The sequence below is a fragment of the Tyto alba genome, unplaced genomic scaffold, assembly GCF_018691265.1.
Source record: "Tyto alba isolate M040663 unplaced genomic scaffold, T.alba_DEE_v4.0 Super-Scaffold_14, whole genome shotgun sequence".
Taxonomy (NCBI): Eukaryota; Metazoa; Chordata; class Aves; order Strigiformes; family Tytonidae; genus Tyto; species Tyto alba.
Genome location: NW_024881276.1, coordinates 21,974,735 through 22,114,768, shown reverse-complemented (window position 1 = coordinate 22,114,768; position 140,034 = coordinate 21,974,735). Strand labels below are relative to the sequence as shown.

The 140,034-nt window shown below is 54.6% G+C and overlaps 1 protein-coding gene across 9 annotated transcripts; it reads left to right on the top strand.

The window, feature by feature from the left end:
* The first annotated feature begins 31,318 nt into the window (after positions 1–31,318).
* On the top strand, positions 31,319–115,282 carry BCOR (BCL6 corepressor). 9 transcript variants are annotated; one of them, XM_042788371.1, is made up of 15 exons: positions 31,319–31,566; positions 75,675–75,804; positions 77,333–77,411; positions 78,301–81,129; positions 81,828–81,881; positions 82,330–82,513; positions 90,679–90,960; positions 91,359–91,712; positions 97,277–97,605; positions 97,937–98,206; positions 103,942–104,108; positions 111,215–111,360; positions 112,559–112,636; positions 112,845–112,995; positions 114,161–115,282. In XM_042788371.1, exons 2-15 carry the CDS (start codon positions 75,719–75,721, stop codon positions 114,453–114,455), a joined length of 5,304 nt encoding a protein of 1,767 aa, XP_042644305.1. In that variant the 5' UTR covers positions 31,319–31,566; positions 75,675–75,718; the 3' UTR covers positions 114,456–115,282. The 9 variants fall into 9 exon arrangements, with proteins under 9 accessions (XP_042644305.1, XP_042644306.1, XP_042644309.1 ...); XM_042788372.1 differs by lacking the exon at positions 31,319–31,566 and adding an exon at positions 55,760–55,817; XM_042788375.1 differs by lacking the exon at positions 31,319–31,566 and adding an exon at positions 55,870–56,473 and having other exon boundaries at positions 91,461–91,712.
* Positions 115,283–140,034: the final 24,752 nt, after the last annotated feature.

The following is a 140,034-nucleotide window of genomic DNA, read 5'->3' as shown; positions in this document are numbered from 1 at the left end:
AGAATAGGAGCAGAGGTGTCACACAGCTGCCTGAAAGTCTCAGCTGATCTGCTCTCCTCTGGGCCATCTTCTGGCATGGGACAGAGACCAGGCTCAGAGCAGTTTGGTGTGGCAAGCTACGGAGGAGCACATTGACAGGAAACTCTGGGTGCAGAGAGATTGTACAACTGAGCCAAAAAGTTTAAACCAGAGTTTTGTTTTCAAGTAGCTGTACTGGGTAAGTGGGCCAAGGACACAGATGGGTAGGATGCATGGCTAAGGCCATGTCCACAGACCAGGCTCAACTGCTCATTCTTGGTAGGACTCCCTTTTTAATTAATTATGGGTTTTCTCCTTCAGACATTTTAAAAATTACTCAAACTGTTCCTCCAAGCTGCAGGTTTCACACAAAAGAAGGGTTGCACAAAATCACCATTTAATTAAATAAACATCTCTTTGGCTGATGACCCTTCTCCAAACTTGGATCCTCTTTGCCATCGTTACAGCCCCATATAAACCATAGCAGTTAGCAGTCTGCTTCAGGATTACAGTGTTCCTAGTAAGAGAAATTGCTCCTGAGATCATTTAACCTCCCCAGGGAGATGACAGGAAGGAATTAATCTTCCGCTGCTAATCCGCCCTGTGTTGCTGGATCAAAAATTGGCATCGATGGGGGTGCCTGCGTAGGGGAGCCTGCAGTGGCATTTACCATCCGTATATACTCCCTCCCACCTCCTCCCCAGCATGGCTGAGGAATCAGGGGGCAGCTATTTCAGGAAGTCTACGTAACGTACTATTAAACAATTTGTGCTGGCTGGGAAGGAGGTTTAGTTTCTAGCGTTGCTCTCCAGTCCTATCTATGCCAGCAAGGTGATTGCTACAGAAAAGCTTTCACTTCAGTCCCAGGAATCAACCTCCTTATTAGCTTTGCTGCTATTTCCAATCTTTTTTTATTTTATATTTATTTGGTGTTGATTATTATTATTATATTTATTAATAATTTTAATATTTTATTCACTGGTGCCCATGTACATCAGGTTTTTATTCCCTAGAGTGTTTATAGGAAATAAAATGCAATGGCATGACCCTGTGCCCATGAGAACCTGTGTATCAGAAGCAGCTCTGCAGCTGGTTTGGAAATCTCCCTTTTATTTTTTTCCTGGTGAGCACAATGGATCCAAGGAACAATTCAATATGTTTGTGGACAATCTGCAAGTGGAGAGGGAGTTCCGGTTTATAAAGCTGAGGTGGGGTTGGTCCTGGAACAGGGACAATACCTTGGGATACAGCGCCCAATCATATGGCATGAATAACAAGTAGTAAATGCCCTTAGCAACTGGCTTGTGGAAAAAAAATTAATTTGCTAAAGAGCATTGGTACTAAGTCTCCTTGAAGAGTTGTAAATCACAAGCCTGTAGAAAGGGAAACCTGCTCCTGCATAGTCTGTGAGCAGGGACAGACTATCACAATGGACTGGACTATTCCTAACGAGCCGCTGATGCTGGCAGAGGCAGGATGGGACCCAACAGGCAGATTTTTCACAGGAGAGGCCAGCTGCCTCTTTCCTTCTCTGCAGCATTCAGATTTTCAGCCCCAATCCAGCTGCCTCTGCTGAGACCTTGCGGTCCAAGCAGCAGTGAGGGCTCCCAGGAAGGCTCTTGGCAGCCAGGGGAGGGGGCTGCCCGACGTGGCAGCAAAGTCAGTCCCTCTATTGCTAAAACCAACCCTGACACAGGCTCTTTTCTCTCCTAACTTCTCCAAACACTTGCAAAGGGGAGGTTTTCTTTTCACTAGCACATCACCAAATGGGATTTGCAACAAGGTGTGAGGGATAACAGCCCATCCCTCATGCCTAACAGAGCCTGCAGACTTCTCCTGCTGCTTTCAAGTTTCCCCTGCATTAATACCCACAATAGCACACGATCACCAGCAAAACCTTGGGAAATAGGGGGCAGGGGGATATGGACAGTTTTCAAAGAGAAGGTATAAAAGGAAGCAAAGAACATCACAGTGGAAAAACGTAGGTCATTTGCTCTTCCGCTTTTTGTCAAATGGCGATTAGAAGAGAAAACGGTCTTTCTGTACCAGTCAGGAAAGGAAGAAACATGTTCCACTTATCTCCAAAAAAAAAAAAAAAAAAGAAAATAAAAAGAAAAAAATCCAGTGAAATAAGAGTGATGTTATTTCTCTAACCCAGAGAAGCAAAGCAGACTTCAGGGGTTTGTGAAGGTCGCAGTTATTTGTCCTAAACACTGAAGAAAGCTTGTTTCCCAAACATGCAGGGTGGCACAGATGACTTGTTCAAGATGCTTGTCAGTTCCTAGGTATCCCCAGCTATCTAAACCTGCCTCCAGTGTCTCTCACCTGCAGTTTTGCTAAGTTTTCTGTAGGTGTCCTGCTGATTGTGCAGCTCTCTGAAGCTGCTCCCCCATCTCTCTGAAGGTGTCACTGAGCCTCACCAACGCTGGTCCTGATGTGCCTTGGTCTCACTGTACCCTCCAGACACTGACGCTGGAGGAAACCAGGGTCCCTCCACCCTAGGGAGCTACAGGTAGCAGCCAGGATATACAGAAATATCCTTGTGGAGAGCACAAAGTTTGGTGTTCTTTATTTCTGGGCTAGGATCATGGGTTATTGTATTCTAAAAGAAACGATAGCTCAGACCCAGTATATTTCTATCAATTTTGTAATTTGTTTCAAGCAGAGCACATCTAGGTACGCCAAGGAAAGTCCGAAGAGCCTACTAATATGTGAGCTGGGGTAGCGAGCGCCACAAAAGGTGAGCACATCACCAAACTGGTGACGGCAGGCAGGCGGACACTGGGCGGGAGCTGCCTGGTCGATGTGCAGCAACAAATGGGTCAGGACTCCCAAAAGGCCGTGGCACCCCTGCAGGCTCTGGCACCACACTTCAGGAGGTCCCGGTGCCCAACCATGGCCTGCCTTGGCTTTGTAGATGCTGGTGACATGCACGAAGAACAATACGGGCCAATCTAATAGAATTTCACACAAGGAGTCATTCAGGCTAGCAGTTGCAAATGACATATATATGACATCACCCTCTGACAGTCAATTCCTGTTCCTCACAAAACACAATATGGTTAAAAACAAACAAACAACCCGATACAAAACATAAGTAGCTGCGACAGAATGTATATTTCATTTTTACATTAAAAACTACTTACAGTGATAGATGATAGCACAGTACCATCCAGAAACCAGCTGCCTATATTATGCATTATATCAATATTTATTTTAATTCCAAAGAACCACAGTTTGGGGACTTTTACTAAAACAGACACTGTAAATGGTATCCTGATGGATTACATTTTGCTCAGAAGTAACTTTACTTGGACACCTCTGAATTCTGTTTGTCACTTATTCTCCTCTGAGTTTTTCAGCATGCTGAAAAAAGAAATGATAGAATAAAATTAGAGCTAGCTGTGTATCTGTGGTGAGAATTATCTTCCCTGGCAATAGAGCACAATTGGTCTCCAATCATAATTACTGCCTTTTTACTCTCTAACAATAGATCTGAAATTGTGTTTCGGGGATATGGGACTTTAGAGAGCCTCTGCTGTGTGAGTCTCTATGTCAAGGGGCTGTGCTTATTCCCTCCCCCACCTTAAACCTTTCCCAATCCCAACAGCGTACCGCCTAAGCAAATACCATGCACATGTAGCACGTTGCTATATGGGGAGCATATCGCTTAAGCACGTAACCCAAGCTGAGGCTCTGCCAACGCTGCTGACGGTGCGAACTCCACAGGGAGCGGCGGGAGCCAAGGCAGAGCTGAGCGCAGCCGGAGCCCGGCGTGCACGGGAGCTCAGGCTGGCTCGGGGGGAGCCGGCCCTAGCATTGCTCCCATTGCTCTGCTCTGGAATACTCTGGTCCTCAGCGTTTGCAGGCCTGGCCCTCAAGGATCGGAAAGAGGGCATTTCGCTGTATTGCTAACCTGAAAGATTTTTTTCTACTGCTCCTTCCTCACAGAACCGGAGGCGAGGTATCATAGGAAACACGGCTCAGCTCGAGAGTTATCAAAAGGGAACATGGGCAATTTTCATTCCCTGAAGACGTGTTTATATACTTGCACCTTTTTCAATGCGTAGTTGCCCTTTTTGGTGGGTGGCATGGCTAAAATGTAGCATTCGTTTCTATTAGAACTTGGAAACAGTTATTTCTGTGCTGCGGCCCTGTTTATTTGTAAACGTTTGATTCCTAGAACGCAGGAGGAATCAAGCAAGAGGAGACAATTTCTTCGCCTACAGCTTCAACTTTTTTCTGGGAGCACTTTAACACCAGAGCACTTTCTCTGACCATTTTTTCAGTCCTGCTACAAGTGGTGCTATGCTTACTGCTTGCTTGCTGACTTTCCTGAAGTTGCCCATGTGGTTTCTCTTACTTATCTTATATACAGGCATTCTCCTCTACCTATTTCCATAGCTACACGTTCCAGTTAAATCGATCTCTTAAATGAAAGACGGTGGGTACACACTTCATTTTCTCTATAACTGTATCAGCCAGGTTAATGGTAATATTTAAGACCCAGAGCTGTGTTGGGGATACTAAAATCAATGATCATTGCTTTGTTATTGCTGTTACCACAATGATCTGGCATCATTCAGCCCAAACCCTTTTGGGAGACCACTTTAGAGGGAAGCAGCCACTGCTGTATGCTTTACCCAGCGTGTGTTCCCCTTTCTTCTCCAGGATGACTCCTACACACGGTGCAGCACCAGCAGCCTCGCTGCTCCTTGCTGAGGTCGGAGCCCTTAGGCTGCTCCTTCACGGGGAGCCAGGGCAGGACTGGGGTATCATCTCCTCCCCCAGCACCAGAGGAGGCAGGGCCCACCGTGACAATGGCTGCATTGCCAAGAGATCCCAAGTACCCCTGTTGCAGGGAGTGAGTCCGAGGGAGATGCCTGTGGTGGGACACAATTTTGTCTTGGGTAGTTTGTGGAAGGCTCAAGAACAAGCTCAGCCTCAGTACAAAACCCTTCATCATCTTCAGACTGCTGGCTCCAATGATGACCGTTTCTAAAATTCTTGAGTTGAAAAGATGTCTAATCACCCAGAAAATCTAAAAAAAAATCAATCTCACCTCAGAAATGAGTTTACTAAAATGTTATGATGCTTTTAGTATTGATGTTAAGCTGTAGCCAAATTTTACTGGGAGGTGCTCAGTAGTGACGAGGCTTTTTCTGCACTTGCATTATTTAAAGGTTAACAACAGAAGGGCATATTACTTAAGATATAGGGCAGTATATATATGTAAGGTTAATGACTCTTCAAATAGCGAGCCCTGAAAAGGACTGTGGAGGTGTAGCCTAAGGAATGATATAAACATCAACCAATTATTTTTACGTTTTTTCTTTCTTAGCGTAAGCTTCAGCAGCTGGGTCCCATATGAATATGTCATGACAGATGACAGTGCTATGAGCAGATGAACCCCAAGGCAACCCACCATCCTGTCAAGGAAAAGGCAAAGCTGGGTCCCCTAAATATGCATAGTCTATGTCACTGACATCAATTTACTGTTGTGGTCAGGCACCTGGAGTCTATATTCTGCCCCAAGAAGCAGGTTTTAAAGTATTTTTAGACATGAATATGATTAAAGTTTGTCTTCAGTAAGGATCACTGACAAAGGAGAGCCCAGTCTTCCACAACCTGGTGAAATTTCACATTTTTTTGAGTCCGGCATTTAAAATGATGCTTAGGTAAGCCCTGCCAGACTTCTTACCTGTCCCATACAGACTAAGGTCTGTAGCAACATTAAGCTGTCAAGAGAGAGGAAAAAAGGTTACTGGAATGATTTGTCATAAATGTTTACATTCTTGTAATTTGGCTTACACCTGTGTTTTGTCTGGCTCTGGCCATGTGATTCAGAACACTGAAGATGGAGGCAAACACACAGTTTCTTCCTTTAAGGTGAGGCCAGGAACATTTTTAGCGCCAGTAGGGTGCAAAAAGAGTGGCTAATCCATCACCTCCATTAAAAGCTGTATAAACAAGCCGGCCACCCTGTGATGCTGATAACGTACAGCCTGTTGCTGGAAAGCTTGGATCAGTTCCTCTTCTGGCTTGCACCACAAAAAAGGCACAGTGACTGTTGCAGAGGTGCATATGACAGTGCAAAGCAAGGGCCAGATCTCACTCCCGGTGCCTCTGTAATGGGGGGAATTCAGAGACTGGTTTAAATATTAAATCCTTCCTTTTCCACATCCTGTTTTCAGTCATGTTCTCCATTTGAAATACCTTCTCTGCTTGCAAGCGGTCACCAAATGCTTTCCGTGACATTTTGAAGGGATGTCAGTGATTTCTTATGGCAGGGATTCATACTGGGGGAAGCTGGTGTGCATACTAGCTAAAATAAACTGTGCTCAATCAACTAAAAGGGAGGATGTCAGTATTGAGGCCATAGTTAAAGCTGGCTTGGAATTTGCAGCCAAAACAGCAATCAAATCCCTCCGTACCAAACTTCCCTGATTGAGTTTAATCTTCAGATTTTAGAGACTAGCTCTTGCGTTAGGCAGGGAGGGGTTAACACACTGTTGTCTGTCATATCCGCTCAATTCTTGATAACGTTCATTTTCTTTCACATTTATTTCTAAATAATTGTTAACACCAAACTTTACAGATGGAAGATTTGATGGCATCCCAAGGTTCCTGTTGCTTTGTACCTGGGAAATTTCAGGCACGGCAAACCATTCCTCCTGTTCCGGGTGGCAGATCTGTTATGCTGAGTTTAGACAACAGGACAGGTTGGGTTTGCCAGCAATATGAGCTGAAAAGCCTTCCGCCTCTTGCATTGCTCACCTGATAATAAAAATTACAGAGGTGGATTTTCAAGGTAACAGGGGAGTGAGATGAGTGGGATGTGCATCCATGTGTGCGCACATGATGTGACGAGCAAGTGGCTGAGCACTGGATGTGTGTAAGTGGTTAAGCCCTACTAAGCCCCAGGTGCTCCAGCATCTCTGAAGTAGAGGAGGAAAGGACTAAGCCCGGCCACGGGCCCTGAGGTACTGCACCAGATCAGCAGCACTTGAGCAGATCTCCTTGCAGATGTCTCGCCCGCGTCACCTTCCACTCTTCTGTGCTCAGCTCGTGCCAAAGGAGCTGCATCTCTGTGCCGCTGCACTCCGGCCCTGACTGCTCCACAAAGCTGATGCAAGAGCGAAGGGCTCCCTCTGAGGGCTGCCCCAGCGGGGGTACAAGCTCCTGGGCTTTTACCCCCTCCCCAGGAACCCAGCCCTGTTTCTGTTCCCTTGGACTCTCGCCCCCAGAGTATCGGTTAGCTGCACCACGGTCAACTCGGCTGGTGGGGGCAGAGGGGACGCAGCGCAGCTGCAGCAGTGGGGGGGCGAGGGGAGGGGCAGAATGGAAGGAGCGGGAGAGCTTACAGGAGAGACCTTCTGGTGAGAGGGGCTGCCCAGGCTTTGTCAGCACACAGTTCCTCTGTTTCTCCCTGCTCAGGTCCCGATTGGCTACAGAGGCAGTTTTCTCACATCTCCCTTCCCCTTGGAGCTTGTCAGTCCTGCAAACCCTCAGAGCACATTACAGACAAGCCCCCACCTACACTTCAATATCTTTACCACCCCTACACATGCTGCCCTCCTTACTATCCCATACACATCCCCTTTCTTCTTCCCTGATCCCTTGACACCTCTATTTTTTTCTTGGTGCCCATAATATATCAACTCATATGGCTACCTCCAGTGATTCTGTATAAACAAGCCGTTAAAGAGCTGGCCAAAGAGTCAGAAAACAGGAGAAAAGGGTTAGTCTTGGCTCTAGGAACAACAGAATATAGAATTCATCCAGGACTTGGTCTGGAAAAGGAGACAGAGAAGGGGAGTCAAGTAAAGGGGTCATTCAAGAAAGCGAGGTGATATGTGAAAATTTAGGGCCTTGCAAGACACTACAGGAGGAACAGAGATGAAAATACATGAGCTACTCAAGCCATCTGTCAATGTTTGCACAGAAATCCCACCAAACCAAAAATATTGTTAAAAATCCGTTAAAGTTGCTCATGGCACATCCCACCAACAAAAACATTAGAAAGCCATGAAGTCCCTAGCCAAGCCTTTGCTTGGGTTTTGAAGCCCTTAACCACAGTTTCACCTTCAGCACGTCACCCCACCAGCTTCTAGAACCCGCAGGCTTCCTCCCTCCCTTCCCACTCGAAACCTTTAACCTGAACCCTACACGGAAACCTCTCCTGCCAAGAAAACAAAATGCAACACCGTACTTTCTCGGTGCACCGCCTAGCTCACACACTACCACAGGAAGCAGGTGAGAACTTCTCAAAACCATCAACTCTCCTACAATCAATTCCTGCTCACAAGCAAACAAAAGATTTGCCTCATCCACGATCCTCTCGCACAGCGCCCGTCCACCAGCTGCTGCGACCACATACCCTGAACCCCAGACGACCCACAGCACTGCTCCCCTCGCGAACCACGCCGCAGGGTTTGGGCTCACTGTTGCGCAGCTTGTGTGGGGATGGAAGGAGGAGGCGTGTGGGTTGTGGGTGGTGGATGTGGCTGACGTAATGTGGAGAAGGTGAAATCACGCCCACAGACTGCGAGAGCGGGCTGGGGACTGCACTGGCAAGGCCATTGATTATTTATATGGCTCTGGTAGTGCCTGGTGTAGGTGAGACCTTTTCTTTTTCCCTTTTCAGTAAATTTTGAGAGAAAACAAGAGTGACAGTAAGGAGCAACCAGGAAAACATAACAAAATCATATTTTGTTGTCATTCTTCCCAAATCGTTGTTTTGTTGACACCTTGAGGTCACAACTATTGGCTTCTCTAACTTTTTCCCCCTCCCACTTCTCTCCCCATGTTGATGTGAATCCATAGGAGTGCTTTTTTCCCATTACACTGTGTGTTGGCTAGGGCATCACCCTAGTACCTCACAAAGCTCTGGGCTGCTGCAGGGTTGGGTAGGAGGAGCAGACAGCCTGAGAGAGTGCAGTCATTGTTTAAACAACAGAAATCAACCGTACTTAGCAAAAGTAGCAAAGTAAATTATTCTAACATGGGTAAACAAATCGTGCAGAAGCAGTAGAAAATATCTTAAAGTGTATCCTCTGCTCACAGTTTTCAGCATCCTCCAGCACTACTGCACCTGCATGTCTGCATTTTTATCCATTTTTGTCCAACTAGAATTAAGTTAGGATTTTTTTTTTTTTTTAATAGCTGGTGATTGCAAGTGCACTGCTTTCCTGTTTGGGGTGTAGTTGAGTGCCCAGAAACTATGGCTTTCACAATCAGTGGATATTTCTGAAAGCGTCTCCCATAAGATACCTATCCAGTGCACCAGAGTCTGTCTTCAGAGTACTTACAGCATGGGGAGGGAGCAAGAACACCGTTTTCCTCCTGATGCCAGTATCTGTAATGAACACTACTACCCCACTGGTATCACAGTTCAAAATGTGCCTGACCCTTGCTGACTAGGTGCCAATCGATGCGATATCCATCTTATGCCCAGTGGGAGCTGCCCTGCCGCCTCGCTGTGCTCTGCAACTCCCGGCCTTGCTGCACCTCTGCCTCCCCGCCGCCTTCCCCGAACTCCCCCCACCACAATCCCACTCTTCTCCTCAGAGCTGCAGGATACCTTCCCTCTCTGAGCAGCGGGGAGCTGCAGGAGCTCTGAACCCTTCACACAACTCTTCTTTCCCCCAGCAGCATGCTGAAGCAGAGGGAACCCCAAGAGACTCAGTGTCTGTGGCTCCCAGGAGGGGAATGAGTGAAAGAAGTGGAAGAGGCTGTTGGGGTAAGCAGTTCTATACCTCGAGGAAAGACAGGGTGGGAAAAGAAGCGTAGGTCCATCTTGTAATATACCTTGGGATGAAAGTAGCCCAGTTATAGGGCTTGGTCCCCCAGGGGAGATCACATCAGCTAGGAGAGAGGGAAACAGATAAATATGTCCTCTTCCACTCACTGCATTCTGTGACGGAAGATCACGATCCTCTTTGCACTACTATAAAAGAGTCAAATGATATGATATATCACTATTTAGTAGAGTACGGCCTTAAATCGTTGGCAGCAACTAGAGAGGTAAGAGCAGAGCTCATTTAAACAGAAGGAGCGAAAGCCCCTGCCTGAAATCCAGCAGCAAGGCGGGCTGGCCAGGCGCTCTCCTCTGGCAGCCAGATCGATGCTTCCAGCCAGACGCTGCGTTCCAAGGAGCGCTTCCCAGCACATCACAAGGCTCTGAGAGAATCTCTTTGCTCATCAAATACTTGGCTTTTCTGCCAAGGTTTCCCCAAAAGATGCCAGTTGTGATTATACTGGCTACCCAGTTCAGCTTAGCTCATTTAACAGAAACCGTAAGTTTAAAAAAACCTTCAAGATAATCCTGGACATGAACGTAGTGCACAGCTCCCTGCGTAAGAGCTGATTTGATAGCCCTGAGAGACAGCATGAATCGTTCCAGTGACCAGGACTCTGATTTCTGCAGATTGCAAGAGACTTTGAATCAAGCCAAAAAATCCTGCATCTGCTAAATGTTGCTTACAAGGCGCCAAGCTGGTGTTGGAAGGGCTGGGCCCCTAGCCACAGCGCAGGAAGGCTCCACCGTTTTGGGGTCAGTGTTTGACCAAGCCTCCCAGTTATATCAGGGGGCCAGATGTGATGGCGATAGAGTAGACCACAAGAGAGCATTTGAACCTGGCTTGGTTGCTGGTGCAGGGACCACTGGCAGATAAAATAAAATAAAATAAAATAAAATAAAATAAAATAAAATAAAATAAAATAAAATAAAATAAAATAAAATAAAATAAAATAAAATAAAATAAAATAAAATATTAAATAAAATAAAATAAAACAAAACAAAACAATAACATAAAGCCACGTAACACAAAATAAAATAATAAAATGAGATCTCTTGCGTGTTGGGAGGGTTTCCCAGCCGGCAGGAAAACATTTCTCCAACAGGAGGAGCTCTTTACTTTGGTGAGACGATGTCAAAGGAGCGGCCACAGTTTTTTTCCAAACCCCCTCCTCCTCCTCCTTCCCCTCCCGCCCCCGTTTTATACGCGAGCGGCAGCTTAATTGATTTGATAACAAAATAAACAGCAGCCGAGGGCTGCCCGCGGGAGACGGCAGAGCAAGGTGATGGATGCCTGTCGTGGAGCCCATCGCGATTTTCCCCGGCCGCCACCCCTCGGCCCCGGGTGGGGGTTGGGGCGGGGGGGGGGGGGGGCGGGAATCGTGCAAGGGGGATGGCAGAAAGCAAAAGCGAGATCAGGTCAAGTCCTTGGGCTCCTGAGCGGAGCGAAGGGTCAGAGCCCGGGCTTTTCCCCGGAGCTACATGCGGGCGACGTTTTAGGGTGCTTCGGTCCTCTCGCTGCGCGAAAACTTCGCGGGGGGGGGGGGAGAGGGGGGCGGGGGGGATAACGGACAACGCTGCCAGCACATTTTATTAGTCGGGGGGAGGGAGGGGGGGGAGGGGTTCTACGTGAGTTTGCAGGGTAACTCTCTCCTTCAGGGCGGTCGCTGCAGTCGCCTTAAATGTCCTAGAGGAGCCCAAACTCGCCGCGGGGATAAACCACCTCCTGCCCGCGGGTCGCCCGCTAAGCCCCGACCCCTCAAAACACGGGCGCCGTGGGGCTCGCAGACGGCCTCGCATCTACCACCTGACTTCCCACTCACGCAACACACACACACACTCCCCCGCCACCCCCGCAGCCGCCCCGAGCGATAGCAACTAACTTTTTAGCACGGATGAAAACTGCTCGCCATTAAGGCGCTTCGCTGCGGTTCTGGGAACTAACGCGCCGAGTGCATTAGGGAAGGAGCCCGCGCGGAGGTTGCCACGGAGGGAAACCTCCGTGGGGGCTGAGCTTGCCCGCGGGGCATGCTGCGGCGGGGAAAAGTGGCTCCCGAGCAGCCGCAGCAGCAGCAGGAGGAGGAAAAGCCGCCGAAATAATTGCTCCAAGCAGAGCTCGGCGACAGCCGTCCCCTCCCGCGGGGACTGGCCGCGACCCTCGCCCCCCGCGGGCTGCGCTCGCCCCCGGGACGGTCCCCACGCTGGCCTTCGGGAGCCCGTCCTTGCCGCGGGAGGATCACACCGCGTGTGTCCGTGTGTGTGTCCCCCCTCCCCACGCCATCCGGTGTTCCTTGGGCAACCGCAGCGCTGCTTGGAACCCGGTGACTTTGGCCGGGGGCTGGTGGGATCCCCCCCCGCGGCCGCCCACGCGTGTGCGCGCCGTGAGGCGCGGCGGCCGTGAGCGGAGCGAGAGGGCAGAGCGGCGGGCACGGCATTTATTTGCTCTCGGCTGCAGGGATTAGCGCAGCCACGAGCAGCAGCAGCGTGGAGTTTCCAGCGCCTTGTCCGCAGTTTCAAGCTTGTTTTTCTTCCTAATTATTTTTTAAAGACTCGATGACTTCTCTGTGCGGCTTGGGTTTTGTTTGGTTTTCTTTTTTTTTTTTTTTTTTGGTTGGTCGGTTGGTTTTGCTTTTTTTTTTTTTTTTTTTTTTCTGGTTTTCTCTGCTCTGCGCTGCAATGGGGATTTTGAGCCGTAGAACCCGAAACCAGGAACCGTGACTAATTTAGGGGTGTATTTCTTCAGTGCATTCATTTTAAGACAGTAAAACTTAAAAGATGGAGTGGAGAGGTTATGAATCAGAGAGAGGTGGGAGCACACTGCTGGGGCTCTGCGTGAAGTTTAATACCCCCCTGAGCCACGCACAGTCCGGTCAGTGTGTGGTGCCGGGGGGGGCTCGGGGGGACACACACGACACATGCAGCAAGTAACGAACAGATCTCAGTATGATTTAGAGCGATGATGAGGTTTATCATTTGAACACTGATGAATTCAGGGAACATGAGAGCTGCAACTGACATTCCTAAAAACAATTAAATCGGTGGGGAGTACTGCTGGAAAATCGATACGGCCCGATGTAATACGGTTTGACTATAAACAGATCCCTCCTGCAGCAGTAAACCACGAAGCGAGTGTGAAGCACCGCGATTCCCCGGCTGAAAAGAGGTCTTTTCCCTTCCGCGCCCCAAAACACATCCCCCCTCGCTCTCGGCAATTCTCCCGCGGGGTGTCCCGGTGAGACGCGGCGACGGCACCAAATCCCCTCGTGAAAATTCTCCAGCAGCAAACGTTCGTAACCCCGAGGGAAGGTCGGGGGAGGTATTTGAATAGCTTCCCGAATAAGTAGCGAGCGCTTTTGGTCTAGGACGAAAATAAACTGGGAGTTAAGCTTTAAATATCCAGGCTTGATTTAAGAGCAAGAAGCACTCGGCTGAGCGCGCTCCCGGGGTGGCCCCCGAGGAACGGGGTGGGGGGTGGGGGTGGGGGGGAAGGGAAGGGATGGAAAGGGGGAAGGAAGAGGAAGGGAAGGGGAAGGACGCCCTCGGCCCCCGGGCCCCGCTCGGGCTGTGCCGCCCCCGCTTCTCGCCGCTGAACGCGGCGGGGACGTTTCCTGCGCCCGGAGGCGGCGGCCCCGTCGGAGCGGGGGGTGCGGGGGGGTGGGATGGGGGGGGACGGAGGCGGGGGGGGGATAGGGGACCCCCCGCGCTCTGCGCGACGGTTTCTAACAGGGGGCGAGGGAAGCCCGGCTGCCGCCCGGCTCCGCGGCCGCGCTGGAGCCCCCGCGGGAGCGGGGTCGGCGAGGGGGCCCGGCGGCAGCTCGCCCCCCCCCCCCCCCCACCCCTCCCCGGGCCGGCGGTGGCTCCCTCTGGGGAGAGGCCCGCCCTTCCCCGGCGGCTGCGGGGAGGAAAAGGGGAAACCGGCGCCCGGCAAACCCCGGGGGCATTTGCGGCGCTGGCGTTTACTTCGGCGCTGGCAGGCGAGCGGAGCGCTGCGCCCGGGGCCGGCGAGGCCCGGCTGTGCCCGCGGCTTGGCACGGAGAGGCGGCGGCGGCTGCCAGCGCCGCGCCGCCCTCCCGAGAGCCGCGATCGTGCGGTTTGCAAAGCAGCGGCCGCACGCCGGGGGCCCCCGCCTGCGGCCGGGAGCCGGGCGGCGGCCAAGCCCCGCCGGGGCGGGCGGGCAGGGCCCCGGGGCCGCCGCCGTGCGCCGGGGCGGGGGCGGGAAAGCGGCCGCTTCCCGCGGAGCCGCCGCTCTCCCGCCGGCTGCGAGTGGAAACAGGATCCCGCTGCCGTGCGCTGCACGGGGGCCTGTTCCTGGCAGCCGCCGGCTTCCCGGTGCCTTCACGGAAGAGGATACAAGTTGAATATTGTTTGCACGGCCGGGACAAAATATCCAGGGCTCGAGGGGGGGCGGGGGGGGGGGAGGGGAGGGAGGGATTGTGTTCGTCCGCCCGTGATGAATAATCCGGGCCGGCCTCCCGGCTGTGGCGGCCAAATCGCGCAGAGATCTGCCAAGAGATCAGCCGCTACCTCTGCCCGCGCCTCGGGCGCTGTTGGCCTTTCCCCGGCCGGCTCTGGCAGCGCACACCCCGCAGCCGCCCGGGGCCGCCCGCCCGTGGGCCGGAGCGCGGCCGCAGCATCGGGGGGGGGGGCGGTGGGGGGTATGTTTGTAAAGCGTGGCAGCGAAGGAGGAGCGGGGCGGGGAGGGTTCCCCGGGACGGGGATGCCCGGCGGCAGGTGGAGCCGCCGCCACCGCCCCTGGGGCTTCTCGCCCCGCGGAGCTCCCTGCCCCGGACTGCGCGGCGTGGGGCTGGCTGACCCTTCCCCCACACACCCCCCACAAACACACACACACCCCCCCCGGCCGTCTGGTGAGAACAAACACAAGCTGTTCCGGAGCGGGGCCGCGCAGCTGGCCCGGCGGTGGCGGCGGAGCGCTGCCAAAGGGGCCGCAGGGAACGTCCTCGGCTTTCCCGCAAGCGCACACCCGTGGCCGCCCGGGCACGGCGCTGGGGCCCCCCCCGCGGGGCCGCCCCCGGGCGTGAGCGGCGAAGGCTGCGTGTGTGTGTGTGTGGGCGTGTGCGGGTGGCGACGTGCCCGGGGAGCAGCCGGGGACGGCGTGCGGCTCCGTGTGTGGAAAGCGTGTGGCGGCGGCGAGCGCCTGCGAGACGATGCGCGTGGGGGACCCGGGAGCTCGTGTGTGCCTGCGTGGGGAATCCCGGGCGTGTGCGGTGGCGCGTGCGGGTCCGTGTGCGTGCGTGGGGGGCTGCGTGACAGAGCCCGGGTGTGAGAGAGCGGACGCGTGGCCGGGCTGTGTGCGAGCTTCTCGGCGGGCGTCCCGGGCGAGGGAGGCGGCCAACGTGCGAGAGCTGGCGCGCTTCCCCGCGGGAGGCCGAGCCCGCCAGAGAGAGGCAGCGAGCGTGCGTGGGAATCGAGGCGCGCGTGACACGGAAGGTGTGCGTGGCCCGGCGCGACAGCGGGAAGAGGCAGCGTGCGTGTGCCACAACGGAGCGTGTGCGTGACACGGCGTGCGAGAGGCGGCGTGCCCGCCGTGACTCAGCGTGCGTGCGAGTGCACGCGTGGGCGAGAGCTGCCGAGCGGCGCGGGGGGGGCGGGGGGGGGGGCGGGCAGAAACTCTGCCCCGCTGCCGTGCCGGCGCCCTGCCCGGGCGGCCCCCGCTCCCGGGAAGCCGCTTCCCGCCCCGGGCGGCTCCGTCCCTTCGCGGGCCGGAGCGCCCCGGGCCCCTCCGCCTCCGCGCAGTGCAGCGCGGCCGGCGCCCGCCGGGGGAGGGAGCTCCCGGGGCAAGGAGCCGTGGCTGGGCGGGCAACGGGCCAGGGAGGAGGGACCCCACGCCCTTTCCCTCCCGCGCAGCGCCGAGGGCCGCTCTGCCCGTCCCCACCTTGTTTATGCGCGGCAGGAACTGGGATTTTCCATCTGCCTGCGCCGCAGTTCGTGACCTTCCGCGCAGGCACCAGCCCTCCCGAGCGGGGCCGGGCCGCAGGGGCGGCCGAGGAGCGGGGCTGCTCCTCGCACGGGCTGCCGGCGTGAAAAGGGGACGGTGGCAACGGCGGGGGGAAGGGATGGAGCTGGCGGTGGGAGGCCCTGGAGACCTGCCCTTCCCGGGGAACCCTGCCAGGGTTGTCCTGCCTCTGCACGTCCAACTACTTCGGCACAAGTTTGCTCTTTCCCTGCCCCGGCCCGATCCCTCCTGCCGGGGACAGCATAGGCCCTTAAAGGGGTTTCTGTTAAAGGGGTTTCGGGGGGGTGGGGTGGGGGAGAGTCCCCAACTTCATCTCTCCACAGGGAGTAGGCGACCCCACTGCAGCTGTTGGAGCATTGCCGGGAGAAAGGCCCTCAGCTCGGCGCGGGAGGATGCTCCTGCTCCGCTGGGTCCCAAAACCACGGGCAACTCCATGGGAAAGATGTGGCGGCAGTCCGGGCGCCCGGCTCACGCTTGCGGGCTGTGTCCCCCTCGCCGGAGGGGGGATGGCGGGGAGGGGGGGGGCGGACGGGGACGAGGGGCACGGACACTGGTCTTGCTTGCCCTGGCGGGGGGGGGGGGCTGCCTGGGGCCGGGCGGGGTGGATGCAGGATATGGGATGCGGGATGGATGCGGGATGCGGGCCGGGACGTGGTGCGGCCGCGCTCCCCCGAGAGCCACGTCCCCGCCGCCAGCGCCGGGCTGAAGTGCCGAGGAGCCGGGCAGCCCCGGGGGCGTCCGGGTCCCCCCCGATCCGCCCGTCCTCGCCCGCTCCTGGACACGGGCGAGCCGGCGCTGCCCTGCCGCCAGGCTCACTCGCGGGGGTCCCTCGGGAAGCGGCCTGGGGGTGCCGGCGGGCTTCGCCTGGAGGCGGCACGGAAACAGCGCAGCGAGGGAGCAATGGCTCTCCTCCTCCGGCGCTATAAAGCAGAGACTGGCTCCGTCTGAGCAGCCAGCAGTGGTAAGAGTTGATTTACAGGTAGGGGTGAAACGTGCTCGGAAAACCTCGTGACACTTTCCTCCGGTGGATTCAAATAATATATAAAGACCGTGAGGTGGCGATCTCCCGGGTAGCTCTTAGGATGCGTGGCGTTGTTGTTAACACATGTTTCAATTTTGGATTGAGACTGTCAATTACCCGCTGAGCTGCGAGTCTTAGCCTCAGGCGGGCTGGGGAGAGGGGACGGGTGTATTTATTAACCTCTCAAGCCTGGCGGAGCTGCGCTTCCAGCCTCTTGATCGGGGTTCTTCGCACTCTCCCCTCCCTCCCCTGCCCCCCCTCCATCCCAGCCGATGCCACCCGGGCTGCTTCAGAGGCTCCCGCTCCTGTGGCAGCCGCGCTTTGCCTCCCCCGGCCCCTGGGGGGGAGAAGGCTTCCAGTCCCCACGCCAGCACAGCACCGCGGGGAGCCCCGCAGCTGCGGGGGGAAGGCCGAGCCGGGAGCGGCTCTCCTGTCCAAAACGGCCCCGGACGGAGCGACGAGAGGCACGGGCAGCGTTTCCCGCTTGCCAAATGAGCTCTCTTTCTCGGTCGGAAAAGCAGGCCAGCTCTGCTTGGCATAGCCGATTGGGTTTAGTTTTTTGGTTTTGTTATGTGTTTGGTTTGGTTTTTTCCTCCCCCCAAGCGGAGGAAACCCCCGTCTCCCCCGGAGCAGAAGCGAACAACCCCGAAAGCCCGCTCCAGAGGCAGAAGCGGAAGGGCTGACGATTAACATTTCATCTGGTAGCAGAGCTCTGCAGGCAGATCGCTCGGGAAGCGCATCGCCCCCCTCCCGCGGCGTGCCCTCGCCGCATCGCACGGTGGCTGCTGAGCACTCAGCACCGTTTTCCGAGGGGGGTTTCTTTCCGGAGGAGCCTGCCCGCTGCCCCCGACCCTGCCTCGCACCGCCCCGGCGACGCTCCGCCAGAGCAGCCCGGGGAGGGCCCCCCGCCCCCCCACCCCCCGCACCCCGGTTGTGCCCTATTTGCGCCTCCGCCGCTTCCCCTCCAGTCACCTGGAAGTCGGCCACCCTAACTCGCTAAACGCGGCGCCTCTGCCGCTTGCTTTTCCTTTCCCTTTCCCCCTCCCTCGCCGCCCCTAGCTCCCAAACTTCGGGGGCCGGGGCCGAGCCGAGCCCGGCACCCCCCGCACGGCCCCGCATGCCTCTCCGTGCTGGGAGCCGCGAGTGCGCCTCTCCGCACCAAGCCTCCGTGACGAGAAAGGCATCGTAGGCAGCCTATAAATAATTTCCATTATGTTCAGCTGACAGCGCGAGGCGATTAATTTTAATAGCTGTATATTTGCCTGTTTCTCCTAATGCTCTGTAATGAGATGAGAAGCCATCCAACCCCAGATGGCTCCAGCCGCCTCGTTATTTATTTATTTTGTGTGTGCGTGCGTGTGTGTGTGCAAAAGAGGGGAGAAGGGGAGGGGGGGGGGCAGCGGTTCCTGCGGGGCCGGCAGCCCCCCTCCCACCCCACCCCCCCCGAGCTTCCCGCGTCCCCGCCGCCCCCGGTGCCGCCCCCGGTGCTGCCCGCGGGTCGTGGGAGCCATCATGACACTGCACATTCAGCCGCCGGGGACCGGCCACTCGTGCGCACCTCCGCGGGCGCGGGGCCGGGGGCGGCGGGGCCGGGGGCCGCCACCGGGCTGGGTATTTGGGGGCTACTTATTTATTTATTCTCTCCGGTCGCGCAGAGCGTGACTGCGGGAGCGCCGGGGGCCGAACGGCGCGGGAGTAAATGCAGCGGATCGATGTCGTTCGGGGTGAGGGGAGGGCGAAGGGGACCACGGATCAAAGCCCATCCTATTAACCTAAATTTCGGCTCTGCGTGGCCTGCGGTCCAGGGGCCGGCGGGAGGGGAGCGCTTTGTGGGAAGCCGGGAAAGCAAACACGCCGCCCGCCGCCGGCACCAGCCAGCGACGTGGTGGTGTGTGTGGCGGTGTGACAAAGCCTCGCCGCGCTGAGCAAGCTGTCCCTCAGCCCAGGCGGCGGGCGGGGGAAGGGGAGGATGAAGGGAGATTTCGAAATGTAGGAACGGCGGAGCGAGTCCCAGATTTGGGGATTGCAACGGGGGGGGGGGGGGGGGGGGGGAGAGAGGGGGAGGGGATGGTGTCATTCCGTGGTAGGACGAGGCTGCTTAACCAGGTGGAACAGCACCGAGGCGAGCACCTGTGTCTTCTTCTAAAAGGCATGTACTGATAATTACGAGAGTTAATTGCATTGCTTTGAAGGTCATTTGAAGTTACGGGGCTGTGTTTTCTTTTCAGGCCAGCAGACAATGCCCGTGCACTGTTTTAAATGTAAATCAGAGGGTATCCGCATAAACCTGTATTGTAGGATCGAGGCGTAATGGATTCACTCCGGCTGTGCCTGAGCTCGCCACAATACAGCTGAGCCGCCGAGCTGGGAGCGCGCCGGGGTTTCTCTGCGGAAACGCAGTTGCCGAAGAACATGAAAAGCATTAAATCGTGACGGGAAGGGGGCGGCGGCGGCGGGGAGGGGGGGCGGGGGGGAGCTCGGGACCGGAGGATGCGTTGCGGCGGCGCAGTTACCCGTCGCTAGCAGCCGGGAAGTTTCTCACCCCGAAGGAGGGACGGGGCCGGCGTGTCGCGCACCGGGGCACTGACGGGGCCGGCCCCGGCATCGCTCCTCCCGCGGGCGGAGGGGGGCACCGGCCCTTGTGTCCCACCGCCCCCCCAGCTCGGGCATGGCCGTTCCCAAAGGGTTCTTTGTGCCGGGGTGGGGGGGCAAAGGAGAGGGGCCTGTCCCCAGCCTGGCGCGGGGACCTCGTCCCCGCCGCCCCCACCCGCTCCCCGGGGAGGGGCGAGCCCCGGCCCGATCCGGAGGAATGTGGCACAAGGGGGACCGGCCCGCAGCCCGTCCCCGCGGCCTCTGAGCCTTCATTAATCGCAGCGCCCGGGGCCCGGGCGTCCCGCCGAGCTGACCTGCCGTGCGATTAGCCCGACGCCCTGGGGGCACGGCTCTCCCCGGCGACGCTGCCCGCCAGCCCGGCCCCCGCTGCCCCCGCTCCGGCACCTGCAGGCGGCTCTGCCGGAGGCGAGGACGTGCAGCGCCGAGCCCGCAGAGCTCCTTTCTTCCCTCCCCCTTCCCCTTTTCCCCCGCTAATAACAGGGCATCGCTCAGAAGACGGTCGCGCCGCACGGAACAAACGCTCATTGATTTCCACCGCCGGGCTGCGGAGGGTCGCGGGGCGCCCGGGGAGCGGGGAGCCGAGCCGTGCCCAGCCGCGCTCCCGGCCCCGCACTGGGAGTGGGACACACACGAACCGAGGAGGTCCCTCCCCGACGGCACCCCAGACGGGAGGATGTGCTCCCCCCCAGGCGCACCAGCTCACGTCCCCGGGGCCGCCTGCCGGGAGGTCACTCCTGTCCCCAGAGACGTGCCGGTGACTGTGGGCCGCGCCCCGGGCGGGCAGCCTGTCGGAGGGGCCGCGGGAGAAGCCGGCGGGGGATTGCCATGGTCCATCCCTTCCCACGACGCCGGGCCACCCTGGTGCAGATCGCGCCGTGTCACCTCCCCGGTGGCAACCGCCACCCTCCTCTCCAGAAAAGTCGTCAGCCCGGTACCGCCGCTTCCCCTGTTGTCCACGGCAACCGGCGTATCTGATTGAACCTCGTTGTAGGCTGTGACACCCGCGTAATGGATCATCCTGTCAGTGCTTTTTTATCACAGGCATTTATTTTGGTCATGGCTGGTGATAACTTTGGTGTTTATCCCTTGTGTCGTTACGGGCCCGGCCACGATATCCCTTCCGCCCCCCCCGCCCCCCCATCCCTCCCCGGAGGACAAGCCGGGGGGGGCAGAACGGGCCGCTCTGGGGCATAGGGGACCGAGACTCCCTCCGGCTCTCCCCCCATCCCCCCCGCCCGGGCGCTGCTGCGAGGGGCGCCCCTACCCCCCCCTTTTCCCCCCCCCCCGCCCTGGGCTCCCGCGGCCCCGGCTGGGGACGGATCGATCTGTTTGGTTTGGTTAAGCGCCCTCCCCCGCTCGCCCCGGCCTCCCCGGGGCCGGGTTATCTTGGGTCATGCGGAGCTGGCGCGGAGCGCCGGGTGCGGTAAGAGGCTCCGGCGGAGCCCTGATGCAGGAGGGAGCCAGGGGAAGAAAGTGCCGTCCGCAGTTCTCCATCAATCCAGACACTTCAAAAGTAAATAAAGCAGGGCAGGGAAGGGCCTCCAGGGAAGGGAGAGAAGAGGCCTCTGACAGGCGACTGTCCAGGGCGGAGCCAGGGCTATTTCCAGCCCGGGAATAACAACACTTGGGCTGCGGTGGCTCCGACCCGCGTGTCCAGGAAAGACCGGATCGGCGTGTTTGTTTTGCTTTTAATTATTATTTTGACGGCAGGCTGGCGCAGCGCTGGCAAACAATGACCCCAAGCCGTTCGAGAGGGGTACCGGGGCGGGGGGGGGGGGGGGGGGGGGCAGCGCCTCTCCAGCCCGGGGGGGAGGGTTAAGATCCCAGTGAGGGGGGCGGGCGCGGGGCCAGGTTTGCTGCCCCCGCCGGAGGTCGGGGCCGGGGCCGCGGGGCCGGGAGGAGCCCGCTGGGGCGGCGGGCGGCGGTCCGGGACGGGAGGCGGCCCCGCAGCCCCGCGGGGAGGCAGCGGGAGGCGGGAGGCTGGTGGGAAGCCGGGCCGGGGCCCCCGTTGCGCTGGCGGGCGGGGGAGGTTGGGGGGGGGGGGGGGGGGGCGGGGGGAGAGGCCGCCGCGCTTATCTGGGTCACTGGGGTTAGAGGGAGCAGCTGATAGGAACAGAGGGGCTGAGCTCCCGCTGCTGCAGAGATAGAGCCGCGATACGGGCCAGGCAGGCACCGAGCTGGAGGAAGGGCGGGAGGGAGGGAGGGAAGAGGGAGGAGGAGGCGGCGGCTCGTTCCGGCTCCCGAGCCGAGCCCAGGTGCGCTGTGGTTTCCCTGCGCTCAGCGCCGTGCTCGGCAGCCCCCCTCCCCTCGCTCCCCATCCCCCGTCCTTCCCCCCCCTCTCCGGTCCCCCTCCAACGTTTAACCCTTTCCCACCTCCGCGGGGCTGGAGGCTGAGGCGTGCGCTGGCCCGGCCGCGTCCCCTGCGGTTCCCCACTCCCTCCGTGGCAGAGACTGATCGCGGTAGGGGAAAAGCGGGGGAGGGGGGGGGGGGGGGGGGAAGGAGGGGGTGGAGAGGCTGGCCTTGCGGTGCCGAGCACCGCCCTCGGGCAGCTCCCGGGACCCGGCTTTGTACGCACACAGCACACACACACACACGGCACACACACACACACACCCAGCTGCGCCGAGGCCCGGGGCCAGCCCCCGCCCGCCGCCGCCGCCGCTAGCGCGGCCGATCTCGGCTACAGCCAGCCAAGCCAGCGGGGTTTGCTGCTGCAGCCGCCGCCTTCCTCCCCCCCCCCCCCCGCCCCCTTCCCCGGTCCCCGCCACCCTTTTCCTTCCTGCTCGGGCTGGGCTGCCCCGGAGCTCTCCCCCGGCTCGGCGGCGGCGGCCGGTCCCCGCTCCCGGGCCGCTGCCGGCGGGGGAGGCGGGTGCGGAGCGGCCGAGGAGGGGAAAGGCTCTCCGAGCGCCCCCATCGCGCGCCCGGCCCTTTAATCAATTTCACCCTATTAATTATTAATTTTACGCCAGTCAAGCTTGCCCAGGAGGAGCGATGCGGGGGGGAGGGGAGGCTGATGTCAGCCGGAGGCGGCGGCGGGGCCGTGTGCCAGGCTCCCCGCGCAGCCCCGGCCCAGCAACTTTCGGCTCCGCTGGCTCGGGCAGCTCCGAGAGCCGGGGGAGGCGGCGATTCCCATTCCGGTGGATGATGCGCCCCCTTACTCCCCCCCCCCCCCCCACACACACACACGCACCCGCACACACATCCACACGCGCTCTCCCTCTTTCTTTTCCGCTCCCTCCCCTTCTCTCCCCGCCCGCCCCCCGTGTAGACACATCCATACAAGGGCCCATTGCATCGTAGCGATGATGGATCGTGCCTAGCGGGGGTGATTTGGTGTTGATCGCATATTATCACGGGCAGGTTGGACTGGTTGCTGATGGACGGCTTTCTAGCAAGCCGCTCCTTCCGACGCTCGGGGAAGCAGCTCGATCGAAAAAGCAGCTTGCTTTTAACTCCTTCTCTCTCACCAGCACGCGTAGGGCAAAGCTTAGCATCTGTCACAACAGCTCTCCGGGTAGCACTTTTCCCTCCTCCCACTCCATTTTCGCCTCGGCAGCCCCGCCGCCGGCTGGCTCTCTCCAGCACCGGGTGGGCACCGGGCAGGGCCGGGGGGGCTGCCAGCGAGGGCCACCCCAGCTCTCCTGTGGGCAAGCTGCCCGCGGAGCGGCGCGATGCCTTCGCGGAGGGAGATGCCCGTGGGGGTCCCCACGCCTGACCGCGGAGAGCTCCCAGCCCACCGCCCCGGCTTGCTCTCCGCCCGGGGAGGGCTGCTCTCTCTTCCTCGCCTCCTCCTCACCTTTTTTTTTTTTTTTTTTTATTTAATGTAAGTGCGTGCAGATACAAAGGCGGTTTCGTAATGCCTCCCGGCTGCAAGGACCGGGAACCTCGGCTAACCTTTCGAAAAACTGATGGCAAGTGCCTGCTAACAGCCTGTACTGACCGCACGGGGCACCAGGGGAGGGTCATCATTTCGGTGACAGGCAGCGAGGTGGCAGCCATGGATCCTCGGCGAAAGGCCTGCTCGCAGCCTGCCTGCCTCCCCAGAAACGCTTCGTGCGAGCGCTTATTCTCTGGCGAGAGAGGAGGGCGGTGGAGGGGAGGCTTAACCCTTTCGCTCCGCGCCGCCAGCCGCCTCCCAACCGCCCGCTCCGAGCCCGGAGCCCGGGGCGACCTCCACCGGGGCCAGGAGCCAGGTCGGGCGCTGGCCCGGGCCAAACTGCCTTTTCCCCGCGTGACGGTGCGCGACGGAGAGCCCCGATTTGCATTTGTATTTTTATTTTTTTCTTTCTTTTCTTTTCTTTACACAGGGCTCGAAAGAGATGGTGCAGGGAGCTGCCGCCTTATCTCGCTCTTCGCTGCCGGTTTAACTCCTTCCTGCAGCCCCAGCACAGGTTCTTCGGGCCGGGGATTGTTTTCTGTTTGGAAACCGGAGAAGGGGGGGAGGCTATCGGCAGGGAAGCAATAGCTCGCTCTCTCTGGAGAGCTGCTCTCCAACAGGCAGCGCCTTGAAATCTATTTAAAGAGAGGGAAAGGCAGAGGGGGGAGAACAAAGGGGGAGGAGGAGGAGGGGGCCGAACCAGAGCCAGCAAGAGAGGGAGAAAGCGATGGATCAGCCGGTTTGCAGTGTACATCAAGCTATCACATCTGTATATGCTCCGATCGATGAAAAGGATGGATAATATTTGTCAGCTGCAGACCTTTTTCTTCTCACTTCCCAGGGAAAGGACGGAGGGAGGGGAGGAAGAGAGGTAATAGGGAGCTTCAAGGCCAGAGGCACTTCCTGATGCAGCCAAATAGAAAAGAAAGGCTGGGGATTATTATTGTTATTAATTATTTTTATTATTCTACAGCAGCCAAAGGGACGATCAGGGGGACCGTGCAGCCCTGTCGGCCCGCTTCTTCACGCTCCCACTCCTTTCTTTCCAATCCCCCCCTCCATTTCTTCTTTATTTTTTTTTTTTTTTTTTTTTTTTTTTTATGTTGAAACTCAGCTGCTTGCTTGCAGAGCTCCGAAGATTTAACCCTTTGCCCGCGGAGGCTTGAGGTGGGTGAGCACAAAAGCAGATCGCGAAAGCCTTGGACTGAAAAAAAAAAAAAAACACCAAAAAAAAAAAGCAAGAAAAAAAAAACAACCCAACACGCGCCCAGCGAGAAGTCAGTAAAACGCACCGTTACACACAGAGCGACGTGGTTTGGCTTTAGGGAAGACGAGGGAAAAAAAAAAAAGCGAGAGACGTAGCCTCTCTCTCCACCGCCCCCCGGCTCTGCCAGCCCCTCGCCTGGTGCCTGCAGTTGCACTCTGAGTAAATAGTTCCCACACATGGTCCACATTTTGCACAGCAGCAGCGTGTTTCCTCTCGGTCTCTCGTTGCTGCTCTCCGAGCAAAGGAAAAAAAAAAAAAAAAAAAAGAAGAGAGAGAGGTTTAGAGGAAGTTAAAAATCAGGCGAGCTGAGAAAAGACTCTGTTACACACATCCTGAATGAAAGCGAAAGCCCAGCATTTCGGCCCTCTGAGCGCCAAGCTCTCACCTCCTTAGTAATGTCACTAACATACATGTTGGACATATCACAGTAATTACTTACACCCGGCGAGACGGGCGCTCGGGCGCTCACAACAGCCGGGCCGGCCGCGGAGCCCGTGGGGGGAGCACCCCTGGGGAGCCGGGGCCTGCCCCGCCGCCGTGGGGATGCCTCGACCCTGGAGACGGGGAGGGTGGGGGGGTGGGGGGGGTGGGGGGGTGGCCCGGCGGCCGAGCCGTGTTTGCAGAAACGGGCGATGTCCTCATCCGCCCGGCGTTTGCTTTCCCAGAGCACCGAGAGTTCCCGGAGGGGCGGCGGGACGGGGGGGGGGGGGGGAGGGGATGCTGGTGTGTCCGGCGGCCCCCCCGGAGGGTCGCGGCCGTCTTCTGCGGCCGGGTCGCCTCCCTTCTCCGCTCTCCCCTCCCGCCCCCCCTCCCCGGGCCTGCGGGTCGCAGCCTGCCCCGCTCCTTGGGAGCTGGCAGCCGGGGTGCCGGAGCGGTGTGCGCCGTTGGGAAACCATTATCCGGCGTCCTCCTTTTCTTCTCCACCCAGGCCCCGGCTCCGTCCCCGCCCGCCCCTGAGCCGGGATCAGCCAGATGATCCTCCGGCCGTCGGCTGAGTGGCAGCCGCTTCGTGGGTAGCGTTAGGGCTCGGCCACTCCGCGCTCCCGTGACCCCGCCGCGTCTCTCCCTCCATCGCGGCCCCTCCGGAGCCCGGTGCCCCATCAGCTCTCGCTGTGTGATATTTAAAAGAAGGGTTGCATTCTCCCCAATAGAAACCCACTCGTTTCCTTGTTGCCAGGAACAAAGCGTACATTCAGAGGGGTGGCTGTTGACGGCTCCCTCTGTATAGCACTGGAAAGCGGGTGGCCTTTGGTTACTGGCAAGGAAAATTCTAATCAGGGTGCTTGTAAGCGGGGCTTTATAGAAGCTTAGTTACAAAAGGCTTACACCAGAGTAATGCAATAACTATAATAACAGCCAGGGAGCCCTAAAGAGGGTGGAATGTGCTTGTGTCTGGATGATTTTCCCCGCTAGCACAGAGAGGGACTGTTTACCGCGAGTGCCATTAAGTATCGCTGGAAACTCACCAACCGCAGACTTATTTCAATATACTTTATTGTTGTATCTGCGCTAAAAGCAGCTTGCTTCGGACGACTTTTAGATCGTCCTAGAGGAGCAGGGGAGAGAGGCCGCCCTCGGGTGTCGGAGGAGGCTCGGAGTGGAGGGGCAGTGCCGAGGGTGAGGGAGCTGCGAGCCGGGGCCTGGCCGGGTCGGGCTGGGCTGGACAGACCGGAGCGCGTCCCGGGGGGCAACGCCGCCGCCGAACAAAGCGGCGAGGCGAAACGGCCCCCCCCCTCCCCGCGCCCAGCGGCACAAAGCCGTCGGGCCCCCGCCCCCCGCGGGTGGGCAGCGACGTCGCCTCGGCGGCCGCGATAAGGACGAGGGGAGGCCCCGAGGCGGACATCGAGGGGGACCCCGAGCATCGCCCTCCCGCCGCCCCGGCCGCCGGCCCGGGGCGCCCCCGGGCAGCGGTGACCCCGCTGCTCCGGCTCAGCCCGGCTCCGGCTCGGCGCGGCTAAACGGGATCAGCCGCTGCCCTCCGCCACCGCCGCCCGCCGTGTGTTGATTTTTCCAGCCCGCCGCCGCCGCCGCCTCTCCGCCCGGTCCCGCTGCCCGCCTTCCCCCCCCACCCAGCCGGACCCGGCTACCGCTTGGCCGCCGGCGAGGGGCCGCGGCTCCGGAGGGCAGGAAATGGTTTGGCCGGGGAGCCCAGGGCGGTCACCCCGCCCCGCCGCGATCCCGGGGCACGGCGGCGGCGGGAGCGGGAGCGGGCTGTGCCGGGAGGGAGCCCCGGGAGACCGCGCCGGCCCCGGGCGGGACGCGGCAGGCGGGCACCGCTCCACCGCCACCCCAGTCACACCCCCCCCCCCCAGTCCCCCGTTCCGCCCGCCCCCCCCCCCCCCCCGCCTCGGCACCCCCCAGCAGACTTTACAGCGCTTTATTTTAACGAAACAACGGAGCGCGGCGAGCAAACTGCTGCTCCGCGCAGGGCAAGAAAAATGGGTTTTTAATAGGCAAGGTCGGCGTGCTTGGCAGCGGGCCACCGCGGCCGGGGAAATAAACAAACAGAGGAGCCGCGACTCCAGGTCGGAGCAGAAGTTGCGCTCCCGGCGAGAGGAGCCCACGGCACGCTCCGCGGGGCGAGCACGCCGCCGCGCACGGAGCCGCCGCGGCGAGCATCTCCGGGCCCCCACCCCCACCCCCGCCCCCCACCTCGCCCCGTTCCGCGGCGGCGCGCCGGCCCCCCGCGGCCCCGGGACAGGAGCGGGGCGGCGGTAAGCCGCCGGGCTGGCAGCGGGCGGAGGGCAGTTGGCCGCCCTCGTTTATCGCGCTCCGGCGCTGCCGCACGCCTGACCGCTGCCGTGAGAGGCGGCCGGCCCCGGGGAGGGAGCGAGGGAGACACGGAGGGAAGGGGGGGTGGGGGGGGGGGGGGAATGGAGCGGAGCCGCCCCGATGGCGAAGCGGCGGGACGGCGTCTGCCGGGGGGTTTCCAGCGGTGCCCGCGGAGCTCCGGCTCCGCCGCCGGGTCGGTGCCGGCCCCGCTGGCCGCACCGCGGGGGCGCCGCGCTCCCGCTCTCGCCGGCCGCTCCGGGCTCGGTGCCGAGCTCTCTCCCGGCTGCCGCGCATCAGCCTACCCGCCGCCGCCTCGCTCGCTCCTGGCTCCGCAGGCGGCAGGGCAGCGGCGGGTCCCGCGGCCTCCCCAGCGGCACTGGCCGCCTTGAGTCCTCGGGGAGGCCGCGGGGGGGGGCCGTTACCCCCGCCCGCCAGCACCCCAGCTCCCTTCCCGAGCTGCGGACTGGCCCTTTGGCAGCGCCGTCCCTGCAGGCCCACGCGGGGCGAGAGGCGGCCCCCCACCTGAGCAGGGGCCGTGGCAGCCCCCTGCCCGAGGAGGACTCGGCGGGCGCTGCCATCTCCTAAGCACCCACCGAACAACCGGGCCGTGGAAAGCCCCGCCACCCTCGGGGGGAGGGCGGGACTGGCCCGGCGTGCCCTCGGGAGAAGAGGGCGAAGGGAGCCGGGGCAGGAGAACCGAGAGCGAAGTCCAAGCCTGGGGAAGCTGGACGAGAGCTCGGGGAGAGGCCGGCAACCCCCGCCCCGGCGGTCACAGCCCTTTCCCGGTGCAGCGGGGGTGGGGTGGGGTGGGGTGGGCAGGGGAGCACGGTCGGGGCTGGGCCCTCGGTACGCCGGGCAGAGGCCGGCGGGCGAGCGGCGCACCCCATCTTCCCACGGGCCCGCGGCCTGCGCTCCCCGCTCTGCTCCATCGTCGCCGTCATCTCCCGGCCACACCGCGGCAGAGGGCAGAGCCGTCCCCGTCCCCGTCCCCTCCTCCCCCGCCGCTCCCCCCGGAGCAGGGCTCGCAGCTGGGCGCGGAGACAACGAGGGCTGCGAGGAGCGGGACGGGCGCCGGGCAGGGCGGCGGCGGCGGCGGCGACGGCTGTCAGCGGCGCTCCCGCTCCTCGCCGCCCGGGCAGCTGCCAGCTTTTTGGCAGACGTCTCCCAAGGACTCCTGCAAAGGGCTGAGAGGGGTCAGGGGGAATAGCTGAATAGTGCGGGAGGCCGGGCTAGTTTAGCCGAGCCGAGGAGAGCAGGGACGGGCCAAGGTGGAGGAAGAGGAGAGGTGCAAAGACTCGGGGGGGGGGGGGGGGGGGGGGGGGGAGTGGGGGGGGAACGACGACGACGACGACGGCACACACGCGACATGACTGGCAAAGCCACCAGCCTGCAAAACGCTGAGTTGGCAGCGTGCCGAGGAGCTGGGGAGCACTGCAGTCCCGAGAGCCAGGGAAGGGGCGATGGAGAAGCAGCCTGGAAGGGGCAAAGGCTGTCTGTTACAGATCTGGCGTGACCTATCGCTTAAAAAAATCTGGCATCCCCTTCCAGCGCCAGGGTTTACCTGCAGGGCAGGCTCTGCCTTTCTGTCTCCCGTCCCATTATTCCAGTACAGTCTAATCCTTGTGTTGTGACCTACAGCAGCGCTCTGATTTATTTTTAATGCGTTCCGATTCCTGTTCCGTTGTCAAGAGATGCATTGAGATTCATTTTCCATTCCCTGCTTTTCAGACTTCTGTTCTGCTGGAGGGACCCGCCAATAGAGTTTAATTCGATTTGATATGATTTAATGAACACCTTTATCTTTTGTTTTTAGCAGGAGGATAAAGAATACAACCGCATTCAGCTTTTGCTAAATCAGACACGTTTCCCACCGAAATTCTATCTGGTGACACACACTCACTGTAACATTTCATTAACAACCCCCTTGATATATTGATTTTTAATATTTGTATTAAATGTTGTGTAAAATTGAACTCAGGCGTTAGAAGAGATTGTGCAAGTCACAAGACATGACTCCTACTTAATTGTTATTTTTTTCGGTCCTGGAACAACAGTTGGAAAGAGGCCAGCAGGAGAGGCGGGGGGGGGGGGGGGGGGGGGGGGGGGGGGGGGAAGAAATAAAATAAATTATCCACGGGAGGAATAAAGGGCAGTGCCCGGGAAAGCGCGGGGGAGATGGGGAGGAAGTGCAGACCCACGGGACCGCGGGCAGCAGGGCCAGGCCACCCCCCCCCGCCGTGTCCCCCATCCTGTCCCCCCCCCGCCGCGCCCCGCCGCCCCCCTGGGGGCTCCCCCCGCCCGCCCCAGCGCCCCGGGCCCCGGCGGCCGCCCGGCCCCCCGTTCCCTCCCCTGCTCTCCCGGCTCGCTCGCTCCGCGTCGCCTCCCTCCCTCCTGCTCCATATGGTTTCTCCCCTCCTCCTCCTCCTCTTCTCCCCCCTCCATGTTGTCTCCGTGACTCTCCCCGCTCCATGTTACGCCCCCGGGGGAGCGTTTCCCCGCCGTGGCGTGGAGGGGCCCCGCAGCGCGGCCCGGCCCGGCCCGGCCCGGCCGGGATGCCCGAGGGGCTCAGCCGGGCCAGCACTCAGCGCGGAGGGGCGAGGGGACGGCGGGGGGGAGAGCAGGGGAATACTGGGGGTCAGGAGAGGGCCGTAGGGAGGGGTGCCAGCCAAAACTCCCGGCCAGAGATTTCCCGGGTGTGAGGGAGAAGAGCTTCAAGAAGTTAATCTCCCCCACGCTCCACTCCTTCTCGTTTTCTTTCTCTCCCCCCTCCTTCTCCCTGCCCCCCCCCCGCCCACCCCCAGGAATACGAGGCATTCAGAGATCAACATAATTCACCTGCATCAAAAAAAAACCTCGCGAGCTATAAACTAGCGGCTGATCCTCCGCTTAGACTAGTGTTTAGCCGTTCATGCATCATGAGTGTCAAATAAATGCCTGATTGAGGCCCTCAGCGGAGGAATTAGCTTTCCTTGTGCTGGAAATGCATAATAGCGAAAGTGCTGAGGCATCCTCCCCGGAGTTAGCTCGGGCTCCGCTCCCTGCTCTCTTCATTTCGGGAGCTTTCCCTCCCGCACCCCGGCTCAGCCCCCCCCTCCCCTCCGCCCATCTCCCGCCCTTATCAGCACGCCCAGCTGGCCAGGGGCGAGAGGAGCCCTCCGGGGGGTCCCGGGCCGAGGGGGCCGGGATTGGGGTGGAGGGAACAGCCGAGCATCCCTCCCGGTGCCGGGGGGTCCCCGGAGCTGCCCCACCGGCGCTGCGGGGGCTCCGCAGGCCGAGACGGCGGGAGCGGGGAGGGCCGGGGGGGGGGGGGGAGGGGGGGGGCGAGGGGGGCTCCCCTCAACCTGCGGCTTGTCGCTTGGCCACCTTTCCTCTCCGGGGACCTCATCCTGCCGGCGGGTACGACCCAGCCCCGAAGTTTGGTGGCGAAGCCGGGCGGGGGGAGCAGTGCTAGGGTCCGTCGCCCCGGCCCTTCTCGGTGGCTTTGCTGCGGGGGGGGGGCTCGCTGCCAGGACGGGGCCCAAGTCCCCCCGGGCAGGGGATGCGGGCGGCGCTGGGCAGGAGGCCGGGGCACACAGGGGTTAACCGCTCCGCGGCCGGGAGGAGCAGTTAAAGTGCACGGGCTGCAGATGCTTTTCAGGCCTCGGTGTCTACCGTTTTAAATTAAAAAAATGCACCCCGGCCCGACCATGCACCAGTGACCTGCAATTTCCCCTTCTTTTCAAACTGAAATATGGCCAAACTATCTTCAAGTTAACTTAGGGGCTGGGGACGGAGGCGGGGGAGGCTGGGGAGGGGGGGGGGGGAGGAGGAAATCGCTCTGGGTTGAGATCTCTGTGTCAAGTTTCATCCCCTCCTGACATTTCTGGCTCCGCGCCAAAGTCCTGAAAATGGAAAATTGGGGAAGGGCGGGCGGGGGGGGGGGGGGGGGGGGGGGGAAGTGGAGGAGAAGAGGGGGGGGAGCGGGCCAGAGCTCTCGGCGGAGCGGCAGTAGCGAGAGGCTCTGGCCAAGAGGGATGCGTGAGCGAGCCCGTCTGAGCGGAGCGCGGCGGCATCTTCCGCCATCCATTCCGCCGCCCAGACGCGTGGAGAGCCGCCGGCCGCTGCCATTGTTACCGGCGGGCGATGCGGGGACCGGAGCCGCCGCTCCGGCGACAGATAAATAGCCCCTGACCGCGCCTCTTCGCACCCGCAGCTCGGCAGATCACGCTCGGCGGACGGCCGCAGGTCTGTGTCGTTCTCTTCCGCGGGAGTCCCTTGAAATCACCGCTTGCCCCCCTAACCTCTCCCGGGGGATGCTGCCGACCTTCCTTCCCTCCCTCCCCCTCTCTTCCAAGCTCCGCACGACCCCCCCCCCCCCCGCCCCCCCCCGCTCCCCCCCCCCCCCGCAGCCGGCTGCGGCCCCGCTGCCACGGCTCGGAGCCACCGGCCCGGCGCGGAGCCCCGCCGGGGGCAGGGGGGGACACACAGAGAAAAGTCTCTGCTGAAATACTTTCGGCAGGCTGCGCCTTTGCCAGGAGGGGTCTTAGCGCCGGGTCTTTTGTCTTGGGGCCTCCGCTTGCGTCCCCCCGGGGTGGCTGGCAGCTCTCCCGGGAGGAGCCGCCGGGGAAAAGCTCCGGGGCGTCCCGGGCTGCCACGGCGGGCGGCAGCTCCCCGGCCCCCCCGCCACCGGCGCCCGGCCAGCACTTCTGCAGGCTCGCCCGCCTCCCGTTTCCCCTCTCCCGCCGCAGGAGCCGAGGGGCTGAGCCCTGCCCTCCGGAGCCCCGTCCTGCCGCGCCGCCCCTTCGCGTGGTGAGCGTGACAGTGGCCCAAGGCGGGGGGGGGGGGTGGGGGTGTCCCTCGCCAGCCGTGGTGCTCCCCTCCACCGGCCATCGCAGAAAGGGGGCCAGGGGGTGCAGTTCAGGTAGTCAAAGCGCTACTTTCCAGCTGCACCCCCGCGCCCGGCAGCACCGGGGCGAAGCGGGCAGACATGTGCGCTCCGGAGCCCCCCTGGCATCTCTCCGGGCTGCCTGTCCCCCGGGACACCGGGAGTGCCACGTCCCCCGCGGGTGCTTGCGAGCGGCTCCGGCGTGAGGCATGCTCGCACTTTATTTTTTTTCCAGCATCGTTTTCCTCACCCCCCCGCCCCAGCCGAGGCCGAGCCGGTGTGTGTGTGTGTGTGTGTGTGTGTGAGAGGGGAGGTTATCGCCAGCCCGAGTCGTTATTTCCCGGCCGGCTGCCGCGGGAGTCTCTCCCAGGAGGAGCCGGTGCGGGCGGCCGGTACCCGGGGAGACAAAGGCGGGAGCCCGGGCTGAGACCGGAGCTCCGCGGCGCGGACAAGTGCCGGCTCGGCGGGGCTCGGTTCGGCCCCCCCGGGGTTCGGCCGGGGCTGGGGGTGCTGCCGCCGCCCCGGGGAGCGCGAGCTGGGCTTTCCGAGCACGCCTTTGCAGTTTCATTGAATGTACTTTTAGGCGATTGTTTTCCCTTTCCACTTGTTTGTCTCCTGCTAGCCTCGTAAACTGCCTCATGATTTATTACCTAGGCTAAGTGCTTAATTTGTGAATATGAAACAGATTAAAAGGAGATCGGCGTATTTTAGCAGGCAGGCCAGAGCAAAGCCCGGCAGCTGTTTCGAGTTTGTAGGCATCTCCAACCTCGTGTTAAGCAGGCCAGCCTGCTAGTGATCAAGGGGGTATCCCCGGGCTCTCTCCGAGAGGCCCACCGCCGCCCGCTCCCCCCGCGCAAGCTGGCGCGGAGACCGGCTGCGGGATGGGCGCTGCTGTTTTTTTTTTTTTTTGGGGGGGGGAGGGTGGAGAAGAGGGGGGACACGCAGCGATGCCGTCCGTCAAAGCGGACTGGGCTTCGGGACCCGCTGCGTCCCCGCCGAAGGCGGGCTCTGCCGGCGGAGGGCCCAGCAGGCACGCAGAGGGTTAAACGACGACTCTGCCCTCTCCTTCAAAGCACTCACTCGAGATAGAGTAAATACGGTCGGGGCGGGGGGGTGTGTGTGGGGGTGCCGCTCAGGCCACATGATGCAAAAGTAAGACAAGCACACTCCGGAGAACAAAGGCTTCCTACCCCCTTCCTCCCCCTCCCCCCCAAATCTGTCTTAATTCTGCAAGTAAACTTGAGCAGCTATAAAACAAAGGGGAACGATGGAAGTTATAGCCAAGGGACTATCAAAATAAATATCTTTGATGCAGTCCAAGCACGCACTCGGTATTTTCTGGAGCCCCCCTACCCCACCCTCAGCCAGGCAGGAGATCGCGGGCTCTCCCCACGGCACGGGTGTCGTGCACCACCGGGCCGCTTTAGGCCAGGACCTGCCACCCCGGGGGGGGGGCAGCTCGGGCCGTGCTGTCGGGGCTGGGGCCGGGGGCAGCAGCAGCAGGGCAGAGCTGTCTCAGGTGTCCCATGGGGAGGATGGAGGGGCTGGGAGACATCCCGGTCAGACGTGGCCGGGTCCCTGGGGAGGCCACGAAGTGCAGTGTGAGGCTGGGAGCCATGTCTGGCTTCGGGGTGAGCTGTGCCCCGGGCCCCCGGGAGCCTCACTGAGGCCAGCCAGGGGGGTTTAACCCCCCCACCCCCCCACCCGGTGGTAGCCCCAGCCCCCGGTCATGCAAGTGACACCTTCCCTGCCTGTGACCCCCTGCTCCCAATTGCCCTGCCTGTGCAGAGCAGGCCAGCAACTTTCATGCCTGTCACCCACAGCCTGGAGCAATTCCCAGCCCCAGTGCCCCATGGAGCCTGCCTTCTCCTTCTGCCCCCCCCCCCCTCCTCCCCCTCACCCGCCTTGGCCCTTGGAGGAGGTTTTAATGCATCAGGGAGGGCAGAGGAAGTGAAGGAGGAGAGCAGCAAGCCAGCAGCCTGTGCAGCCGAGCAGACAGTGAGGCCTGCCGAGTACAAAGCACTGCTGCTAAGCCCAAAAGCCAAAGGGAGGCAAAAATCTATAACGTGCCCTGTACCTCTGAGCGCCACTTAAGAACCAGGAGCAAGAGCACTGTGTCGCTCCCGCCGGAGCCCAGCAGACAGGGCTGGCTGGGAGGTAAATGACTCACGTGCCCTCGTTGCACTGCACGCGGTTGCTCTGGTGCTGCAGACATGGCCAGTGTTGGACCTGCAGAAGGAGCGAGAGACTCTGGGCAGAGCGTGGGGATGAGGTGTGGGGTTGCACACGTCTGGGCAGGCTGAGCCCCGGTGCGCCGGGGAGCGGGAGAGCAAAAGACCACGCACGCAGCATTCAGAAAGATCCCTGTGTGTGTGTGTGTGTGTGCGCATGTGTGAAGATGTCAGAGTAACTCTTGTCTGGGGAAAGCTGAATATAAGCTGTGGCTGGGAAGCAGTCCTGTAGGTATGTGAGAGTGAAGGCTTGGGGACACCCCCTCGCATGGCAAGGAAGCACCTGAAGGAAGAGTGCAAGACTGAGACAACAGCGGATATGTGTGTGTCTACACAACCGTTTCAGCTTGGCTTGAGACAAGGTCCTTCTTCTGTATTTGGGGCGAGGTTTGTGGCAAACCAATGCTAGAACTCATTTCCCAGGGGCCTGATGGGGTTTGGGTGTAGTTGACGGGTCCCTGCCTTGTGACAGGAGAGATACTGCGTAGATATTATACGCCACTGCTGTTTCTACCCCTGGGCCTTGCTGTTCACTGACTGAAGGTAGGACCCAAAACTTTTGAGCAACCTGAAGAGCAGTAGGCAAAAATGGTCTCAGGGTCTCCTCACCACCTTGCAGGTCCTGCGAAGAGCTGTTCTCTCTCTAGGTACCTCCAACATTGTAGCAGGGAGAGAAAAACACAGGCTTGTGTCATGATAAGATACAGCGCTTTTCTCTTCAGGCAGTATACATAACAAGAAGCAGGAAAAAAAAAGACAGGGGCAGTGGAAAGGGAAACAAACCCTTTCTAACTTGTTGGCTTGGCCTTTGCAGTCATCGCTACCTCAGGGAGGGCTATGGCCACAGCATTAAGCCTTGGTTATGCTGCTGAAATTCACCATGCTAAAAGTCACCTGGTCCCTCAAGCACTCTTGTAAAGCACTCCAGGTTCCCACAGAAAATGGTTTGCATGTGCTTAAAACTATGTGAATTGGATTTGCTTCCAACAGTGCATAATGCCAGTTTCAGCCTGATCCTGTCTGGCTTTCACTGAATTAACGCCTGGATGGATCTAAGTCCAAATGTCTCACACCAAAGTGGTTCAAATAGTCCTCCTGCTGCTGTCCCTCACTGCCCCAAAGGCATTTTAAAATCTCCTTGGAAGTGCTCTTACGTGGCGATGGCTAAGCCTCAGAAACAAAGCAGCAGAGAACACTACTAAAGCAGAATGGGCAAACCCCAATGGCTTGGAGCAGTCGGCAGGGACACCAAAAAGTATGAAAGCTGCTTCAGTTTGGAGCACAGGCACACCCCAGGCCCCTCTCACGGCCCCAGCCCTCTGCTGCCAGCAGTAGCAGGCTGCGGGCACCCCATCCTTGCCAGCCTGCAGGCCTCCTTGCAGCTGAACTTACACCCTTGAGGTTCGCCCAGGAACAGCTCGTCAAGTCGCAATGTCTCTCTTTTTCATCGCTTCCTAACTTCTTGCCACCTCCAGAACGCTCCCAAGAAGGGGAAAAATGATTTCAAAAGTCCTGTCACTGGAAATTCTTAAAGACCTCTACATGACCACTGAAACGATGTCTTCACGTTCTTATAACCTCTGTTTACCCTGCCTGTCTGGCCTATGTTTAGATTTGTAAGCTCTTCATGGTATGACTCTGCCTTGCATCGTCTAACGTATTGTGGCTATCGTCTAAACAACAAAACAGCAGGGAGAAGTTTTGGACTAGAGTAAGGCTCAGGATGTGTAGCGATAAATAGCGGGACTGACGCACACTAAATTTCAGTGGTATTTTATCTTTCCAGGTTTGCAAGTATTGTGTTACCTGACAGCAGCTTTAGTATGCTGGGCCCTTTGTAGGCACAGAAGGCAGATTGTTCCTGTCTGCCCCCAAAACGGAAGCAAAACTATAAGAACTACAACAGCAGATGACCAGGAGAGCGATGCCGGTGGCACAGGGAGGCAGGCGAGCTCCTGGCTCCAGCCACGGGCTTCTTTGCTGGGGCTCTCCAAGGCCACTGCTCCCAACGCCTATGTCCTGCAGTTAGAAGAGAACAGTGTGCGTTTGTATGCGTGTGTTCATGTGAATATAATTTTGTTTCCACATAATGTGGATTACCTTTCTTTTAGGGGCAAATCTGTTCAGGGCTTTAGAAATCCTGCAGCGGTTCCCTCCCTGGGAAATGGCGGGCTTGACTGCTGTCACTTTCTCTGCTCCTTTTTCCGAGCGGTCCCCAAACACGCTTTTTGCTAGCTCAGCATCCAACCTCACCTTGAGAGCCTGCCCACTCTCGGGGTGAAGCGCTCTCACATGGGGAACGGGGGGAAAACACAAGGAATAAGGCACAGCCGGTGAGGTGCTGCTCAGATGAATGTGAGGAGAAGGGAACTCGGATGTAGGGTGTAGAAGTACCCCCCAAAAGCATTGCACTGGGTGGTGCTAATGGGGGGGTTACACCCTCACAGGCTGCCAGAAAGCCCCCCCGCCAGGGAGATTGGGTGTGCCATAGGTACAGGACAGCTAACGGGCTCCCGTCTTCCAAACCCCAGTAGGACTGCTTGGCTTTACAAAGTGTGAAGGCAACCTTGTCGGGAAAGAGTGCTCCACTGATTTAAATGCAAAATTACCCTCCCGCAGTTCTAATTTCCCAGGCGAGGGCCGCGCAGGCTCTGGAAACATGAAAGTTGTTGATGTATTGGTTCAATTAATTTTTAAAAGAAGTTTGAATGCCATTTGTTTCCAATTTGATAGGAAAGCGCTGTAGATTTTTGCAAGCAAAGACCGAGGTGAGCGCGGATGGGCTGTGAATTTCGTATAGCCTTGAAAAGAGAGTTTAAATGAGGCATTCATTTAGTACCAGGCCTCTGCGCAGGGATGAGTGAGACCCACGGTGAAAGAAAAAGACCTGAGCATCTGTATTTGCTAAGTGGCACTGGCAGCAGTCAGCCAGCTCGCAGAGAAGAGCAGACATGCGGGTGTGAGGCCCAGTGGAGACTGCTGGGTCCCTGGTGCTTTTTAAAAGGAAATAATAGCTTGTGGGGGAACCCTTTCTGGTGGCCTTGGCTCCCGTGACCCCCCTCTGATGTATGATATTTAAACAAGGAAATGTCAATATTGGTTTTCCACATACAGCCTCGTTCTTCTCTCCATGAAAACTAATGACAAACCCCTTGGAGGGTTAGAGGAGAGCAGACCCCAAAACAGTTGCTCAGACCCAAATACTGTTGGCTGCAGCAGCCTGGAAGAAAGAAAGAGCAGGTCGTCACGAGCGGCTGGGCGATGTGTGCTTGCGGGTAAATTAGAAAGAAGAGAAGCAATCCCATCCTGCGGTATGCAGTGCCTCGCAGGTCTGATGTTTTGAATGATTATTGCTTTTTAAAATTATAAATTGCATTTTGGTACAGCGAGCGAGGATAATGTGCTGCTTACTAGAATTAAGTGCAACTCAAGGGTGTTTTGTTATAACAAAGGTGACTTCTCTGTGCTCGTTTTTTCATGGTTGGGTCTAACGGAGAATTTGATTTGAACCCGATGTCTATCTAGCAGTGGTTTTGGAAAGGAGTGATGCCAATTGTACAAGAAGATATCCATAAACTGGGCCATCAGATATATCTTCTGATATACATGTCCTCTGAGGTAGGAAAGTGTAAGTCATAGGAAGAGAGGGCAAGTGTGTCTGACTCATAGTAAAATGAGGCCACGTGGAAAGTATAAACGGAGGGAGGGCTGCTACTAGTAGGACATGAAGGCTGTGCCATGTGTCATGGGAAAAATAGTTTTATTGTGGATAATTTAAGCTTAAAGGGGCAGTTGTGGCGCAACTGCGTGGCACAGAACATGAGCTGGGGCACATACACAACAGCAACTTAGCCCTTAATCTTGTGCTACCCTCGTCTTAGTGTTGCTTTATGCAGGCTGGACCTCTCTGGTTGTTGCTGTACCAGCTTCAAGGTCCTCCAACATAACATGAACTTCATCATAGTTCACCCCAGGGCATACAGCGTAGCTACACAGGCTTTACGCTGTGCTGGCACCATGTCCCTGGAGGCAGTAGCAGAATAAGCTGTGTACAAGTCCCTTAATCAGCCCTGTACAGATAAAGAATTCCTCCTACGTGGGGAACAGCTTTCCTGGGCAGGTCGTAGCTGCTTTCCCACCAGAAGGTGCCCACAGTGCAGACCCACTATGCTCAGCCAGTCGCCAGCACGTGCCACGACCTCTGTTAGGGCAGAGAAGATGCCGTGGACCAGTCTGACTGCCTTTGGCGGGAAAAGCACGTGTGGTCTGATGCATGACCACGACGTCATGATTAACGTTAATCTCTGACTGGAACTATGGAAAAAGACCTATCGTTTGGGAGGAAAATAAATAAAGGAGTGTTGCTCAGGGGTGAGTTCTGCTAGCAAGGACGGGGATCATGTATAAAGCTGAGGCCTGGCCATTTCCAAGGCAGTGTCTGTCCTATATGATCTTCTGCTTTTGAGGGTACAAATGATATGGAAAGAGATCTTTGGGGCACAGGCTCTTTCACCCTCATTATGCGAGGCCCAGCACAATGCAGTCCTAGCTATGGCTGAGGCTTTTGGGAGCCAGTCTCACGCAAATAATCCAGTGCAGCTCGGGTACAACTCAGGCCACCTTTCACGCAGAACAGAATCCAGGCTTGCAGCACCCGGTGCGACGGCACTCACTGCATGCAGTGTTTCCTGGTGTAGCTTGGGAAGATCAGAGACTGGGAAGGTACTGGAGCAGTGCAGTTAGTGCTTCTGTAACACATGGACCTTGGTTCTCCGAGATCCTGCCATTTCACGCTGCCATTGCACAGAGAGGCTATCTCAGAAGATGAGATAGATAGACTGAAAAATGGATGGGCATCACCAGGCTGGGCAGAGGAAGGGCAGCTCCTACCTCGTTATCTGAGGACATGTTTCATCTTTTATCTAGTGGTACAGCTCTACCCTGCTTAAAGTCTGTCTTTTGGAGCAGACGTTCACGTGAAGGTGGATGGGGAATGGGCTCGGGTGTGAAAGCAGACTGCTGTGGCTGAAGAAGCCCTTGTGGAAGCTATCTGTGAGCTATCTGGGGAGGAGTGTCTCAAACCTGAGCCCCACCATGGCCACTGAAAGGAAATGAACTACGCTGAGTCTTGCTGGAACTTCACCAGGGCTTTGGCATTGCAAGAGAGGGAGAGGGAAAAGAGGGAATGCTGTAGTGGAGCTCTGTCTATGTGCTTCTCTGCTCATGCACAGCCAGGACTAGTGCCATTGTGAGAATATGCAGCAGTTGCTTCTTACAGACAAAAGAAAAAAAATACGAAGCCCTACTGAAGGCTAGGGCTGATGGAACACTGAAAAAGCCCCAGCTAGAAAAACCAAGCTGGTTTTGCAGTTTGGTCAAGCCACGCTCAGCGTTGTGAATTTGGTGAACAACACTGGTCTGCATGAAGACAGACGACTTTTTAAATGAGGTTTTAATAAAGTCAGTATTGCTAAGGCTATCTATAAAGGTAATCTGCATAGGGTTTTAAACAAGTAAACTTAATGATGCCATTAACGCTTCCAACATGAATGAGACTGTTGCTGGAATACTGTGTCTGGCTCTGTTGTGGTTTTTGCATGTTAAAAGTGCATTGGCAAATTGTTACGGGATCAGAAAAGAGCTACAAGAGTGATTCAAGGTCTGGAAATCGCATCTTATTGCAAAAGACTAAAGAAATCCCATCTATTAATTTATCCAAGAGGAGGCTATGACTTGGTTTGATCATAGTCTTTAAGTGCCCTAAGTGTCTCTATGGGGAGATTTCTGATAGTAGAGATCTCTTTAATGTGGCAGACAAAGGCATAATGAGATCCTATGTTGGAAAATGAAGCTCTATGAATTCTGAGCAGAAATAGGTGCTTTTTTTGTTTTGTTTTGTTTTGTTTTTTAAAAAAAAAAAAAAAAAACAAAACAGTGAGGGGACATAACCACTGGAACAACTGAGGCAAGCAGTGGGTTTTCTGTTACTTAAAAGTCTTCAGAGCAAGACTGGATGCCAGGTTAAAAGCTCAGCCAGAATTTATGAGTCTGATACAAGAACGTCTGGCTGAAATTCCCTGGCCTATGATATGTAGCAGGTCAGACCAGGTGATCATAACGGTCCATTCTTGGTTTAAAAAAAATCTACGAATTAGGTATTTCAAGTCCCCTGACCCGGATGTTACTGGAGGTCTTGAAGGAATGCATTATAAGCTGTCATCATTTAATTGTAAGCAAGCAGGGGGATTGCTTTTTATTTTTTTTTTTCCCATTAATAAAACTTCTTTTCCAAGAGCTTGTTAGGCATCAGAGTTAAGCAGCTGTTAACAAGCATGACAACATTTTAAAAACAGTTCAAATAATTCTCCTTCTCTTATTTGCTCAGCTTTGTTTTGCAGCGGTACAATTTTATTAACGCCGCATCTACCAATGCTTCCCTAGACGAAATTGCAAATTCCAGCGAAATAAAAAAGACAATCTATGTACTTAGGGTAGCCCCCTCTCTCCCTACCCTCCTTCACATGCATCCCTTCATCTCACAGATACATTGCAGTCTTTCTTTCTGCACCATGCATGATGAGGGCAGGGAAGAAGTCAATCCGTTTTCTAACACAGGCCCTCGGATAGGTGGGAATCCATTGTCTATCACAGGAGCGCTCGGCCTGCAGAGCTCCTGGCTTGTCAGAATGAATGGCAGGGAAAGGGGAAAAAGGTATTAAGGAGACACCTGGTATTCCTGAAATTATGCAAGCTATTAACCTCCTTGAAGTTGCATAAAATGGCCTCCAGCGAACGGTCAGAATGTTTTTCTTACACTGGAGGAGTAGTTTTCAAGACGGTGTAAACTTTCTTAATATCTCTTTGAAGGGGAGAAAAGAAAAAAAAAAAAAAGAAAAGAAGATAACAAAAAATCCCAGCCATGGCTCTCGGGAGCCTTGAAAATCATATCCACGGTCGCACGGACATACTAAACCTATGATACATTCAGTGCCTCGTTAGTCTCAGTTATCAAAACCGAAACAGGAGGTGGCAAGGAGGGCGGCAAAGGATGGCCTTTAAAGTCGCTCGGGGCCGGCGCTGCCGTCGGCGGGAGCCCTGACCCCCCTCCCTCCGCCTCCGCACCCCGCCGCGTTTGACACGCGGGGAGCGAATCCGCGGGAGGAGGCACCGGGGCTCGGCGAGCTGCTGGCGGGGGGGCGGCCGGGGCGCCGCTGGCCCCCGGGGGGGCGGGCGGGGAGGTCGGCGGGGAGCCGAGCAGCGGGGGGGAAAGGTGAACCCGGAGCCGAGAGGGGCACAAACCCATTAGTCGCACATAACTTGGGAAGACGCTTGGCCTCGCCATGACAACCGGCGGCCCGGGCTGCTCCCACGTCCCGCCGCCTCCTGCGGGAGTCCCTTTCGGTCCCCTTTCCCGGCGTTTGGGGAATGTGGGGCTGGAGAGACGAGCCCGGTGCGGGTAACAAAAGGGGATGAAAAGAGCTCTGTAGTTCACTTTACACGTCCGAGAGGCGTTTTCATGCTCCGTCACGAGAAGCGATCATTCCGAGGAAGTTCAGATCAAAGGGGAGAGCATCCCGAGTGTTTGCATAATTGCCGGATTTCGGAGCAGCGGCTGCCCGACCCGGGCACCACACCGGGGGCTGCTCCTCGCCTCGCCTCGCCCGGGGAGGCCCGGAGAGAGGGAAGCCCGCGGGCCGTGCACCCGTTGGGGGACAGCGAGGCCTGCCACGGGAGCGGGGATGTGGAGGCCGTGGGGCTGCGGGCGGGGCGTCGGGGCACGGCCCCGGTGCCCGACGGCAGCCAGCCCTCGTGGGCTCCGAAGGGCCAGAACCCCCCGAAGCGTGGCCAAGCGACCCCCCTCCCCTCCCCCCGCTGCCGTTGCAACGGTAGGGCCGGTGGGGGGTCGGTTTCCTGCTCCCACCCGGCGACATCTGCGCCGCGGAGCCAGCACGTCGCCTCCCCGGGCGGCTGGCGGGTGGCTCCCGGCCCGGCGGCTCGCACCGCCACCAGCGAGCGGGGATAAAGGGATTAAACGGTACGCTCGCTCCGCCGGGCGGTGGTGGTGGTGGTGGTGAAGAGCTCCAGCCGGCTCCCCCCGCACGCCTCCCCCGCCGCTCGCACCCCCGGCCCTGCCCCGGGCCGGCCCCGGCAGCGCGGCGGCACCGGGCGCGCCCGCGGCGGCTCATTGTTCCCGTAACCAGCCGGGGCTGCCGCAGGCGGCCGCGGTGCTCGGGGCGACGAGGCTCGACGCTGCTGCTACCGGGGAGGGGGGGATGCCCGGGGACACCCTTTTCAGCCATTTTAAAGCGGCAAAGCTGCCGTCTCGCCGCGGGTGCCCCGGTCCCCCCCCCCCTCCCCCGCCTCTCCGCGGAGCCCACCTCGCGCCGGGGGATGCGGGGTTCCCCCCCCCCCCCAATCCCGAAGCCAACAGCGCCCGCACACCTCCCGCACCTGCGGTCCTCGGGGGGAAAACCCCGCTCCCCGTCCTGGGGATGTGACCAGCCCCCGGCCCCCGCTCCCCCTCGGGCGCAGCCGGCTCCTGCCCCAGCCCCAGCCCCGAGCCAGCCCGTTCCTGCCCAAACCGGGATGCAGCCGGAGTCTGCCCCAGCTCCGGCTGGGGGGTGCAGCCTCCCCGGGACGGGGGGCAGCCGCGGGTTCTCCCCGCATGGCCGGGCCCGGGCGGGCTGGCCGGGAGCCAGGGAGGTGAGGTTCGCCTGGGAGCTGGCTGGCGGAGGGCGCGTTATTGTGAATAAGCGAGCGGGGAAGGCAAATCGGAGCATGGCACCGTGTGGGCTCGCCACGTGACCGAAATGTGTTTATCTCGCCCCGGAGAAGCCGCGCTGCCTGCGGAGGCCAACCCTGCTTTCATGGCACAAGCACAACTCCCGTGGCCGCGGACGGGGCTGGGCCCTGCGAGGGAGCAGAGACCACTTCTGTTTGCTTTTGCTGTCGCTTCGGCTCTTATCATTTGCCTTGTCATTCATCATCAACCTCTCCCGGTCTCCCTCCCCCCTTGCCCCCCACCTCCCGCGGCCGCCTCCCTCAGGGTCAGTCAGGAAAAGACTGGGAATCCATCTGAGGAGGGAGACGTGGGAAGAAGGGTCGGATGGAGATGAGCTCGGGGGGGAGGGGGGGGAAGGGGGGCGGAGGGGGGGGAAGTGTGTTTGAAATAAAAGCAGCTGCATGCAGAACAAAGGTGCTGGAGGGTGGCTTTTGGTGGTGGAGCAGAACCTCGTAAATGGGAGATTTCCGTTCACAAGACTCCGCTTGCACAGTTTCTGTCCTGCCCTTGAACTGACAAGTGAATATCTGCATCGCAACCAGAAAGTAAATCACACCGAGCCTGGCTCGGGGAGGGAGCGCACAACGCTTCAGTCGGTTGCTAAGTGCGAAAAAGTGGAAGATTTCGGCTTTCCAGCGCAGCCCCGCTTCTCCTATACAATATTTACTCAGGGAGCCCGGCGAAACGCGCTCGGTGCTTATTACGGAGAGCGCCGGGGCTAGCTCGCGTTTGCGTGGTTAGGAGCGAAGCGAGGAGCGGCCGTGGTGCGGAATATCAAAGCGCGACCGCCTTGGCAGGGCTCCCAGGCAGGGCTTTACTGGCACCCGCGGGATTGCGCGGGGCCGGGCGAGCGCGGCCCGGGCGGCGGCCGCTCCCCGGTCCCCATTCCCCGCTCCCCGGTCCCCATTCCCCGCTCCCCGGTCCCCATTCCCCGCTCCCCGGTCCCCGCCGCCGGGGCGCGGGGGGAGCCGGCAGCCCTCCGCGGGAGACCGAAAGCCAACGGCGTTTGTGCCGTGGGGTTCCTTCTGCCGTGGGTTCCGCGTTAACGAAGCGCAGCGGCCGGGCCGGGGGTTCAGCCCCGTGGGCTCGGTGCTTGGCGGCAGCAGCCGCGGCCGGCGGGCCGGTAATCTCATTAGTGCCGTCGCGTTGGGGGGGGGGGGCGGGCAGAAAAGCGTCCGCCGTCCCCGCCCGGCCTCGGGAGAGCAGACAAAGGTCTGCGAGGCAAGGCCCCACGGCCGTGCCACGGCGGCCCGGCCTTGTTAATGTTCAATCGGGAGCGGGGGAGCCCTGCCTCTGCCCCCGGCTTCGCGTCGGGGGGGGGGGGGGGGGGGAAGAGGGGGGCGCTGACCCCCGCCTGCCGCTGCCGGCCGGGCTGCGCGGAGGCCGGGCCAGCGCACCGCGCCTCTCTGTCTTGCCCCGTCGGGATATTTTCTCCTTGGAAGTTATGCTAAAATAACATTTGTGTGCACGTTAATGATTTATTTATGTGGCTAATAACGCTCGCATTCTCCCTGATATTTGTCTAGGCGAAAGACCAGCTGCGAAATGCCCCGCAGCTGTAGCCAGTGCTAGAACAGAGTGCCTTGGAACCAGAAATCAATGCTCCTGAAATGAACAAGTGGACAACTTATTAGGCTCAGTCACTCCACACGCCGTCCCCTGATAACGAATAGATGAAGTAGGCGCTGGAGAAAGGACTCGTCTGGGAAGGCCACACATGCCCACTCCTCCGAGTGGAGGCGAGGCCGGGAAATTCCACAGGGCGCAACCGGCCTGATGGACATCCCCAGGCAGGGCAGGGGCTGCGACACGGCACTGGCGAGCTGCGTGGGGTTAGATAGCGATAAATACGGCGAGCACCCGGCAGAAGGGCTCTGGGAGTCATTGGTAAAGGTGTCCGGTTTCCTTGCTGCTCCGGAAAGCACAACCGACAGGTTCAGCGAGATCACGTAATCGTGGCGTCTCTGCCTAGAAACAGTCGTGCTAATTTTGCATTTTTACCATCCACGAGGAGGAAAAATACCTGTCCTCCCGCAATGCAAATCCTTACGCAAATAGATCTGCAGGCGCAGAGGGAGCCGCTGCCACCCTGACCTCCCAGCCGAGAGTCGCTGGCCCTGGGTTCAGAGTGGCTGGCTGGCAGCAGCACACCCCGAAAGCACACGGGGTGGTGCGAACTCCTCGGCAGCCCCTCGCAACTCGCTGCTGGCTGAGAAAAGTCCGAGCAGGAGCCTGCAGTTAATCTCCGAGGCCTTCATGCATCCCTGGCGAGCAGCGCCCCAGCGCTAAGTGCAATTAACATAACAGACACTAAAATAGGAGAGAGTAGCGCTGAATTTAATTTGCAGGCTTAAAAAAAAAAAAAAAAAAAAAGGGAAAAAAAAACAAAACAACTTAGCATTTGGAGCGGTCTGGTGATGAACGCGAGGAGGGAGGTGGAAGGCGGTGGAGCAGCCCTCCGGCCTGGGAGAGGGGCCGCGGCCAATTCCCGCGGCCCCGCTCCGGGAGCCGGGACCACCTTCGTGCGTGCAGCACCGTAAAACATTTCTAGACAGGTAAACTCCTCCGACGGGGATGCCTCCCGCCGCGCCAGCGCGGCTCCCCCCGGCCCCCCCCCGCGGCGGCGGGGGCAGCCGCAGCGCGACCAGGCACCTCTCGGAGCCGCCTTCCCGCCCCCCGGACACGCACACACCGCGATCCGGCTGGCTTTCCTGCCCCCGCTGCCTCGGGGGAGAGGGAGGAAATAGATGGGGGGGGGGGGAGAAGCGGCTGGGTAACCCCCTCCCCGCTTTTCCGCACATCCCCCGCCCCCCCCCCCCCCGCCTCCTGCAAACTGCCTCCCATTAGCCGCAGAAGTTCACAAAAGAGCGAGTAATAAACAGAGGGAGATCGAGGTTTCCGAGAAAAGGGAGAGGCGAAAATAGCGAGGTAGAGATAAAAAAAAAAAAAAAAAAAAAAAAAAATCGTCGCAACAGAGACCCACCGATCGGCTGGGAAGCTGGTGGTATCCGGCCGGGGGAGAGGGGGGGAAGGAAGGGAGAAAAGAGGGTTTTAAAAACTGGAAGGCAAAAGCTGTTGGGGAGGAAGTGTAAGCCGAGAGGGAGGCTGGGGGAGGGGAGAGAGCGCCATCTTTTCATGTCACAGTCACAGAGACAGCGCTGCGCTCGGCCACAGCGTCTCGGTTTCTTTTTAACAGCGGAAAACGTGCGATTAGCAGGCAGACGGGCGGAGACTTCCAGCCCTGCGCGCACACACAGCCCGCAGCTCTGTCTCCGCGCCGTGTAATCCCAGTGCTCAGCCCTGCTGCACCCCCTCATTAAAAACCCGGAGATTTCCTCCTCCTCCTCCGCTCTCCGAGGAAAACAACGCCTGCCACCGCCTGAACCCGGGCAGCACCGCCCGCCCCACACCGCCCGCCCGGGGGCCCTGCGCTCCCCGCCGCTCGGCCCGGCCCCCGCCTCCCCGCGGGAGGCTGATGCTCACCCACCCCACCCCAGGGGGCTGCCCCCGGGGGGGCACACGGCGTGGGGAGGGGGACACGGCCCTGTCTGCAGCTCTCCCGTCCCCGGGGGCTGCTGCTGCTCCCCCGCTGCCGGGGCGGCTGCTCGCCGCTTCCCCTCACCCCCCCACCCCGCGCCCTCCCTTTATCCCTCCGGAGTGCCCGGGTGGGGTGCGCCGAGCCGGAGCTCCGTGCGGCGGGATCCCCGCGGGACCCGGGGATCCCGTGGCGGAGCCGGGCACGGCGGCCCGATGAACGGCGCTTTATTCCGCAGCGCTCAAACCCTTCATTGTGTTTGGCAGAATCACCTGCCTCCTCCGAAGCCGGGAGATTAATTTAATGCGATACAGAGCGCGCTCCGTCCCGGCCCCTCCTCGGCGGGGAGATTCTCCGCCGGGCGCTCTCCCCGCAGCCGCGGCGCGGAGGAGGGGCACGGCGGGGCACGGCACGGAGCGGCACGGCACGGAGCGGCACGGCACGGCGGGGCACGGCACGGCACGGCACGGCGGGCTGGCATCCTCCGAGCACCGGCTCTCCCGGCGGCGCCTGGGGAAACCTTCCCCGCCCGGTAGCGGCGGCAGCTCCGATCGGAGTCGCACAAGCAGCCGCCGCGCAAACCTGCTCGGTGCCCGGGGGGGGGGTTGGGGGGGGGGTAAGGGAGGGGGGGGTCTGCGAGGCGGGCGGGGGCCGAGCCGTGCCTGGCGAGGGGATTTGCTGGGTCGTTGGCTGCGCCTGGGGAAAGGCGGGCGGGGGGAGGGGGGGGGGGCGAGTTGGCTGCGCCTAGCGATGGGGGATTTGAGAGGGAAGGGGAGGAGGTGGCTGGGCTCGGTGAAGGGGGGGGGGGGCTGGCTGCCGCTACTGCTGGGGACGGCGGCTGTTATTATTGTTATTACTGTTATTGTTATTTTTAGGGGGCGGCGGCGGTGGTGGGAGCGAGGAGGGGGTTGTGGAGCGGGCCGCACTAGGCGGGGGGCGATGTGGAAGGGGGGGGCCGCCGGCTGCGCCCGCGGAGGGGGCATGAGGTGAGGGCGGTGGGAGAAGCGTCTCCTCTGTTTCTAATAAAGGAAACGACTTTTATTGAACGATAAATGCAGGGGAACGAAAGTCGTGTGGGTGCGCCTGGTGGGGGCGATTGATTTGGCGAAGGGGGGGGGGGGGGGAAGGCGGCTGCCCGTGCCGGCGCGGAGTGTTTGGGGTGGGGGGCGCGCAGCGGAGAGGGGCCGGCTGGCCTCGGCTGCTCCCGCCCGGGGGGGGGATCTCGGGGAGGGGGCGTTGGCCGCCCGGTGGAAGGGGGCGAGGGCTGCCCCTGTTCGTGGGGGGGCTGGAAAGGGGGAGAGCGGGATGTTCGCGGTGGGGGGTCCGGAGGGAGGGGGGGCGTAGGCCGTGGGGTGGTGCCGCCTGCCCTTCTCGGGCGGGGGGGGGGGGGGGGGGCTGAGGGGGAGGTGTCGGCTGCGCCTTGCCAGTTGGGATTTGATAGGGGCGGTAGGAGACACGTCTCCTGTTTCTAATAAAGGAATCGGCTTTTATTGAAGGATAAATGCAGAGAACCAAAGTCGTGTGGGCTGCAGCCGCCGAGCTTCGTTAGCTGCCGATGTGACTGTGAAGATAAAACGCTCCACAATAACTCGAGCGCGGAGAGCGCTGGCGATGGGGACTGCCTCTCCCCGCCGGTCCCGGCCCGGGCCCCAGCCCCGGCCCCGCCGAGCCCCCCCGAGCCCCGCGTGCCCTCCGGGGCGGCCCCGCGGCGGAAGGTGCCCGGGGAGCCTCAGACCGTGCTAACGGCTCGGCCTTGGGACTTCGCCAAGTTTCTCTGACTTAGGGGAACTCTGGGGATGAGTAATCGCACCAGCCTAGGGTTTGGGAGGGTGGATTTTTTTTTTTTTTTTTTTTTTTTTTCCTTTTCGCTCGCTCGCTTTCTTCTTCCTTTTTCCCCTTGTCATCAGCTGCTGACCCACTCACTTCGAGAGCACGGCACCGACGGATTTCTGAGAAAGGCGGCGGGAGGAGACCGGGGATGCGGCGAGACCCGGGGAAGCCCCCCCCGCCGTCTCGGCTTCCCGCCGGGCCACCCCGGATCTCCTCCGGCCCCGAGAACGTCGGGGCTGCGCGGGGTTCCCCGCTATCCTGGCTGCCGTGCGGGGACCTGGGTGCGGCTTTGACAGGGGACGAGGGGACGCCCGCCCGCCCACGCCACACACGCGCTCCGCTGCCTCGCGTGGAGGCCCCGTGCGGAGGTTTCCCAGAGCAGCGAGGACACGGCGCGGCCGCGCCTTGCCCTCGGGGAGGTGTCGGGAAGCTTTTTCTACTCGGCTTCTCGCAGGTGGCGACGGCTGAAGGACGGGAGGGGGGAAACACCGGGCCTGGAGGGGGAGGCCCCCGGGGACGGGGAAGCGGCGCGAAGCCCCGGCCGTGGCCGTGGCAGGCGTGGGCGTGGGCGCGCCGAGCCCCGCTGCCCGAGGGCCGGGGAGGAGCCACCCGCGGCCTCCGCCCGTACCCACTCGCAGCCTCCGCCCGTGCCTGCCGGGCGGCGGGGTAGGAAGCGGCCGGAGGGGGGGGGGAAAGGGGAGGGGGAGTTCGGTGGGGGCGCGGGGGAGAAAGCAGAAGCGACTCGACGCCGAGCGCGGCCGCCGGCAGCGGATCCTGCATCTCGGCCGGGGGCAGGCCGGGGGGGTGGGGGAACATCGCCGCCCCCGCCACACCGTCCCGATGCCGTCGGGGGTGCTGCAGGGAAAGGACGTGGAAAAGGCAGCCCGGCTGTGGCTGTGGCTGGCCCCCCGCCGCGTGTGGTGCCGGCGTGGGGCCCTCCCCAGCGCAGCTCCCTACCCGCTTTACGGGCAGCGAGAGGCCGGTAAGGCAGGCCGCGTCCCCCACCCGCGACGGGGGCGGCGAGCGGGCACGGCCGGGGAGCGCCGCGGAGCTAATCTCGGCGCCTGGCAGGTTTCAGTCCTCTGATTACCTGCGTGATTTGGCTTCCGAGAGGCGCGCTAGGAAGCGGCTGCTGCCCTGGTTTGGGTACCGCGGCGGCGCGGGGGGGGGGACAGCGTAGGGAGATGAACTGAGGATGGGGTGTTAAATGGCATTTCTGAACGGAAAATACTTTTATTTTCCCTTGGTTTTTTTTGAAGCTGCTTTCGAAATGAACATTTTCTGCGATAAGAGGTGACCGATCAGAATCGCTGGGGGGAGGTTGCAAGCAGACGTTTTGCCCCAGCTTACTGTTATCTTATCTTTCACACTTGCAGGGCGAAAAAGTGGCTTATCTTTATACCCACCCCCCTCTCGCCTTAATTGCTAAAAACACTGTGAAGTGTTAAGTACAGGACTAAAGCATCGCTCCGCGTGTCTGCCATGCGAGTGAAGGGAAAGAAAAAAAAAAAAAAAAAAAAGGATCCGATTTGAAAAATTAGGGGCTTTTCTCTGGAAAAGTACACACGTGTACACACCGAGAGCCCCTCCCTGCCCCCGCTCCGCTGCCGCTTTGATGTTGCAGGCTCTCATTTCATATGTATGCACCCCGGCGAGCCACCCGCCGCTGCCGGGCTTCCAGCCGGGGCGCGAATCCCGCTCCGCACGCCGGCGAGCCCCGGGGCCGCGCCGCGGGGCGCGGGCGCGGAGAGCGGCGGAGGCCTCCGCTGTCACCTCTGGGGCGGAGTGAATAACCCCAGTGTTTATGAACCCGGGCGCGGAATTGGTATTCAGCGCCGAGGCACGGCATCGTCTCCTCGCTTTCTCTCCCCACCCCCTCCGAAACAAAACACAACACAAAAACAAAACCAGAAGGAGGACGGAGGTGATTCATCGACTGTATCCAATTATTAACATACAAGCTGTAGTCTGCACAAACACACCTTCAAACCATGGCGGTTCCCCCGACCGCCGTATTATATTTAAACTCGGGAGCGTGGTGGCTGCCGTGCCTCCGCCGAGCTGCCTCTCGCTGCCGCTCCCCCCGGGCCGCCGAGGGACGGGGCCGGGGCGCAGCCCGCGCCCCCCGGGGCTGAGGGACCCCATCGGGAAAAAGGGGGGGGCACAGCCCCTGGCTCCCGCGCATCGCCTTCAAAGGCGAAGGCTCAACCTCACCCGTACCGCTTCTCCGGCCGGGGCCGGGGTTTTGTCTGGCTTCAGCTCGGGTCCTCCCCTGGCGCCCTCCCCGCCGCGCCGCCCGCTGCCCCCCGCGGGGCCGGGGGGGAGGCGAGGAGAAGCGACAAACCTCGCCGGCGCTATTTTTACTCCTTTCCAGACTTGTGCGGCGCACGCCCCCTCCCCTGCAGGGCCTTGCCTAGCGGCTGCATCTCCCCGCTAGCAGGGGCGGCCGGGGCTGCCGCCGACCCTCCTTCCACCTCCTCCTGCCCGGCCCTGCCCGGCCCCTGCGCCCGGGGCACCGCCCCGCAGCAGCCCCTCTGCTCGAGGGGACGGACCGGGACCGGGGGGGGTGCAACGCGGGGGGGGGGGACCGGGGCCACAGCCGAGCCGCAAGCAGACAAAATGGCCGAGGTATGCATGTGGGAGAGGTGGAGGGGGCAGCTCGCAGCCGGCCTGCCCTCCTCCTGCAGCGGCCGGCTGCCCCCTGCCTCCCCCCCTTTCCTCACCCGGGGCCGGGGCCGTGCCTCCTGCCCGTCCCCCCGCGGCCGTCCCGGTGGGCTCGGCGCTGCGCCTTCCCCACCGAGCTCTGCCCGGGCCCAGCGAGCGCTTTCCCCCCTGCCTCGGGCGGCGGTCGGCAGGCCGAGCCGCCCGGCTGCGGGCTGGCCGAGTCGGACGTGTGTTTCTGTCTGTCCGGCCCGGGATGCCCGCTCCGAGCGGCAAACGGGGCCCGGAGGACCGCGAGCATCTCCGCTCTTCTGTGGAGCAGGGAAAGGGTGCAGAGCAAAGCAAACACAACTGGAGACATTTGTCATTCGCCTTTGTAAGAAAGATAGCGGCGCTTAGTCCGTGAACCGAGCGCGTCTTGGGCTCTTCTGGGGAGAGAAAATAATGGATCTCCTGTCAACAGAGTAGCCCTGAACTACGAAGTAAAATTATAGTACTTCTGCTATGCAAAACCCCCTTGATTGCACGGGGAGTTTGCATGGCGGTGTAACAATATGCTGGCACCGTGTCAGGTCTGAAAGCGCTGCAGACCCTGTGTAACGCCAATTGAGGCTTGTCTTGTTTTGTTATTCAGATTTCTACACTTCCATTAAAAACAGCCTTACAATAAGCAATGATAAAGGTCTGATTTAAGACACACTCAAGCAGGGCAATTCAGAGCTTAGGACAGTGATCTGTTATTTATAGGCTTTTCCTAGCACTCATCACCAGGCTGTCTGAGCACCTCGCTTGCATTAATTCATTTTACCTTCGAAGCGCCCATCTCCCCTCTCCCTCATTCCCGGGGCCCGGGAGCCCCGTGTGCTCCCGTTGCCTTTCTGTGGGCCAGGGAGCGGGGCCGTGGAGGGGGCCGGGGGCCCGGCCTCGCCGTTCCTGCGGTTTAACTCCCAACTTTCTGAGATGCGCGGGCCGGGGACCGAGGGGCTGTGGGGTGTGGGGGAAAGGTTTCCAATTAGAGGCGGCGCTGGAGGTAAATGAGAGCCAGCGTAAAGCCATCCCACTTGGAAGCCTCCTGCGAGAAGCCCATTCTGCCATTAACAATGGATTTGTCTTTACGAGGAGGTTAAGTACTTAGCATTATCGGAGCAGCCGTTTCGGCGAGCGCATCCTCTCCCGGCTCCGCGGCGGCAGCCGCCGCAGCAGCGCGGAACCCCCGAGCATCTGTGCGCGGATTCCCCCCCCCCCCCCCCCCGCTCTGCTCCCGGGGAGAGAGCGGTGTGTGCAGCGGCCTGACCCGGGGGTCAGCTCCCCCCGGGGTTGAGGGGGCGGGGGGAAGGCGGCCCGGTAATCCGCAAGGCAAGAGCATGCTCTGAATTCTCCGGGGTTAGGTCGGCGGTGCCCGCCGCAGCCGCGGCAGCCGGGCCGAGCCAGGCCGCGGGAGGAGCGAACTGAAGCCCCAATGTCCTCGCCGGGAGCCGCCAGCCTCCCGCTGCAAAGCTCGGGGACCCGGGGAACAAAAAAGGCACAGAGGCGAACAAGCGCGGGTCTGTTCCTCCCCGCCACGGAGGAAACTGCGTTCACAAAGAAAGAAAGTTTAACTACGGTTAAAAATAAAAGTGGAGCGAGTTTACCCCGACATAACTTGAAGTCATTAGTTAAAGGGAAAAAGAAAAAAAAAAAAAACAACCAAAACCCCCTGCCCCAACCACCCAGCCCCACTCTGTAGGCGCACACATGTGATGCGGCATTTGCAGCCCGGGGGAAGGGAAGTGGGCGACTTTTGTGATGCAAGTGCGGAGCGGTGGCACCGCGGATCCGGACCTGCGGGGAGGGACAAAGCCCAGATCGGCGCAGCCGTGAAGCCGCGGTTGCGGCCACCTCGCCAGGAGACGCGCTGGTTCAGCTTTCCTCCCCAAAGAAGCAATTTTAATGAGGTTTTCCCTAGGAAAAGGGAAAAGAAAAAAAAAAAAAAAAAAGAAAACCAAACCTACAGAGGCCTTTCCTCCAGCTGTGTGCCTGTAACTCACGTGTGTTCAGTCTAATAACTTTTAATGTCTAGCCCTAAAACATCTTTATAAAAAATAGCTTTACAGCGTAATAGGCCAGGTGTCCTTCTGCTTGTTATCGGAGATTAAAAAAACGTGTGGGAGCCTTTTCAGATGCGTGGCTCGCCGCGCCGGGATGAAGCCCGGCCGCTGCCCGGGGCCGTGCGCCCCGACGGCCGGTACGGCGGGACCGCGGCCCGGCGGCTCCCCGGGCTCCCCGGCGAGGGAGCTCGGCGCTGCGGCTGGAGTTTCGGGTTTCAGACGGTGGATATTTCACTTCTGCTTTGAGACGGGCGAGGTTTTTTTTGAGAGAGACGTAGCGAAAACGCCGAGCCCCGTCATGGCAGTTTTGTGAAATGCCAACCCTCTGGCCGTGACCCGGCTGCATGTGTGTGCGTGTAGGGGGGGAGTTGTGTGCACATTGTGTCCCCCTCCCCAAGCATCTGGCGCCCCCGCATTCTTTTCCAGACGTGGTTTAGATTCTCGATTAAAAACTTCTGGGAATTTTTTTTTTTTTTTTTTTTTTGAGGGGGTGGGGGTGTGGGAGGTTTGGTAGGGACAACTTTCGGGAGCTCCAGCTTTTCCATCTTCGGAGATAAGCGGCGGCGGGCAGCCCCGGCAGTCCTGCTCCGGAGCTGAACACTCACAGCCCTGCTCTCTGCTTGTGCGCTGCCGACGAGGAAAGCTTTTGCAGCTCGCAGAATCTCCGCAGCCTTTTCGCGCGGGGTCCTCCCGAACGTGGCGATTAAAAATCCGCCCCCCCCCCCCCCGCCCCCTTCCTCCCCTGGGGGCCAACTGTCCTCGTTAATCGCCCGGCGTTTTGGCTGCCGGTCGCTCCCACACGGAGAGGCGGCGGGAAGGGCTCGATGCGGCGCCGGCGGCGCTGAGGTGGCAAAAACTCCCGTTTCCCCGGCGGGAAGGCGCCGAGCGGTGCGGGGGAGCTGCGGAGCCCAGGGCTCGCCTGGCCCGGAGGCCGCGGCCGCCCCGGGGCCGCCCCGGGAGCCTCCACGCCGCGGGACCGAGCCCGGCAGTATCGGCGGGGATGGGCGTCATGAACGTGAAATTTACGAGTCGGGCTCGCCGAGCCAAAAGTTGCCTTGCCAAAGTAAATAGATGCAGCCGATAACTACCAACCCGGAGATTAAAGGGCTCCTCAACCCGGGCAGAAAGCTTTAAGCAGCCTTAGAAATGCCAGCGAGGGGAAACGGCGCTTCAGTCGCCACCCCACCCCGCGTTGCCACACCGCTCACACGCGGGAAAAAGCGCGTGAAGGGCTGCCAAAGCCGGATCAGGCGAAAACGCGCTTTAATAAGCCCCCCCCCCCCCCGCACCCCCCCTCCTCCGCCCCGCGCAATGCAGACGTTGACAAACGAGTGGCTTTTTTTCCATCCCGATTCAGAGCTCGCAGAAGCGGACCGGGGGGAAGCGGGGAAATCAGCGCGGCCGAGCCGCGGACTACGCGAAGTTGGGGGCGGCGGGTGGGACCAGAGAGGGGCTCCGGGGACGGGGAGGGGGGGGGAGGAAACGACGACGACACCCCCCCACACACACGGGTGGGAGGCTGCGGCCGTAAGGGTCCGTGCGCGCTATGACCCCCTGCGGGGGGTTAGGACGGCTGCGAGCCCTCGGCGTGTCCTGGGGCGGCGGGGATGCCCTTGCGCGACGGGGGGAATCCGGGTCTGGGTGGGGGCGCGGGCTGCACCGCCGAGGGGCGGGGGGGATCCCGGGCGCCGCGGGGCAGCGGGTCGCCCCGGTGGGGGAGCGGGGCGGGAAGGCCGGGGGCGTCGGGGCCGGGGGGGGGGGGGAGGGGTGGGGGGAGCGGGGCGGCGGGGGGGGTGGCAGCGCGGCGCGACCCGCCGCGGAGCCTCGCAGCGATGTCTGGCAGCGCCGCCGCCGCCGCCGCCGGGGTTTTGACAGCTTGGCGGAGCGGAGTGAGCGGAGCTTTATGGTAATTGCGGTTCTCCACTGGCCTTCTGGGTAGCGAGCGAGGGGAGTATCGGCGGGGCGGGGGGGGGGGGGGGGCGGCTTCCCTGTCCCTGCCGGCCGGGGAGCGCGGGGTCCCCCCCCGGGGCGCCGCAGCTTGGCAGCGACCTGTGTCAGCCCGGGGTGTGTGTGTGTGGGGGGGTGAGAGCGGCCGAGGCGAGGCGAGGGGGGCTGGCGGCGCGGCGGGGGGGGGGCAAATCAATTAGTCAGGGCAAGGAGGCTAGCGGGGGGGGGGGGGGGGGGGGGGTGGGGGGAGGAAGCGGGTGAGCGACCGGGCGAGCCCTGCCTGGGCAGGGAAACGCAGCCAGGGGAGGGGGAAACTTGCAGAGGGAAAAAGCGGTGGCGGCGCTGCTGCTGCTGCCGCTGCCGCTGCTGCTGGCGGCGGCTCCCTCGGTGCAGCGCCTGCCCGGGGGGAGGGGAAGGGAGGGGAGGCGGCGGCTGGAGGAGGAGGAGGAGGAGGAGGAGGAGGAGGAGGGAGAGAGGGAGGGGGGATGCGAGGGGAGCGCAGCGTGCAGCAGACGGAGCCCGGTCTCCCAGCGGCAAGGTGAGGAAGAGCGGCTTTCCCGGCGGACTAAAGAGGGGAGGGGGGGGGGGGGGGAGAGGAAGAAAAAGAGAGAGAGAGAGAGAGAGAGAGAGGAGGAGAAGAGGAGGAGGAGAATTAAATCCCCAGCCACACACACACAAAGCCGCGGCGGCCAGGGCACGGGAGACGGCGGCGCGGGCGAGATGTGGGGAGCGCCGCGCTCGCCAGCGCAGGAACTTCGCCCGGAGCAAGCCAGCAACATGGCGCTGCCAAACCAGCGCCGGCAGCCGGAATGAGCATCGCGGGCTCCCGCTCCCGCTGCTGAGCCCAGCCGAGCCGAGAAGCAAAAGCCCCTCCGCTCGGGCACCTGCCCCGTGGGCGCAGGCGGCGGCCGCGCTCCTGCCCCCCGCGCCCGGCAGCGCTCTGCCTCTCCGCACCCCTTCCCCGGCCCGCCCGCGCCGGGGCAAGCCGCGGCACACGCACCCACGGCGAGGGGGCGGGGGGATCGGGAAACTTTTCTCGCCTCTTCACCCCCCCCCCCCCCTCCCCCCAACCCGCTCCAACTCCCACCCCCGACGGGGCTGCCCTTTCCCGGGAGAGCAGCAGGGCGAGGCGACGGTGCGGGGGGACCCGCGGCGGGGACGGCGCACGCCGCAGCCCCGCGGCGCGGCAGGAAGGTCAGTGCTCCGCTCCGCGAACAGCTCCCGCGTGGAACGGCCGCCGCCGCCGCCGGGTCCCGCGGTGACGGGGCGGCCGCGGAGGTCCCCTCGCCCCGCGGCAGCGCGGCGGCCGAAAGTTACGGCGCGGGGCAGCGGGGCTGGAGCGGGAGTGGCGGGCAGGCGGCGGCGTGGGGGGGCGGAGAGAGGTCCCCCGGTGCGCCTCCGGGGCTGCCGTGGCGGAGGGGAAGTTTGGAGGCAGTTGCTCGTAAAGATGCCTGCTCGGGGCGGCGGAGCGGGGTGTGTGTGTGTGGGGGGGGGGTTGTGGTGGTGGTGGGGGGAAGCTGCCGGTCGCGCTGTCGGCTCCGGTGCGCCCGTGTGTGGGGTGGCGGTGGTGTTCCCGTCGTCTCGCACTTCGCGATCGGGAAGGCGCCCGGGGGCAGCGGTCGTGTGCGGGGCTCCCGGGGGACGTGGCGAGCGGGGAGCGGCGCTGCCCACCCGCGGCGAGGGGACGGCTCCCGCGCCGGGCGGGCCGGGGCTCCGCGTTTCCCCGCCGAGAGCGGCGGGCGGCCCGGAGGCTGCGGGCAGGTGAGCGGCGGGGAGGCCCCGCCATCGGCTGCCTTCCCCTCGCCGGGAGAGCCCGGGGGCGCCGCTCCCCCCCCCCCCCCCCTTCCCTCCCCTCCCCTCCGCCCCGGCGGGGCGGGCGCCGCCGCGCACGTGGGGCAGGGCGGCCCGGGGCTTTCCCGTGCGTGGAGCTGTGCTGGCGTGAGGTCCGGCGTGACACGGAAGTTTAGTCAGCCCTAAAATGTAGTTTGGAGTTGGGAGAGCGAGCCGGAGGGAGGCTCGGGGCTTGCCATCAAAGGGCCGGCCGGAGGGGGACGGCCAGGCGGGGAGGCAGCGGAGGCGCTTTGTGAAGCCGGGGCCAAGTGGGGAGGCTCTGCGCAGCATATGAGGCATGCATTTGATGTTCGCGGAGCGAGTCCGGGGGCGAGGGCTGCCGAGGTTCACGTTCCTCTTTCTTGCACGTTGCGTGTGCGTTTGTGTGTTTTCGGGTTTGTTGGGATTTTTTTTGTTGGTGTTTTTCTTCCCTGCCCCACACCCCCCCACACACCCCCCCCGCTCTCGTTTCCGCGATGTCTGTCGGATCCTGGGTTTGGTGATCGCGGAGGGGGCGAGAGGGAGGCGAAGAGCACCTCCCCCTCTCCCCCGACCAAAAAAAAAAAAAGAAAAAAAAGCGCCCCGGCCGTAGTAAGCGGTGTAAAACTGACAAAGTGCGGGGACTGGCATTAATGGTATCGCCTCGGAGCTCCTCGCAGCATTAATTCCTACTAATGAATCTTTTCCAGAAACTCCGTTCATTGCTTTCATCTGCTCTTCGGAGCCTGCAGCTTTTGTATTCGTGTTTGTATTAAAAAGGGGGGGGGGTGGGGGTAACCCAGCCCGCACCACGTAGCCCCGTAGCAAAGCCCGGATTTTCCAAAGGTTTCTATTAACTTTTTTTTTTTTTTTTTTTTTTTTTTCGCCGCCCCCTCCCCGTGGCCCTACCGCGGGGGGCGGCCGGGGGGACCCGTGCCCCACCAGGGCCGCTTGGGAACAAAGCTGGGGGCGAGAGCGGGCGGGCGGTGCGGGGGTCTCGGCCCCTGGGGCAGCGCCCGCACCTCCCGCCGGTGGCTCCGCCGCCGCCCGCGCTTCTCCCGCAGCTTTGTGCTCTCCGCTGCCCGCCGAGCCCCGCGTACCGCTTCCTCCGGCCGCCGCTCTCGCCTACTTTCGTCCCCGAGAGGCTGGTGCTTGCCTGTGTGTCTGGAGCTCGGTGCCGTCGCGCTTGCGACACACCGGTTCATTTCCTTTCGGTTCTGCTGTCGGAGCCGCTGGGTGTTTTTTTGGTTTTGGGTGTCTTTTTTTTTTTTCCCCTCTTTTTTTTTTTTTTTTTTTTTTTTTTTTTCCCCCGAGAGGTAGTCAGCGCAGCGCTCACCCTAATTGCTTTTAGGAGGATTAGGAGAAAATTCCTCCCCCCCCTTCTTCCCACCGCCTCCCCCCGCCTCCCCGGGTTGCCTTCGCGCGCCGGGGTTGCAGTTTATCCCTGGTGCAGTTCTTTGAATTGCTGTCACAAATAGGTGACTCAGAGTTAATTAGGAAGTATGCACCGGATCAATGGGCTGCACAGCTCATTAGTTATTCCCCAGCCTTTTGCAGCGTTGGACCTCCGGCTCCTCTCCCCGTATACCTCTTTAATACGCAACCCGGAGGAGGGCTGGCAGGGACGAGGGAGCACTTCGGGTGAGGGGGGCCGGGTGCGAGGGGCCGGGTGTGAAGGGGCGTGATGAATACGGACATTGAAGTTTCCAGGTTGGGAGGTTGCGTGTGGACGAGCGGCCGGGTCCCCTCTTGCTTCCCCCCCCCCGCCCCCCAACCCCTCCCGCACCAGCTATCAAACCTGCCTCCCCGCACGGGCGTGGTGGGCCCTCGCCCGCCCTGAGGTCGGAGGGACGAGTCCGGAATGTTACCAAAAACAAACAGGCACCAAAAAAAAAAAAAAAAAAAAAAAAAAGTGTGTGTTTATTGGAGCGTACGCTGAGAGAGCAGACAAAATCTCATTTGTCAGGCATGAAGGTGGGCTGTGTGGAAGGCTATAAATATACCGGGGAGGATTGTATCGCGGTCACTTTTCTGTTCTTCGCCATTTCTAAGGTGAGTGGCGGAGGCTGAGGGACCGGGCAGGGGCTTCTCCTGGTATTGTTTGTCCGTCTGTGATAGATCGGTCTAGACAGCCGCTCAGGCTCCCTGCGAGCTCAGGAACCGGAGCCTGAAAGGGAGAGTGGGGGAGTCGGAGAGGAAAAGGTCACCGCGATATTTTTTTTTCTTTTTTTCTCTCTCTCCCTTTTTTTTCTTTTTTCTTTTTTTTTTTTTTTTTTTTTTGGTGGCGGTGGTTGTTAACCCTTAAAGCCGAGAGGGGATCGGGGCCGGCTGTTCCGGCCTGGAAGGATGCGGGAGCAGCATTGGTGGCAGGGATGCTGCCGGAGCGGGGGGGGGGGACGACGACGACGACGACGACGACACACACGACGGACGGGGCAGCTCACCCCGGTCCCCCGGCGCTGCCCCGTCCATCTGATGGCTTTATAAGAGCTGTTTCCCACAACAGGAAAAGAGTTCACGGGGCGAGCGCCAGATTATGTCGTTCCCAGGAGCCTCCTCTCTCTGGAAACTCCGAGGAGCGCTTGGAGCCGGGGCCGGGGAAGCCGCCGCCGCCCCTCGGGCTCGGCAGCGGCGGGGCCCCGGGGGTGGCCGGGCGGGTGAGCCCCGGCGACGGGGCATCCCCGGCGGCTCTCCGCCTCCTCCGGCCTCTCCGTTCCACACCCCCCCTCCTCTTTCCCGCGGGCTGCTGTGGAAACCCCGCGGTGGAGGTTCCCGGCCCCGCGGGGGGGAGCGAGTTTCCGCGGTCGCCTTCAGGTCCCACCAATTTCTCCCCCGGCAGCTCGGCGCCGTTCGCCCCACGGGGGCCGCGTGTGTGCTCACAGCGTGGGGCGGCCCCCGGCTCGTGTCTGCGCTCACAGGAGCCGGGCGGACCTGCTCCGGGGCGTTGGGGAGCTCACGGGGCCACGCACACCTCGTGGAGCACAAGGGCGGGCGGGGAGTGGGGTCTGCGTTGGGGCTCGGGTGGGCCGGGGGGTTATTTGCAGCTCCCGGGTGCGTGTGTGCTTCCTTTTGTACTGAGACGTCCTCGGTGGAGGAGATGCGATCGTGGCGTGCAAGCCTGGGCGGTACAGATTAAAAGCAGTTAAGGCTTTAGAGCGATAGATAAAAGCTGGTTTTGTTGGATTCGCCTGCAGCGCAGACCATTCCCATTCCTCTTTGTCTGAGCCCCGGTTCCGGGCGCTACAGCCTTATTGGAAATGCTCCCGAGCAGCCCGCGCAGCCAGGGCAGCAGGCAGCTCAGCGCTTATTTACACGTCACATCTAAATACATCTCTAATTAGATAGAAGCAACGCCGGAAATGGCAGATTTGTTGCATATCTAATAGAGACCAGTGCAAACAGTCTCAGCAGGGTTTCCCTCTCCTCTTCCCCCCCCCCCCCAAAAAAAAAAAAAGACCAGCAAGACCAAGCTAGTAATCTGAGACCGAACAGTAATAACTTCTCTCATTTGAGTGCATTATAAACCACATTGGCAAATGTCTCTATTCTAATATTTAAAGCAATACTTAGGATGTGTGAACTGAATGCCCAAATATGGACTGGGTCTTGAAACAATACTGGTGCCTTGGCTTTATTCCTGCACTGGTGGACAATCCAGGCTCCGTGTCACGCACTGTATCTGCCTTTACCAGGATGTGCCGAGAGCTGCAGCTTCTCAGGCAGTCCCAAATTGTCCCTTTTCCCTCCTCTTCCCCCGCCCCATGATAATCCGCTTTTAAAAAGATTGATAGAGAAGCCAAGGTCCCCTAACAGGGATGCCAGAGGCAAGGCGACTGTGCTCCAGGGGCTCCTGTACAGTCCACCCAAGCAAACTTTGTGGATCTGTGCCGCTGCAAGACCGCACAAAGTTGTTGACATGCTTTCGGGTCTCCGTTTGTGGAGAAAATGGACCCGGGCCACCACAGCCCAAAATAATGAGTGCTGCGCATACCAGAGTAGTCTTGGCAATCTGCGGCTGTCGTTTAAAAGGTCTCTCAACTTTGACCGGTGAGTGGCCTCTGTGAAGACGGGCAAAAGGCCTGCTCCAACTCAGGTCGTAGCTCGAGCAGCCATGTTGCCCTGGGAGTAAATGTGGCTCGGTGTAAATTCATGCTCGGCACGGAGGAGAAGTGGGCTCTGATTTCTGCACATCTTGACAAAGGTGTGGGCTCTTGCTGGGACTCTGCGGCGTAGTTGGGTTGCACAGGTGATATGTGATACGCTATCTTTCCCCTGAACACTGCAGTAGATCACGTTTTAGTGCGGGCTTAGAAAGAGCAGCATGAAGCCGAGTTTAATACTTCCTCCTTAGGCTGGTGTCGCTTTAGAAATAATGGATGGCCAGAGCAGGCCTGCTCCCCTCTTTCTTGGTTTGTGCAATAACCTGAGCGGTGGAGTCGAGCCGCCTGGCTGGGGAGAGCCCGGCTAACGCCTTGTACCCACGCCGAGCAGTTCTCGCTGCCTGCGTGCGTGGGGCTGTGCCTGTCCGTGTGCCTGTCCGTGTGCGGGTGGCTGTGCGGGAGGCAACGCGGAGGCCTGGGCTGCAGGCAGGGGGAGTTCCCCGGGCCGTGAGCAGCTCCCGTTAATCCTCGTGTCCTTCCAGGGAGCCGCTTTATAGCAGTTGCTGCTCCGGCGCAACCTTTCCCTCCAACTCAACCCACTCGGGTCGCGAGGCTGCGGTGGGCAGGGGTGCCTCTGCGGTGGGAGTGCGTCTCTGGTGGGCGTTTCAGTGCTCCTTGAATGGCCAAGCAGATGAGGTGGGGACAGAAAAGAGGAGGCCAAGAACTCATTGCAAATGTGCATTTAGGAAAGTTCTGCTGCTTTCCAGCAGGGAATTCATTTTTCCTTGTTTGCTGGACAGCAGTACTTGGCCGAGCGGTGATTTTTTTTCTCCTCCTCTCTTCCACTGCTGGAAAAGTTAGCGAGTGAGAGAACGCTTCAGTACCTGCCCGCCTGTTTGCCTAAACTGTTGTCTGAATTATTTGGGACTCTCCGTCCACACGCAAAGCGCTCCTCGCTCCCCAAACTTACCTCGTGAGCTAATAGATTTGGTGCCGTGTGATTAGACATGCAAGGAAGTCCGCTTGGAGAAGATCCTGACAGCATGAAATATAATTTGTGATCTGAAAGACAGTTTCCAGTATAATCTCATTATGCACCACAGACTCCCGGTGTTATTTTGTAGAAGGCGGACAATGATCAATTTACATTGACCTGGGGCTGGGCGAGCTTTTAGATGGTAATTGCCATATTGATTTGCATGCAAAAAGAAGACCTGCTAAAATTAAAGACCGGAAGCTAAATTAAACTAAATTTATTGTCTAGGTGCAAACTAAAAGACTTGTTAAAGTCTAGGGTGGACTTGGAAAGCTATGAAATTCAGAGAAAAATGATTCTCATCCCGATTGCTCCGGAAAATGAATCTACATGATGACACCGGGGCTGCAAAGACCCCATTGTGAGCAGAGGCACACAAGCCGGGGCTGTTCCGTGTAAGCCCCGACTCTCTAAACAATCGGAGAATAAAATATCTCCTCTGTCCAATGAAAATCTCGGCCTGAATGTTGGGATTGTCGTGCTAAGGAAAACAAAGCTTTATTTGGATAAGACAATTAAAGTGGAAAGCGCAGAATCCACCAGCCACGCTGGGAATGGCTCATATAAAGAGCTGAGTGTGTTCAATAGGGCGCTGGGGAAAGGGGGAGGCTCAGGGCTGCGCTCCGCGGCCGAGCCTGCACTGGGAAAGCCTGGCATTGTGCTGCCTCTGCCTGCTCCTCGGCCAGGAGGGGCGAGAGCGCTCCCAGCCAAACGCACTCTCCTCTCCGTGGCTCCCGAAGCCATCTCCCACGGCCGGGAGCTGCGGGTCGTCCCCCGCGCACCTCGGTGTGGCCCACAGTGGAGTGCAGTGCGCCGGCGCTGCCAGCCAGCCCGCGCTTTCTCAGAGCGTGTTTTGCTTTTCCTTTTCAGCTGGAGTAGCTCTTGCTCTTACCCCCCGTATGTTTGTTCATTTAACGCTCGGGAATACCTCACCTAGGGGCCTTGGTACGTCTTGCAGTATTTGCATATTACAAAATATTTGGGCCCGTGTCCTCAGTTATAAAAGTCAGATCTCCTCCTCCACGGGAGTATCGGAGTAGCTGGCGCCTGGCACAGCTGATAGCAGAGAGAAGTACACCTGTATTTGCACAGGCAGCAGACTCGGTGCCTGGGGCAGCGCCGTGGCTGTCCCTGCGCTTGCGTGGACCAAGTGCCGTGGGGCTGCCTGTCCTGTCGTGCGCCCACTGCTGTGTTTCCCCCACGCTCCCCAGGAGTGGGGCGGCATTGCAGCGGGGGGTCTCCTGGAGGGGGTGGGAATGCTCTGCGGGTCTTAAAAGTGGCATTTGCACAAGGATGGCGGCAGGTAGGGACAGAGAAGTGCAGTCAAAGCTGGAAGGGCATATTCTCAGCTCTCCTTGAAATTCACAGAGAACTCGCTAATGGCACAAGAACGGATGGGGCTGAGCTCCTCTTCTTTCTAAGTGTAAATTCCCTCCCAGAGCCAGACTTTATCCATGTGAATGCTCCTAGCTACAGAGAGATCCTACAGGGATCCCTGATCCCCAGGCAATCCCCTTTGCTCCCACGCCCCTGGCGCGCTGGGTTGGGCTCTAAGCCTCTCCAGATTGCCCACAGCAGTAGGAGGCTGAGCTGGGTGATGGGGGAAGCCCTTCCCACAGGCTGTGGTCCCCCTGGCTCACCTTGCTCTGGCCTGGTCGTGCACCCACGTGGTGTTTTCCTTTCCTCCCGTTTCAGTAGTCAAGCACAAAGTGGATTAGCAAAGCCCCGTGCAGAATTAAGCAGCCCAGCGCGAAGTTATGCCGAGCTCCGTCTGGACGACTCGCCTGCCTTTCCCCTGCGGACCAACCGTGCTGTGTCCCGTTTTGCCATGCCAGGACAGCCCAGGGCCAGTGGGCAGGGGCGGGTGGATGCTTCCTGGGGTCTCCACGCAGGGAGGGAAATAGCTCCGGCTAAAGTTGCGAGCAGCAGGGGAAGCCGGAACAATACTTGCGAGCAGGAAGTGATCTCCCGGGGTAAACGTTTTAATGGAAGTGTAACCTGGCATTGCACAAAAACCCAACCCAGGGCGGCTGCTGCCAGCTGGGGAGGATGCAGGGCTCGGAGAGATGCGTGGGAGGCTGTGCCGTGCCCTGCCGTGCCATGCCAGGGGCGACCACGGCAGAGCCGTGCGTGCCGAGCTGGGGGCGGCTGCGGCGCGGCCTGCCCTGAGCAGGCGGCTGAAGGTTGTCTTATTTTAGCTCCAGAAATATCTCTCTGGATCCGTTACTGCAAGATCTCGTTTGCAATAAACTGTATTGGCTCTCCTCTTTATACAAATTGCTGGTATGAAAGAAAACCCAGCCTATATGCATGGAGGCAGGCATGAGCTAGTGAGATCAGGTTTCCTACTGAGCTCCCGGAGGAGAAGTCAGCATTTGATTGAAGCTACACTTGGTTCTTGGTTCCCAGGGGACAGCAGCCCTGAAACACGAGAGCCCTCCCTCCTTTTTTTCCCCCTTCGCTCTCTTCTTCCTCTAAAAGCCTTTGTGCTGAAAGAGCCTCAGTAGGCACGAATCGCCGGTCGCTCACAAGAGTGTGTTGCAGCCTTTGCTGACATTGTTTTGTTAGCAGTGGTTTTTACCAGGCCAGCAGATTTCTAGCTACGTATAGGCAATGAATAGTCGATGATACTGACCTGTGAGTATGTACTGGCATCATTTGTCGGTGAATCCGATTCGGAAGTCGATTGGAGACGTATCGCGTTGGTGCGAAGCACCTTACCTGCCTGGGGAGCGCTGCCCTTTGGCAGGAGTCAGGCCAAGATGGAGATGTGCTTCCAATAAAATCAGCTATTTTCCCTTGCTGGTGCCAGCTCCCAGACTGCATATGAGCACCTAGAAAGTGCGCTTCCAGCTCCGGAGGCCTCTCCAAGAGTTCGTGCGGTACACGAATTTCAGAGAAAGTTGCCGTGTTCTGGTTTTCCCTTAGAGGCGCACCATTCGGGTAATGCTGGGAGTCAGACTGGGCGAGGAAAGGTTTCCCCGAGTTGATTTATTTTTCCCTCACTTCTGTTCAGTAAATTCCACCTCTCAACTTTGCCGCCGATACAAAAATAAGTAAGGCTGGGGCAGGAGGTACAGGGATTTACACTCAAATTCCAGCTGTGCCCAACAAAAGGCCCGCTGAGAGCATGCAGCACCCTCCTTTGCTGCCAGGTGGTTGTATCGCGAGAGAAGTCGGACTCGCGTTTTAGGTTATTGGGGTTTTTCTGTTCTTTTTTTTTTTCCTTTTTTTTTTTTTCTTTTCGTTACGAGAGAAAGGGCCGAAGGTGGACGTGTGTCTCAGCCGGCCGGCTGCGCGGCGGGGCCGGGGTCATGGCCCGGGGCAAGGCCGGCGGCGGCGGGGCCCCTCGGCGGGAGGCTTGCGGCGATAAGAGGTCGGGGCGCTGCCGCCGGCCCGGGGCGGGGGGGGGGTCTGGGGTGGGGGGGTGGAATGGGGGAGCCCGGCCTTCCCGGGGCAGCGCCGCGGGGGCGAGCTCGCCGTGTGCCGCCGCGCAGCTGCAGGCGCGGCTTTCCCCTCTGCTGTGGGGCTCCCCCCTCGCCCTTCCCAAAAGCCGAGCCGAGAGCGGAGCTCAACTTCTGAGGCTTCTCGGCGGGCGGGGGTGCGGGCTGGAAACCCCTTCGTTGTGTGGGGGAGAGCCCCGCAGCGCTCGGGACACCCCCCCCCCCATGGCATCCTCTTGGCGGAGCTCAACTCCCCCCCCCGGCCGCCCGGAGAAGCCCCCCGGAGTCAGCGCGGCTCCCCCTGACCAACCGCCGGGAAGCACGTCCCTGGCCCCGGGGCGGGGGGCGGGGGAGGTGGGCAGAGGGTGTTCCTTGTTTCGAGTAAACCAGCTGCAGTAGTTGATGGTAAAGCAACGGAGGCAGACACAATGCTGCTGTTGTTGGTTTGATCTCTAACTGGGGATTGTTAGTCTGGATTTAACTCCGTGGCGGCGGCGGGGGGGGGACGGGAGGGGGAGAAGGCGAAGGCTGTTTACAGCCAGTGCAAATAATGTGACAGCTGTTGGAGCGCGAAGGGCCCGCGCCTCGCCGGCACTCGCACACAAAAGCTCTCGCCGCGGCCGGAGCAGCCCCGGGGCCGCTCCCGGAGGCACCGCCCGGCGCTGCGGGGCCCGGCGGGGCGGCCCCGGGGCCCGGCCCCGCTCCCCCGCCGCCGGCGTCGCTGAAGCAAATGCCGCTGGGCGGGGAGAAGCCGCCCGTCGTCGTCGTGTGTCCCCCTCCTCCCCTTCCCCTTCTCTCCTCCTCCGCCTGATTTACAAGCGCAGGGAGGTTGCGGGAGGCTTCGCGGCCGATCCCCGCCGGTTTCGGCGCTGGGAAATCCCTCCCGGCGGCGGGTTTGCGCCGGCCCCCGGTGACTTGGCGGGAGAGGCGTCCCGGGGGGAGCCCCACGGGAGGAGAAGGCACCCCGGCCTCGGGCAGGGCAGGGCGCAGCGGGTGGGGTGCGGGTTTGCTCCCCCCCCCCTCCCCCCCAGTATGTGTTGGCGGAGGGGAAGTTGCAATCTCTCTTGAGACACAGCCCCTCGCAACCTGGACATGTAGGTACCCCTGGAGTAGGTCTTTGGGGAAGAACTCCTTTTGCGTAAATAGCCCGAGCGGCTATTTTCTCCGCAAAGCCTCTCTAAGCCCCTCGGTTTGCCTTTTGAGCGCAGAATATAAAATGCTGCCGGCTTTTGAAGTTTGTTCCAATACCCAAAGTGATCTCCCGGCCTTTTCAGAAGAGCCTCTGGAAAGTCGAGGGAACTTGGAGAACTGGGTTCCGGCCTATATTTGTACCTGACACAGTTTTGCTACCTGTGAGAATCGCTGTGTTTTATATAGTAAGTGACCTCCACGTACTATTATCTTTTTGACGAGGTAGCTCTGGGGTGGAAAGCAGGTAGGAAGGGGAGATTATTGTTTCCTCCCTCACCCCTTTTTTTGTAATTTTGGCTGATGGCTTGCCTTTATCTATTTCTCTCCAGTCAATCTATTTTTTTTCTTTTTTTCCTTTTTTTTTTTTTTTTTTTTTTTATTCTCCTCTTTTGGCCTTGACTGTCCCCTTGGTACTTTATGGATTATGCTGTGCTATTAGTGGTGAAAGTGCACCAGTAGTCATTCAACAATTTTAGCATCAATTCCTATAAACTGGTGTTTTATGTGACATGTGCCATTTTTCTGCAAGAATACTGCTTGCGAAACTAGTTTCGCCTTGGAGCAAAGGCGGAAAGATAAACAAGCCTGCATAGCCAAAACACTGGCAATCTCTGCCTCCTTCCAAATCTTTTAAAGTCACGGAGTAATATTTTCAGGATTATGCTGCTGCCTCTGAGGAGGGAATGTCGCTGGCGTTAAAAAAAAAAAAAAAAGAAAAAGAAAAAGAGAAAAAAAGCTAATGCAAATTAGAGAAAAATAATTTTCTTTCAGCGATATGCAATGTATTAGTCACTTGTTATCATGCTTAGAGGCAGACCTCATTTGCGCGTCTGCCAACTCGTTCACATCTGCTCAGAGCTGTTCAGGGCATTTTAACCTTGGCGGTGTCGTGTCGTAGTCCCACGGATCAAGAACGAGTAATTAAAGCTCTAAGCAGCAGCAAAAAATTCATAGCCGCCCATCTGCATCGCCGTTGATTCGCTGCTTTGTTTCGGCGCCGAGCGCCGGGCTGGGAAGGGGAAGGCAGGGCCGGCGGCGGCCCCCGCGCTGCCCTCCTCCCCGCGGGGCATCACTGCCACCGGCAACTTCATTTCCTTTTTTTTTTTTTTTTCCTCCCCCCCCCTTTTAATTTTTCACGGACAAACCGAATGTTGCTTGTTGGCTTTCCTTTTTTTTTTTTTTTTTTTCTTTTCTTTTCTTTATCCCCTCTTCCCGTTTTTTTCCGCACTGCTGAGACGGGCGGTGCGCGGCGCTGGCTGCGCCCGCCCTGGACGTGCGTTTCTTCTAAAAGTGTGGAGAAAGGTGATGGGAAGCTGGGCACAAGTTGCGGAGACGTTTGCCGAGGTGGTTGTAATGCTGTTTCCGTAACCGAGGGCTCGCCAGCGCTTTCCAGAAGTGCTCGGGCAAGCTGTTCCCATCCAGGAGAAACGTTAGCGCCATAAACCCCACATAAACTTTGGGGCGAGGCTAATTTTTATGCATTGTTTAGCAGAAACCGAGCTGTTTGTTTGTTGTTGGGAGGAGGAGGGAGAAAAAAAAAAAAAAACAAAAAAACAACAGGAAAAAGCCCCAACTTCCCAAGCACTTTTTCCCATATGCGGTAGCCGAAGGTCCCCGTACACGGGGGACCGGCCCCGGTCCCGTCGCGGCTGTACAAACAAAGCCCCGCGGGGAGCGGGAGGCTTTCAGGCCGGCCACGCTAGGTAAAACGAGAGACGGAGGCACCTAAGTTTAATATTTCGCTGTTGTGTGCCGGCCATTTGCTGCACGAGGCGTGGAGCCGTAGTTCCCCGGCGGGGCTGCCGCGGGGGGTGGAGGGGGTGGGGGTGGGGAGTTGGGGGGAGCGGAGGGAACCGCTCCCCATCCATCAGCCCCTCGAAGCTGTTGCTCCGTAAATGAGGGAACCACAGGCCCTGTCAGCCGCAATTATGCAAAATGAAGTCGTCCGTGATCAATATCTCCCAACGTCCCCGACGGATGCGTGGGGGGGCCGCCCCCGCCCGGCGTGCCGCGGCGGCTCCGCGCCGGGGAGCTGTGCGCCGGGGTGGCCGGAGGGAAACCAAGGGCGTACGTCCCATTAATCACTCCACCCACCCCCCCACCCCCCCCCCCCCCGGGGGTGCGGCGGGGGCTGGGGGAAGGAAACAGGGGCCGTGCTCCGGTATTTCTGCAAGGATAACGTTGCGGAAGTGAGCGCAGGCTTTCGCCCAACTCTCTCGCAGGAGCGCTGGGACTTTTGTATTCAATGGGGGGGGGGAGTCTCTCTCTCTCCAGTCCCCCCCCCCCGATAAGTTTCCCGAGGTATCGGAGGGGGAGGGAGGGCACGGTGGAGCCCGGTGAATGGCGAGCCCGTGGCGCTGCGCTCGCCCAGCCTCCCGCGGCCGAACAATGGGGGACGGGCGGGGGGAAGGGGCTGGCTTGGTGGTATTTTTCTTTCCTTTTTCTTTTTTTTTTTTTTTTTTTTCCCCTTTTCTTTTCCTCCCCTCTCTTTTCTTTCTATCCCCCTCCTGAAAAATCAAAAGCCACACGGAATAAAGGCAACAATGAAGGGTTCACGGGATGCCGAGTGCGCGGCGGGTTAATGGGGTGGGGGCGCGCAGGCCTGCGCTCTCCCTTCCCCGCGCCGGGAATGCGGCCTTAAATTACCTGAAATGCACATTTCTGCCCGGCCCGCGGTGCGTGGGTGTGCGTGCGCGCGCGCGCGTGTGTGTGTGTGTCCGTGTGTCCCTCTCCCGCTGCTGCCGCTGCTCCTCCTTCGCAGCCCGGGCTCGGTTGCTGCCTGTTGTCTCTGGCAGCAGCAGCGGAAACCTCGCTCCCGTGCGTGTGTGTGCGAGTGTGGGTGTGGGTGAGTGTGTGTGTGTGTGTCTCTAAAATGGCGCGGACGGCCCTGGGTAGGGAGATGCCGCGGCGGGTGGGCGAGGGAGGGAGGCCGGGCGCTCGCCGGGGGGCCCCGTCTGCGCGGGGGCCCGGGGGTTTCTGCGGCAGAGCCGGTTTGCGGCTCCCTCTTCCTCCTCCTCCTCCTCCTCCTCCTCCTCCTCCGCCTCCTGCCAGCCCTCGGCACGGCACGGCCGGAGCAGCGGCGGCCTGAACCGTGCACGGGAGGAAACCCCCGCCCCCCCCCCCCCCCCCCGGGGGGGGGACGGGGGACAGCGGGGGCGCCGTTCCGGCGGTGCGGGGCTGCCGGTGCGGCGGACGGGGTCGGTGTTTCCCGCGAATCCCCGGGAAATCCTTCATGCAGAGATGCCTCAAAGTTGGGTACCAGCCGCCTCGCCTCCCCCCCTCAGTGTGTGTGGTGTGTGTGTGGGAGCCTTTGCAGCCTTTCTATCGCATCCCCCCCCCCCGCCCCCCCCGGTGCGTTTTAAAGGGGGACGACGGGGAGGGGGAAGGAACGGCAGCGAGGGCCCCCGCCCTGCAAATGTCCTGTAACCTTCAGGTGTGGGCATCGCCGTGTGCCGGGGCAGCCTTGGCCCCCCGGGCCGCCCCACGGAAGCGGGTGTCTGGGGGTCCGGGGCTTCCCCCGGGGCTCCGCGTCAGGCAGTGCCGTGTGGGCTCCCGGGGAAGGCGGCCAGGGTTATTTGAAGGATCGCCAGCCATTTTAACTTTCCCTTATTGGCCTCCTCCCCCGCCCCCTTCCCCAGTTCCTAGGCTTATTATTAATTGAAAACTTTTTTTTTTTTTTTTTTTTTTTTTTTCCCTTTTTGGCTGCCGCCGCCGCTGAGAGCGATGCAATGATTCGCCTCGCAGCATATGGGAAAGGGGGAAAGCGCCGCTGCCGCTACGGCGCAGCGACTGTCTGTGCAGGGTCCAAGGCGTGACAGACGGCGCGGGGGGGGGGCACGGGGGCCTCCTCTCCCTCGGGCCGACTGTGCTGGGGGGGGGCCGCCCCCGCCGGAGCGCCGCTGCGAGCGGAGGAGAACGGGACACACACGCACACACACGGGGGGTGGTCTCCCCCCGACCGGAGCCAGGCGTGGGGCGGCGGTGCCCGCGTGGGGGGGGGGGGGGGGGGGGATGCCCGATGGCGGGGAGGGCGGGGGGGGATGCCCCGCTGGTGCTGGAGCTGGCTCGGCGGCCCCGGCTGCCCTCCGACGGCTTCGCCGCTCCGTGTTTACACGGTAGAAAGTCCCGGTCGCTGTCCGACACGTGACGGTGTGGGAGCCGCGGTGGGGGGGACACGCACACGACACGGGGGGACGACGGGGACGGGGCCGGCTGCGACGGGAGCCTTAAAATAGACGCCGACCCCCTTACGCTGCCTAAATCGAAATGCACTACTGGCGTGCATGACTCAATATGTATTTTAAATCGGTTTAGCGATCTCGCTGGCGCATTGTGCTTAGCTTTATGGTTAAATGAAATGCCACACGTCCCGGGTAAAGGTCAAACTTCTTCTCTAATCCGCGGATCCGTGCGGCGGCTACTTAGTCTGCAGCTTCCTCCTCTGGTTTACAAAACGTGTCACTAGCGGTGATGCCGTGTGGAGATTGCAAAAAATAACCCACGGTATTTTTTACTTTTTTTTTTTTTAAAAAAAAAAGCACAGCCACCCCTGATCTTTAAACACTCTGTCTAATACTAGATTGCTGGCTGCTGCCAGAGCTTTACACCACACATTGTAAACCGTGCAGCAATACAGTGTCTTTAAAGTCTCCTTTCTAGCCGTGGCACACAGGTCGTTGTTTTTTTCTAACTCGTAAATATGTAAGTTGGAGGTGCAAGATAAACGAGGTACCTAAACACATTCATAAGCAACTGCCCGTATTTAAGCTTATAAATGCTGTACGAGTGCTGCCCTTAAATCAAGCTCCAGATGAACGGGTTGAGGGCTAATCGAAGTAGATCGCTACGAGTCCCCGATTGCTTTTCACTCCTCTCGCAGGGATTTTCGCAAATCTAGAAATGATCCTTTCAGTGGCCTGGAACCGGGGTGTGTGTGATGGGGGGGGGGGGGGGGGGGGGCGGGGGATCAGAGCCAGCTAATTTACTGCATCGCTTTTAATTTCCGAGAGGCCGAGTTGTTTGCCGAAGCGCCTGCCGCTCGCTCCGTCGGTGCCACGGGCGCTCGCAGACCTTTTTTTTTTTTTTTTTTTTTTTTTTTTTTTCACCCCTCGCAGCCCTCCCCGCCGGCTGCCGCTGCGCTGCCGCCGCCGGCTCTGTGGCTTGTGCAGTGGAAACTGGCGGGCTGCCAGGCGGAGCTCGGAGGTGGAAAAGAGTAAAGGCGCCAAAAGGGAACTCGTGCGCCGCTGCAATTCTCCTCCCGCCCCGCTTCCTGGCTCGCTGCAGCCACCAGCCCCGCCGGGGCTTTCTCCACCCATCCATTTATCCATCCATCCATCCATTCCCCCCCCCCCCCCCCCCCCCCCCTTATCCCTCCCCGCCGAGACTTTCACCTCGCACACTCGCCGTCGGGCACCTCGGGGCAGGGGGGCGAGAGGAGACTGCCCCGGCCGGGGCGGGCGCTGCCCTCCCCTCCTCTTTCCCCCGGAGGCACGGAGAAAGCGGCGGCGTCTTCCTCCTCCTTCCCTCCCCCCTCCCCGCGGGCATCGGGTTTTTCTCGTTTCCACGCCAGGAGCGTGTTAACAAAACTTTGCTGCTGCTGCTGGCGTCAATGGCTGCCAAAAGTCTGTTGACGTTGCGAGGGAGACCCAAACGTTTCCCTTTTTAATCAGCTGCCCAAACAGCGCGGTGTGTGTCTCTGCCTGCCTCTGCGGCGCGGGGCTGGCGGGGCGCGGGCAGCGTGGGGCGTGGGGTGTTCGCGGCGCGGCGCGGCCCCGCTCGGCAGCACGCCGGGGAGAAGCAGGTTAGTGCTTGCAGGCGCTTTTCACAACTGGTTTCGCACGGCGGCATCGCTGCGGAACCGCGTGTGCGTTGCGAGTCGCTCCCCCCTCCCTCGCCCCCCCCCCCCCCGCCTCCTTCCCTCCCTCCCTCCCTCCCTCCCTCCCTCCCTCCCCCCCCCCGCCCCCCCCCGTGCATCACCGTCTATATTTAGCCGCAAATGGCTTTATCGGCCAGACACCTCCCGGAGGAAATGCCGTGCGCTCTCCGGCGGCCAAGCCCCGCTCCGCGCCGCGCAGCGCAGCGGGGGCGGCCGGGTGGTGGTGGTGGGGGGGGGCTGCGGCCCCCAGGGGAGCGCGGAACGGGGGTTGGGGGTGGGGGCGCGTTGGCCAGGCGGGTGACGGTTGAGGAGGAGGATGGAGGGAGAGACGTGTCCTCGGTTTCCTCCCTGCGCTGGGACGCTCAGCCCCGCCGTCGGGGTTGCATAACGGGGCCGGCTGCGCCCGCCCCCGCCGAAGCTGGGTATAAATAGGAGCGGTGTCCCCCCCCCACACCCTCCGGCCCCCTCTCCCGCCCCGTCCCTGCAGCGCTGAGGGCTTGCGGAGCTGCCAGCGTTTGGCCGAGCCGCCGGCCCCGAAGGGCGGTTGCTTGCGGGGAGAGAGGAGGAGGAGGAGGAGAAGGAGGAAAAGGGAAAGGGTGTGCGAAGAGTTAAAAGTCTGCTGCTTGTTGCAATGAAATTATGGTTGGCAGTGGCGCCGCTGCTCGTTCAGCAGACCTCCACTTTTAAACAGTTCACAAGAAGTTCATCGGGGCGGCGATTGCAACGGCGCACAGGCGGCGAGCGCTGAGGGGTGGCTTTGGGGAAGGGGCTGGCAGCTCTCGGGGCGCGGGTCCTGGTCCACCCCGGTGGGCCCTGCGACATCCCACCGCCTCCCTGCGCCCTGCCGGGGCTTTGCCCTGCTCCGGCCGTGCGGGTGGGGACGTGGGGCCTCCAGATGAGCGGCCGTGGCTGGGGAAGCTCTTGGCCGCCTGTGCAACTTCAGCGTTTCACTATCTGCACATGTCAGGGGATTGACGGGCTCTAATTCAGGCACCGCGCCTTATCTTAATGATACACTTCCACCGAGGAAACCAGGCGGGCGCAGGCTGCCCCTCCAAGGAATGGCGTGGGTTGGCCTCGCGTGCCCCCGAAGGAAAGCGGGGCACGGGGCCGTGTGCCGCCGAGGCCTGCCTCCTCCCCGCCGGCGTCCGTCCCTCATAGATGAGGCAGCGCACGGGGCGGCTACTAACCTTATGTAAAACCCTAAATCACTCTCTCCATGCTGCTGCTGCCTCTATTGAAAACATTACGAGCGGCGCATCTGGAAACCAGTAAATCTGTCCAGAAACCGTCTTTCCAGTGAAATAACTCCTTTTGAATGATAGCGCGATATCTAATCTCCGTGGATTTTCGTTTCCTCGCAGCGTTTTTTGCGGACTTCATTAGGGAAAGCTAACCGTTCTGGAGAGAGGAGGGTCAACACACCGTTTCATTAATATACATTTGTTCCAGACGTGGAGTTTTGCACAAAAGGCCTCTCTGAGGGGAGAAGAAAGTGTTGGGGAACAAGGCTTTCCTGCCGTTTCAGTTCTTAAACCTCTCTGAACCTGTGTGAAGTATTGTGTTAAAGGCCCAATCTGGGCTTCTTCCCCATTAAATGCCAAAGTGATCATTTGCATATTTTGTAGCCTGACAAAGGAAATGAGTTTGCTGGGGAAGCATGGATGCTTTGGGAGACGTTAGGCATTAAACTCCCAGTGGTCAGTCGCCCGTTACTGGCTTGTGTGTGTGTGTGTAAAAGGAGTATCATGCCTCCCGCTTAAAGGCTTCTATTTTTGTGAGAGAGGAAGAGCTGAGGGATATCCTGTGCATTAAAGGCTCCCCCTACTTATTAACCCAGCATTTAGCAGCAGGATGCAGGCTGAAGCTCAGTCAAAAGAAACGACTCAACCTCCGAAGAGCAATTAAAATCTTGCACTGGAATAAATCATGCTCCGCGATAATCCTGTTAATAAAACGCAGCTTGTCCTGACACTTTGCTCATGCAGCAAACTAGAATTTAATGCCGAGCAGAGGTGGCGTCAGGCAGGGTAGAGGGGAGGAAAAGCCTTTCCCTCTCCGCCGCTGGTCGCGAAAATGCGGTTACCTTTCACCTGCCTCTCCGGCTGCACACAGCGCCGATCCTCTCGGACTGCTAATACTTCTCCAGCGAGCCCGCTAATGATTTCTTTCCCTGGAGTGAGCAGGCATCATTGAATTACTGAAAGCACTCGCAGCAGCAGCAGCAGCAGCAGCAGCTCGGATGCAGAAGCCACCAGGGCTCGGTGCTTAATCAAATCAAGGGGTGGGGAGCTCGCCAACCCACTTACTATTTTTAACCCCTTTCTCCAAGTTAGTCATGTGCAGACGCTAAAGGGGAGGTTTTTATTTAGATCCCTTCTGTTGCCGCGTCTCTTCAGTTTTAAGCCCTCGCGTGAAAGCTTTATCAGCGATCAGCGTAGCCAATACACACGGTCTGTGGCCGTTCTTGCGATGCGCTCCTGCTCCTGTGCGTTCGTAATGCAGGGCGTTTGGGAGTGCCTCTGGGTAGTTTCGCACGTTCCCCCGGCCCGTGGGGTCTCCCTCCTTGGTTCAGCCTATGTGCGATGAAGGTTTGGGGATTGGTGTGTACTTGGCCGGCTGAGTCATTTCTTGTGGAAATGAAATGCAGCGGAGGAACTTTTATTTGTTGGTAGCTGGGAATGATTCTTAATTTTCTGGATGTGCGCTGGGGAAAAGATCCATCTCCTCTGACCTATAAATGCCCTCAATTTGCTCCTTTATTGCAGGGTATCTCCCTTAGTGGTTAACGTAGGCAGCTCACTCCCCGCACCAATCCTGCATTCATTATTAATTACCCGGAGGGAGGCTGGCTGCTCCACCGTGATGTTTGCACTTCCTCCTAGACAAATCTACTCAACTTTTTTTTTCTTTTTCTTCCTTTTTTTTTTTTTTTAAATAGAATATAAAACCGTGAAGAAAAGCGGCGATTTTTAAGAAGACGTCATGCTTTCTGCAACTCCCCTGTATGGCAACGTTCATAGCTGGATGAGCAATGAAAGGGTCCGCATGTGTGGAATTAATGAAGACAGGTAAATATTTAAGCTTCTGGCAAGTTAAACCACACTGTAATTCTGCAGTGTGAGGTCTCGGAGTTTGCTCGTTTCCCTAGTACTGGAGCAGATAGCTGTTGCCTTGCATTGAGATCAGCCCAGCTTGGAGGGAGGGCACGGGGGGAGAAACGAGACGTGCCTGAGAGCGGTAGAGCAGCTGCTGATTTACTAGTTAACGGGCAACCTGGGTCAGTGAAGCGGGGATGCCCTTTAAAGAGATTACTCCCCAAAGCAGCCTTTAAACGCACTTTTACAATTAATTTATTATTTCATATTTTGTGAAGGGGAATTAAACCAAATAGTGCACATGTTTTTGTGGTGACTCTCTACGGCAGAGGGGCTCCTGCCGGCAACTTGGCGTTCCCTGCCTTCGGACCGACAGCTTGTCCCGTGAAATAGGAACAGCGACCTTTCTGTCTCCCACAAGTGAATTTCTCTTCCTCCACACCTTTTTTTCTTGCTGAGTATCGCTCATTTGGTGATTAAAATTGCAGTCTTTAATGATTTTCAATGGGGTGATGCAGGCACTGGCCAGTGTCCTCTTCCCTTAAACCCCAGCGTTTTAAAAAGTGAAACGATGCTGAACAGAAGCTACAGGTACACCTGCGGTTCTCTGTGCCAATTTTGTGTGGTTTTACTGTTTTTTCTGTCTTCTCTGTGAGCCCATGTTCTCACTGTTGTGTGAAAAGCCTCCGAGAAGCTGGGGAAAGTTTTTTGCTCTTTGCAGGTAGTAGTATTTGCAAACATAAGCTGAAGGAAAATGGCTAAATGTCTCACCTTGCTTTCGCACTCTCCCTCCCCACTTTCCTCCCAGTTATTTAGAGATAATAATTTTACGTGCGACTTGCAGGCAAGGTGAATCTTTTAAAAACAAATATATTAAAATTGCATTTCTGCTTTAAGGTGATGATGTGCCTTTAAGCACACTGATTGAAAGGAGTTCTTTTGGGTAATGCTGAAACTTTCCTTCTGCTGCATGTCAGTGATTTTTATCCCTGGGATTTGAAATTTAGCACTAAGGTATATTCTTTATCGGTGCTTTCTGTGATAACAAGTCCCAGTGCTGCAACACTGGTATGGCACAGATGTGCAGCTCTCTCTTTAGCATGGAACAGCTGATGTTCGTATGATATTAGCGTGTGTGTTTTGATTTTATCCTCGGCAGCGTTAATGGATGGTACTGGAACAGGGTATGTTTAAAACGGGACATTCTCTCCTTGGAAAAAGAAAAAGGCAAGGGGCAAAAGAGAAGACCTTGACAAAAATCACTTGTGTTGGAAGAGACTGTTCTGAGATGTGCTTGGTGTATTCTTGGTGTCAAAACCCTTTATGCTTATTTTCAAACGGTCCTGGTTTTCTAAAGGAGTTGCTGTGCATCGGTACGCAGAAGGATAAATACGGTGTATGGGACTTTCCTAGGGGAATCAAAATACGGAGGTGATATAATCTTGTACTGATCAGAGGTGCGCAGGATGTTTTCAAATAGAAAGCTTCTGTTTTTTAATAGGAAAATTCCCGTTAACGATGGCGATGCACCGAAAAGCAGACTGGAGTTGAGGGAAGAAAATCACCTGAACCACAGTGTGGTAAGAAGTTAATAGCTTCATGCTGCAGCTGAGTCCGTGCCTGTCCTCCCCACCCCGACTCCTACCCTTGGGTGTTATTACATGATCCATTTGGGGAAATGATTAAAACACCTTTCTGTTGTAGCTCTAGCCAGGCTTGGGCACATGCAACTTGCTTCTGTGAAGCAGAGAAATGGGGCTTTGTTTGTTTATCTCGTTAATCTATTGACGCTGACTTTGTGGTGTGTGTTGTTGTATGACGTCATGTTCTGACTTTAGCGCTGTTACAAGTAATGTCACGCAGCATACCGGCAAGTGCAACAAAAATAGTTCACGTAAGCATTAAGTACATCAACGTTTCAGCAAAGTTGGTGTGTCTCCCCTTCTTTGAGCGGACGTGGGGAACAAATTTGACGGCGGACCTTTCTTCGTGCTGCGTCCTCGGACGCCTGGCCCCACGAGTTGTGGGGTGATGGTGAGCCCCGGAGCAGAGCTGTGGTGGAGGGAGAGGTGCTGGGGGAGGAGGAGGAGAGGCTCTCCACTATTCTCTTCCCGCTCTTATGCTCTGGCAGGGCGGGGGCTGAGGAGCTGGTTGCTGCACAGGAGTGGTGCCACCGAGCATCATCCCTGGGCCACTTCGGGCTGCTTGGGCTACGGGTCCCCACGCCTTTGTTTCCAGCCGATGAATTTTGGATGTGGAGAGATTTGTATTGACATTTGCAGTGATATATATTGCTTCGTTAGGTTCCTGTTCTCCCATTTTCCAGCACGGTCAGCCTCTGTATGTTTTCACAACGAACAGTGTGTTCGCATCGGTAGTGTTTCCCTTCCAAAATGCTGATGTATCTGTAGCTTGAGCGACAGTCACGTTAGTGAAATGTGAAAGTAACGTATTTCTTGTTCTGTAAAGGTGGATGCGACTACAGCCCATCGCATTGACAGTCTCGCAGCTCTGAGTATGGACAGGTCTGGACTCATGCGAGAAGGACTCAGAGTCCCCAGTAGTATTGTCTATTCCAGCTTGTGCGGACTCGGCTCGGAAAAATCACGGGATGCTACGAGTTCGATAGCCGGGCTTGGATTTACTCCTGAAAGAAATCCAGAGATACAGTTTAAGTCTAATCCCCCTGAAGCGGTAGAAAACGCAGCTGTGTCTGGAAAAGCCCCGAACGGCTTCAGCGCTCTATACAAAACGCCACCTGGAATACAAAAAAACTCTGTCCCGACGGGGGAGACGCTGGGTTTGGACCGAGCTGCGGGTGACAAGCAGAGTCCCCTCGGTGTCAATGGTGCTAGTTACCTAAGGCTCCCCTGGGTAAATCCCTATATGGAGGGCGCAACGCCCACCATATACCCTTTCCTTGACTCACCAAATAAGTATTCGTTGAACATGTACAAGGCATTGCTACCTCAGCAGTCCACCTACAGCTTACCACAGCACCTGGCTTACTCGCCCGTATGTACGAATGGTGAACGTTTTTTATACCTGCCTCCCTCCCACTACGTTGCCCCCCACATCCCTTCGTCGCTGGCGTCGCCCATGAGGCTCTCGACTGCTTCGGCTTCACCGGCGATCCCACCTTTGGTGCACTGTCCGGACAAGAGCTTGTCGTGGAAGATGGGCGTCAACCCCGGCAACCCCGTCGACGCGCACGCCTACCCCCACATCCAGAGCAGCAAGCAGCCCCGGGTCCCCGCTGCCAAGCCGGCCCCCGCCAACATGCCGGCGGACCCCGCGCTCCTCCTGCCGCACTCGCCCCGGCCGTCCCCCCGCCTCCCCCTGCCCGCCCAGGTTGGGGACGCCTACGCTGATTTCCACAAACACTTCCCCAGGATTACCACCTCTCCCTCCTCCGCCGTTACCCTTCCGAAGCCCTACGTGAACGTCGGCGGCGAGTTTCCACCCTCCCGCCTCTCCAATGGGAAGCTTCCCAAAGGCAGCGATGCTGGGGAGGCACCACCACCGGCCGCCCCCCACGCGCGGAAAGCTGGCCACGACCGGAAAGACAGCAGGTCCCCCCCGCTCCTGGAAAAGCAGACCCCGACCAAAGATGTCACGGACAAACCGCTGGACTTGTCGGCGAAAGTCGTCGACGCAGAGACGGCCGGCAAGTCGGACCACGGTAAGAAAATGATGCCGACGGTGCTGGTGCATGGCAGGGCGGGAGGGGGAACGCACTTGCCTGGCAGCGACATCGTTCAGAAAGAAACCATTTCTCCTGGGAACGGCTGCCCCATCTACAGGCCTGAAATTATCAGCACGGCGCCATCCTCCTGGATCGTTCCCGGTCCCAGCCCCGGCGAGGAGGGCGGGAAGAGCATCCAGCTGAAAAACAAGGCGCTGGACTGGGTGATCCCGCAGCAGCGGAGCTCCTCCTGCCCCAGGATGGGCGGCACGGAGGCGGTCGTCGGCAGCGTTTCGGGGACGGTGTCGGCGGGGGGGCGGCCGGCGTCGGCGTCGCCGGCTCCCAACGCCAATGTGGATTGCGCCAAGACAGCCAGGAGCTCCGCGGAGAGCACCCCCTCGGTCATACAACACGTCGGGCAGCCCGTCGCCACCGCTGCAAAACACAGCAATAAGGTGGCCAAGTCCTGCGGCCAGGAAGCCAACTTCAAGGCGACCGAGACCGCCTTGGCTTCCAGCCCCATCTTCCTGCCGCCCAATGAGGCATTTCGCTCCCCGCCTCTGCCCTACCCCAGGAGTTACCTCCCGTACCCGGTGCCGGAGGGGATAGCGATCAGCCCCCTCTCCATCCACGGGAAAGGACATGTGTACCCGCACCCCGTCTTGCTGCCCAACGGCAGCCTCTACCCTGGCCACCTGGCCCCCAAACCGGGCCTCCCCTACAGCCTGCCGGCGGGGCGGGGGGAGTTCATGACCTACCAGGACGCGCTGGGGATGGGGATGGTGCACCCCATGCTGCTGCAGCATTCGGCTTTGGAGATCAATAAGGAGGAGAAGGTGGAGAGGAGGTCGCGGTCTCACGAGAGGGTCCGCTACGAGGACCCGGCGCTGCGGGGCCGGTTGCCAGAGCTCCTGGAGAGCAGCGGGAAGATGCATTTCGAAGTACCCGGCGACAAGAGCGTGAAACTGCACCAGAGCTCTGGCCATGGGAAAAACTCGGCCAAAAGCGACAAACACCTCTTCCCGGATCTTCTGCGAGACGAGCAAGAGGCTAAAAGCGAAGCAAACGTAACGAAAGCCAGCTTTGCTACGGAAAACAGTAATCAGGCTAATGACCCTACAAAGCACAAGGTAGAGCAGGCGTCGCAGCACAGAGATTTTATTGTAATGAGAGAGGAGTTTGGAAGAAATAATGATCTTCATGAAACCTATAATTTCAAGCAAGCCCAGAGTTCATCGGTTTTCGGCTTAAGGAAAGAAGAGTTATCTGTGAGCCAGCCCAAAGAGAGAGTGACGGTCCAGCCTTCGCCCGCTTTCTTGGAAAGTGCTCACGAGAGCGACGCTCCGGCTCTGGCTTTTGGCAAGGTGCAGGAGGACGCGAAACCATTCTGCATGGGGACCGCGCCACCGAGCATCGACGCCAGCCAGGCCTATGCCAAAGACGGAGCCGACGACGCGGAATCTGCCGATGGCAAAATATTGAAACCCAAGCCGTCTAAGTTAGCCAAGAGGATCGCGAACTCGGCCGGTTACGTAGGTGATCGATTCAAGTGCGTGACGACCGAACTGTACGCAGACTCCAGCCAGCTCAGCCGGGAGCAGCGGGCGTTGCAGGTGAGTCCGCGCGGTCCAATGACCGCCGCGCTTTTTGTCGTTATTTCTCTGTTGCAAGTCACAGTCAAGTTTTAAAGTTGAGAGAAGCAACGCAGGTGGGGAAATCAGAAATTTTTTGGTTAGGGCGTACTCGCCAGTAACGGTTTTTAAATAGCAAAGTAAGTCTGTTAATGAGAGCGAGGCGATGTAAAGAATAGTATGTATGGCTTTTACGTATGTACGTGCTAGTAAGCTTTAAAGGGCTTTTGCTAAGGTCTGATAAAAATGTTAATATGCGTATGAAATGTTCGTGCAGTTACGGAGGGGAGTCGGACAGGCATGCATGTTACCTTGGCGCTAGCGATGGCTGTAATTTCTCAGCTGGCCTGTAGTGCCAGCTAGCAAAGCGTACCCAGAAGTTGTGATTAGTATGCCAAACGTGCCGTTTGATGGAGAGGAGTCGCAGCCATGTATTAGCGGGTCTCAGGCAACGTTTGCGCCAAGCGAACGCGTAGGAAAGAGTAGGAGCGGTACTGAGGTTGATGCTGAGGGATGACAGACAGATACTGTATAGGAATATCCTTAAGGTATTTTACTTTTAATGAAGGGATGAGTTAAGCCAAATTGTTTTGCATTGTTAAGAAAAGAATTGGTTTATGCTTATAAAAATGGATGAAATTATCTAAATGATCCATTGAGTGCCCATTTTAATTACATAGATGGAAGGATTACAAGAGGACAGTATTTTATGTCTACCTGCTGCTTACTGTGAGGTCAGTTCTTCAAATTTTTATTACTAGACTCTTACATAAACCTTTGAGTTAAATTTCATTTCCAAATACACAAAGGGAAGTTTGTGGGCCATGGTCGTCTTTATTCATTGTACGATTTTGTGTTGTGTTTTTTTTTTTTTCTTTTTGTTTTTGTCTCTTTTTACCTCCAAAATGGAATGTTTTTGTTTTATATACAGTATACATTTATATATATCTTTTATATATATATATATATATATGCTTATATATGAAAGAATTGTGTGGCTATTTACGTATAGATGCTAGAATACTGTTTCACAAGTCAGGTGTGTTAAACTCCTACCCTAGCTATCTATCTGAAACCTTGGTTCTGAGCCGATTTTTCTTTGGAAATGCTTTCATATAAGGTAAGGTAAATGAAGTAGCTTTTATCGCAAGACTTTTTTTTTCATATCAATTCTCTTTCTAGCGTGCAATGATGCGCTTCTCAGAGTTGGAGATGAAAGAGAGAGAAGGCCAAACAGCTACCAAAGACTCAGAGGTCTGCAGATTCAGCCAGGCAGACTGGGAAAACTTGAAAGGAAACAGTGAAAAGAAGCCAAAGTCTGTCGCTCTGGACGATGCCATTGCTGACCAAAATGACAATGACAGATGTAAGCGAATTTAGATGGCTTTCTGAAGCGCGTACGTGTCTCTGTGCCGTGGCAGCTTGCAGCAAAGCTGCGCAGGCTGCGTAATCTTTGTGTTCTCGCGGTGTTGCTGGTTAAAGTCACTGACCTCAGCCTCTGCAGGTACTCTCTGTGGTTGTTTTGGGGTCTGCAAGTTACTGGTTACAGTTGTGCCTGTGTTTCAGGTGGTAGTTAACTGTCACCGAAGTTACTGTCTTGAAGAGATTGTCCTTTTAATTGATGGGATACCATGTCAACCAGTGAAAGCAAAGGCTCAAGGTTACATTCTAAATGCAGAAAGGAGGTGGGGGAAGAGAGATAAGCAAGAAGGGGTTCAGCTTCCTGAAGTTGCGGCGGCGCTGGGAGATGCCAGTATTGCAGCTTTCAGGCAGAGCAAGGATGGCAGACAGAAGGATGACGGGGAGCGGGAAAGGACGTGCTCTGCCATGCTGGCTTATCCATAAAAGCTGGCTGTAAAACTCCAAACGATGGGAAGCTAGTTTGCCTGGGAGGATTCTTGCTGCAGTGGCTGGGGGGTGTGCATGTGGCTGGTCGGGACAGGTTCTTGTGGGCAGGCAGGGGGGCTGTGAAATTCCCCATGGGGCTGGCTGCTCCCTCTAGGCTGTGTCAAGGTGTCTGAGGACTGGGGAAAATGTGTGCTAGCAGCATTGTCCTAAAAGTAAGCTAAACTTAAAAATAAAGAAATAAATGGTATTAGGGGCTGTTTACTGTACGCAAGGAAAAAATCACCTGTTTTGGTTTTTTTTTTGAACTCTTGGTAAGCATGTGCCTTCCCTCAATTTCCCAATCTTTTTTCTTTTACCTGTATAATTAAGGAATGGATCGGTTCCTCCTGCTGCTACTTTGTTTCGAACAACCCAGGAAAAAAAAAAAATCTATGCTGAAAGCATTGCAAACAGAGGAAACACACTGCAGGCTGCACTCTGTGTGTGTGTGTGTCTGTGTCTGTGTGTCTGTCTGTGTGTGTGTGTAGGCTGCACTGTGTGTGTGTCTGTGTGTCTGTCTGTGTGTGTGTAGGCTGCACTGTGTGTGTCTCTGTGGCTGTGTGTGGATGTGTGGCTGTGTGTGGATGTGTGGCTGTGTGTGTTTGTGTAACTCGGTGGTTAAGTGTGCTCTTCCGTAGGTAGAGATTCATGAGTAGGGCTAGTAGAAAATTTCGTTCAGGCAATTTAGTAACTTTGAGTTATTGTTCTGCTCTTTGGTTAATGCTTTTGGCAGAGAGCATGCTGGTCAATCGTACTTGCTCGGTTACTCACCTAAATCAAGTTATTGTGGTGTTGCTGTCACTGAAATAACAGCCTCAACAAAAATCGGCCTGGCAGAATAGCAAGGGGAAGTTTTAATTGTGGAAGAGGAGAAGATACCAGGGTGGGGAGCCGCAGGCTGAGCCCCTGGAAGCTGTGTGGGCTTTCCCTTCTCCAGGCTGTATCGAGGCAGCCTGGGGGAGGAAGGTGCTGCTGCCTGTGCTAAAGCCGAGAGCTCGGCAGGCTGCCGCCCCGGCAATCCCCCTTGCAGCCCCCCTTGCTCCTCAGAGGGCTCGGGGTGCCCTGGTGATGTTCTCTGTTAAATCCCGCCTTGGGTGTGCTGGAAAGGGTAAAGAGCAGCAGCAGGGTCCTGCCAGCTTGTTCTGGCTGCAGGGCAGGGTGGTCTGCGGGGTCAGGGGTGGATACAGGGAAAACAGACAGACAGACAGACCGACCCTGCTCAGGGATGTGGGGCATGCTGCTGGGGGGGGATATGGGGGGCTGTAGGGAGGAAGAAAGAGCCTTAGAGGATCATTGTTTGCTGAGACGCACCCACCCACCTCCCCCTCCTTGCAAAAAGCTGATGATACGGTGTGTCCTTAAACTCATCATTTAGTGAGGTCTCTGGCACTTGAAACTGCTGGCTAAAACTTGTTTGAGACTATTAAATAACTGTTGGAAGCTGGGAAAGTATGTTCAGTCTTATGTTAGTTCGTTCTTCTCCTCTACTAATTAGCTCTGACTTAACAGGCTATTTCAGAATTTGGCCAAATGTCTAAACTCCTAAAAGCGCAGATCTGTTCTGCCGAGGGAGCTCCTTTTCTGTATGCCCGCCTGTACAGCAGCAAATACTTACCGGTACAGATTCAGGTCTCGGTAAAAGTTTTTTATCGTGGTGGTTCACCTCCTGCCCCTTGGGATAGCAGCTGATAAATCAGGAAGCCGAGATTCACACTTCTTGAATGCCTCCAGTGTAGTGGCTTGGGCTCTGGTGGGCCTTGAGCTGCCAGCGGTCTTGGTGCATCTCTTGCTGAGCGACTGGCAAAGGGACAAGGTGCTCTGCCTTCTCTTTCCCTCTGTTTATCACCAGCCAGAGCCAGGGATGCTCACCTCTTGCCTGCCTTTTCCCTCCAGTTTCTAACCACGCTGTCGGTGCGTTTGGCTTTAAAGCTCTCCAGCGGGAACTAGCTGGTGGTTTGCAACCTCTTCCGTTTCCCTTTCTGCCTCCTGCAAGCCATCTTGCCGCTGAAAAGACGTTTCACCTCATTTCACGTTGCCTTGGTTCGGCCGGCGTGCCTTCACGGGCGCGAGCGGGGAATTTAGGAGCAAAACCGGCAAGCTGTTAGGCGCGACCCCCGCCGCGAGCACTTCACCTACCTGGTGTCAGCGGGCAACAGGAAAACCGCAACCGAAACGGCGACTGTGGCACGGAGCCGGCGTGCAGGGCTCCTCCTGCCGCAGCCGTGCCTGGCGTGGGGCACAGGAGCCGGTCGGGGCCCTCACAGCTGCTCGCCCCCTCGGCTCCTCTAAATCTACCAGCGCGATGACAGCAACAGCAACAAAATGCTAAATAACACAGGCAGGTGATGCTTACAGAGGCATCTGATGGGATGGGAACTCCTTTTTTTAGCTTGCTCTGGGACTTGTTCATTTTCCTAGCTGTATAGCATGTGTACAGACTTTTTTGGAAGCAAACGAAGGCAGAATATCTGATGCCTTAAACTTTTCCTCTGACTTGGCGGTGGATGGCTTTGACATACTGAGTCTTCTTAAGTGTCACCGTGCCTTCTGGAGAAGGGTAAAAAAGGTGATTTTTATTTTTTTATTTTTTTTAAATTAAAAAAGGCCTGATTTAACGGAGGTAGCCATGTTAGCTAATTAATGAGCAATTATAGCCAAGGAGTAAAGTAGAAGTGCTTTAATTCTCTCCCATCTCGTTTAGGTTTTGCCGGGCATTCTGAGAGCAGCCGCGAAGCTGCTTTGTTGCCAAGGTGACTTGTAAATGTTGCTGAGGCGATGCTGCTCTGGTGCATTTCCATAGCACAAACATGATAAATTATGGGATGCATATGTCATGAGTCATAGGATTGTTCAGAGATCAAGTGATTTAAGCTATTGGCACGGACACGCGCATCAATACGGGCATGTGATGATCGCATGTCGGTTCATAACAAAGCTCTTCTGGCGGTATTGAAAATCATGCCCGAGTGTGAAAGATTGAATAAATTCTACAAGCTGTGAATTTCTTGATCGGGCAGTGTGATTTTACCAGTTTATCCAATTTTCTAGGAGGAAGACACTGCCCGTTTAAGCCTTAGCTGGGAAAAATAAAACCCAGTATGTTAAAAGCCTGATCTTAAGGCATGAGGTCATGGGGAAAAAGTTAAAGCAGTTTCAATGTGTGAAAGTGAGTGGTGTATTGTGCCAAAGCCTTCAGAGCTGATCTTCAGCGTCGGAGTAAGGTGCCAGTGTCCCTTCACGTGGTAATCGCCTGCTTTTCTTTTCTGGCTGGGCTGTGTGTATACCTGAACAAATGAAGGATGGAGACAATAAACATATCCTTTGCCCTGGTCAGTTATTACCTTCCTGCCACAGGACATAGTCAAAAACAAAAAAAAGAGGTGGGGGAGAGGAAGAAAACAAAAGTCTGTTCAGGGAGAATGGTTGTTGCTTGTTTATGCAGTGGGGTAGGCTTGGGCAGAAGGAAACAAATGCTGAAAACCCCCGAGCAGAGGTACTTGGAGGGAAGAATGAAATCAGCTGGGTTCCCTCTGCCCCATGGGATACTCGGAACTGGACGCTGAAGGTGACTTACGGAATTTCTTGCTGTTGTTGTAATCTCCATGCTGAATACTGGGTTTTAGCATTTGGATAGTCATTACCGACCGTGGATGAGTAAAGGGTGCCTTGCATAAGTGAGCGCAATGAGAGGTTGCTCCAGGGAAGAGGAAAGGCTGTTTTTAGCTGCCATGTTATTTGAACAAAAGAATTGCAGCTTAAACACTAAGATGTGTTTCCTTGTTTGCATTGCATGGGAGGGCCCTGTCTCAAGTAGCTGACAGCAACAGGAAGATGGAAAAATGAAGGAAAGTTTTTTTGGGTAGCGTGTTTGTGTGTGTGTGTAACTGCTGCTGGTGAGATTGTAACCCGTGCACTAAGGAGATATTGCTTCGGGCAGAAACCATATGGGAAGAAACATCTTCTTAATTCTTCCTTGTTTCTAGTTGGGTAAGACAGTGAGAAATGGTCCGAGTTGCTGGTGCTGGTTCTCACAGCTGGTGTGAGATTGGCAAATGCTAGAGGCTCGAGGAAGGAACACGTTTAGGAGTTTAATCTCCTTACTCATAGAGGTGTGTTGCTATGAGAACTCAGCATTTATCCTGTGTTTCTGGCTATCTCGTCACTGTTTGAATAATGATGATATGAAAACTCCCAAGTATTTTGTTTTCTTCTTCCTCTGGTGGCGAAAAGGATGTTGTAGATACATGATGGAGGTGATCAAAAGCAAATAAATTCCCCTTGTCCTTGTGGGGCATGCACGATATGCTTATGTTGCTGTGCCTCATGTTGACATTTATATCTTAATTTGGGGAGACATCGCGTCTGATCTGGGTTGCTTGCAAAACAGTTTGAGGACAGAGTGGAATCTGGTGGTAAAATATTAATAGAGCCTGCGCTCTGCGAGGCGGTCGCCAGTGTGCCAAGGGGAAAAAAACCCTCTGGGCGTGTGACGTGTCTGTGCAAGCTGTGTAGAGAGCCTGACAGACTGTGGGTTATGCCATGTCCTGAACAGCGACTGACCTTTGTTCTTTCGTGGTGAAAATCCGGCTGTAGAAGAGGCGGGGAGCATCGGCGGCGGAGCAGATAGGCAAGGACGTGTCTCACGCTGCTCCCCGGCTCCGCCGTCCGCTGTCCTCCCCTCTCGATGCAGGATGATTACACAACCTGGATTAACGTGCGGAGATGTCGCTTCGCTAATGGTTTTAGCTGCATCTAGCGGGACGGATTTCAGAGACGTGTGTGCAGTGGGCAGTCCTTGGAGGGATTTCTGGCTCGGCGGCCGAGGAGACGTAGCTCTGGTCGCCTGAGGGGTCCCTCTCGAACGTGACCGGAGAGTGGAGTCAAAGGTGTTGCAGAGCCTCTGGCAGCGAGGGCTTTATGGATAAACTTCAATAGATGTGTGCTGTTCTCCTTGGCATGTGGAGTCCTGGAGAAATGCAAACAGTGATGAGCTGTTAGCGGGGTTACAGCAAGTGTTTCTCCCCCTGCATTTTGTTTTTTTAGCACGGACCATCCAAGCGAGCAGCGCTTGGCATCCCTGTGCTGAGTCCTCTTGCAGCTAGAGAAGGAATTAATCTGCAGCAAGTCGCTCTCGGTGGTGGCAGGCTGGAATGAGCTTGCTGTTTCCTGCAAGCCCCAAAGATTAAAACCATCAGTTCCCCCCTACAGCCTGCTACTTCCTCTGACCCTGTGAAAGCTTCTCTGAGAGTTGGTCAGGATGTACCTGCCTTTTCTCAGGCCAGACAGTGTCAGGAGCAGAAAAGCTGTCCCGATCTAGCGGCTCTCAGTGCGAACCGTGGCGTGTAGCTGCTGGTGCTGCTGGAGACACGAAGGCTACAAACAGCGGGAGCGTGGCGGAGAGTGCCTTCACCTGATCTGTTCGGGGAAACTGAGCATATAAGTATAATGTTTCCTTATGAAAGGGGGGAAAAATAGCAGATTGCATTAAAAATGTAAAATGAAATCCGATAGAAGCATTTCTGAAGTGATACTTAAGACGTGCCTGGTCCGGCTTCTTTTGCGCTGTGTGAAACAGGACTGCCGGTGCTGCAGGTGTGGTTATAGGGTGCAGCTGCCGGGCAGCATCTTCATGCCAGATGTGCAAGCACGGGGTGTTGCCAGATTCATTCAGGTTAGGGGCGGGGGACACTGGTCATTCAGAGGCACAGTCATAGAAAGCTGAGATACCTGTTTTCTGGAACATGTCAGCATCGCTGGCTGGAAGAAGTGTGACAAACTGCGTTTTAAAGTCTTGAAGGGAGCAGGTGTTGGCCAGACGGCCTTGCGGAGAGGAGGATTGCCAAATAGCAGGATGGCCCAAGCGTCCCACTCGCCTGGAAAAAGTCAACTTTTGTTTTGATTTTTTCTTGGCCAAAGATCTTCTGCTGTTTTATAAATCAGCCCTGCAGGCAGCTTCCCAAGCAGCATAAAAATTCTGCTGGGCTGTCTTCAGATGCCCACAAACATCTCCAGAACCCTAGGTGCTACTTGGAGCCATTTCCGAGTTGTGGTGAATAAAAATCTTGTCAGATAAGTTTTTTTTTTTTTTTCCTCCCCCTCAGCCTTCTATTGCTGACAACAGGTATTTCAAGCATGGTCGTGAAACCTGGAGGTGTTGGCAGAACTGTAGGAAGGTTCTCTCAAGATAAGGTGAGGTAGAGTTGGGCTGCATCCAGGGGCTGCCAGTGCCTGGATGCTGGTGTGGTGGGTCTTAGAGGGGACAGGGGGCTGCAGGGAAGCAACGTCTGCCCTGGCGAGGGGGAAGAGCAGAAGTTGAAGGCCAGGCTGTACGGGGGAGGAGGCTGAGTAAGGACAGGGAGGATCAGGGGGAGGGAAGGGAAACGGAGCTGTCAGGAGTCCAGGTATGAAACCAGCAGATGTGTTTCAAGAAGGGAAGTGGGAGAAGGAGGGAGGGCAAGAGGAAGGAAGAGGAAAAGGGACATTGAGCTATGGGGATGTAGGACAGAGCGTACAGACAGTTTGCCAAACAGTGGCAGATGTGCAGAAAGAATTTTGGTCAGCCAGGAGGGCTGAAACGCGTGGGAAAACCAACTTGTTTGTGAGAATTGTAAATAGGAAGCTGATTAACTGTTTTGCAGTCTGTACCGCGTGTCTGCTTAACCGTGCCACGGCTAGTTTGGTTAAACCCAAGGAACAATTCCCATTCCAGATGATGATTAAGTGTAATTTTAGGTCAAGCATCCATTTAGAATTGCTTAAGCTGTCTCTAAATTTGGGGGAACAGTATTGAAGCGGGGAAGCTGAAGTTAGGGCAGGCATGGCACTGTGGGTGTTTTTGTGGCTAATTTGTCAGACTAGTTTTAGTAAGCTTTTCAGAGCTCATCCGCTTGCTGCTGCTGGAAATATTTCCTGGAAAAAAGAGAGGTCTTTTTTAAAAGGAGGTGACAAAGATCACGTGATCTGCAGTGACTGGCTGGTTTCTTGAAGTGAGGAAGCCTTTTTATAACCTTGGATTCAAGTAGTGCTTTTTGCAAAATATCACAGCTATTCTTAGTGGTATTCCCGTGTCCGTGTGTGCGTGCTCCGTATCCCATTTATATCTCCAGAAGAAGGGATGAATGCTTTTAAGTCAGACTCTGCAATTTGATGTGAGAAGTTAGGGAAGGATTAGAAATTAGCAAAAGACTAATACTTTATTGTCATCAGGAGGTATTTTTGAAAACAAAGGCATTGCAAAGTGGAGCTTGGATTATTACTTACTGCAGTTTTGGAGGGTGAGGTTGCATTCTGAAAAGGGTCTGTGCTTTCGGTATCTAAAGATGTTTCTTTATTTAAAAAAAATGTATTGTGATGTTTCTATGGATACAAGTATTGTGAATATTGTACTTAAATTAACGTAAAAAGCAACATAAAGTGTGTGCTTTTGGGGGTTTTGTACTTAACTGTGAGAAAACTGCTGCCTTAGGCTTACCAGAGGAGACTTGTTCCAAAGTACAATTTTGTGTTTATTTGCATTCCTCGTGAGCCATAAGTCATGATGGAGATAAGTCATTGAAGAGATCAGAGAGCGTAGGTTTCTCACAATGGATTGTTTTGTATTTATTAGGTCTTGTGGTGTTTGTTTTTTTTTTTTTTTATTTTTAGGTAACTTTACTAGTACAGAAAACAACCAAGGTCACTTTCTTGAAACTCCAGAGGAAAAAGATCTCTCAAATGAGAAATGTTATTTAGAGAGACATTCTATATATGAAAAAGCGGAAGACCAGCCAACAGAAGATATTGGCCAACATCCATGTCCACGTCTGGACAGGAAGCGTAAACACTCTGGTGAGAGAGTGCAAAATGATGGCAGCCAAAATGAAAGCTTTGTGGATGAACTGCAGGACGAACTTATATCTAAAGCAAAAAAGAAGAAGAACTCCAAAGGTAAGACAGCATTTTGCTTTGGTCTCTCTCAAGGAATGTCTTGTGAAAGGAACGTCCCTTTGGCTTAATGTGTTTCCATTTTTGAACTTGATAGTTGCTAATGTGAGCACTGTCATTTCACTTAAAATTATATATATGTATATATATGTATGTATATATATGTGTATATATATATATGTATATATAAAAAACTTGGTATAAAAGGGTAAAGCACTAGTCATTGGACACTGTAGCCACAGCAGTGCAAGTTACTGTAGTGCATGTAACCCTTAATGAGCGAACCTTTAAAATGCATAGTGTGGTGGTAAAGCTGAGACTATATGCCCCGAAAGTGAAATGTAGCTTTTGTTTTAAGTTGAGGGGGCTTTTTGATTAATTTTTAGTTATTTTTCCATTAGATGACTGGCCTGAGAGGGAAATGACAAACAATTCCTCTAACCACTTAGAAGAGCCCAATTGTAATGAGGTGACCAACCTGAAGGTGTGCATTGAATTAACAGGGCTCCATCCCAAAAAGCAGCGTCACCTGCAGCATCTTAGGGAACTATGGGAGCAGCAGGTGTCACCAGAGAGATCCCCGTCCGGCAAGTTGGGCCGGCAAAGCAGGAAAGATTTAGCTGAGGCTGTTCAGCCAGAGGCCACTGCAAAGGTCAAAGACTTCACAGAAGAAAGGCACACCAAGAAAAGGTCAGAGGCCAAAAGCAATAGAAGTTGGTCTGAAGAGTCCCTCAAAACAAGTGACAATGAACAAGGTATGCAGAGACTACTAGGGAAACCAGCCGGCTTTAGCATTTACAGTGACGCATGCTGCCACCGATGTTAAGGAACTGTCGAGAGCATTTTTTTTTTTTTTTAATTTTATATATATATATATTTCTATAGATGTCCATTTGTATAAGGTCTGACACCTCCTCTTTAAGAATTGCACTGTAGCTGATACTTGGCAGACAAGAAAATGTGTTTGTGTATGTGTGTTTAACTATGTGGTTTTTTGTGTGTGTGTGTGTGTGTGTGTGTTTTGGCTTTAAATACTCTTTCATAGATAACATGAAGTTTATGTCTCTAGAGGAGAGCCGGAGGGGGGGCGCATACAACGCGGGCATGCTTCTGGGTGAGGGAGGGAGCAAACAGGCTGTTAGTTGGTATAGGAGTGTTTAACCACACGTAGGATTTGAGGGGCTGTGACCCTCTGAAACAGCGTCAGCACAGCTAGCAACTCTCAATCTCGGGAACCCAACGCCTCCAGCACCCTCAGCACTGCTGGGTTTCACTGCCTTTCCCAGGGCATACGCTCAAGAGCACAGCTCATCCTCCTCCTGAAGAGGATGCCTTGCTGGTTTGTCCCGGGCATGTCCTGTAAACCCCTGTGGCCCCGCTCCCCGGCCCCTTGGCAGAGATCTTCCCAGCGGCTCTCTCCTAAGGGGTCGCTTCCTCAAAGCACATCAGCTTTTCTTGATTAGTTTCTGGCTGCTTCTTTCCCTCCCACTCCGCTTCTTCCTTTTCCCCATCCTGTCCCCCTTCTCTGCCTATTCCCTATCCTGGGGGGGAGAGCCCATGGAGGCAATCTGCCAAATTGTCCTTCAGATGGACATGTCATTCTCCTGTCCCTGCCCCCAGACACCTTGTCTGCTCCTTTTCCCCTTCCCTACAACATTTGCTGCTGCAGCTTGGTTAAAGGGATGAGTGGGGAACGGCAGCATGCAGCCCACACGGCCAATTCCTTTCACGCGTCCCCTGCACCTCGTCGTGAATCCCCACCTCTGGGCACAGCAGGGAGCCCTTGTCTCCTCTTTCGGCTTTTCAGGTGAAAGGTTGCAAATACTTTTATTTTCTTCCTTCTTCTCCCGCTCTTACCCCTCCAAGTTTTCTGCCTGCTTTTGAGGAAAGGCTCTTTCTTGGAGGGGGAACTCTGAGTTGGATGTTTGAGCTTTTTCCTCCTTTACAGACCTGGAACCTTCATCAAACTGGTAGACATTCACCCTCCAGCTGGCCTAACCTGTAGTTTAGCTGAGATCCCCTCAAAAGAGAGAAGCACAAGGAGAGCGGATCCTCTTGTCCCATGCTATGGAAAGGACCGAGTCCAGGTCATCCTGTACCAGTGAGAGTTTTCTTGGGTAGCACTGCTGAAATGATCACAGGCAAAAGTATGATCTTCCCTTCTGTCCTAAAGCTCCTCACCCGTCTTTCCCCTTGGTAGGATTATTTGAAGGCAGAAACCCCCAAACTTTGATGCTTATCGATGGGGAGGGTTCTCCAAAAGGATTCGTGGAGCAGATCAAAACTTAGTTTAAAAGGAGCTCTGACTCTTACTCGCTTGCTTTATGTGCTGCTTTGGCGAGCATGGTGTTGGCTCAAACATCCCTGCCCATCACCTGCTCCCCTTTGTACTTTGAGAAAGAGATACCTTGTAGAGATTAAACGAGGGTCGCTAACAAGAAGCTGCATTGTGTAAGGATGCTCTAGCTTTCCCCTGCAATGCTTCCCGTTGCAGTGACAGGCTTCTCTAATGCATGACCTTGGGAAAGAAAAAAGAGGTGGCTCCCGAGTTACGCGCTGTTCCTGAGGGCATTCAGATTCAGTTGCCCCATGGCTGTGAAAATCCTCTTGGTTTTGGAAGACACTATAAAACCATAAACCTGACTAAATTATGCCTCGCCATTTGTTGTGCAGAGGCACTGGAGATCGTTCAGATCACCTTGCTGATGCTCCTTCAGCCCCGCCGTTGAAGTGTAAACCTTTGAATCTCCTTTTTCTTAGTTCACTAGGACGAGGACATTTCCCCCCTCTGTGAAACAGAGCATCCTCTGTCTGACAGTCGCATGGGGATGGAGTTTTCCATCTTGTATTTCTTGCCTGGAATTAGTCCTCAAACTTTCCTTAAGCAGATACTGTGAATATGAGAATATAGCCTGTCACTTACAGCTTTTTTTTTTTTTTGCTCTGGGGCTGGGAACAATTGTTCCCAGTGCCCAAGCACTGCCTGCGAACGTGGCAATCTGCTGCTGGGAAGCTGGTTGTATCCCAAGGAGAGGGCTGTAACAGGGCATCGGTGCCTGTGCCGGTGAAGCCTCAGTCGAACAGCAGGATGATTTGCCACCTGAGGCTGCAAATCTCTGGGAAGGCGGAGGGTGCTGACTTCTGGGCTTGTTGTTCCAGTGGCGTTCAACCTGGGATTTTAGTGTGAGAGGAGTCATGAGTTGCGTTGCAGGCTGCCAACGGGCTGTCACCCCGCTGTCTCCTGGTCAGCACCTGCTGGCGTGGTGACCAACCGGTGGCTGCTGGAAATGTTCCCCCAGTGACTCTTCCCGCCGTTGCCTCCGTGCAGCCTCACATGTGGGTCAGAACCGCGAGAGCTGCGATGTGGCTTGCCCAAAATAATACCAAGGCCCTGCCTTATCCTGCTCGCGAGGTGATGTTGCCCGTGCTGGCTTTCCGGGGTGCAGCAGGTCCGGGAGCGCGGGGATGCCTGCAACCTCAGGGCATCGTGCCGCTTGCTCCATCGGACCCGTGGCCGAGGCGGGGGCCGTGATCTCTGCCGGGGCCCCGGCTGAGCCATTGCTGCCCGCGGTGGGGTAGCCAGCTCTTCCGACAGCCCCCCAGGGAGCCGCAGCTGCTTACCCGGCGGGAGGAGAAAACCCAGGCAAGCGCGGCAACAAAAGCCGCGCGGAGAGGAGCCGGGAGGATCTCGCCCGCCGGGAAAGCCGCTGCCTGCCCCTCGGACCGCCTTGGGGTGCCGGCAGCGCGGCGGCCGCCGGCCTGGCAGGCAGGAGGAGGCAGCTGCCGGGGCGGGAGCCGAACAAGCGAGCATTCAGGTGACGCGGCAGCAGCTGCTTTTCCGCGTGGACCTCGCTGCAGCCCGCTCCCGCGGGGAGGGAGGCCAGTCCTGCTCTGAGTCAGACTTGCCACAACCCACATCAGTCGGAGGCCTGGGTTTTTTTGGGTTTTTGCTTGGTTCGTTGTTTTTTTTTATTTTTTGTTTTGTTTTGTTTTGTTTTTTTGTTTTGCTTTTTTTTTTTTTTTTCCCCCACGGATATTTGGGGATATTCCTGCTCACTTTTGTTTTTCTTCTCACTTCACATATATAGTGGTCAGAAAGATGGGGTGGGATTCCAGGATTAATCACTTGCCTTTTTTTTCTGCCCGGGTTGTCTTACATTTCTCAGGCTGATGCTTGGCTTTTTCTGGATAGCGCTGGCCTTTCACAACGTTATTGATCCCAAAGCTCCTGGGCGTAGCGTTGTTACTTTCCATCTCTTAGCTGTGGTGCACGTTTAGCCTGGTGCCTGCTGTCACCACTGTGGAGGGTCAAAGTGGAGCACAGAGTTTACGTGGAGCTTGCAGGCTAGAGTACACATATTTTGTGGTGATTAAACCTCGGTTTTTAATGCTTTGCTATCCCTGCATGGGAAAGCCTGCAGTTCTTTGAGATAGGCTTCTCTTCCTGTGTTTTTTTCCTCCATCCTTTCGGTATTTCTGTCCTCCAGACCTGTGAGTTTTTTTCTTTCTATTCCAGTTTTTCTACGTGCAGCAGTTTCTTACTTCCCTTTACACTCACCAGACCTCATCGCTACTGCCTTCCGTCTTCACAGTTTTTTTAGTAAGTGATTAAGTAGATAATGATGATAGTTCTGTATTGGAATTGGGCTTTTCACACGCTACTCCAATTAGGTTAGTTGGGAACAGGAGAATTAAAGAGTCCTTACATCGTGCTGTCTGCAGAATTGGAAAGGCAGCCTTGCATCCATAGGCTCAGCCTACGACTAGGCACCTTCCTTCAGCATTGCAAAGCCTAAAAAACTTACTGGATTTTTGCTGAACAATCTGCACATTGTGTGTCCCGTAAATTCCCTGACATCTGCTTGGCAAGCCGTGATATGCATCTTTTTCTACGAAGTGGCTCGAAAGAACTGAGGGATTTCTGTTTTCATCTTTAATCTAGAAAGCCTTCTGCAAGTTGCTTTCACAGATCTATTTAAAGGGAGACAAAAGTGTGAAGCTGCCCACCAAGAGGATTCTAGATTTTATTTTCTATTTTACTGACTGGCTCTGGATTGAGTCTCTTTAAATAAAGGTCTCTCTTCTCTGAGCAGCTGCCTTACTTGCTCCTGCCATCTCTTCTGTTCTGAAAGTAGCATCACTTCTGAGACTTCTCGGAGCAAAGGAGCCTCTTTCAAGTGCTCAGGGTTTTTTCCACACCTTCCCTCAGTGGTGTGGTATTGTTTGGCTGAAGTGTCCCTTCCTTTCCAGCAACCTTTAAGTTTTCTGCAGAGGAGTTGGTTCTGAGGTCACCTCAATTCTCTTCCCAAGGGAAATTCAGACTATAAAAAGTCAACTTTCCTGTCCTTGTTTTGTTGTAAACCTGCTTGCACTCTGGGGGGGAAAAAAAAAAAAAGTAACCATGCTTTTTGCATGTGGCCCAGATTATGGGATCCAGCCTGTTAGAGCTAACCCCCGGAGAAAACACAGCCCTACCAGTATCCTGCCATGGGCAGCAGAGCACTGGCTTCAGTTCCCCAAACGTCCCAGGGCTTTCTGATCTCACAGAAAGACTCACTTCTGGATGGAGTCTGGGAAAACACAGCTGATTGCTTTTGCTGCAGAATCCTCACGCTTTTTGATAGAGAGTTTGCACAGAGCTTCTGTAGGGACGGCTCCTTGAGTAGCCTTACTTCTCTTGGTTTGTGTTTTTTTTTTTTTTTTTTTTTTTTAAGTAAACATGGTGCCAAGGAGATGTTCCCTGTCTTATTGCCATCTTAAGGGCTAAGCCCAACGTTCCCCCGGTGCTGTCCCATTAGGACCTCATCCACGCTCCCGCCTCTCTTGCTTTCCCCTCCTCCCCTGCCATCGCTGTATCTGCCCTGCCACCACACCTTGCCAAGGGCGGACAAGCCCGGCCAGGCCCAGGCTGCCGGAGGAGTTGGTTCCCCTTCAGATAAAGCAGTTCCAGGTAAGGAGGCGAGTTTTTCCCCCAGCGGGGCGGTGCCGCGGCGGCTTTCCGCTCTGCCTGCGGCGGCTGGGCTGCGGCAGCGCCGAACCGGCACGGCACCCCACGGCACCCCACGGCCTCCGCGGTGCCCCGGCACCTGGCGTGGGGCAGTTCGCTCAGCAATTTTTATCGGGGCGTTACAACTGTTAACGTAACATCAACTGGCAGGATGCTATTTACAGTTTGAATGTGGAACGCTTAAAATATTAATGATTTGAAAATGTAATTGGTAGATCTCTTACGCAGTCGAGGAGCTTGTGTTAAGTGCTTGCAACGTGTTTTCCATGGGCACGCACCATGCAGTGTGTAATGCCTTTCCTTCCCATTTAGGCTTGCCCGTATTCCCAGTGTCTCCGCACATGAAGAGCCTTTCATCCACCAATGCAAACAGCAAAAGGCAGGCTCAGCCAAGCTGTACTCCAGCCTCGAGGTTGGCTGCCAAACAGCAGAAAATTAAAGAAAGCCGGAAGACAGATGGGCTGTACACAGACGAAGAGGAGGATTTCCAACATGCATCTTTGCTGCAGAAATACAGCGAGTGTGAGAAGCCATCAGGGAAACGTCAGTGTAAAACAAAACACTTGGCACTGCAGGAGAGGAGAAGGAGGTCATCTCTGACAGGGGATGACACCACAGATATCGAAAATGCTGAAGATAAGGTATCTTTATTTAGACTTAATTGTCCACCAGCCTCTCAGAAGGCAGAGCCAGCCTGCTTAAAACTAACGCGCTGTCGTGCATGCAGGGTAGCGGGGATTGCATTCACCTTCGTCTGGGGATGCTTTGCACATTTTGTGTTTGCTTTTCTTAACCCAAGTTAAAGACACTATTGCAGGCGGTGAGGCATCTTGCATTTAAAAGCTGTAGTAGGTATTCCTTAAAAAATCAAGTATCAGTAGAAGAGTGTAATTCTTTGCTGGCAAAATATAATCCTGTCGCTGCATTGTGAAAACGAGGATCAAAAAAACCCCACAATAATGGTTTTGACAGGTCACGGTAACGAGGAAAGTCAGGAAGCGACCGGAGCCTACTTCAGACTGCGACTCCTCGCCAGCCAAGTTGTACGAGCAGAAGCTGTACGACCGCCTGCAGCAGACTCCCTCATTGCTACCCGTCTCACAGCCCTCGCAGCTGCCGATCGCCAGCCCCCCTCAGGAGACCACCCCGAGCCGGCCCATGCCGCCCGAAGCGCGGAGGCTTATTGTCAATAAGAACGCGGGGGAAACGCTGCTGCAGCGGGCGGCACGCCTGGGGTACGAGGTAAGGGTCCCTCGACGCCCTGCGGCAGGGTGGAGTTTTTTTATTTCGGAAGTTGATAGATGGAAATTTTGCGAAGCAGCAGCTTCGTGAGTTTGGTTGATGAAATTTGCAGCTCCCCCCCCCCCCCCCCCCCCCGCCGCCCCCCGCTGCGTTCCCTTTGCCGGCGCGCGGGGTCTGGGCGTAGGTCACTGCAGGAGTGAGTCCCCTCTGCTTTGGGGACGCAGGGGGTGCGTCCTCCTCCGTTAATGAGCAAAGGGTGAAGATTTTATCGGTAACCCTCACCTCTGTTTAAATATCAACCATCTGCAAACAGAATGAATAGAATGAATATGTTTTGGTTCTTGTTTTGGTTTTTTTTTTTTTTTTTTTTTTTTATTATTTGATTTTTTATTTTGATGTAGTCTTTATGGTGATCTTTAACAAGCGGTACGATTTTTGCTTTTGTTCTTTGTGAAGAGCGTGTAGTTTAGGAGAAGGGTTTAATTTTTTATTCTTTTCTCCAAGGAGTATCTGGTATGTGACACAGGATGTAACGCTTGGAGTGTCCTCCTGCATGATCAGATACATCGTAGGAGCACTCTGCATGCTTTATGCTCGGCGTCTGGAGCTGCTCAGCGTAGCTGGAACAATGTTGTCTAATGAAACGGCCCCCCTGTTGCTACAAAAATCAGAAACCGATGAATCCCCTAGGTCTGCTGTTTTGAAGCACGCTTTTATTGGGGAAATATGGGTATGTAGGTATGAGCATTGTTGTTGCTCAACTTCAGATCTCGGGAAGAGGTGTTTCATTGCTGAGAGCGATGGCTGCCTTCGGCACGGCTGCGGGGTTCGCCTTGGCGGTGAGAGGAGTGCTGGGACCTCTAGAGCTGGGCTTGAGCCCCGTGCTGGAAGTTGGCATCAGCCCGGGCCCAGGTGGAGCCTGCCCAGCCTCAGGGGTTTGTAGAAACCTCGAAATGCCCTTTGTGTAGCTAGGGAGCTTTGTGTGGGGAGAGGCCTTCCCCAGCTCTGGAAGGCAGGGTTTGTTGGAAAGGTTTTGTTTACCCTAGACAAAGGCTTCTTCTAACCCAGGGCATTTCAGCTCTAGCTAGGAGGAGGAGGAGAAGTGGTTGTTACAACGTTGCTATGGTGATCTCCATAATTTAAATGATTTAATTTCCTACGGACCTAAAATTTCCTATGGATCCAGAATCAAAATGTGTTGTAGCGTGTGCTCTGAGCTATTGGTGTGTATTTTCTTCCCGCGTGGTGTCTGTTGGGGTGAGTACAGTTGGGCACTTCGCTTTCTGTGCCTGGCACGCTCCGCTGAGCGCAGCTCAATGGGAGCAGCTCCGACACTCCGTGGTGGGCTGGGGTCTTGCCCGAGCAGGACCTGAAGGCTCTCTGTTTGCTTTGCTGGTAGCGGGAGCTCTCTGCAGCTTTGGCCATGGGCAGGCTGCTTGCAGAAAGCTGAGGATGCCTGGGCTCGCCAAGGTGGGGGTCCTGGTGCCCTGAGGTAGCCTTGTGCATTCACCATGCCTTCCCATCATCGGCTGATTTGGTCTTCTGACTTGTATTCACACAAAAGTTCACATGAACACCACGTTTTTAATAGCCTTGAATATTCCAATTGTTTGACTTGATCATTTGGCCAGCGTTGACAGCGCTGTGGGCAGCTCCTGTTGTTGGGGGAGCACGGGGCAGGAGAGCTGAGCGGGGCAGGGGCAAGAGCCTGGTCCGTGTGCCCAAGCTGTCGCCGGGACCCGGCATCCTTTGTGTCTTTCAAGGCTTGGAGCGGTGGGTGGCTGCGCTGCCCTCTCAGGGCTCATTTGGCCTGTGGTGAGCTGTGATAGCTTGGTCAGCCATGGAAGCTCTGTAGCTGTGGTGTTTTTCTTGCTAGTGACCAGACTACCACAGTTAGTAGAAAGCTGAATTTCCTCTGTCCCCAGAAAAATTAGAACGGTCAAGAAATTCCTCTTATTAAAAAAAGAAAAAAAAAGAAGAAAAAGTCTCGATGAGGTAATTTGCTGGTCTGTGACCTGTGGCGGCTGCACATGTCTGTTTTCTGCCATCCTCGTTAGCAGGGCAGCAACCTTTGGTGGCTGCAGCGCGCCGGCCAGGGGCTGACGCCGCAGCGGGAGCGCTGGGTGCTCGTGGGTTCCTGGGGGCTTCTCACGGCTGCTGCGGGGGCAGCGGGCGGCCCTGCGGCCCCTTCCCAGCGTGGTGGCAGGGGGGGCAGAGCAGTTTGCATCGCCAGGGCCACAGCTTGCGAAGGGACACCCGAGTGCTGCTGCAGGACTGGGAGCTGGAGGTGGCTGGCACCGCGGGGCACCCCGGAGCCCCGAGGGCGGCAGGAACGCTGTGAGGGACAGAGCAGCACCAGCAGCTCTGCCCTGAGAGCGGATGAGCTCCTCCTGCCTGCCCTTGGCAGACTGCCTGCCTTTGCAGCAGGGATGCCCTGCGGCCTTGCAGAGATCCTACCCCAAACCCAGAGGCAGCGCTGGCACCTTTGGCACGCGGAGGTGCTGGCGAGCTGTATATATTGCTCCTGGACCCATGAGGAGCCCAAATGCTACTAGCTCATGTGCCTCTGCCCCACTCTGAACCGCACAGTACGCATGTGCTGCACATGGCTGCGGGAAGGAGGACACAAACGGTTAGTTTTGTGTGTAAAAGCTGACACGAGAGTGAAACGTCGAAGGACAAATGCGGCTTGCGTCTGGTCAGATAAATTGCAGGGCTGCAGCCAGCAAGGCTACTTTAAGGCAGTGCGGCAAACCATCTTCGGCTCTAGAAATCTGTACGGTCTGAGCAAAACCCTGCCGAAGCTGGTGGGAAGCTTTGCCTTTTCTTTGCTAGGCTTCTGCGCCAAGCCTTGCTTCATCAGGGTATTAGCAACCCATCCCAGTGTATGGGCGCTCTCGAATCTATTCTGTTTTCCCCATTTGAAACAAATGACTTGAGATAATAGTAGTCTTAAAACTGTAATTTACTTTTTGTGAAGGGGGAATTATAGGGAGTGTAAAGTCTTTTTCGGAAAAAAATTACAAAAGGCTTGCGTAATGAATTTGATGGGAGAGGAAACACTGCTGTCTTTGTGCTGCTTGTTGATTTTTGGTGTGTGTCTGGATTTGGAAAGTTCTCTGAATTTGGGATTAAATCCTGCCTGGAAAGGCAGTGGAAGTAGAGGAATGTGTGGTGTGTGATAGGGGTAGGGTGTTTGTTTCCAGGTGGTTTACCCAGACTGGGGGAGAGGGTTTGCCCTGGGGATGCATCACACAAGGGTCTGGCCCTAGGTCACTGGGGGTGGCACTGCCACAAGAGCAGGAGCTCCTGAGCATCAGCCTGCCCTCGAGCTGCAGCTTCTGGGCGTCATCCTGCTCTTGTGTAGCTCCCGCAGGGCTCCTGCACCCTGCCTGGGAATGAACATTGCTTCTGGGGTTTGACACGGTGCTGCGCGGAAGTGTTACCGCTCACCCAAGGGCCGTGTTTTGAGGTTGGGTGGAGTGGAATAGTGCTTCTTGGTGGCAGCATGCGTGCCCAGGGCACAGGGGATGTGCAGGGGGGATGCTGACCCCTTCCCTTGGAAAAGAGGCAGGAGCTGCTGCAGAGCGCGGGTGGGAGAGATGAAAGCAAAGGGCACCTCTGTAGGTGAGGATGGAGCATGCATATTTGCACGCGCCTTTTAGCGTTGCTGTTTGCAGTTTGGCTAACAAACTGCAGACAGCAGAAGCAGCGATGGCACGTATCTTGGCTGTGATGTGCTAGCTTGACTCTCTGGATTCACTGCGAGTGTTTTTCACATTGCTGGTTTAAATAGAGCACCTGAACAGACATTAAATTGCCCTGTGGCGCTTTCACAGCCTTTCCCTAACGTTAGGGAGAGATGCTTATGAAACCGAAAGTGTGTTTGTGGCGCCACATGTTCCTGTATTCGGCAGTGGTGGCTAATTTTTTTGTAAATTGAATAAATCATGTTAAAAAAAGTTAATGAGGCATTTAATTAATTAACAATGTAGAGTTTTATGGTCTTTATGGTTATATTTTGTGGTTAATGACATTCTTCTTATAGCCTCTTAACACAGAATTGCCCGACAAAATTAGCCTTTTCGTCCAGTAGTAGGTATTCCGCCCTAGGACGAGCCTTTCCTTTTTACAAAAATAGATGAAAGGTCTTTTATTTTGAGTTGCAGAATCTACTTAAATGGTAACTTCATGCTAAAAGTGGAGCCAAATATGGGCAGCTGCTTCTGCTACCTATATCCATCTGCTAATTTGCCTGACAGGGTGGTCTGTTTTTGAAGGAAAATTCATACCTCCAGGGTATAATTTTGCACAGCCCTTTCTTACGGGTTTGAGCGAGTGCAGGGTAAAGAGCATCTGTTCCGGACCGGTTTTTGGCCTTTGGGCTGATTAGCAGGAACATGAAGAGCCCCTGTTCAGCGAGAGGTGGGACTGAGGATCCCAGGTTAAACCAGTGGGTGCATCAGGTGTAGGTGGTGGACCGCTTCATCCCGGTGGCAGGTGAGGAGGGGGGTGCTCCGGCGCCTGGGACAGGCAGCTCATTAGCTCCCCGTTCCAGCCTGGTTAGTGAGGGCCTGCTAAAAGAGCAGCTTCATGCTGTATCCTGGATACGAGCTCTTGGGTCAGGTATACCCAGAGCACAGATTGTTGTGGGCTTTCTGGTAGATTTTGAAAGGGGAAGAATAAATGCATCGCACATGGCGGTTGTTTTATTCTCTTGTTTTGGCAAAGCAAGCACTCGCCCCCTCCACGCCGTATTTGGTGTTATGAGGATGTTACTCAGCCTTTGAGAGGAGCAAATGCAAAATTACTGGCTTACCATTAACCTGGGAATGCAGGGGCTATTTTAGACATACAGAGTCACTTAGAAATGTGTTTGCTTTTTTTTCTTTTGCATCTGACACAAATCGAGGAAGGCTCTCACCATCCTAAATTTTTGGTTGAGTGATGGAGCAGTCATTGTTTCAAGGCTGCATGACGGCGTAGAGCTGAGTCTGGTCTAGGCTCTCAACCGTGGTATATTTGACTGTAAGATGAATTGTGTTAAATTCACATGGCTTCCCACGGCGTGGGTCTCGTTATTGGAACCTGGTGCCTGGCTTTAGTTCTGCATGCAGAAAACCAGGGTGGGTGAAAATGGGATTTCCCTGATCTTGATAGAACCGGGCTTTTTTTTGTTTGCCAATAGCAAACTGTCCTTTGTGTGTCTTAAATGTGTTTTGTTTCAGGTCATGCGCTTTTTCTTTTTAAAATCAAACTGACGTCGGCTGTGCTGCTGTTGTGCTTGCAGAATTTTCTGCTAAAAAATGCAGATGTAAGAGTAAAAACCTTGCTGCTAGCTTTACGCATGGAAGTTTTGAGAAGTGGCAAGCTTTGAGTTTTGTCTGTGTAATTTGCACGTTCCCCCTCTGCGGCAGTCCCTGACGCTGGGGGCTGTGGGAAGGTCCCTGCGGGGCACAGAGCTCTTGGTGCTGGCTTGCAGAAGCCAGTCTGCTTGCAGGAAGTTGAGGTCTCCGCTATGTCTCCTGAAGAAACAGAACTTTCAACAGCTCTCCCTTTTCTTTTCCTTTTGACTGACCCATCTCAAAGAGGATAATTTAGGCAATATCGTAGGGATTTTGTGGGTTTGCCTTTTTCTGCCCCACCCCCTCCCCCGCCCTTTTCCTTCAAGAAGAGAACTACGTGCATCTCCACAGCCAGAAATAACTCCATGCATCTCTTTCTCCTATTTCCAGGAAGTGGTTCTGTATTGTTTGGAAAACAAGGTGTGTGATGTGAATCATCGTGACAACGCGGGTTACTGTGCCCTGCACGAGGCCTGCGCCAGAGGCTGGCTGAGCATCGTGCGGCATCTCCTCGAGTACGGGGCTGACGTCAACTGCAGTGCCCAGGATGGAACCAGGTGAGCAGCACCCCTGGCCCAGCTTCGGGTGGTCGCCACCGCCGGGCAGCGGTTTCTTTGGCCGCGGTGGTGGGAGGAAGCGCCCCTTTGCTCTGTGCCTCTCCTTTGCCCTCCCCTTGTCCCCCCTCCCCATCCTGCACGAACCCCCTGGAGCAGGTAAGGTGCCCAAGCCCTCCTGCACGGTGTCCTCCTTAGTGCTGGTCCTCGGGTGGGAGCGTGCAGGACTCTGGTTACGAAAGCGGTGGGTGCACACTTTTGTTGTGACTCAAGTTCGGTGTCTTTTTTTTTTTTTTTTTGTCCTTCTGGGAATATTAAAAAGTTGTGGTTTATGTTTTGGGTTTTTTTTTTTTTTTTTTTTTTTTTTTTTAAGAGTTTGTGGAATTGCTGGCTGCAGGGCAGGAAGGAGTGCTGCTTGAGCTGCAGCCCTGCTCCTGTGCGCTCCAGGTCCTTCGAGTTGTGCCAAAAGAGTGGGCTTTGCATTGTTAGCAGGGTTACTTTCAAAAGCATTAAAGGGTTTTGTCGCGATTGGGTGTGCAAGTCCTATATATGCGATATAAAAATGTTGTTTTGCTGAACTGTTAAACTATCTGCTCATTTGATAGTTTGGAATTTTTTTTTAATCCGTATTAGTGTTTTTTAGTTTCCTTCACAGAATTGTAGGGGTGCTTAGTTCCTGTGCTCACAGAATAGATAGTGAGCTTTACTTTTTTGCTTTGTGGAGATAGAAATGCCGCTTCCCACCTTTTGTTAAGCTGCTTGTGCATCTCCTTGAGTACCCCTTCGACCACCTGTGTGGGGCTGACCTTGGGGTAACTTGTCCTCAGCATATGCAGAACATTATCCAGCCTTTGCATTTTGGGGATGGGTGGCTTTGTATTCTGCGGAGCTCCTGCAGCTTGTTATCTTAAATGGTTTATCGAATTCACTATCACCATCCAAATAGCCTGGGAGATAAAATTAGCATAACTAAGAGTCTGCCTCTTTTGTTTTTAAGTTCTTTATAAATTTGGGAAGGGAGGAGTCAGGGAAACAAAAGTCCCAAGAGGGCCAGTTAGGATGGTCCATTAGAAGTTCATGATGGTCAGATGTTACTGGCCCATCAAGGCTCAATGGAGACCTTTCTGGAGAAACATTGAAACTTTGGCTGAGTTGTCAGCTTCCTTCTCCATCTCTGACTTCTTTGTAAGAACTCTCAGCTCTCTGGGCTGACAAACAGACCCTCATTTTCTGCTGTCTCCAGCTTTAATAGGTGATGTATGCAACAGCGGCTGGTTGCCATAAAAAGATTCCTAAATTATTTTTGTCTCACTTGCTGGAATAACCTATATAGAAGATTAACCCCAGGTAGTTTCTGACCAGTCTTAATCACCCGCCTGTTCAGAGTCCACCTTTGATTTCGATTCACAGATGGAGCTGATTTTCAAGAAAGAAACTTGGCTTGTGTACCCTGAAAAGTTGTTTTGGGGAAAATGCATTTTAGAAATGAATATGATAATGATCTGATTGTAGACGGTAATGTCAGAACTCAGCTTGCGGTTCCCTTCTTTTCTGATGGCAGAGTTATTTTTTCTTTGAAAAGCTGCCCAACAGACAGCATGAATCCAAAACACATCTAACATACAGATGAAAGATGATCTAACTGCCCGAAGTTGGGCAGGACAGAGAGCAGACTCTTCTGTAGGGAACTTCTGATCCGTGTTACCCACGGCCTTTTGGTAGGGCCAGACTTCTCTGTCTCTGTGGAGTATATCATGACATTTGTAAGACAAATCCCATTTCTCTCTTGGAGCCTTGGTAAGTTTTTGTCCTTTACCTCTTAGGAGAAAGGAAGTGTCAGTCTTCCTCAAATCTGTTGCTTTTTAAATTCAAATTCCTGAACTTGGTCACCCCTTGGAAAGATATGTTAAAACCAAAAAACCCCAAACAAACCCAACATCAAAGGCTTCTCCATTTCCCCTGCTTTTTTAAGTGCACTTGAATATGCCTTATTGCCCCTTCCCCCACCTCACAAGCCCACTAGCCAAAGATATTTTTGGTTGTGGTGGAAGCTCTCAAGCAGTAGCAGTTAGATGTGTTTAGTTCTGTTCAGCCAGTTAACGTAAATCTGTGTAGAGGAGTGATGTAATTGCATGAGCTGCGATGTCACTGCGTACGATGTGGTTGTTAGCATCGCTGCCCAGGGTGGCACTTGAATCCCAGCCGCCTGAAGCTTCCGTCTGCTTGTTATTTGCTGCCTGCCGCCTCTGTGGTCAACTTTTCGGAGGACAGTCTCTGAAAAATTGGGGCGGGCGAGGATGTGGCTTCAATCTGAATAAAATGTCCGTATGAACGTGAAGGAAGTAGGAGAGTTCTGCAAAGTCCATGCATTGCTCCTTTCAGCCCTGTCTGAAGTGCTGCAGGTGCTCCCATCACTGTGGTGGTTTTGCATGCGTGTGTTTAAGTTTTGAAAGTCAAGCAAAGACCTGAGCCTCTTGCTTTTGTGTTGCCTTTTATGTACCTACACAGCCAGTCTGTCCTGAGTTCAGTAGATAAGGCAGGCTTTCAGCCTCAGGTTCCTGATACTATCAGAAATCTTGGTGAAGCCAAAAACAAACAAGCGCCAGGCTGTAGTGGCAGGGCAAGGAGGTGACAGCGTTTGGGGGCTGTAGGTGTTACCTGAAAAGCAGATTTGTGCGTACACTACATCATAGGTATGGTGCAGTCCTTCTCTTCGCCCTCAGCTCAGCGCTGGGGCTCTGCCTGCGCACACACCGCTGCCTGCAGCGCACGATGTCCCTCTGTCAGCCCTATTCACAGCACGTCTGTCCCGGCTAAATACGGAGGTGTTCTGTGGTTTTCCCCATAAACTCTATGCTGATTGTGTCTTTCCAAATGCAGCGCCTGCAGACCCTGAATACACAAGCACTCTGCTGCTGAATTAGTGGCTAATCAGAGATTATTGTAGAACCTGGCGTGATCTTTAAGACCTGTCTCAGAGGTGCCACAGTCACTAAGGGCTCTTAATCGTCTTAGCCATAAATAATAATAGACCGTGCTTGAGAGGTGAGTGCTTTCCTTCCCTGACAGGACCCCGATAAGTGCAGTAGCTGGACAGAGGGCATTTGAGGACCAGTGCCTGACGTTAGCAAGGATGGTTGCTGGTGTATTTGGCCTTATGAATTTGTTCTCCTCTTACCTCTTCAGCGTGCCCTAGCTGAACCGGCACAACCTTAAAAAACAAAGCCACATGCCAAAAATGCAGGCATCTCCTGCCTGTTAGCGAGGCCTCTCCATTGCTTCAGAGTTCACTCGCTAGATTTGCTCTCCGCAGCCAGTTTTGCTTTATCCTCCTCTTTGGCAGCTGATGAGCTCAGCCTTTTTTATTTTTTCCCTGGGAGGCCCATGCCAAGATGGCTCTCTTCCTGCGTCCTTTCAGCTGGTCTTGGCAGAGTGATACCCTCCAGCAGCTAACTGCGTTAAAGAAGAGGCAGCCGACGTAGCTGCCCCCCTGCAACTTGTGCCTTGCCTCTTCCGTGGGGCAGCGTTGCATAATGGAGTAGATGGAAATAAAGCTAATATGCCAAGTTATGGTATTCCTCAGCAAGTTACTAGACCTCGTATTGCAGCAAGGAAGATTCTGATGGTGCCTGAAAGGCTGAGAGCAAACCCTGAGTGGTCTAAATAGTTTATAATTTTGGTGGTGGAATGATAAACCCCCAGTGAAATGTTTTCCTGACTCTAATAGCAGTAAAAATAGTAGGAAGAATTCGACAGTACACAAGAGAGGGTTGAGATGTGTGTCTCCTGTAGGATATTGCAGCTCTCGAATGTCCCCAGATCCTTCTGGGGCCTTTTGAAGGGTTTGTTTTAGAAACACGCTGTACTACAGTTAACTGTACCATTAGGGATAGAGAGTGTTTATTTCCATGATGCTCAGGGCGGAAAAGATTATATGGGCAAAGCAGCCCAGGAGATGAGTCCCAGGGATCTTTTTTTCACATCTGAAAAAGTTGCCGACTCCAGTAGACACTTTTGCATCCTACAAAGAGGACGGTTAAACTCTGCCAAGACTGAAAAGTACTCCCTCCTCTGCCAGCCCTGGTGGGAGAAGCAAACGAGTAGCTGTGCCTTTGCATGGTCCTGCTCGTGAGCTTGCCAAGAAGCTGTGCTAGCCAGTAAGAGAGTCTGTCAGCACTCTGTTACTGCCTTTTTTCCCCTGCCTTATCTATGGGGAATCTCCTTCCCTCCCTCCCCACCAGTGTTTTCTTTCCTTCCTTTGCTGCCTTCTATTTATTGTTATTCCTCCTTCCATGTGGCTTTACTGCGCCTTTCCTTCCCTTTGCCTCTATAAAGTCCTTCCTCGTGCCCAGGTTGGCCCCCCTGTGCTCTGGCAGGCAACAACGACAGGGCTGCCTGCCCTGCTGCCTGCCCCTGTCTGCACCACTGCACCAGGCTGGGTGACCCATAGGAAGGGAGAGGGGGTCCCATCCCAGGGTTACAACCCATGTGCTGTTGCTGTGATTTTTCCTTCCTGGAGGATGCCCAGGCACCCTTTAATAAACTTCTCCGGGTGCTGTTAAATCACTTGAAACACTGGGTGGTGATTTAGATGCTGTTTTTAATAAGGGATCATCTTGAATTCATTACTGCTTCAAAAGCCACTTAGGTAAGTCAGTTTTAAAAAAAAACAAACAAACAAGCAAAACAACAACAACCAAAAAAAAAAAAAACAACTCAAAACCAACAAACCCACAATGCTCTCCACCCCCACCCAAAGCCAGAAAATCCTAATTCTAAAATAAAATGGAAAACAGTTCAAAATTTAAAACTCCAGTAAGGTGAGGGAATGGGGGAGAAAAAAGCATCCCCAGCATTTGGCAGCAGCCGTAACTCCCATCTCTTCCCAGTGCCTGTGGCCAGCCTTCCAGCTGGGGATGCTTCATGCCCGGGGAGGGACAGGAGGGTTTGCAGCAAGGCTGACCTTTCCCGCTGTAGATGCTTGGAGTGTCGTGACCCGACAGCTCAGGCCTCATATGCTTGCTGACAGCCAGAGACACCCGATACATCTCCAGCCTCTGTGCCAGCACCCTTATTTGTTACCTATTGTGTTGTATCGCCCGGGATGTTTAGCACCGGCCAGGTCCTGGATGCACTGGGGCCTGTGTAGGGATGTGATGCTGCGGCAGCCCCTATGCAAAAGAACTGGATCCGTAGGTGGAGGTGGGAGGGTGAGGCTTTTGGGGGACCCTGGAAATGCTGGCATCTCCAGCACTGGCTGTCTTGAGGGCGTCAGACAGTTTCAGTGTTCTGTTACGAGACTTCCCTGAGAAATTGAGAAGGGATATCCTGACCCTTTGCGAGCAATCCTCACGGACCTCTCTGGTCTTAGAACTTGAAAGTGGCTTTCCAAAGAGTGGCCCATCAGGCTTTGAAGGTGTGCACGTGTTGCGTGCTCTGGTCCCGGGGGTCTGAGGGGTGGCACAAACTGGATTGAAGTATGTGCTCAGCCGCTCAAGGATCACCTGCTTGTTTGCTGTGTTGGTGGCCTGGGGAGTGCAGGAAGCAGGCAGCTTGGGATAATCCCTTTTTCCATAGGGAAGGAGCCACAAACCCTCACCTCATGTCAGTATAGGGTCCATATGCCAAAACCGCAACTGCATACAGCTTTCCAGCAAGATGGGGGCAAGCAAGAGTGCTTCACATGTGACAGATGTTAATTCCCCAAGTCAGAGCCTACTGGAAAGTGTTTACTCCTACTTGGCGTAAATGCACCTGGAACATACTTCTTTTTGGGGTGGGTCAGAGTCCCCCTGCTACCAGCAGCACTATGTGATAGATGGGAAAACGGTGGTGTGCCTTCCTTTTCTGACTGGTTTGATCTGCCTCTCCCCTGCCCTGAGCTCACGTGGATGCCAGCCCATACCGAAGCGGTGGTGACATCGAGGGGACGTTGCCACATGTGGCAGAAGGGACGTGGCCTCCTTGCAGAGGGAGTTTCAGCTGTGGTTGTTAGCCAAGCGTTGCTCGGCAGTTTGGTAGACAGTTGAGGGGTTTGCTTGTCTGTGCTTCCAGACGACTTCTCCTTGTAATGTCATTCTGAAAGCTTTCCAGGAGGGCAATACATGATCCTAGTTAAAGTCCTTCCTTACTTCTCTCGCCTTTAACAAGGCTTTCAAGCTCTCAAAAGCTTGAAAGCCTTGTTGGGGGGCAGTGGTGTTGACAGCCTAAAGGAGGAGGTGTGTAGAGTTGAGCTGAACTGCCATGATTGCTGGCAGTTCCTCTGCTCATCGCTGTCTAAGGAAGAGATGGGATTTTAACACATCTTCATTAGTCTGAAGGGTAATATGTTCTACTTCCAGACAACTCCCCGTTACGTATAATCAATTTTAGAGGCAAAAGTTAATGCGATTTATAATTAGCAATAAGGAATTCTAAACCTGGAATTGCAGGCATGCGTATTAATGAATAATCGTTCTGTAGGCTCACAAAATCTATGTCTGAGCTTGCTTAGATTTCTCATGCCACGTAAAATGTGTTAACTTCTGGGTGGACTAAACTTAAAATAACATGTTTTTCTATTCTCCGAGTAGAAGGGTTGAATTGTGCTGCAAATATATTCGCAAGTACTATTTAAAGAGGATATAGCACAGAAGTTTAATTCCCAGCAAATTTTCATAACTTATTTCTGTGTACATAATTTAGGAGCTTTGGGTAACTGATTTCCGTGCTTGCCCAGAGGCAGTCTGAATGAGCCTTACTCCACAACACAGTGTTAAATTGGCAGAGATTTGGAACGGTAGAGTGACTCGCAGCAAAATTATGTTTGTGAGGCTTCATGCAAACTCCTGCTCTCTGTTACAGCGGTGTAATTATTTTACTAGCCCTCGAAATATGTACGGCAATGAATAGATGTAACAGAAATATCTGCCCTGAGCAGTCTGACTGTGAAAAGACAAGAGGGGAGGGGATGATGTGCAAGTAAAACTGACAATGAGATGATTGGCAGCTGTATTAATGGTGTTATTTGCTATAAATAACTTTGATCTGAAGAAGTTTCTTTTCAAACACATTTGTTTAATACGATTGAGTCAAAATGTAACACTGTGATCTTTTTTATTTTTCCCTAGACCAATCCATGATGCGGTTGAAAACGATCACTTGGAAATTGTCCGACTGTTGCTGTCTTACGGTGCTGATCCAACGCTTGCGACCTACTCTGGGAGGACCATTGTGAAAATGACCCACAGCGAGCTCATGGAGACCTTCCTCACAGGTCTGTGGCCACTTTGCATGGGGCTTTGCTGGTTATGGCAGATGGGGGGACGTTCCCTGGCCCCCCCAAGTCCCCGCTGCCTGGCGGAGATGGCTCCACACCGAGGAGCGTGAGGGTAGGATGCAGTAGCTCCCTCTCTGTCTGCTAAAACCCAGCAGCTGTGGGTGGGAGGCATAGCCATGCATGGGGGCTCCTTCTATTTGAAACTCTTAATAAATCATAAGGATTATGCCGCTGTCAGATTGGATAGGTAAGTAGGAGGTCAGTGGGCTGTTTCGGTGCCTTCAGTTTTCTGCTTGAAATGAAAAAAAGAAACTTGCCGAATTGAATAGCTGCTTGTTAAACGTAATCGTGTTTTCCCATGGTCTTGCTTTTTATCCTTCTGGTAGTTGTCTTTTTGCAAGTTCTGCCTCATTTTATATCTGAAATGCCGTAAAACTGTATTAAAGGCTCTTGGCCTTAAAAATGTCCATGTTCTAGCATGGTTTTTCGTTTTTTGCCTGTTAGTTTTGGATAAGGACACTTGCATTCCCTAATAACTTACCTCTGAAGATGTTTGCAATGTTCACAGGCAGCGAGTTTAAATACCTATCCACTTACCTGGTTAAGTGGTGCAGTGTATGTAGAAATCACATAGGTATATCAGGGCTCCAGTAAAGTCCAGTATCTTGGACTTAGAACCTTGAATCCCTGTATCTTTTCATCAACTCAACTAGCAAATCCCCTAAATTGTGTCTGTAGAAAAGAAGTAGATCTTTTGAACATATCTGTGTGGAAAAACCTTTTCTGTCAGTTTCTTTGGGGCCACTGTTTTACCCGCAAGTTGGTGTCCAGAATGACTGTGCAGGTTAAAAAATGTGGTACACCCTATCTTTCACAAAAATAAGATGCCGCTCTCAGTTTCTGAAGATTATGGTTAGGTCTGTGTCTGTTAGACCTTGGGTGATTATTTGATGTGGTGAGTCATTATTTGATGTGATGGGAGAAAGGGTGCAGGAGAAAAGCGAATTCCAGGAATATTTGCGAGAGTGGTATGTTTATGCTGTTGTTTGTAGCCTATTCATCAGGAATACGGTGTGGGGTTTTTTGATGGAAGGTATGGAAGATACATAGTGAGGCTGTATGACACACAGTCTGCTAAACTTGCCAGCTTTTTGTTCTCATCAGTATGTTTTTGTTGTTGTTTTTTCCTCTCCAGAGTATTTAACTGACCTGCAAGGTCGAAGTGTTGATGACCCTGGTTTGTACTGGGATTTCTATGGCAGCTCTGTGTGCGGTGAGCAAATGTTACCCTTTATTTCTTTGTATGCGGAGACTTTCAAAACATGCAGCAAGTGGGGGTGGGGGTGTTTTGTTTTTATGGTAGAGGAAGCTAGGAAGGAAGCAAACTGATTTTATTTATAGATCACGTTATTGGAAGAAAAAGCAAGACCTGCAACAGTCTCTTCAATGCTGACGTGGCACCTTTATTCAATTTTATTTAGAACCAAAAGATGAATCTGGATTTGACATCTTGGCAAACCCTCCTGGCCCAGGTGATGAAGATGAAGATGGCTTTAGTGATGTGTTTGAATTTGAATTTTCAGATGAGCCTCCCTTGCCCTGTTACAACATTCAAGTGTGTCTCTCTCAGGGGTAAGAACAATTACAGGGTTCGGGGTAAAAATAGCTGAGACGATTTGCTTGGGATGGCAGCAGTTTGTGTCTGTGGGGAAATGCATTTGCATTTATCTAACGTAAGTGAGAGAGCAGTACCTTAACTGCTGGGCTTTTTAGAAATAAGCTAATGGGAGGTGAGAGGGGGAAGTTGGTGCTGTGTTTTGAGTGCCATACTCCCGAGCTGAACAAATGACATTTGAACATAGATTCCTTCCCTCATCCCAGGCCGGCATCTTGGTATAACATCCCAAAATACAAGTGTTTCTAGGACTTAAATTTGGATATCATATTTGTAAGATGTTCTTAATTTTACTTAGTGGGCTTTTCTCTTTTGCTGAGTGGGCATGCATTTGTGGATGACGAAATTATACCATTACTGCTGTTCCGAACTTTGCAGCAAAACTGGTGTAAAGCCTGGAATTATATCAAACAAATAAACATCTTGCAGAAGATACTATGTTACTTAATAATAAACAAAGACCTGGAAAATTTTATCATCTGTTATATTCAAGATATAAATTAGCTTCATAAACAGTTACGGTTTGTCATCTGCACCAGTTGTGATGACAGCCGTGGGAAAAATAGTTTTAAATATTAATCATGCAGGAGCGTGGATTTTAGCATGTTTTTATTATTTGGGTGGTGGATATAACTTAAGTTCTCTGAAGAAGACAAGTACAAAGATTGAATTAAAAATCTGTATTCTTAATCTGGGAAAAAACCCTCTGTTGACTTGTATTTAGTATCGGCACCTCTGCAAGCCAGAGGTGCTGAAATTTCTGATTATAACTCTAGGCCATTTCCTAACGTGCTGAAGGGCAGTAGGGCTCAGCCAGGCGAACCTTTAGCCGTGTGAGCAGCTGTCTCGGGATGGCTGCTGGCCCACGCGTGGGCTTGTAGGCTCCCGTGCCCCTGCATGCCCGGTCCCCCTCCTTCCCCAAAGCTGCGGGCAGCGGTACTGTGAGTAAATGCGTATGCGCCTGCACATCTGTTGCATTTGACCCCCCCTTGATTTCAGAGGGGTTGTTTGTGCGGGTACGGTCAGGGAGGGTTTGTCACACAGCGATATGGTGAAGAGTCAAGAAGCCGGTGACTTAATTAATGTCAGTTATTGGAGCCTCTTTCTCCTTCGCTTCCACAGCCCACGAAACTGGCTTTTGCTCTCGGACGTGGTGAAGAGGCTAAAAATGTCATCTCGCATCTTTCGCTGCAACTTCCCCAATCTGGAAGTTGTGACCATCACGGAGGCAGAGTTTTACAAACAGACTTCCCTCAGCCAGTTGTTCTCTTGTGCCACGGACCTTGAAGCTTTTAACCCAGAGAGCAAAGAGCTGTTGGACTTGGTAGAGTTTACAAGTGAACTCAAGACTTTGCTCGGCTCCTCGCTTCACTGGTTGCATCCGCACGAGGACCCTCCCTTCGACATCCTCTGGTGAACCATCAGGCCGTTTAATGTACAGTGCTCTATACAGTTACTTCTTTATGTATATGTGTTCAAATGCAATTGTTTCTGTAAAGAAAGGACACTATTAAATATGAAAATATCTTTCCTTTATATAAGAGATCTGAATTCCAGTTGGATGGATTTTGGAAGAATTTTTTTTTTAACTTCAATCAGTTTTTACAAAATTGTTATATAATGTTTCTTTAAATGCACACAGGCTTTGGGATAAGTTTGTTATTACTCGGAACACATTTTTTTTTTAAAGAACACACCCACACATTGACTTTGTTTCATACAAAGCACTGATTACACAGAACATACTTTTTCTAGGTGATGTGATCAAAGTCATGTGGCTTGTTTGGGAGATAGAATTCAGTAAGGCACTTGGTGATATTATTTTTGTTTTTTTGTTTACAGAATTACCTGCTTTGGCCAGGTAAGCACTATTGAATATAATTCAATAGTTTGTAATATAAATTAAACCATATCCATACGCATCAACTAATTGTAAGAACTTTTATATCCTAATTTAAAAGCTGTGAAATTTAGTTTTCACACATCAAACCGGATTGTTTATATATGTTTAAACATTTTATGCTCTTTATTTAAAGAAGACTTTGAACTATTTTTTCTGTACCTTGTAAAATATTGAAAAACTAACATATGTTGAAGTTGCTTGAAACTGTACATAAACTAAATTTTCTGAATTGTGTGTTTATGTTTGAGATCTGTGTTTTAACTTTGTAAGTAAATCTCCTGCCTTTGTATTTATATTTTACAAAAATTTTCTTAAAGGCAATAAAACTGTTGAGAAATGAAGAAGCTAAAGTGACTCCCATTAATTCTGTGCTTGGTTGTGAAACGAGCTCCGACTCGTTAATGTTTATGAAAGGAGGCTCCACGAGCCATTCCCGAAGCAGAGCGGAGCTGGCACAGGTGCTGGCGAGCAGCTGATGAAATCTGAGGTAGAATCTGCAGTGGCTTTCTAAATTCAAGGTTACAAGAAAACATCAGGCGGGCAGCTTTTGTGGGACAGAGGTTTAAAAGCGGCATTCGCAATACTTTATGCATTGTGTTTTAGTTAAAGAGTTGTGAATAGGTTCAATTATTTTTCCTCTTTTGTCATCAAGTTGAATCAACTGAATTCTCTTTCCAGTGGTGTCTGCAGAGGGGAGGAAAACAGTACCAGGGTAAACGCTTCAGTTTTAATGCGGAGCATTAATGCTGTGAGCACCCTTTGGGGGGGATGTGAAGGGACAGTGAACAGAACACCATTTTTAGACAGCTTGGGAACTTGCATCTTAAGAAGCTGGGCTCCCAGGGCTTGGGCAGGCCTTCTCTTAAGGGACCGGGTCTGCTTTTCCCCTCTGGAAAGAAGTTCCTGCTGTGAACACAGTCTGAGTTTTGCTTCGGGGCTGTTTTTAACAGTATGTCCTGCAATAGCCAAATGCTTCAGCTGAGACATTTAAATTGCGCTGGTCTGCTGCTGAGGGCCAGGACACCCACCAAAAGGGTCTTGAGCAGAGCATCTGGTCTATCTGAGAAAAGCATCTGGGAAAAAGTTTCTTCATCTGGAGTCATGAGGCTTGGAGGTTTTGATTAATGGACAATGTACCTCAGGTTAAATCTCTGCACGTGGGAGAGTTTAAGAAAGGGCGTGAATTACCCTCATCCTGAAGGTAAGGGAGAACGAGGCCTCATTCCTGAAGGTGTCCCACAGGGAAGGACGGAGAGCTGATGCCTCACGTTTGTACTCTGTGGCTTACAGTGGGGCTGCTTCTGGGGGTAAGGTGGTTTTGTAGCTGAGCCAAGAGGTGGGAGAAGGGTCCAACAGTGTCTGCTGCTGGCAACTCAAGTCCCATTTCAGCACAGGACAGGGATTTTTTAGTCCTAATACAGCCAACAACTTCTTTCTCTAGACTTTGGGTAAGAAGGGCGGTGGTCCCTCCTGTATGGCTGGCTTTCCCTTTAAGCTAGCCTCCACCTTTGCAAGGAACTGAAGATCCCTACTCTACAGCGCTGGCTACTTCTATGCCCCAATTTTCCCAGAAAGCAGAGGCAGGCCAGAAAAACCAAGAAGGGAGAACGTTAAAAGCAATTGTTACAGACACCTTTATATGATCAGCTGCATAATGCTTGGATGGTTTGAACTGAGCATAAGTCAGCTTTGTACCACTTCCAGGGGTGCATGGCAGATACCTCACTTCTCACCGTGCGCTGCAGGCAAACAGAAGATTGATGTGGCTTCCTTTTTTGGCTAGCTCCTCCTCAGATGATCTTGAACATGTGCTCCCCGAATGTCTCCGCTTAGTCAGCTTTCCACTATCTCCATCTAGTACAGTTGGGCCTTCTCCATGCTGGCGCTTGCATCCCTGCTCAAATACAGTAACAGCCTCATGCTGTTGTAATGCAAGCGTGTGCCTGCCCTGGGGCCTGTCTGCACTCTAAAAATAGGGCCGTGGCGGGGAACACCTGATCGCAGTGCTGTCCCTTGACATAACACAACCATTTTATCTTCTAGGGTGGACTTTTTTAAAGAGACTTTGCTATGTGAGGGTTCTTAAGAGAGGATGGAGGGTTCAGTGAAGGAGGAGGGTAGCATTCTGTGATGCTGGGCGCATGAAGCTGGTTTGGCTGACCCTATTCTGTGTGGTTTGGGAGAGACTGTCACAGGAGAGGCTGGCTGCATGTGTAGTTTTGGAGTAGGCAAGCCCAGGGAATAGTTACCTCGGGGAGAGGAGAGATGGCAGCGTGCTGGCAGGGAGCGAACTCAATGAGAGCGAGCATAGGCAGGGGAGTCGAAACGCTGGCCGCCTTGCCAGCACTGGGACTGGCTGAATCCTGCACGGCGCAGAGCCAGGGACTGAGCTGGCTCCAACCACCACAGCAGGGCAGGGCTGGGAGGGGGCTGAGGTTCAGCATTTCGGCTTCTGGACTCACGCTGCTCTCCTTTAAAGCACTTTCCTGTGCATCCTCCTTGGGCCAAAGATACTTGCTTCACACTGCTGGCATTACTCCAGGTTAATAAAAAATAAGGAACCAGAAACACAGCCTTTGGGGGTGGTAAAACCCTGCTGATCCTGTGTCCTGCCTTCTGCAAGGCAAAAGTGCAGTGTTGATGCTGTTGGGGCCCAAGCCAAGGTGTTTCCTCGAGCTTCCCCTCCTTATCACTTGGATTTGCCTGTCTGGGAGCTTGTGCTGCTCTGTGGAGGTGTTGGAGAACCACCAGTGCAACAGGGAAGAACTCCATGTCCAGCAAGCACAGGCAGGTGAGCCTCACTCACTGAAGGGAATTTCCTCTGTCAAATTTATACTTGGTGCTGGCTGGGAAATCCCAGGAAGTCCCTGGCTCCAGGCTGGCTGCCTGAAGCCACAGCATGGGCAGTGCTGGGAGGTTTCCCCTGAGATAAGCAATGCTGCTGAGGACCACAAAATTTTGAACCCCTCTTTTGCCTTCTTGCCTTGTCCAAGAAGACTGGGTTCTGCATAGTGGGGTCAGCCCTGGGAGTGTCCCACTTAGGTTATTTCTCCCTCTGGACATTCTTCTCTTTTCTTCTGCTTTGCTGTTTGTCTCCCCCTTTTGCTCTGCTGGCCTAGCTGGAGACTTGTGCCAAAGACACTGGCACAGTGAGTGGCAAGCAAGGGCCAGAGGCGTTTGGGCCTTGTTTGTGCTTGTCGGGGAGCGATCTGCGAAAGGGAGCGCCCAGATGCCCGCTGGAAGCCTGACCCCGCTTCTAGTTTGCAGGATCACAGGAGCAGAATGGAAATTGTCTTAAAAACTGTTCCCAGGGGCCAAGCTCACTCCATGAATCAAAGAGTTTGAAGTCGACTCCTCCCTTCATTTCTGTGCTAAATAATGAAACTATAGATGAGACCCATCGTTTGTGCATTAATATGAACAAGGTGTTAGGGAATGGTAAATGCAGGCAGCTGCCATTCCCAGGCTCTGCGGGGCTGCTGGTAAGCATTCAGTATCATTTCTTCAGTTCGTACAGGAAAAAGGCACACATTGCTACTTTAAACTTGTACAGCTGCAAGCTAACTGAAAAAATAGTCTCATATATGTTTAAAATTGTTTGCAGAACATCATATTTTCATTTCAGTATGGGTCCAGTGTTGATAGGAGAGAGCTTGGCACCACTACACAAGACAGAAGAGTTGAATGTCACGATCATGAAGGCATGTGTTAGGTCTTTTCTCAATGTGCTTATTCACTATTGCATTTCTGCTAGAAAGAGGGGCAGGAGAAGAAAATGACTGGAATCCAACAAGTTTCATTTTGTGAGCTTGTAGCATTGTTGGGGAAAAAATCCCCAAAGAGATCTGAAGAAAAGGAGGTTCTCTAAGTACCATGTCTAGATGTCCACACTGTCTTCTCACCTATACCAGTGTCGCTAGTTCTGCATGTCACCCGTTAGTGTGCTTTGCATGGGTTCATTGTGATTGCAGAGTGAAGAGGTGATTGTATTTTCCTGCAAGCTAAGTGTGATGGCTCATGAGGAGCAATGCTGCTTGTTCCTGGTTTGCCAGCACCAAAACAAACCTTGTCCACACCATGTGCACATTTTGCTCCACCAAACCGATGTGACTGTAGACGGTTGCTCTCTTGAGCCAGGTATGAACCACAAATCTGCCACTAAATAGATTTTCCTTTTGTTGTCACATTAATTTGCAACTCATTAATAGTGACAGCAGTGAGGTACTGCACTGGTGCAGATTTGCATATTCATGACCAAGTTATTATTAAACAAATAAGATTTCCCTAGCTTAGGAAGCAGCCAGAGTAATGCCACATTGTGCATTATATCAGCCTGGATGTTTTATTCTCTCTTTAATATGTTAATAGATGCAATGGGTGCTCTTCTTTTAAGTAAATGTGCATCTATAAAATAACATGTAATTTAAAATATCAGAATCGTTTAAATAGTAATCCATTAACAAACCTGCCAATAATTGAGCAGGAATACCTATTTAATGTACAAATCAATTAGTCAATTCTAACTGCTGGCTTTGTCGCTTGATGACCGTAATGCAGGCAGCACCAGCAAGGCACAACCAAGTCACTGTACCGGTGAGGTGAGCAAGGGGCAGACAGCTGATCCCGCGTTTTGTGGTTCATTACAGTCAAATTGTTTGGTTTTCATAGTTGCTTTTGTTTCTCTCCCGCCCCCAGAGGAGTGGTGGGAGAGAAAGTGAAGACTGTGCCCGGTGTCGTGCCCGCTGCCGCCCTCTCCTCTTCCTCGCGGCTCCCTGGCACTGCTGAGGGCAATGTGGCTATCACAGGGCCCCCCGCCCCCCCTTATCTCTGCCGGCAGGAGCTCCCTGTGGGGACCGCCTTGACACCAGCCATGGCTCAGCCCCGGGGAGGAGGGGGGCAGCGCTCTGGCCCCTGACGTGGCAGGCGGGCAAAGGGCAGCGGATCTCCCCCGGCCCGGTGGGGAGGGTGCATCCCCGTGCCGAAGAAAACAGCGGGGAAAAGCACTTGGAGTTCAACAGCCGCTCAAAATCTACAGGCAGGGGGGAAGGGAGGTGTGGAGTGCCGGGCTGTCCTGCAGGCAGGTATTCTAGTTCACTTGCTGGTAATGGTGAAGGTCCTTTGCCCACAAAGTAGCACAACTTTTTTCTTTTGGGGTATTCAAGACTAGCCGGTATGCATATGAAAACCTTCTTTAGCTCACTGCTGCATCCATATTTTCCATTCCTTTCTGGCTCTTTTAACAATTTGTTGGGTACTGGTTATAATTACACGTGTGGGAACCACCTGGTTATTGCAAAGTTCCCCTCAGTCCTCAAATTTTTTTCCTGGCTTGACTTTCCCAAGGGCTTTGACAGCGTTGCCTAACCATGAGGCCAAATGCAATTCTTACCCTAACCTGCTGTTTTCTTATGAGTCACAAGCCATCCCTTTCAACCACTGGCCCGTGCATGCAGCCTCCTCGGGCTCAGAAACTCCTGTTGCTGGCTAATTGCAATGGGTGCATGGCCCTGAAGAGACACAGCTAAAACTGAGGATGGTGAAATGCAGCCATAAGTCAACCCAAAGACTATACCCCTGCAGATGCAGAGCAGGGTGAGGTTGTTCCTAAAACCTATATATAGCTGCCTCCCAGTGCCCTTCTCCAACGGGATAATTTAATTTTTGGATGTGGGATCTGTCCTTATCTTCATCTCGTCCCTCGAGTCCTTCCCTGGCACAATGAGCGGTGCCAGTTGTGCCATATCCTGATTTCCACTGCTCTGTGGCTGCAGCCATTTTCATGTGCTGAGGATGTAAAGGGTTAGACAACACATGTGGCAGATGCTCATGATGTCAGAGACAGTGTTTAGTATTTGTAGCTGTCGAAATTGTGAGGAAAAGGCATCCTAATGAAAACCCTTTTCTGATATGCCATAAAACTCCTGTTTAAGTAAAGCCTATGCTAAGGCAAGTCCTGACAGGCCTCCTGAAATGAAAAGGGCAGATTATTTAACAGCTGATCAACACTAATAACCCTTGGCAAATACAGTATGCAAATTTAGCACTGGAGCCAACATGTGCCAAAGGGACTCTTCTCTGACAGCCTGGCCTAGCTGCTCCCAAACCGCTGCTGTTAATCACAGAGCCCAGTGCTGGGAGCGGGGAGACCTGGGCTGTGACTGCCACGTGTTAAGTCAGTGGTCTGTGGGTGCTTGTTTAGGAGAAGTTCCTCCACCACCACAGGAATCTAATGGGTGTTTGGTGTCTGACCACTCAGTGGGGCCAGGCTTGGGCTCCCTGGCTGAGATGCTGAAACTGGGGCATAAAGCACTGAGGGAACTGAAACAAATAGTTTGAAGTTGGATATCTCACCTCCCTCCTCTGTGACATCTTAGGGGAAACAATCGGTTTTAAGTACCTTTGTGATACGGCAGTCTACACACACAAAAAAATCCCATTTCTGAATTAGGCCAACCCATGGACAGAGTTAAGCATGGGATGGGAGCTGGGTGCAGAGTGGAGTTTATCCTTCTGCCCCCCAGCTCAGTATCACGAGGGTGACTTTGTAGCTGCCTGGCTGCCCCGGCCAGCTTGGCTTCCCCAGCCCAGGGAGCCTACCTGTGCTATCCACCGGCTGCTGTGAGCGCCTCGCTGCAGGGCCAGCTCAGCAGGGAAGCGATTGCGACAGCTACGTGAGGGAGTGGGGCCCAGCTCAGGGATCGCGGGTGCTGGATGCGGTGGTCCCAGCTGCGACCCCCATGAGCTGGCTGCACTCGCTAACCCAGCAGAAGACAGACCCAGGAAACCCTCGGGGGGGGGGGGGTGCGTGGGGGTACAGGGTGGGAAAGCACCCCAGTCCCCTGCAAGGGGAGGAGGCAGTGCTGCCTGGCCGTGGGAGCAGGGCAAGGGGTCAGGGACGGGCAACGAAGCGTTGCCCTTTTGGTGGCAGTGTGGCATTACCTTGGCTCAGAAGGATGGTTGAGCGTATGCTTCTGGTCCTGGATGCTCAGCCCATTCACCAGCTTCCCACGCAGCCGTTAACAGTCTAGTGACCAAAAGTGCCTGGTCCCCAAGGGGTTACCTCTCCTGAAATGGCTGCCATGCCCAGAGAGCCAGTGTGCCTTTGATTACCACTGTTTTCAAAGGCTCAGGAGTGAGCTTGATTAGCAAAGTCAACAAAGAGATGCAAATAAGCCGCAGCAAAAAGGTGCCTTGTTAGTCTGGGAGTCGGTGGCCTGGGTAGCACAACTCTTGCTGTTGGGAAACATTAGAGAAGGGAGGGTGTGTTATTCTGGAGAAACCAGTGGCTCAGACCAGCTCCTAGCTCTGTGGTCACAAAGCAGCATCTTTGTCTTCAAGGTTATTTAACAGTAAAGAGGTGCTGTCAGGAGGAAAGCAGCCCACTGCTGCCCAAGCGCTCGGGCTTGGGCTGTATTGTGAGCACAGCAGGACCTGTGGCTGCAGCTGTGCAGGCTGGAGAAATCCAGAAAGCCCCTTCCCAGACTTTATTTATACACCTACAGATCGTCTCGCAAATGCAGCCTTGTGCTCAGCCCATGTTTGACTTGCCAGGGCTTCAAACATCCGGCTAAGTTTTTAACAATGTTCTAGTCTTTCCTGCTCGGTGTTTGCCTTAACTTCACCTGTGGTAACTCCTGAGTGAGCTCAGTGCTCGGCAGGGCCCTCAGCGTTGCTCTGGAGGGAGAGCAAGGTGAGCCAGCCCTGGAGGAGGAGGAGAGAGGGTCTGCTCAGCAGCTGGTACTGAATGGCAGCAAAACAGCCCCAAGGACGTTCCTGTATGTGTCCTCTTCTGCTGCCGGAGGCTCCCAAGTGCAGAGGAATGTGGTATCCCAGGCAGTCTGTTTGTGAAGGTGTAAGGCATGTTTTTGAATACACAACAGAGACTTCTGCAGGGCTTGGTCTTTTTGTAAAGTAAATTTATTTGACAGGTTTATTTCTTTATCAGGTATTTGTCTAACCCTGTGACACTGAGAGCACTGATTTCCTGGTGCAAATGTTAAAATGTAAACTCCCAGAGATATGTACTGTCACAGCCAGTGTCCAAAATATCCTCACCCCAGATTCACATTAAGTGTCCCAGCATGACAGCTAGGGAACCCAGAGATGCTGTGTAATCTACACAAAGATCACACCAGGACACCGTGATGTACATGAGCTGGGAAAAGTGACAGCTCCAGTAAGAGGACAGGAGACAGGCTTCTGGCCCATCCTGGATGGGTGGCTGGTGGATTCAAGAGTTAAAACGAAGCCTTTTGCAAGTGGTGCCTCCATCCAACAGGATGGGGAGATTAGAAACACTTTAAACGCCTGGAGGTTTTGCAGCACCACTGACTGTTCAAATAAAAATACGTGAATTATAAATCAATGTAATTTAAAGCAGATTTATTTAGAAATTGAGATCGGGCACTAAGGGGCTTATTCAAATCACTCTAGCTGCCATTATCTCCCCCCCCCCAACAATGAATACTCTTTTGGGTTAGGTGAGGTGGGGCTGCAGATGTGCTGCCTCCTGGTCAAATCAGACCTGGGCGAGGGGGCTGGGAGCTGGGACAGGGCAACTGGAGAGATACCCAGGGTGAAGGAGGGACTCAGCTGCCTGCTCACCCGGGGCTGCTGGCGTGCAGTGCGGCTGCAGCATGGCATGAGGTTTCAACACAGCCTGGCATGTCAGGGACCACGGTCAGTCCCAGCATGGATGGACACATTGGGGAGTCCCTTCCCTCCCTCGCTCTGATGCTGGCTTAACAGGGAGCCTCTTCTGTGCTCATGCCATCGTCTGCTGTCTCCCCTCCTCAGCACGCAGTGGCCCCGAGCATCTGGTGCAGGGAGATGCTGCAGTTCTGCACAACGTGTGCGTGTGTGTGTGAATGTGCAGGGGGGGGGGGGCTGGCTGCTTGTCCCTGCCCCCAGCTGTGCAGGAGATCCTGTTACCTGACCCAGTGAAAGAGCCAGGAGGGGGAAGGTCGGCTCCCTCTTCCATCAGGCCTGCAATCACCCTGCAAACACACTAGTTTTCCTAAAAAGGCACCGGAGAGCTTCAACAGCAATACCATCGTGGCATTTATTAATTTTTTAGCATAGCTTTCCCTCCCTCCCCCACCCACTGTGATTTGCATACCTGCTAATCCTCTCCCTCCTGCAATAGTTCTGTGAAAGATAGGGAAATTATATCTGAGCAATAACTCCCTGACTTTGAAGCTGTGGAAGACCCTGTGTGCCACCATGCTCAGAGCAGAGACTTCCAGCAAGAGGTTTAACCTCCTGAGGTCTGCACAACATCTACAAGACCCGAGGAAAGCCAGCCATCTCGAGTATGTGAACCCCAGCCCTGCCAGTCCCGGATGACTCTGCCCCCAGGAGAACCCTTGCCCCTGACAAAAGTTTGTCTTCAGAAAATCGCTGTTCCCTACTGGCAGTGTCACCCCTGCAGCAAAGCTACTTCCCAGGAGAGAGGGGAGGAAAGCCACGAGCCCTGGAAGTTTCATCGCTTCCCCTAGCTGTGCCTGGGGAGCTGGGAATGCCACCCCCCCTTTCTGCACATGCTGGGATGGAGCATCCCCACAACAGGGCCGTGCTGCAGGGCTAGCTCTGACCCCATGGGCTTTGGGTGGCTCCTGATGAGCTCTGCCAGTTTTAGCCAGAAAGAAGCAGCAGGCAGACCCTAGTATTTTAATCCATCACTTTTCTTACTGCTGTCTTTATCTTCTTCCCCCTCAGCTTCTTATTTCTTTTGGGCTTGTGGCTGAATAACATCTTTTCCGGTAAAAATCCTCAAGATGGGCCAGTCAGGTCTGGGGAGAGAAAGAAAGCAAATACCTCTAGAAATCCCTGGGAAAGCCCAGCCAGTTTTTCCCGTCCTCCCACCTCCTCTGTGATCAAGAGGGGACAGTGCAAGCAGGCAGGGGAGGAAGGACAGCAGGGTGATGAGTAGGTGGTGGAGAGCTCTAGGGAGCTCTCTGCCCTTATTTGGAGCCAATGGTGTGGGTGGATAACAGGGGGAAGCACAGGAGAAGAGCAGGAAACTGAGTTTCAGGAGGAAACTTTATCACATGGTGATAAGCCCCCAAACATCAAGCATCTCTGTGGGAGAGTGACTAAAACCTCAGTGTGCTGCAGCTCTGTTAAAACTGTGCTATGCTCTGGCTCTGCTGGAAAATAAATAATTTTTAAGGTCTGAAAGCTGCATCTTTGAGGCCTCCGGCATCAGCACAGCATCCTTCTGTGCCATGCATACGTCTCCCTGCTCCATGCCCTGGGAGAGTTACATGGACGCTGTGAGGTGGTGAGGGAGGTATCTGTCCCGTGACCCTGAGATACAGCTCCTGCTCCTTTTTGCCAAACACAGGATGAGGCATCACGCCAGTAGGACAGCAAGCCTGGCATATGAGCCAGGGTGAAGAAAGACTACACCACTGTCCCGTATGCCCACGACAGGGAGTGTCCCTGGGCTCTCTAGGGACGGGCGCCGAGCTCAGAGGCTCCCGTGGTGGGCAAGGGGAGCCGGGAGGCTGGGCCGGGCACACCTGGAGCGGGCAGGGCAGCGCAGGCAAGCTGCCAGCTCAAGGCCCCCGCAGCCTCGGAGCGCGCCGGGGCAGTCGTTCGCCAGGCACGTCGGTGGCTATCGGCAGGGCTTTTGCTTCATCACGCGCTGGCAGCGAGGTCGAGGAGGTTCCTCTTTCTGGACTATATTAAGGCGTGCACAACGGCTTGAGGGTGGGGGTGAGAGGACAGCAAGAAGTTGTGAAAGAGCAGCACGCCGGAGCCGGCGAGTAGCTAGGGCCTTTTGGCAGTGTTTCAGAAAATGGGGTGGTCCAGTTAGGGAGTTCAGGAAATTGTCTGAGCTAGATTAAACGTTTTCTAAAACCTTCTGGGTGCTTGAAAGCTGACTTGAAAGTTGGCAGAGTTAAATAAAACAAAATTTAACATTTTCCCCTCAATTTACTTTGTTTCAGGGCTAGTATAAAGTCAGACTATTTTTCATTAGTTTCAACATCCCCTTCCATCTGAAGGCAGGAGTATCTGCACGGTAAAATCCCGAGATGCTTGCACAGCCATGCAGGGGGCCACATGTGACACACAAGAGCTTTCGCACATATTTCAAAAGCCACAAACCATGTAACTTTCAAGCACAGAACTGGATGTCTCTCTAATTGAAGCCTGGGTGTAGAAGAGTCTCTGTGTGTCTGTGGCTGGCTGGAGTCTTCCTTCAGCCCCGAACCCAGGGAGCGCCTGGCAGCAGGCAGCCTGCCCTGGATGTGCTGCTTGTTCTCCAGTAGCTGCACGCAGTCCTGCAGGAGACAGGGCTGCTGCAGCTCGGACAAGAAAAACATTACATCTCACATCAGACCTGCACAACCGTAGCAGTGGAAAAAAACCAGTAAAGTTTCTCTCTGGGGAGGACTGGAGGATGTCAAAACACACCTTGCCTCAGCAAAGCAAGAGCTCCTCTGCCCTGATGCCCACCGTGGGCAGCCTCTGAGAGGGCTGACCTCAAGCTGCATGCCTCCCCTTCCCTTTGGAGAGCAAGTGGTATGCATGCTGCCTGGAGCAAAGGATTTCCACCACTCACGTAGGCTGCGTACAGCCAGGAGCTGCAGAGCAAACCCACACCCTGCACTTATCTATCTCCCTGGTGGAAACGGAGCCCTTGATACAAAAACCCCCTCCAGCCTGGGAAATTACCTGCTCCCATCTCCTGGGAAAAGTTTCTACTGGTAGAATCGGAAGCCGTATCAGGCACAGAGCAGATGTCAGCAGCTTCCTCACTCCATGGAAATAAGGAAGTAGGGAAACCATTTAGACAAACAGTCCCACATAAATCTTAGCTCGACGTTTCTTGCCTGTGCCCGATTCCATACGATCTCTGCAAAGGGTAAATTGAACTCTGCTTCACTGGTGAAGCCCAGTGCTATTAGTTATACCTGTCTTTATGGCAGAGCTGCTTTGGGTGAGAAAAGAAAAGCAGTACGGCCCCAGGAGAGAGAAAGAAATCAGAACATAAATGCAGGTATCAAAGCAGAAAAATGCAAAGAGTGGCAGTAGCCCAGGGTGTGTTGAAGAAGAAAAAAAACTCTTATCACAGTAAGAGCAGAGGAAGCCATCCCACTGAAAGGAGGAGACAAGGAGGACAGCTGACATCCTGCAGAGAGGGAATCTAAGGTCTGGCGGGAGGGGGGAGAGCACAACCCCAAAGGCATGGCATGGGGAAAGGATGCAGCTCTTAAAGACACAGCTTCCCCGAGCGCCCCTGCTGCCAGCCAGCCAGAGCCAGCCAGCCAACCGAGCAACTGCGGGCAGCGAGGGAGGCTGGGGGCAGGTGTCTGAGCACCGGTATTTTTAAACGGTGAGGTTTACAGGCTCCTTGCCATCCGCAAAGTCCCAGGAGAAAGCAAGAGCCTAAACACCCACCTGGAATCTGGTCAGATGAAAATGAATTATTAAAGGAAGTGGAGGCTTATTGCCTTTAAAAAATTTATTCACAGGACGAGGACAACAACTTTCTGCATGAGCAATGTCAGGAGGCAGGGGCAAGAAACAGAGTTTTGCCTTTGAAGGCGGTCAGCTCCAGGGAGAAGCTGTCTCTGACCATGCAGGGGTCAATAGCACACCAGTTTCCACTCAGTGCCCAGGCCCTTTTGGCAGATGCTTTGCATCTGAAGGACAATGCAGAGGGACCAATCAGAAACACTAAGGACACTTCCCCTTTCAGTGTAGAAACCTCAGGAGCGATGATGGGAACTTTGGCTAAGCCCTGCAAAAGCCAGGGAAGCCTGTTTGCTCTGCTTTTTGAAGGAGCAACTACTGATCTGCCCCCAGGCATTGGATTTCCAAGATGTCCCTTTTTTTATAGCCAGGAATGGAGAAGCGTGCTCTGACCTCTAGCAGAGGAGGAGTGACGCTGTGGGGATGAGGGAAGGAGGAATGATCCAAGAGAGGATTCCCAGCAGTGAGTCAGAGGGAGAAGAGACTGAGGAGGTGGAACTGGTAAAAATAATTCGGGGAACAGGGACAAGTCCTAAAAGAAAACAGTCTTTGTGCAAAGAGGATAAAGAAAATCAGAAAGGGCTGGAGCAGCGCTACGGAGATAGAGCTGAAGACCAGGAAAAAAAGGCAGAAGGGGAACACAAAGAAAGGATCCTGCCAATCATTGTGCTTTATGTAACGTTTTAGCACCGGGGCTTATTGGAGGGATTGCTATTTCTAGCAATCTGTGAGTGTTGTCTGCACTGGCAGGTGGGGGTGAAGACACTTTCCCTCATGACTTCATTATGACGCCAGAAATAATTTTTTTCTCTGGAAAAGCTTCTGATTACGTTCTTCAAGTCCAAAAGGGGGTACCTGAGGAAGAAAAACTAAAGGAAAGCCCTGTCTCCACGTTCAGACACACACAGCACACACACATACACCCCCACTCTCTCACAGTTTACCTACAGCTGGGTAGAAGAGGCAAGATTACCAGTGTAACCTTCAGAAAGCTGATTGCAAGAATGTTTTCATATTAATGCTGCTAGTGACTGAGTTGTTTAAGATAGCCACAATCGGCCGACAAGCAAAGCTGAACTCTGTACATGCACTCTGTGTGTCTTGCTGTACATGCACTCTGTGTGTCTTGCTGTACATGCACTCTGTACATGCACTCTGTGTGTCTTGCTTCTCTTACTGCTTGAAATGTAGGTCTTTCTAAAAGAGGTCTTGAAGACAGCCCAGTGGTTTAGGATCTTTCCCTCTCCGATGACTGCAATTGACCTGCCAGTGTTCAGCTGCCCGGTGCAAGGATGACGGGGCAGGGATGCACGCAGTGCTTGCTTGCAGGTGGAGTGGTGGGCCCATGTCACAAGCACGGCCAGGAGTGTATGTCCAGAACCAACCCGGTAGTCAAGGGCACTCCCTCTCAGAGTCTCAGACTGATTACAGATGAGGTACATGGCAGCACAAAGAAGACATGTTTTCTAAAATGTGAACACTTTGACTGCTTCTGATATTAGTCATGCTCTGGCAAGTATTTTCTGGTGAGCCCGCCTCATGTTGGAGATGGTAAGGAGTAAAAATTCCTACTGGTGTACCCACCCTGCAAAATACCACAAGACAGCAACTACTCTGGATTCTGCCCTTCTGTGCCCAAACCTATGAAAACGAATGTAGCCATTTGTCTTACCACTTCCCCTCCTTCTCCAGGGGATCTGTCACAGGAGCAAATGACAATTACAATAAAAGAGACTAAACCCAGCATGTTCTTAGACTTCCCAAAGATTTATTCCCACTCCTCACCTGCTGTCCATCACTGATTGTCCACTTCTGTGGACCCTGCTCTGCTTACGTCTCGCATTTTCTTTTGAACTTTTATTTTTCCTGCCTGTGATTGAAAGTCCTTTCATGCGCATTCATGTACGTAACAGTGACGCTGGTAACACCATTCTCAACGTAATAGAAGCAATTTGCTCATGTTGATTTACTGTAAGGCTGCTTTCTTTTCTTGACCAAGATGTGAACTTTTGCTCACTTTTACTGAAACGCACAAAGCCGAGTAATGACGTTACTACAGCTCAGTGCTGTGACCCAGTCCAGAGCAAGGTGTCCTGGAGCTCTGACAAAAGCTGCAAGGGAAGTCCCCCTTTGGCCCCCGGGGCTGTGGTTTACAAACCAGTTGGTAACTTTTGTTCACGGATGGTCTTTAAGCACACCAAGACACATATTCGAAGAAGACTGGGGCCTTCTGATAGAAACTCTGTATTTGCAAACAAACAAGCTCATCAAGAAAACAACAAAGTTCCGCTTTAAAGTGTGTTTCACAGGAAACAATACCAAAACCAAGTCCAGCCATTATATTCAAAAACCAAGTAAACTCTCTCCCCATTCCCCATATCTTAAAAATCCCATTATCTCAGGAACAAGGGCTAACGGAGATTGAGCTCTTTGTCAGAGCTGTCTTCTTAGTGCTAAGTCACTTTGTATCTGCATCAAGGTGCTTTGTAGGTAGGGGCATACTGCTGTTCTGTATTGGCAAAGCGCTTCTACGGTGAATGCAGATGTGGAGGTAAAGCTGGATAGATAAAACTACAAAAACAGCCCTGCCAAGGAGCAAAACAAGCAGCTTCAGCAGCCAGGGATCTAACTGTGACTGGTTAGCTTGATGTGAATGTACCCATGTGAGGCAGGATCACGCTACCACGCTCTCACAGCCAGCACGGCTGAGGTGGTAGGCACACTTGGTGCAGAGCTATCCACCTTATAAGAGCTCCCATGTGTTCTATTATCCCTTGCATACAACTACTTATCTGTAAAATTAAAATAACAAATTCTGTGGTGATTACTGGACATTTGATATGAGGAGAGAAAATAGGACTTCACTGCATTAAAAAAAAAATAGCACAATCCACTAACTCGTCGATATTCTTATTATGCTAGTTAACCTACCTCAGACAGGTACACAAGGCCAAGCAATTGTGGAGTCTGTTTGAGCTTAGAATGGAAAAAGGGAAAAAAAAGAAAAAGTTCTCTAAAGGAAAGTTCAGATATATTTCAAAGCAGTACAGCTCCAAAAACACCAAAGGAGTTTTATCAAACTTCCCAGAAAAACTTTCCTCTGAAAGGAAATAGGGCAAGTGAGATTTCAAAGGGAGAGATTTTTTTTTCCTGGGGTGCAGAGATGATGACTGAAAAAACTCCAACCCTGAGCCTCCTGAATGTGCATTTGTCCTGAGCTGTCTGTAGCATGGCTACTGTCAGGCTGTAATTAAGATGAGAATATGCACTAGGTTCACTGACTAAAGTCCTGGATTAATCTTGGATATAGTTGAGACCCTAGATTCACCCAAAGCAGCTGAGTTAACACAAAGCACTGATTCACCAACCCTTAAAAAGAGTGCAGCCTTTTTATTTTTTATTATTTAATTCCTCCACTAATTAGCAGCAGGTAGTGAATAGGAAAGTGTTTATCCTCCCCCCCCTCAGCTCACTACCCTGCTGTGTTATGACAGATGGAATGTTAATTAACATGACCTGGCAGATAATATTTAATTCAAGACAGAGTATCACGGAAACATCTGACTGCCTCAGGGCTGGTCACCTACCAGGTACACTCTGAAAAACCCCTCCCCTGCGTCGTCCTAGGGGCACTGACTGCTTTTGGTTGAGTTAATCCAGAAAAAGGCTCAAGGCTGTGCTTACACTAAGTTTTCTGGCTCCTTTTGCCCTTGCTGCTGCTCTCCCCGGGGGCAGGGTGCAGGTTAGCTGCTTGGCTTCATCTGCTGCTGCTCTCTGGCCTCTCCAAGCCAGGCGGGCCTGGCTGTGCGCTTGTCCAGGCTGTGGGTCTGCCTGAGGGCTCTGGAGGGGCCGGAGCCGCACACGAAGGGGAAGGTCCAACTCAGGGAGGAGAGGGTCGCATGGCTGCCTCAAGAGATTCAGTCCCTGGGTGACCTCCCTGTTCAACAGCCAGGCGCCACGTCCCTGCTCCGCGGCCCGCGCGTCCGGCCTCCTCCTCTCCCTCCTCCCTCGCGCAGGCCCAGCGCGCCTCCTCCTTCGCCAGACGTTTCACTGGGCCAACACCGCTCGCTCAGCAGCGTGCCCAGTCTGCCCAGCTCTCCCAGTGCGCCCAGCCGCAGCCAGATCAGGCCAGAGGCCAGGCCTCCATCTGCCAGGGGACAAAACCCCGGGGCACGGGCACTGCCACCCTGGGGCAGACGCCATGACAACCCGCCTGCCACCCTGGTACATGTTCAAGTCACCGGGACAAAAATGTGTATTTTCCCGTACCCGGGTGACAGTGCTGTGTGCAGCCCCGTTGCCTGGACATTAGTGCCCCTCAGTGCTGCCTGTAAGGCTGTGGGACCTGTTTGCTCTCCCCTGCGCAGGCAGAGCCAGAGCAAACGTAAGGCTGTCTCCTCAGACAGAAACCACAGGGAGTATTTAAAGAGAAACCACATGGGGTATGACTTTATGAAGCCTCAGACTAATGCCAATACATCCACGTGGTTGCAGAGTACAACAACAAACAAACAAACATTCAGTGGAGGCTTTTTAAATGTCTGTGATGCCACAGAAGGACTTGAAAGGGATTTGACTGAAAACTACCCGTGAAGAAAAGCACCTGACTCCTCTGTTCTCACTCGGTCGGCTCCAGCCAAGAGAAGTCAAGGAGGAGGCAAGCGCTGAATTACAGGTTATAGTATTATTTCTGTAGTAATTGGCGTATGGCTATAAACACCCGTAAAAGAAGAAACTTGTTCCTTAGACCCGATCTGGGCAGCAGGACAACAGCTGCTTGGAGACCGAGAGGTGCTGAGCCCCCGTGTGTCCCCTGCCTGCAGGGAGACAGGCCGAGCTCAGCGGCAGCTGTGAGTACGTAGCACCCTGCACGTCGCACTGTTTTCATACCAGAGTCAAAATGTGAGCGCTTTAATGCGAGATGCTGAGTCTGATCAACTCAGCTGTGATTTTAAGCTGAGGTTATCCCTTTAAGATAATGTTATTCATTTGCCAATAGAGGAGGATACTGACATGGTGAAGAAGCTTTGCAAAGCTCCCCCCAGCCCTGTAAGTGAAAGATCAGACTTTCTGTTATCTTTGAAAATACTAATTTAGCAGATGAGTTACCAGATGCTGTCCCTTAAGAGATTTGGGCCAGTGACTTGTAATAATTTTAACAAATATAAGCAGTATCATGCGTGTGCACACACACATACATACACAAGCACGCACCTTGAAATGTAGGAATCAAAAACCTTCTCTGTCTGCAAAAAACTATATACTGTTATTGCCAGGAGCAGCCTTTCTGACCACAGATACCTAAAAGATAGAGTGGTCTTTGGGAACTATTTAGTTCCAAAGGGGCTATAAAAGGCAGATGGTCTCATTAGAAACAATTTATGCATATATATTTCTAGGAGTTGAACACTGCCAGAATAGGTTTAGCTCTTTCACCATACCGAGGAAAATATCACCACTTGCAAATGTTTCCAGTTTGCAAAATAATGACCTATCCAAAGTAGCTAAGCAACTAATTACTCAAATACTAGAAGGTTATATGCCAATATTATCACATTGTTGGTCTCCTGGGCAAACAACTTCACATTCCTCAAACTGCCATATAGTGTCATTAGACTGTGCAGGAAAGTCCTTTCTTAATAGTACAGCAGCAGCAGCCCCAGTGCCCCTGTGCTTATGCCATCATTTCAACTATTATTTCCAATCTCCAAGTCAAATCACTTATTAATTAGAGAGGCAACTCTAGCAAACCCAATTACCCGCAGGCAGTTTCTTCCCAGATGTGAAGCCCTTCTTGGAGATGGACCATGATCCCAGTTGCTGGGGAATGTTTGTGATTTTTCTCTCCAACACATCAAGCTTTACACTCAACCCTGGCAATACCTCTTGCAGCCCTTGCCTGTGACATGTCTGCTGGATGCATTCCACCCCCAAGCTCCAAATACTAGAGAATTCAGCCTATACAGCCTCAGGATGTGTAGAGACAGCCATGTGCAGGCATGTGTACTTTTAAGGCCTGTACTCAATGTCTTTGAATGTTTCCTGCACAAAGAAAGCAATGTTGTATTGTGTAGAGCAGTGGGGTTGGCTCGGGAAATTGCAAAAGACAGCAGCTTGGAGACTTGGTTTCTGGATTCACTTTAAACAAATAAATACTGTTGATGATGAATTTTTCACCAAAAAGGTGGAGAGAAGCCCTGTTTTGGAGGGGAGAGTGCTTTTCTGGAAGATGTGTGAGGGGCTATGTGGAACACTGGGCTTGTACACCTTTGTCGCTGCTTTTTATGATGGTCTGAAGATAGCATGTGTAGCAACAAACACGAACCATTCTTCCCTGTACATTAATCACTAGAGCGGCCATCACATATGTTTAACAAGTAAGCTTCCCATGCAAAGACTCCTTTTGTGGGACTTGGGCATCTGAGTTGTGTGGTGCTGTTGGAAGAGTGGATGTGGTGCCTACAGCCAGCCTATGATGTGTCTCATGTTGCATGTAGGGTGCCAAAGAAGGAGAGAGCTTTTTGGCAAATATTTGGTCTGTTCTTCAGAATAGTTGAGGAACTAATTTAAAAGTGCTTGGGTCTGTATACAAGAGGTTGCGTATGCAATATGGGGATGGAGAAGAGAAATGGTAGAGGGATTAGGAGGATGTGCCTGTTTTCTCCAGGTAATCTTCTCATCCTATTGTGTCTTCAGGATGGCTGCATTCCAGTTCAGATATTCCCTTGGGAGATGGTCACTGGCACTAATTATGCCCATACAGAGCAGAAGTGTCCTCAAGACATGAAACTATAGAACAATCTGTGTCAGCACAAGCAGTTGCAAATTACAGTCTAGCTTCCTGAAAATAGTGTTGCTTTCTCCAGGTGATGGTATGGTACCCATCTCCACAGCATCCAACAACCTCGGTTTGTAATGTATATCTACTCCACCCCGGAACTGTCACAAAATATTTTGTTATCACCTTCTCTCCCATGCACACTTCAGGTACTGTCTCAGTCATCTTCTGCACACCCTGCTGCTGTGGGCCTGCAGCCTCTCTTGTAAAGAAGCTGCGTTTACCCAACTGAGGCCATGTGCCTTCATTCTTCTCACCTTGCCCTGAGAGACAGGGTGATGCTATTTTACAGTCTGCGAACTCAAGCACAGAGGCTAGTGGCCATATTCTAGGATATTTACGCATCAGTGTCACATGGAAAATCTGCAGCAAGCAGGGACTTGAATCCATATCTCCTAAATCCAAGGTTAGTAGATTAATCATTTCCTTTCAGCCATCTGTCCAACAGCAAAGTATTTCTGAATCTGTATTGGATTTCTCCAGGAGGAATTAACCACTGACATACTTTTACCTTACAGGTGATGTAAAAATACAAAAAAACAAGAAAAAAAGAAAAAAATAAGAAGGTACTTAATAACACCACAGATATGTATAGCTTAAACCCTTGACTTAATCTGACTCCTCACAGACTGATTCTCAATTTGCTGCAAATTGTATTTGCTAGAAGAAATCAAAATGTGTGGCACCACTGAAAATAGGTAACTAACTTATGAAAAAGTTACTCTCACCAAACAATACAGGAAAATACAGGAAAAAAGGGATGGAAGTTGAAGCAAGCTCTCCCTATGTGTTTATGAGTCAGCCAACCAGATTTCTGGGAGCAATTTCCAATTATACAGCACCATTGAATAGGTATAGCGTAAAGCACCCAGTATATCTTTATGTACTGGTTCGTGCTCTCACCCATGTGAGGTGATCCCCATAGCAACATACTGCCACGGCAATACAAAGCCTCTAAAGGTCAGCCTGGAAAACAAAAACAGTATTTCACAAAATCTCTAAAACAAATACTATTTTATTTCAGCGACATGGAAATTAAACACACTCTAAATTCTATCAGACCAAGGACATTCAGGCCTCCTTTCAAAGCATAACAAGGAAAGCTTGCCAGCCTTTCTGTACTATGAAGAGTCCACTCATAGACACAACCCACCAGTGAAATTTCTGATAAGAAAGAATTGGACAGAGCATAACTCTGTCCTTCTGGCATAGGAGTAAAAGCTGCAGGTCTAACTTTTACGCTCTATCGTACTTGACGAAATAGAAGATTTGTGCAGAAGATCTTCACCTACAGTTCTGCAAGCAGTTGCTACTTATCCACACGGAGGCCAGCAGTGGCAACCACAAAACGCAACCATACCGATCCTTTCTCACACTGAGCACATCAAGGAAGACACAAAATCCTTATTTAAAATTGGGAAACCAGCTAAGTAGCATTTATTCCAACAACTATAAAACAGTGCCATTTACAGAAAGTTCATACCTCTTTTAGCAACTCTGCCAAGGGGGCTTTTTAGCTACTAATGAACCATCAGTCATTGCAGCTCAGATATCTGAATGATTGGGAAGGCGCAGGTGTGGGCTCAGACAGTACAAACTAACTTCACATGATAGTTGTGTCTTAGGAGTGGGGAAAACAAACTTTCAACCTTTCATTCACAGAAGAAACCTCTCCTGTCATCTCTGACCTAAGATCAACCATTCATATGCCCCACAGAGCTGCCCTACCCCTTCGGCAGTGGCTAGTCGCGGTAGGGAAAGTCAGAAATTAAGAGCTATGGGAAGTCCAGCTATACCCATAGCATCTCTTGGTGTTAGCCCCATCTAGCAAAGCAGCTGTAAGCAGCTAAGGAGAGAGTTTCTGAAAGCCAGCGTGCTTAGTCTTGGAAAGCGAGAGCTCTGGAGGGACTCCAGAGAGCTCTGGAGGCTCCCCAGTGCTTCTGGAGATGGGAAGATTCACACACCTATCTATTTTACACTGGAGGGTTATCTCCAGAAAGGTCTCCTTTCCCTGTTCTTTTTCCTCCTGTCAGATCTGTCTCTGTTAAATCAACATTACTGGCTCAGGACATGAGCTACAGCCAGAGGCAGGGGCGGCCAAATCAGGTTAGGACAATGCAAAATTAGGTCTCAGCCAAAAAAAAAAAAGAGAGAAAAAGAAAGGAAACCCTGTGCATTTCAGTGCTTTGGGCTTGAGTGAAAAGTATTCAAGGGGAATATTCTTTCCCTTTTATTCAGCCCCTGTATTCTATTTGGGTGTTCAGAGGCTGTGAAAGCTCCAAATCCAGACATCGGGCACTCCCCTGGTTAGGACATTATAGCAGGACACTAGAGCCCAAGTTGATCCTCTTCCATCACAAGGTCTAGGAGTGCTGTGGGACTGAGAAGTTTCTGCAGGGGAAACTGCAAGGTGTCTGGGGAATGAAAGTCCCCTTTATATTGAAGTAATTGATTTTTGTCAGAGGGCTGTGCGGTTATTTCTGCAGCCTGGGATCAGAGGGGTGCAAACCCCTCTTTGTTCCCTTCTTCACTTGAACTGTGTGTCCTTTTCTGCCACTCCCAAAGTCAAAGAAAAGAATTTTGGCCCAAGCCTTTCCAGAAGATAAAGTCTAAATGTCAGGTGTCTCCCTAGGCAAGCAGCAAACACTCCTTTCACCACAGAGCACTAGAGGATGAAAAATTAAATCCAAAAGAAAGCATGAACCATCCATATATCACTCCCTAGGCTTCACAGTACTAACCTCTTACCAGTGCAACAAACATCCTGTGCTCAACCTGAGAAACAGTCAAAACACTAAAACATTTAAAAGGCAATAAACCACATCAAGGAAAACAACCTTGACCACAGCAGGTCACTTGTAAGGAAGTGACTTGACCTTGTGACAATGGAAAGGGCATAAAGTGAGGTGAAATCTCACCAAAGGCACTACCCATGGCCAGAAACTGGAGATGGAACCCAGGGAAAACCAAGGCAGAGCTGATTACGCCACCAGTATGAGAGAGAGAAAAAATATGGTTTTTTTTCTAGTGTCCAAAGTACAGGAAAGCATAAAGCAGCCCACTGCAGTGTTAAGAATGATAAGAGATTTTGAAAGTAAATTCATGTGGTAAGACAGGAGGAGAGAACAGAGCAGCTCTGCATAATGCCATCATCTCTAGTATTTACTGGGTGTTGTGTCTTCTTGCTTCTGTTTGGTATGAGAGTCAGTTCTTGATCTATTTTCATACAGCATCAGACACAATGGGATACTGATGTATGTTTTGCTGCAAAAATAGCAATAAATATTACTTTTTTTTTGGTTAATTCATTAAATACAAGTGGACGAATTAATAAACTGAATAAAGCCCTCAACAGTCTGAGTCTCTATTCTGAGCAGACTGTGTCTACCTCTGATGAAGATCTAAGGGATCTGTTTCTTGATTTGGCAACCACAATGTAACTTACCCTTGTAGTAGACCACTATTGACTTGGAGAGAGTGAAAATCCATATGGGATGTGTGGATGTACTACTCATGGTGCCCGAATTGCACAGAGGGTTTGAGAGTTCACTCCTGTGGACTAGGGCTATATTTGGGATACTTAGAGAAGTATGTACTGTCTGTAAAGTATATGGGTACAGAGCTAGGTAGGGAGTGCTTGAAAGAAATGCAACACAGTCCTGGAGACAGGACTTGTGTGTTTGCATATGAGGAGCAAGACTGGTGGAGAGATATATTTGATTCAGAGCATTTGTTTCTGCCATGGTGTTTGTCCATTATAGCAGTGTTTGAGAACGGCCTGTATGTAAACGTCAGTGGGGCATGGAAAATGGTGAGTACAGATGAAGACCTTGTAACATAATGGAGCTGGCCTGTGACTGAGGTGAATGCAGTTGCAAGAGTGGTAACAGCATTTCCTAAAAAGCAGCATGCTGGCTTGTGACTGGATTTTTAGTCCTCCCTCCACTAATGGCCGGATCACACCGCCTTGCCGTCTTTCCACTCAGTCTCCTGCCTGTACGAGATGGATTATACATACTTCTGTTGTTCGTGCTTCTGGATCTACAGGTGTGTGCACGCTTCAGCTGTGTGTGGCTAAGTTCGGGAGTGAAGGGGTATATGTAGGGTGTGGAGCAAGTCTGGTATGCAAAGGAGGCCAAAAGAGAGGAAACCCTTTTCGTAGTGTGAGGTGCTGTCTGTGGCAGTGTGTAGCTGAAGGGTATGTCTCGTTTATATTCTGGAGAGGCTTGCAGAGGCTGGCCCCCGTATAAAGGATTGTCTGAGCCCTCCGTGTGAGAGAGGTCGCGTGCGAGGGAAAGGGGCACATGGGAGGCTGCAGAGAGGCTGTGGGGGAGAGAAAAGGTGTGCAGAGGTGGGGGCCGCTGGGCTATACGGCCAGGTGGGGTGCGCCCATGGGAGCGAGCCGTGATGGGGTGCATGGAAAGATGTATAACCCTGTCTCTGTGTGCGTGGATATCAGCAGCCGGGGCAGGCACTAGGGAAGCGCTGGCTCTGGGGGCATTGGCGGGCGCTGGCTGGAGAGGGGCTGTGCAGAGCTAGGGGGTGTGGGGGATCGGGAGGCTGGGGGGGTGTGTGTGCTCTCTGGGAAGCCTCTCTGCCAGGGCAAGCAGTGCCCCAGGCAGGGCATGGGGAGCAGGGAGTGGGGCAGCGCAGTCAGGGCACGGGCCGGTCCAGGCTGCCCTGACCCCCACAGCCGCGCTTACAGAGGCAGCAGCACGACAGCGGGCACTGAGCCTGCCAGCCGCCCTGGCTCTGCTGCCGCCCGGAGCGGCATGGGCAGGGTTGGGCTGCCTGCAGGGGCACTGCCCTACCCGGGAGCTGTTGTGCGGCTCGGCCCTGTTTGGAGAGGCGCCTTGCCAAGGAGGGGTGGCCGTGCCCTGTGCCACGCATCGTTGCAATACTTGGCGGTGCTGTAATTGCCACCTCTGGAGGCTGTGTCCCGTCTCTGGCAGGAGTATAGGAAACTTGGCAAGCCAAAGAGAGTACTTGCTGTTATGCATCTAGGAATACAACCCTCACCTCCTTCATGTCACGTGCATTAATCCTCATAGCTGCCCCCATGAAGTGCTGTTCCCCTTTCATAAAGGGAGCTTAGAAAGATTGAATGACTTATTTAAAATATTGGGCAGAGCTGAGAATGGAACCTAAATCTTTGAGGGCCTCCTGCTGTGCTTTAACCACGAAAGGAATCCATCCCTTTCCGGTATGCTTGTGCAATCCATTGTTTTAAAATTATGTCCTTACGAGGTTGCACAGATGTTGCTGGGGGTTACATTAGACCTCTAGAGTGATCACTAATGGGGAAGATGTGAAGGAAGGACACAATGCAATTTGGGTCTCCAAGACTTAATGTGTTTGCAGGAGCATGAAGTGGAATCATCATGATGCTCCGAGTGTTAGACCCTTTTCCCCTAGCCTGGTATGATTTTAAATCGTACTGAAAATCTGTGCCAGACATTAAAGCAAAACCTACTGATGCTGATGTTCAGTTGTACATCACAAGCCCACCTTCTTCCCCAAGTAGTTTACTTGCTGTAAAGAGACACAGTCCCTTTATCTGCCACACAAGTCCTCCACTGCTACACACTGACTGTCCCTCACCATCCACAAGCTCCTTGGGAGGTTCCACTGGGAAGGTGGTGTCAGCAGAAGGATATTTTGCGTGGTTGTCATGTCTTTCTCTACTTTCTCCCTTTAATGGACATTAACTCACCATGAAGAAAATTGTATGTTCTTGTCCTCCAAAAGAAAAGATAAAGGAGGGTTAAAGAA

What these genes read in the sequence shown, in the direction of transcription:
- BCOR (XM_042788371.1), top strand. Translation starts at nt 75,719, where the DNA reads ATGCTTTCTGCAACTCCCCTGTATGGCAACGTTCATAGCTGGATGAGC. An exon ending in ATCACCTGAACCACAGTGTG is followed by an intron (nt 77,412 to 78,300) that starts GTAAGAAGTTAA and finishes TGTTCTGTAAAG; the next exon opens with GTGGATGCGACTACAGCCCA. An exon ending in CAAGTGTGTCTCTCTCAGGG is followed by an intron (nt 112,996 to 114,160) that starts GTAAGAACAATT and finishes TCGCTTCCACAG; the next exon opens with CCCACGAAACTGGCTTTTGC.